Source organism: Saccostrea cucullata, unplaced genomic scaffold (assembly GCF_032062105.1).
Source record: "Saccostrea cucullata isolate Sc308-1 unplaced genomic scaffold, CSIRO_AGI_Scuc_v1 ctg750, whole genome shotgun sequence".
NCBI lineage: Eukaryota > Metazoa > Mollusca > Bivalvia > Ostreida > Ostreidae > Saccostrea > Saccostrea cuccullata.
In genome coordinates this window covers 111,054-255,232 of record NW_026926229.1, presented here as the reverse complement: position 1 = coordinate 255,232, position 144,179 = coordinate 111,054, and the positions used below count along the sequence as shown (strand labels likewise).

The 144,179-nt window shown below is 34.5% G+C and overlaps 1 protein-coding gene and 1 long non-coding RNA gene across 5 annotated transcripts in view; one reads left to right on the top strand and one right to left on the bottom strand.

The window, feature by feature from the left end:
• The window catches only part of LOC134271173 (uncharacterized), a 37,488-nt gene extending 1,607 nt beyond the window's left edge, over positions 1 to 35,881 (bottom strand). Inside the window, exons 1-2 of the long non-coding RNA XR_009992971.1 lie at positions 35,537 to 35,881; positions 19,362 to 19,854 (exon numbers count right to left, since the gene is read on the bottom strand). This is a non-coding gene — a long non-coding RNA (uncharacterized LOC134271173). The remainder of the gene's footprint in view (positions 1 to 19,361; positions 19,855 to 35,536) is intronic.
• Positions 35,882 to 59,638: 23,757 nt separating this feature from the next.
• LOC134271176 (histone-lysine N-methyltransferase MECOM-like) lies at positions 59,639 to 127,112 on the top strand. 4 transcript variants are annotated; one of them, XM_062753421.1, is made up of 8 exons: positions 85,736 to 85,787; positions 102,841 to 103,106; positions 116,948 to 117,082; positions 119,720 to 119,831; positions 122,328 to 122,490; positions 124,434 to 124,554; positions 124,664 to 126,657; positions 126,776 to 127,112. In XM_062753421.1, the coding sequence occupies exons 1-7, from the start codon at positions 85,751 to 85,753 to the stop codon at positions 126,614 to 126,616; spliced, it is 2,787 nt and encodes a 928-aa protein (XP_062609405.1). In that variant the 5' UTR covers positions 85,736 to 85,750; the 3' UTR covers positions 126,617 to 126,657; positions 126,776 to 127,112. The 4 variants fall into 4 exon arrangements, with proteins under 4 accessions (XP_062609409.1, XP_062609405.1, XP_062609407.1 ...); XM_062753425.1 differs by lacking the exons at positions 85,736 to 85,787; positions 102,841 to 103,106 and adding an exon at positions 59,639 to 59,643; XM_062753423.1 differs by lacking the exons at positions 85,736 to 85,787; positions 102,841 to 103,106 and adding an exon at positions 116,638 to 116,775.
• Positions 127,113 to 144,179: the final 17,067 nt, after the last annotated feature.

Genomic DNA, 144,179 nt, shown 5'->3' with positions numbered 1-144,179 from the left:
AGATAGGTTTTTTTTAAATTTAATTTCCAGCTGTTTCATCGTGATGCACATGCAAGAAAAATTTAACAGGAGCATAAAACTAAGTTATTTTTTTCTTCAAATAACGATGCAATGAAAATTGACCTGAATAACTTCCCTTTTATTTATGGAATGAATTAAATAGCTACCCAATTTATACGGTATAAACTGAGTTGGGACAGTTAACGCTGCCGTTTATATAAATAAAACGTGAACTATTATTGATAAATAGTTAAGTTTAATTTTAAAAAAAAACCATTCTCTATAGATAGGACACAGAGTATTTGATTTGGACACTTCTTCCCAAATTAGTTTTAGCTGTTGATTTAAAATGAATATTTTGAAGAAAGATCTTTGAGCTTATTGTGGAACACCTTCTCATGTTGTACAAAAAATGTAGAAAACATCCGCCCCCCCCCCCCCTTTTCTCCTGTGTCACGTGTCTGCTCTATTTCTTTGGATACTTCTTGAAATATTTGTCTTGAATATACGGATGCTCGCATAGATTGTAAGTTACAGTCCCACTATCTAAAATATTTTATGATTGAAAATTAAACAGATTGAACATATGTTTATCGACCTTTTCATAATATGTTAGATGAGGTTATACACAGTACACCGAATGTAAAAATCGCAAACATGATACATTGCTTAAAATGTTATGATTAATAGAATTTGTTACAAATTCATACGAATCGTTTGAACACTTTTAAAACATTCCAACTTATTATTTTTTGTGCATGGTTTATCGACATGTACTAAAGAAGATTCTGGAGTTCTGGATTCCTGAAAACAATATAATTTCGATCATTTATAAAATCGCTGAATCAGGCTGTTGTATGTACATGTAGTAATGTCTCCGGTGCTCATTCAGACCTCTTAACTTAAAACATCAATGCAGTATGAAAGTATACATTAAACGTTTTAGAGGTTAAAGACTTTCTTTTTAATGATCTTATTTTAACCGTTAGTATTAAGGATTTTTTAACCTGTAATAATTTTTTCCCCGACAAAGACTTTACTACAAACATTTCATGATTTAGCATCTACCTTGGAAAATAATAACCTTGTTGTCTTCTGTTGAATCGCAATTAAATTAATATGTATAAATTTTATGCGTTTCAAATTATAAAAATTTGCTACCAATTACACGTAATTTATTAAATGTATACATGTAAAAAAAAAAAAAAAAAAAAACTTTAACAATGTCAATAATTTTTTCCTGCAAAAGTTGTATTGAACATATGCGTACATGTACATGTATGGGCAGTTTAATGCAAAATTAGTACAGTACAAATCTGCACAAAATATGTTAATCCGTGGTAATATGCCTATATTTGTTCAAGTTATATGGAAATTGGAGGATATAAATATCTGAATATATTTTACTTAAGTCAATGATCAAAACGCTGTATATTCTAAGATAAAGGATTTATCGAACATAAAAAATACATGTTGGTCGGCTTTAATATTGCGTGCTTGATCAACTAACCCATACATACAGCTTCTCGTGTATAAAAAAATGTATATAAATAACAACAATTAGTTATTTTAAAAAAAATAACAAAAGTTACAGTTTAAGATTATACATGTATGCCTTGTTCTTGTTTAATAAGTTCAGATAATCAATTAAGAGTAAATGTTCATAGCTGAGTCCCCCCCCCCCGTTTACGATGATCGAAGAATATTAAGAACATTTTACCCGTTTTCTTACTTTCTGTTGCCATTTTCTAACATGCGTGTTTTAACCTATACTAAAATGCTACTAGCATTTAATATGATTAAAATATATCATAATGTGTGCATGTACTTTCTCAGGAAGGTAACAGTGAAGCTTAGTATATGCCTTCAGTCTTCACAAAATCTTTTTCTCAGTACATGTCCTTCGGGCATTTGTAACCTCTAATTACACTAGCCCGAACAAATATTTACATTCCCAGAATTTTATTTAGTAATTTTATTCTTATTTGCCGTTTCACATCAAGGAGATGATACAAAACCAATTTCTATCAATCTATTGTTTTGCCCTTAATATTGTTTTTCATTCCTATAGAACTGTATCTAAAATTTTCTTCTGTGCTTGAAGCTGTTTAGAAGGAAAATCAAAGACTTCTAAGTACAAGTATATTTAATGTTATTGGTATTATTTAATTTGATAATACGGAGGCTTATGCCTCGGAGTTTACATGCCCTTTGGGCTTGTAAGTGTTCCATTTCCACATGACCGCTACCAATTTTACCAGGTTCCGACCTTCGGGCTCCCAGGATTTGGTGAAGACTGTTGCCTTATATTCTATGTCTAGAAATGAAGTTGTGGAGTGTACGTGTGTGTGTGATCACTTGTGGGATTCATATTTATTCTGGTATTGTGGTTTGTTATTCGGCTTATATACAATGATCGGTTCAAAATTAATTCATGATTAACTTTATACAGTCATATAAATTGCGGATTTTTTTTTCATTTAACAAGATTTAAAAAGTGGGGATGGGTGTTACATTCTGATTCACTGAAAGTATGCAGACGCATTTAGTTACAAAAATAATTCTAAATATATAAATATATTTATTTTTAATACTTTAAACATAAATATAAAATAGGAAAAGGAAGGCCAGGAAAAATTAATCAAATGTTAAAAAATTATCAAGAAATAATGATTGAACATTTTAACATTTGATGCACCAAATCTTTATTGATTTGATTTAAACACGCATTTATTGAATTATACAAACGGATCGGAAACAAGTTTGACAATTTTCAAGTTCTTCTTGTGAAACTAAAGACTCGTTTCATAACGACACCTGAAGAAAAAAAAAAGGATCAAACTCTACTAAAAGAAACAAATACAATTTATTCTTTGGTGCAGAATATCTTTTCAGTAAGCCAAAAAGTCTTCAGTATTAAAACAGAAAGAAAAACATGTAAAAAGTTAACTTGTGGTAAAAGAAATGTTATTTTTCCTTTAGATAGAAAGAAAAACCTGTCGCACTCTTAAAAATTTCAGGTATTTAAAACATGAACTATGACAATACTTTCTATCTATTCTGTGTAGTGTATAGACTTTTAATGCCCGGGGGTTCGGGGGGGGGGGGGGGGGGGTAATGGCTGTCTCGAACTTTTTAAAAATAAATACTTTGATAGAGTAACAGTGACAATTAAGTGCATCTGCTTAATTGGGATTGAACCCGAGGCCTCTGTGCTTTACCGAATAAGCTTAAGGGTTAACCCACTAGCCCAAGCTAGTAGGAAGTCGTACGTGTGTCGTTTGTACTACCACAATAGCATTTTTTTTTTATCCAAATATTGCTTTCTTTTACTATTGCAGTGATGTAGATTTCTGCCATTTATTGCATTGAAAAGCCATAAATTGGAAGATCTCCCAGAGGAAGAGAAGATTTTTGATGTTGTCTTGAGTTTTGTTTTTTTCCCTTGACGATCATTTCGACACCCCCCCTCCCCACCCGTCTTTCGTTTCTCAATTACTCAAAGATATACTTTAGAATGTTTATGTTCTATTATTACGATGAAAAATCTTAATTGTTGATACTTTTAAGAGAATCAAATCAAAAGTTTGATAATCTAAATATCATCAAATTATTATATAGCTTTACGTCATTTACGATTTTACGTTATGAAAATTCATGCAGTTACACACGCGTACACTGCACGTCATATAAATATTCCGTCTTTGTCCTGCGATATTTTATACATTTATACACAGAAATATATGTCATGTTATACATCAAATGAAAGAGAAAGAAAAACTCTACAAGAATCAATGAAAAACTGAAAATGTCAAAATTCTTCGTTAAGGGAGGTTTTTGCTTGGCGCGTCACATTTAAATCTGAGCTAAACACCAATTTAAAAAGAAAAGTGAGGTCAAGGTCAAAGGGAATGTCAAATTCAAAAAATGATGCATTTGATTTGATTACATTAGTATGTCAGGGCTCGACATTAACTTTTTTCCCTACTTGTCCATTCGGACAAGTGACCAAGATATTTACTTGTCCGAACTTCAACTTCACTTGTCCGAAAAAATTTTCATTGAATATCTTATTCTGTCAATTGAAAACTATTACTTAAATGAAAAAAAAAATTAAACGTGCTTTATTTATTAGTCTTGTTATTGATAAAAAAGACAAACACATATGAAACAAAATTTTATCTATATAGACTACCTGACCTGACAACAACATAAATGTTTGCAAGTGAATCTGTAATTCAATCAGATATATTCCAAACTGGCAAACGCCGTAAGATCCACGCCATGCAATAGTATGGATGCAATTAGTGAACATCGATCCCGATCAAGTGTGAACTTCAACTTACATAGCAATTGATATCGGGATCGAAATTAGGGTTTATGTACTGTTTCCGTTTGTATTCGATAAACTTTTCAATTAAATCAATAGTTGTTTTTTATTATTATTCAAAGACTTCTTTACATGAAAAATCACTTGTCCAATCGGACAAGTGCCCAGCAATATTCACTTGTCCGTAATTGTTTTTCATTGGTACCGGACAAGCGGACAAGCGTTAATGTCGAGCCCTGTATGTATCAACATATAAAGTTTGATTATACTATCTTGAATGGTATCTTTAAAACTGAGCTAAACACTAACTTAAGAAAAGTGTGGTCAAGATCAAAGGAAAGGTCAAGGTCAAAAAATGTTGATGCAATTAAATACCTTACATCAGTATGTATCAACATATGAAGTTTGATCACACTATCTTGAATGGTGTGTTTAAAACTGAGCCAAACACTAATTTTAGACAAGATGCCCATGGGCCTTATAGGTCACCTGAGCATCATGCATTCAAAATAATTGAATTTGGTTCATGTTTTAAGCTAGATGCTATGGCATTCACAATTTTAAAAGAGGCACCATTGCTAATCATTATGATGATTTTATGAGTTTGTACAAGCCAGACCTCATAAATTTTTCATTTCACATGCTGAATACTATCATTTAGTAAAAAAAAGTATTTCGGAAAAAAAAAAAGAAAATGGATCGTCCGGGATTCGAACCCAGGACCTCTTACATATGAAGCAAGAGACATACCACTACACCACGGAACTGCTATTACCTGATGAGAATTATATGCAAAGATGAAGTCACACACAGGTATATATTCAAGTTTGATATTGTCAAAATTTTACACAATGCATGGTGTCTAATTTAACCTTAATATGTTTTACGGTATGACCGTTGGGGCGAGCGCAGTTATGTACGTACTATCATAAACCTACACATGAACTGCCTATCATTCAAGAAAAAAAGAAAGAAAACAAAATAATAAAAAGAAATCACTTCCCAAACATCGGGATCGAGATTCCGAACTTCTCGGAAGTTTCCGACAAAATCGGAAATACCCGAACCGTTAAAGTGACGAAAGTATGACGTCAGATAAAAAGTTCTGTAGACTTTGGACGCAAACGATGGTTTTATGGCATGGAAATTGCAATAAATCGTTGTTTGTATTTTTTTTTTCAAGTAACTTGTTGCTATGTTTTAGCCACTCTGTTAAAATGCTATGCACCGCAAAGGATTACTGGGAGTTTGGAATTTTTTCACGCGGTGAGATAAAAATTTCTTGGAACAATGTGCAGATTTCAACCCGAATTTCCTCCGTTCGTACATGTTAGTCTATTGAGCTCGCTACGCGAGCGGCGCTTCGCGCCGCCTCGCTGCGCTCGCTATTAAACAGTTCTAATAGATGTAATAAGAATATAAAATCTGCCGAGAATCTGTTTTATACGTAATAACTCTCCTCATGCCCCTGTGCTAAAAATAGTGACATGTAATACAATAAATACTGATAAAACAAACAGGGTAGGGCACTTTGAGAGGGAAGAGAGAGGTCCTAGGGAGTTTTGGTATAAAATTACATTGCAAAAGCTCAAAATCTTCTTGAAGTATCACCCAGAAAGGATAGTGTTACACACAGACAGAATATATAAATTTACGACCTTGAATTTTGATCTTTTGACCTCAAAATCAATAGGGGTCTTCCTTAGGCCACAGGGAGTTGCTATGTAAAATTTCATTGCAAAAGCTCAAAGGGATATCACACGGAAATGAAAGTGTTCTGACAGAATTTGCAAATTTATGACCTTGACCTTTGACATTTTGACCTCAAAATCCATAGGGTTCTTCTTTAGTCCATAGGGAGTTGCTATGCGAAATTTCATTGCGAAAGCTCAAAGGGTTCTCGAGATATCGTGGGGAAACTAAAGCATTACAGACAGACAGAAAGACGGACAGACCCAAATTAATATCCCCGTTTTAAAGCGGGGGACAATAAAATAGAGAAACAAAATTACTGTTACATCAAATTTATGCCCCTGGTTATATTAAGTTACTTTTACCATGCATGCCATCAGCACATTTTCATAGCATGCATAAAACAAGAGGCCCAGTGGCCACATCGCTCACCTGAGCAATTGGCTAGGAAAAACACATATCAGATCAGAACTGAAAGTTTACTGAGGTTGGGCGTGGGGGGAGGCTTGAATTTTAACCCCCCAGGGGGTCATGATTTGAACAAATTTGAATCTACATTACCTGAGGATGATTCCACAGGAGTTTCATCTTTCCTGGCCCAGTGGTTCTTGAGAAGATTTTTAAAGATTTTTCCCATATATTCCTATGTAAAACTTTGATCGGCCATTTTGGCCCCACCTACCCCCGGGGGTCAAGATTTGAACAAACTTGAATCTACACTACCTAAGGATGATTCCACATGAGTTTCATCTTTCCTGGACCAGTGGTTCTTGAGAAGAAGATTTTAAAAGATTTTTTCTATATATTCCTATGTAAAACTTTGATCGGCCATTTTGGCCCCACCCAACGCCGGGGGTCATGATTTGAACAAACTTGAATCTACACTACCTGAGGATGCTTCCATATAAATATGATCAATTATGGCTTTGCTTTTCTTGAGAAGAAGATTTTTAAAGAATGTTCCTATATATTTCTATGTAAAACATTGATCGGCCATTTTGGCCCCGCCCTACCCCCAGGGGTCATGATTTGAACAAATTTGAATCTACACTACCCGAGGATGTTTCCCCATAAGTTTCATCTTTCCTGGCAAAGTGGTTCTTGAGAAGAAGATTTTTAAAACATACCACAAAATTTTCATTAATTCCCATTTATCTCCCCTTGAATGAGGGCGTGGCCCTTCATTTGAACAAACTTGAATCCCCTTTACGCAGGGATGCTTTGTGGCAAGTTTGGTTGAAATTGGTCCAGCGGTTCTTGAGAAGAAGTTGAAAATGTGAAAAGTTAACAACAACGACGACAACGACGATGACAACGACGACAGACAATGGACAAATTGTGATCAGAAAAGCTCACTTGAGCCTTTGGCTCAGGTGAGCTAAAAAGCCAAGGCATTGACAGGACGCTGGTGTTTGTGCGTCTGTTAACTTTAAAAGAAAATTCTATCCATTCGTGAGTTTTATTTATATTTAAATAAAACATTTCATACACAGGCAACAGCAATTCTGTATATTAGTTTTATAATGTTTCCATGGTTACTCTAGCTATCAAATAATTTTTTTTCCCAATTCCTTCAAATTGTTCCTACGTACAGTCTTGACATTTTGTAACACATTTGTAAAGTAAGATACATAATTTTTTATTGTCATGTTTATTCTTATCATATTTTTTAGAATGATTGTTTCAACTTTTTGTGTTGCAGTAATTGCATGAGTAATAATTAATGAAGATTAGCATGGTTAGGAAGTCAAACATGCATTCATGTTTTCGGTCACATTGTTACTCGTTTTTTTTTCGCCTTCGCGCAGCTTCCTCCATGGTTAAATTTTCAAATGTGGAGAAGGTCCCTGTACTTAGTTGGTTTATTTAATACCAAGGAGCAGAGAAGAAGATTTACAAAGAAATAATGCATTTTCACTATATAATCTATATAGCCCCACCCTAGCACTAGAACCCCTGACCCTGGGGCCATGAATTTCATAATTTTGGTAGAGGATTGAATGCTCATTACAGTGAGTGACTCAGGTGACCTACAAAGTGAGGTCAATGTCAAAGAAAAGGTCAAGACAAAAAAATATGTTGATACGGTTGCATAACTCTTATCAATATCTATCAGCATCGGAAGATTGATAAGTATATCTTGAATACAGTAAAACTCGTTTAGTACGAACACGGATATTACGAATTCACTGATATAGCGAAGTCAGATTGGATCCCCAGCTATATAAATTTAATGAATTTCTTATACAGTTATTACAAATTACTATATTACTATTGAACGTACCCAAAGCAAAATTTGACCTACATATTCTTATGATAAATCTGTATACCAAAGAACCTGGTTCACTTGTCGCAAAATTCGGCCCCGTGTCAAAATTAATATTCCTCTTAGTTCTTCTAAAGAGTGTATATTTTAATGAAATTATCAATATATACCTGTACAAAGCTTTATTTATGTTTTATATTGCTGTTAATGTAGCATTGTTTACGTTAACGTTGCGATATTTTGACGTTGATTTATGCGACGTCATGAACAAGAATGGGATGTAATATTTCAAAATATATCCAGCTAACATGCATTTTTCATAATGTAGGTTCATTAAATTTCTCTCACAAATGCAAAATGCAATTTATTGTTCTACATGTGAAAGTATACCATACATACTAATTTATTTTTCATTATTAATGGCAAATAATAATGTTTGAAATCTTTTTTAAAATCATATTTATTAGAGAAAATAGTTGTTTATTGGTGGGTTTTCATATGTTAGTGGACTGATGCCATGAGATTCATGCCGCTAAAAATATTTAAAAGAACTTGTAACAAAAAGGTACAGGAAGTGTTGAAAAAAATCACCATCATACTTTAAACAGTTTACTATATTTTATCGTTAGTTTGATGACCCTACTCAGTTTTTCGCCTTTTCTTTTGATGACGTCATTGCTTCTGTATCTTTCGTCCCTCTGCTCATTGCACTTTTTTAAAAGATACTTATCGTCGTGTTATTAAATACTGATTGAAACCAATTTCGCATCTATTACTTTATAATGAACAGTTAACTTAACAAAATATTGAAGATGGAACTTTTCGTAAGGAGAAAGAATCTCATTCAATTATTTTGTCGATCGATGAATTACAATTTCTTATGTTGCGAGTAAAACTTTTCAACGTAACTGACTTTGAAGTTTGGACATTCGGACTGCGAATCAGCTCAAAATTATCTATCCTCTACCTTAATCATTTGTTCTCCCGAGAAAAAAAAGTATTATCTGGACTTATTTTGTCTATCTCTATTCGGCGGCCAATTCTACATACATGTATGTGATTGTATAACACGAAGCACCACCATCCCATTTCCAGCGGGTTTTATTTTTAATTTACATTTAAGATTTTTTTACTCTCTTCCAATTAGTTTTCAATCAGATCTCAAAGAACTGAGATATTATAAATTTTACGACACATCAGTAAATGAAATTGATTATTAGATGACAAATGCTCACATTTAAAAATGTGTTTCCCCTATTATTATAAAAATAAGTCGTTATTTGAGATGTATTGCTTGGTTATACCAATGCTTATTGAAACATTTTTATAAGATTTATTCAAAGATATAAGCCGTATGTCTTATAGTTAAGAAGTGGACAGAAAAAAATGATGTTGTTTTAGGTTTAAGAATTTGTTCCTGTACAAATCTGTACGAAAAAGGTCTAACATATTTGATGTTTTACTGAGTGGACATAAAAATCGATGTTGGACCGCTGAGTGAGATGTTGGACCTGTCGATGAAATGTTAGACCGCTTACGTCACATTATGGCCGGACCTTAATCTCATTTGCTTTCTTTGGTGATAAACAGTGATGGATATGAAGTTTACATCACGGAACACAGTACAAGATGCATGCATGTAAAAAACAATAAAAGGTATTTTAAAAAAAAAAAAAGTTATTGATCGTGTCCTCGGGCAAAAAGAGTTTTGTCGACCCTCGACCCAAGTCTGGTTCGAAGGTCGACAAAATGCATGTCAATGTCAACTCGGTCAATAAATGTATAATATTTCTCGTACATGTAAACAGTAGTTTATCGTTTCTATTCAGCGCAAAAGTTTTAAAGACGGTAGTAATAACCAAACTTTGTAAACGACTAAAAGGATTATGATTGAAGTTGTTATAGAAAATGATTTAGTGTGCATGTAGCTGAAGACCTGTGCTCGCTGGTCTGAAAAAAAAAATGGAATGGACCACGGTCACCATAAAACTACATGGTCAGTTCTGCAGTTAATGTGCATGTCGGTGTGGCTCGCCGGCTTTTTTTTTAAAAACAATTCCAACAAAGAATTCGAAGTAAATTCATGTAATCATAAAACAAAATTGTAGAGCTATTGTTCTGATACATGCAGAAATATAACCAGAATCTACGTGATACGTGTATTGAACAGACCGAATTTAACCTTTACATTTCACAATGTAAAGGTTTTGTGTTATCGAAAATGCCCAACTAGTAAAAACTTGTTTGTAAATCCTACAGCTGCGAATGACACAAAGATCATTTTTATACGTTTTGCACCGCGCTATGAAACAAACCCTACTCTGCAGAAACCATGTAGGCATATCCCGTGACAAAAATCCAGGGTAACAGTACGTGATTCATGCATCTTGAGAGGCCTGCATCTTCATTTTGATGCCAATATTTTCTCACATACAAAGTGTAGGCGTCGGAACCGGGGAAGCGGGGAGCTTAGGCCCCACTATTTTGCAAATATATACACAATATAGGCATTGAAAATTGGGGTTAACATTTTTAGCGCCCCCCCCCCCTTTTAATTTGCCTTCGATGCCTACGTCTTATATTCATCATTTTCTTTTCTTTTTTTTTTTTACATAAATCCACTGAATGAGCAAATGCACAAAAATTTCTATTAAAAAAATATATATTAATTTTATTTATTTTGTTTTGCTTTGAAGACTGCATTCAGCTTTGAATATCCTGTGTTTTCCTTGCATAAATGCATTGAATTGTGAAAGAACTTTTTTGACATGCAAAATATGATAGCGGCCGATTTGATACTTTGCATCAATATTACTTGTTTGAAATATTTTAGTCACTTTTTCATAAATACACGTGTATAAGACCGAAGCACTTATAATCATTGATAAGCAAAATATAGCTGTACACTCAGCATTTGTTTAGTTCATTGATAATTAATCAAGCGTATTTTTTTTTACATAACAAAAAAATTGAGAGAAAGAGAGAGATAGAGAATAAAAAGTTAAGGTTGGAAGAGTATAATTAATTATGGTTATGGTTAAAATGGAACATCAAGTAAAACTTAACCATTCATTTAGTAGGTAGAGGGTAGGATGAATTAAGATATTTTCGACATGAAAATATATAAATATATAGTTAAGAACTATATGAGCTATTTTCGAAACTTTTCACCTTTACACAGATATCTCATCACAAGTACATATAGAGACGATCGATCGATTGATTGTAAACTTGTAGTTTAATGTTCAGGTCTCTGGAGAATATTTCACTGATATGGAAACGCCACTACTTGCCGATGGAGAGCTGGAAATTTTGCCCTATGCTCGGCACTTATCCAGGGTCATTGAGCAGTTAGGTAATTTTTTCGTAGTCTCGTTTTCCCCAGACTCTCGCTCTCGAGACTTTGCTTTGGCAAAGTCTCGAGAGTGAGAGTCTGGGGAAAACGAGACTATTTTTTTCGTGCCTACTACGACGCGGGAACTCGGTTTAAACGGTCTCATCTGAAGAACCTGTCTCCACGTCCCACAGTGGGATTCGAATCCGCAACGTAAAGATCAATTCCTTACTTCGCGACTCTAAAGAGCATAATGCTCTGACCACTGCAATTGGCTGGTTATTGTCAATTTCTTAGCAAATATATAAAATGCGTGTCTTAATAAGGATTTACGTTACAGATGCTTTCATGGAGCATAGACATAAGGCGCTTTAGGTCTGTGCTTGGAGCACACGCATCAGTACTTTGTGATCCTTGACAATAAAAAGTATCTTTAAATTTTCTATCCTCTGCTCTTTTGTTATTACGATACAATGTAAGTATATATTTCTTACGCTTCAGATTAAATTGCACAAAGGCCAATAGATCTATCCCTTTGCTTTAGGTCTATGATTAATATCAAAAATGTTACACCCCCCATTGTGACGTCATTATTTTTAAAAATGACGTACTTGTATTTCTAAATTGTTTTATCGATAAGACTTTATATGTACAAAGGTATTGCAACTAAATGTATAAAATATCATCGACTTGATATTCATAATGTTGATGTGAAGAATTCATCCTATAAAATTAAGATTTTTCAGCTATAACTGGCGAGTAATATTACATCTTATAGCACCATTCTGTCTTATTCATGTGTTTTGTTGGTTTAAAAATTAACACATTTTTAAAAAATGAACATAGTCCGCAAAATAACACCATCGTAATTTTTTGCATAAAGAATGCTTTTAAATCAATATTTCATCTGAGAAAATTTCAAAGTGGTGTAATGATGCGGACCTATTGAAAAATGCGTTTAAGTAGTTGATTTTTAACGATTTTTCCGGAAATACGCATTCCATGTATGTTTTGACCGCCATAAAATAGTTAAACGGGGACACGTTCTAAAAATTTTGGTTTATATTTTAAGCAAGCATATATCCAACATTTATTTTCACTATAAAGTTTTGATTCAGTTGAAACTTAAATTTTTGGAAATTCTCAGGGCCAAATATTATAAGAAGTGAATTTTGTTCTTTCTTTCAGTATGTGCAATGGCTGTGAAGAAAATGAACGGAAACTTGGTGGATCGACAGACAGCAGCAAAGCAATATGCTCTCCCTTCTTCAATTGGGGCATTGTTACAACGCACTTTGAAAAATTACGCACTTTGAAAAAAATTTTCAAAGTGCGTTAAAATTTGGGACCAAGCTAACGCACTTTGAAAAAAATAATTTTTTTTCAAAGTGCGATAATATCGACCATATTAACGCACTTTGAAAAAAAATGTAAAGATTGATCAATATTCCTTCAAATAATCAGTATAATAAAAAACAGATTCTGGTTTGATAATTTTTTCATGATAAAGTCACAGTAGTACCTGAGATATTGACGTTTTAAATATTTAAGGTTTTGATAAAATAAAAGGGAAAATTAAAGGGTCTTGAAAACAAGAGGCCCAGGGGCCACAGCGCTCACCTGAGCACATCGGGCTTGAATTTACTCCCCCCCCCCCCCCCCACCCCTCCAGGCGTTCATCATTTGAACAAACTAGAATCTACACTACCTGAGGATGATTCCATATAAATATCACTAATCATAGCTTTGAAGTACTTGAAAAGAAGATTTTAAAAGGTTTCCCTATATATCCCTATGTAAAACTTGGGTCGGCCATTTTGGCCCCACCCTAGCCACGGGGGTCATGATTTGAACAAACTTGAATCTACACTACCTGAGGATGATTCCACATGAGTTTCATCTTTCCTGACCCAGTGGATCTTCAGAAGGATTTTTCAAGATATTTCCTATATATTCCTATGTAAAACTTGGGTCGGCCATTTTGGCCCCACCCTTGCCCCGGGGTCATGATTTGAACAAACTTGAATCTACACTACCTGAGGATGATTCCACATGAGTTTCATCTTTCCTGGCCCAGTGGTTCTGGAGAAGAAGATTTTTAAAGATTTTTCCTATATATTCCTATGTAAAACTTGGGTCGGCCATTTTGGCCCCACCCTTGCCCCGGGGGTCATGATTTGTACAAACTTGAATCAACACTACCTGAGGATGATTCCACATGAGTTTCATCTTTCCTGGCCCAGTGGTTCTCGAGGAGAAGATTTTTAAAGATTTTTCCTATATATTCCTATGTAAATTTTGGGTCGGCCATTTTAGCCCCACCCTTGCCCCGGGGGTCATGATTTGAACAAACTTGAATCTACACTACCTGAAGATAATTCCACACGAGTTTCATCTTTCCTGGCCCAGTGGATCTTCAGAAGGATTTTTCAAGATATTTCCTATATATTCCTATGTAAAACTAGGGTTGGCCATTTTGGCCCCACCCTTGCCCCGGGGGTCATGATTTGAATAAACTTGAATCTACACTACCTGAGGATGATTCCACATGAGTTTCATCTTTCCTGGCCCAGTGGTTCTGGAGAAGAAGATTTTTAAAAGATTTTTCCTATATATTCCTATGTAAAACTTGGGTTGGCCATTTTGGCCCCACCCTTGCCCCGGGGGTCATGATTTGAACAAACTTGAATCTACACTACCTGAGGATGATTCCACATGAGTTTCATCTTTCCTGGCCCAGTGGTTCTGGAGAAGAAGATTTTTAAAGATTTTTCCTATATATTCCTATGTAAAACTTGGGTCGGCCATTTTGGCCCCACCCTTGCCCCGGGGGTCATGATTTGTATAAACTTGAATCAACACTACCTGAGGATGATTCCACATGAGTTTCATCTTTCCTGGCCCAGTGGTTCTCGAGGAGAAGATTTTTAAAGATTTTTCCTATATATTCCTATGTAAAACACGGGTCGGCCATTTTGGCCCCACCCTTGCCCCGGGGGTCATGATTTGAACAAACTTGAATCTACACTACCTGAAGATAATTCCACACGAGTTTCATCTTTCCTGGCCCAGTGGATCTTCAGAAGGATTTTTCAAGATATTTCCTATATATTCCTATGTAAAACTAGGGTTGGCCATTTTGGCCCCACCCTTGCCCCGGGGGTCATGATTTGAATAAACTTGAATCTACACTACCTGAGGATGATTCCACATGAGTTTCATCTTTCCTGGCCCAGTGGTTCTGGAGAAGAAGATTTTTAAAGATTTTTCCTATATATTCCTATGTAAAACTTGGGTTGGCCATTTTGGCCCCACCCTTGCCCCGGGGGTCATGATTTGAACAAACTTGAATCTACACTACCTGAGGATGATTCCACATGAGTTTCATCTTTCCTGGCCCAGTGGTTCTGGAGAAGAAGATTTTTAAAGATTTTTCCTATATATTCCTATGTAAAACTTGGGTCGGCCATTTTGGCCCCAACCTTGCCCCGGGGGTCATGATTTGAACAAACTTGAATCTACACTACCTGAGGATGCTTCCACATGAGTTTCATCTTTCCTCGCCCATCGGTTCTGGAGAAGAAGATTTTTTAAAAATGCCATTAATTTTTAACAAATTTATGATTATCTCCCCTTGGAAAAGGGCGTGGCCCTTCATTTGAACAAATTTGAATCCCCTTCACCCAAGAGTACTTTGTACCAAGTTTGGTTGAAATCGGCCCTGTGGTTCTTGAGAAGAAGATGAAAATGTGAAAAGTTTACGACAACGACAACAACGACGACGACAACGACAGACGATGGACAAATTTTGATCAGAAAAGCTCACTTGAGCCTTCGGCTCAGGTGAGCTAAAAAGAGTGACAATTGTTTAAGTTCATTAATTCGTTTCTTCTTTTTTATAATTCTAGTCTTTGATAAGTAGATGTAAAGGTCTATAGGGGGCACTAACAGAGGACAGCTTCAAGCAACTTAGCATTTATCATAATAAAAAGGGGCCAATTTGATTGTTCAAAACTATGAAAATTCTTTCTCTCTCATACATTTTACTGTACTTAAAAATTTCTTGTTTTCATCTGTTTTTTAATTAAGGTTTTCCGTCTTAACGGTAGACCTTATAGCGATTCTATTGTTTCTTATTATTATTATTATTATTATTTTTCTGACGCGATTTCTCAAAGACTACTGGATGGAATTACATGAAATTTTCAGGACAGATGTGTTGTTAAATTGATTTGATACATCTGAGAGATTTTTTGGAAATTCGCTTTCGGTGCCAAGTTATGGACCTTTTTCTGATTTTTAAAATGTCATTTTGTCTACGGATTTTCTCAAGAACAGTAAAAGATATCAATGTGAAACTTTCAGAGATCATAGATGAAGATAAATACTATCCAGGACGCGACATTTCGTTTGTCGTCATTACTTTCGGTCGCCACCGGAAGCCAATGTAAAAAGTCCAATTTTTCAATTTTTTTTGTTTTTCAATATTTTTCGGTTATTTTTGGTATATTAATAGAGACCTTTCTTATAATGCTTACTTTATAATTTGTTTAAGTATTGATAGATCTAAAATCTAGATATTAGCATTTAAAAATCTTAAGCATTCCAAAATGGCCGCTCTATCTGTAAAGTCCGACATTTCGCAATAGGGGTTTAAGGAGGCATCTGAGCGTTTGCTTAAACGAAAGTAACACAAGGACAAATGAAATATAAATTAAAGGAGTACTTGGCACGTCGTAGTTACGTTGCAATTCTGTGTCAAACTAAGTTCTTCTTAAACGTCTTCTATAATTGATTTTGGTTGGTTCTTAAAGTAGAAAAAGAAAAGACTAAATGCGCAAATGAAATTCGATACCTAATATCTTCTGATTGCACCACGGAAAAGCAGATCTCAAATCATTGTTACAAGTAATATTTTTTTCAAAATAGAATATCAATGAATACAGTAAGAAAAAAACTTACCCAATTTTTCCCCATGCACACTTGTGCCATATTAAACTAATAGAAAAGACAAAATAAAATAACCATATTTTTTAGAAGATCGCTTAACGGCGTTTATATTAACATTATTGTCTCAAAGATCTTATTCAAGTTATTGAGCACAAACGGTATCCAATGCCTTGACCGTCGTAAGGTGAACCATTCTTTTTGGCGAAACATTTGAATCTCTTCATGAATCGGGATAGTTGACTTTGGCGATAAACATGAAATTAAAAAAAAAAAGTTAAAATTCATAGCCGCTTCACTGTTTTAGTGTTACTTGCCTAATGCTATATGGAGTTTGTGAAATGTATTAAATATACTTTCTAATCATCAAATTTTAGGCTATATGAACGTTTTTTTTTTTTTTATTTCATTGAAGCTATCACACCTATTAAATAGAACATTACCAAGAAAAGACGCGAAGATTAACTCGTGGCGTTTGGCGTGAAATTATGAATAGTGACTTAGCCTTTCATAATTCTAAGACAAAAGCACTTTATACAGAGGTACTGTATATACAAGAAGATTCAGAGAAGAGGTCCCAATAGCGTACGTTATATTTAGCGCGTTGGATTTTCATTCTGGCGACTTGGATTCAATCCCCCTCTGTGCAATATTTTCAGCTAGATTTTAGGGTTTTTTTCCGAATCGGACGGAAGACCTATCGTTGCTCGCAACGAAATCGTATCTAGTTAACTCATTTATTATTGAAATTTTCAACGTCATACCAGTTATGTAAATACATAATTATATGAATGCTTTGAGTATAGCATAGACATCGAGACTGGGCGAAGGGCCAGGGGAGGGAATGGGGGGCTAAGCCCCCCACTTATTTTGGAAAGATATATACATCGTATAAGCATTGAAAATGCAGCGTACCCTTTTTAGGTTTATTGCTCCCCTCCCCCGTTTGTTACCGACACCTATGTATTGGAAAGATAAAGATTTGGACTGAGGGATCTTATACCCGTCTTCTCCTCTTTTCGACAGGCGTAAATCAATTCATTTTTGAGGTTAGGGTTAGGCTTAGTTTTTTGAAAGATAAATAAGTAAAATAACAAATAAAATCTTTCCATGACTAAAATATGATTTTTTTTTTCAAAGTGCGTTAAGTGTCTCCATGGTAAAATATATTGATGTAGAATCTTAACGCACTTTGAAAATTTTTTTCAAAGTGCGTTGAGTTGGTCCCAAATTTAACGCACTTTGAAAAATTTTTTCAAAGTGCGTTGATATTGTCCCAATTTTAACGCACTTTGAAAAAATTTTTCAAAGTGCGTAATTTTTTCAAAGTGCGTTGCCACAGGGCATAACAATTTTTGTTAAAATTGGTCCTTATGGAGGGTAATCGTGTTCAAAAATCCAGACTTGTAAGTTTGTAATTCCAAACTTGTAAGTTTGTTAATCCAAACTTGTAATCATATCAATTTCATCGTCTACATTTGTAAGTAGGTAATTGCGACATCCAAGTATGTAGTTCCAAACATACAAATGTGTTGACTTTGAGTTTATATATTTTGAATGTGTGTATCTTTGATGTTGTAAACTTTGTTTTCCGGAATTTATATTTCCGCACTAGGAATGAAACACAAAGACAATTCACAACTCTACAAATCTAAAGTCTACATGTTTATCAAATTTTGTTAGTGCAAAACTATGGAGGGGCATAAGTGCCATAAATCTTTTTAAATTTTCTTGTTTTCATTTTTATTTTTTAACTTTTTGTTTTCCAAATTGAATAAATTCTAGAGGCTTCATTTTGATTTTAACTTTCTTTTTATTTTTTCTAGTTTTATTTTATTTTCTTCATTGCTGTAGGAACCAATGTTGGAGGGGGGGGGGGGAGGGTGCCCAAATAATTTTGCCAATATACAGAAAACTATAGAAAATAGTGGCTAAACTTTTGTGACTCCTCAATAAAAACGTCTGAGGACTTTTTTTTCTTCGGTGGTGGGGGGTTAGTTGATAGTGCCCCAACTGAAAATTTATGGCTCCCCCCAACCCTTCAACTGAAATTGTTTCCTACGTGCCTGTTCTTTATTTTACTTGGCAATTTAGCTTTAATTTGTACAAAGTGTATTTTGATTCCATTTGATATTTTGAATCATGTTTCACTATACCTTACTTATTACTATTTTTTGGTAGCAACTATAAGAAGAATGGAAAGTTTGAATAAGATAGTATGACTAAGAATCTGAATAAAATTCAAACAAAAAGAGGTGCTACCGCCTTATTTTAAACAAAGAGGTCTTGCTCAAACAGTCTAGTCTATCAATACAGCATATGACTTTGCTGTTCTTGATAATAATATTTCTTTATAAACATTTTGTTCTTATATATTACTTTGTAATATTTTGAATTTAAATCTTCAATACATGAGGATGCTTAAATTAATATGACTACACACATCTTTTCTGTTCTTGGGATTTATCCCCTTATTTTTCAATGTAAACCTTTGATCCACCAGTGTCAGGCCTCACCCTTCCCTTAGAGGTTATGATTTGAACAAATTTAATTCTACACTACCTGAGAATGCTTCCATATAAATACTAATATCACTAATCATGGCTTTGAAGTACTTGAGAAGATGATTTTTAAAAGATGTCCCTATTACTCCTACGTAAAACTTTGATTTGCCATTTTGGCCCCTTCCTTCCCCCGGGGGTCATGATTTGAAAAAACTTGAATCTACGCTACCTGAGGATGATTCCATGAGTTTCATCTTTCCTGTCTCTATTCTTGCCAAGAAAACGTACCTGTACCTTCGAGGGCTTGTGTACCACTTCCACCATAGAAAGGGGGATGTTGAGCAGACGATCATTGTACCAGAACAGAATTAGAATGAAATTGTCTGATGATTGTTCAGACTGCTGCCAGAACTGGAACCATGAGCTTTAGTCCATTACAGATGGTCCAGATCTGCTTGAAATGGGCAAGCTGGAATATTCATTTGGTCTCTGTTGGGAACATGTCTGCTTGAAATGGGCAAGCTGGAAGATTCATTTGGTCTCTGTTGGGAATACGTCTGCTTGAAATGGGCAAGCTGGAAGATTCATTTGGTCTCTGTTGGGAATATGTCCTGGCTGCAGGGCCTAGAGGGAATGTTCTTGAAGCTGTGAAGTAAAAAGTTCCGTTAACCTATGGGGATGCTAGTGTCCATTGTAACTAATGCCAATAAAGATGTCAGTGGTTTTGTTTGACAGTTTTTTGGCCGCACCCCACTTCAGAACAGCAAATAGTTCACCCCATCTGAAACAATTTTGAACGATGTAAGAGAAAGTCACTGAAAATGAAAGGGAAAACGTTCAGAACATAGTCAATTGTACACTAAAGTACTCCTAGAGAGCTGAGGAATGCATGCTGGCATTAGAGCTAATCTCCTTTGGGGCTCAGAAAATATATCATTCCCATACAGCGAAACAATCAAGGGAAATGTCCCACAGAGCTTTTCTATAGTCAAAATCATAGTCCAATAAGACTGCATGAATTCCCATGCATAGTCATACAACACAAACGACGAAGGGAGGCTGACAAAATGTATGACCATGGTGAAGATTGTGTCCATGGTTAAGGTTGGGAAAAAAACACTGAATCAATTATCTTGACGTACAGTCTTAGTAAGACACAGACACCCCAAAAAATTAAACAAGAGGTCCAAGGGCCTTAACGCTCACCTGATTATAGTACAAAACTGTAAAGGTTCCATAGAAGTATAAAAAAAATTAACTGATACATGAAGCAATGTTGCCCAATAATTTAAACAAGAGGCCCAAGGGCCTTAAAGGTCACCTGAGTATAATAAAACAATTCAGAGGATTCATAGAATATAAAACAAACTGAAAGATGAAGCTTTCCCAAAAGCAAGAGGAATAGGATGATCAGGATCACTGAAATAATTAGTCTAATATTTAATAACAACTCCTAAATCAATTTCCAATCTGCCCCCCATTTGTCACTATCACCAAGACTATAAACGTATTCTATGTGTACATATCAAGGATCGAAGAAGAATGAAATTACCACAGTATTATCGCAAATCTCGCTTGAGAGTATACACTCGGACCAAAATAGCATTGCGTTAAGTGATGACACTATTGGATTTGACAATTGAACAATTTGAATCACGGGTTTCATTTTCTAAAACAAAATTAATTGCTTGATTAGGCCCAATCTCCTGCGGTGTCCATTGCCTGTATAAGTTAAAAAAGTGTCCAACGGCCTAGCCTTATTGTTTGATTGTCTAAAATCATTGTTGACTTTTTGAAAAAGATATATATAAAATCATTTTTTAGCATGTGATATATTCCTTAAACAGACTGTACATGAATATCATTCGATGGCGCACGCTATCCTAAATATGTATTTCTGCCGATTTCCTTATTTATGGCATTTTCCATTTTAAGTGTTTGTTCGCTTTATGTTCTGTGCGACTTTTCAGTACATTAAAATTTTTTTTTCTCTCCATATTTTAGCCATTGAGCTATTCCATTGAGTTGGCAAACACATGCAATGTGGGTATTACAGGAAATCATGTGATTACCCAGCTGATGGCGGAGCACTTGTAATTCAGTGACAAAATATAAATTCATAGGTGGTAAAACATGTAAAACATCGGATTTATTCAAAAGTTTACCGTTTTATTGTCATGACTGTCAAAAATACCATATATTTTAAATGTATATGTGCTACTGCATACCCATTTCAACGGCTGCCATGACAACTAATAAACATGCGACTAGAAAAATCTAAATCCTTGTGCTTTTTTTTTTTTCATGCAGTACACATTTTACTGTTATGGCTAATATTATTCATTAAAAATAATAAATATCACTTATAAGTCTTGTTTAAAATAAATAATGTAACAAAACTTACCAAATCTAAGTATGTTTAACTTTATTGATGTACTGAAGAAAAAAAAAACAAGAAACGGCCATGTTAATGTGCCCAGGGAACATGCACCTATACAAACATGACATGTATCAAGCTACCAGTTCTGAAACATATCTTATTTGAGGATCATTAAACAGATAACCCACACTCACAATAATTTAATAAGGTATTACCTATAGGTCTATTAAATACTTAGTTCAACAGAAACCACTTTTTTGCCGTTTTCTCCAGTTGTTCCATATCTTTCTTGGAAACATTCCATATTTTCGGCTGTACATTTGAGAATGAGGACGGGCCTATAAACAAGAGGCCCAGGGGCCACAGCGCTCACCTGAGGACACTGGCTAGGAAAAAGCACATATCAAATCAGAAGTAAAAGTTTACTGAGATTGGGGGGGGGGGGGTGAATTTTAACCCCCCTAGGGGATCATGATTTGAATAAACTAAAATCTAAATTACCTGAGGATGATTCCATATACATGTAAATATTACTAATCATGGCTTTGAAGTACTTGAAAAGAAGATTTTAAAAGGTTTCCCTACATATTCCTATGTAAAACTTTGATCAGCCATTTTGGCCCCACCCTACCCCCGGGGATCATGATTTGAATAAACTTGAATCTACACTACCTGAGGATGATTACACATGAGTTTCATCTTTCCTGGCCCAGTGGTTCTTGAGAAGAAAATTTTGAAGATTTTTCCTATATATTCCTATGTAAAACCTTGATCGGCCATTTTGGCCCCACCCTACCCCCGGGGGTCATGATTTGAATAAACTTGAATCTACACTACCTGAGAATGATTCCATATGAGTTTCATCTTTCCTGGCCCAATGGTTCTTGAGAAGAAGATTTTTTAAAAAAAATTCTTTATTTCCTATGTAAAACATTTATCAGCCATTTTGGCCCCACCCTGCGCCAGGGGGGTCATGATTTGAATAAACTTGAATCTACACTACATGAGAATGATTCCACTTGAGTTTCATCTTTCCTGGCCCAGTGGTTCTTGAGAAGAAGATTTTTAAAAAACGCCATTAATTTTTCTCTAATTCATAATTATCTCCCCTTGGAAAAGGGCGTGGCCCCTCATTTGAACAAATTGTAATCCTCTTTACCCAAGGATACTTTGTAGCAAGTTTGGTTGAAATTGGCCCAGCAGTTCTTGAGAAGAAGATGAAAATGTGAAAAGTTTACAACGACAACGACTACGACGACAACAACGACAGACAACAGACAAATTTTGATCAGAAAAGCTCACTTGAGCCTTCGGCTCAGGTGAGCTAAAAAGCACCAATGTATCTTTGTTGGATTTTGCAATTGTGTTTCAGTCAGATTCATCAGTGTCATCACTCAATGCATCATAATTTCAGTGGAAGTGTATACTTTCAAGCAAGATTTGGGATAATCCTTCAGTACTAATTTTAACCCTTACATGTCATTTCTCACATTTGCATTTCATGATCTTTGAGGAACATTTTAATAAGTTATTTTTGTCTCATTTTTATTTTGTCTATTATTAACAAGTCTATCTGATCATTAAAACTATGAATTAAGTAGTTTTTGTATAATACAATAAAGAGCAAGAGCCACTTTGGGCCTTATTTTGCCCTGATGATATCTGAAAAATCAAAACCACTCAGTTTAGGTTGCAAATAGTATTCAACACTTGGAGTGTTGGTGACCACGATCTATTAATCATGACGTACTTTTCCCTCTAGTCAATGCATTATGACATCATAAAATGTGTAATTTTCCTCATATTCCCTAAATTCCTTTGAAAATGGCCTAAAGTTGAAGTATAAGATCGTAAGTTGAATCGCAGCTGTCTTTGCATGTGTGTGTTTTGCGACCACGAGACTGTTGCTCAACATGTCTCATGTAATCTTGCAACGTTTCACTATCATTGCTTGATTTATCAGCTTCAATTGCCATGCTTTGCAACAGGTATATATACCGTATATAATTATAAGCATCTTAACTATGTCAACTGAAGAGCGTCGGAAACGGTTATATATATACCCGGCCCTCGGACTCGCACGAACATTCATACTATGGAATGCATGAGCGCACGAGCACGCATGTCCGATCGTTTTGTCGCACGCTCAATCGTCCGATTACCTGATCAGTCATGCAATCCTATCGCATTATCTTACAACACTCGCTTTCATTCTACAACAGTCGCATATAGACACAAGATGCAACGTGAATCTACAGTCAATGGACAAAAGAATTTGTCATTTTAATGGCGTTGCATTGTTTACGTTCAAAACAGGGGTTTTAAATGGAGATTTGTATACTTAAAATTAAAGTTACTTACCTAATATTTGTTCAGATTTCCCTTCATATGGATTACTTCTTTAATCTGATCTGGAATGGATGCGTAGAGGCTGTGGACATATTCCAAGGGGATATTTTCTGACACTTGTCTAATTGCCTCAAACAGCTGATCGCGACTTTTAATAGTTGCGGACATGCCTTTAAGCTCTCTTTTGATCTTCAACCAAATGTTTTCAATCACACATAAATCTGGAGACTGAGCTGGCCAGTCGGTGCAGTTCATATTATTTTCATTCTTTTAGTTTTTCACTACGAGAGCCCTATGTACAGGGGCATTATCGTCTTGGAAAACATAGCCTTTGTTCGGAAAATGTCTGGAAATTACAGGCCATAAATTATTATCAACTACAGTCAATTCTCGAATTATTGCTATTCGATTCATCGCCATTTTCGCAATACCGCCATGATTTCCCAAGAATGTTTTCCTGCTATATAAAATTCTCTTTATAACGCCAAATTCGCATACCGCCATCCGCCACCGTTTTCACAACAAACATCAATTTTTAAGTGTCAATTATCTCGATATACCGCCACAGGTGCATGTGGTCAGTGAAGCGCGGCTAATTAGTTGACGCTATCCCTGTTGTGAAGTATGCAAAGGCAGAAAAGGTACATGCAATTAAGTAATTAAACAAGAATTAAATAAACAAGAATTTTACCATGAACTGTTATAATAATTTTGTTTTCTGTTTAATAAAAAATCATTTAGTCACGGCTTTGCCATGAAAGTGGTCGTTGTTAAAGTACGCTGATAAAGATATTATGTTGATGATCTCTGGTTTAACAGTCATATTTAAACAATGCAAAGTTTGCTGAAAAAAATAATTATACAGTGTAAATTGTGAACGTTTCATTAACATTGATGCCATAAACAATGAATTTATTCAAGAATTCATTTTAAATTACGTACTATCAGCAATATATCACGACGATCAACACAGCATTTTTTTTTCAATATCAGACATGCAGATTTACATGCATACACATGTACTTGATGTCTTTATTTCATTACGGCACATTTTGTTTAAGTGAAATTGTACATTGAAAAAAATAATTATTTGAAGTATTTTTAAAAATATTTTTTATACATGTACATCTAATAATAATAGAAATGCTAAATGGTATTTCTAAGAACTGTAACTCTACTTCTTTTTTTCTAAAACATGGGAAATTCAATTCAATGCCAAATTCGTTATACCGCCATGATTTCTAAATTACAAAAGGTGGCGGTTTAACGAGAATTAACTGTATTTCTAAGAATTTGAGTGCATTTATATTACCTTCGACAGGTACAATAGATCCCATACCATCAAAACACATGCATCCCCAGATCATAAGTGTTATCCTCTTTTTCGATGGCGGACAAATCAAATGGGAACTGTTGGCTTTGGTGTCCTTTCTCCATACATATACATGGTTATCTGTCCCGATAACAATCTGATTTTCATCGGAAAATATATATTTTTTCCATTCTTTATCACTTTTCCAGTTTTTTCGTTCTTGAAAGCATTTTATCTGCTTTTTTCTGTTCACACATCAAACCACCACAGTCTTCCTTGCACTTTTCCTTTGAGCCCTTCTTCACGTAATTTTCTAAATACTGTTCTTTTCACTAAATTGTCTTCCTCTTCCTTCGTTCAGTTTGTTTTTCAAACTGTTAAAGTGTCCCTTCTGTTTGCATTAGCGAGATGACTCAACTTCGTCTTGTCCCGAGGTGTAAACAGAAGTCGACGGCCAGATCTCGGTTAGTTTTCGACAGTACACAGTCTTTCAAATTTATTCAAAATACTCATGATTGTTGACCTTGGTATACCAAAGATTCTCACCAATTCAAATTTATTTGGAGTGTGATGTGTAGATTTTACAATCATTTCTTTTACCTCTCTGCTTCACTCAACTGATTTACGCCCCATATTTTCCACTGATGTTTTTCAGTGTTTAATGTTTATAGAAACACAAATGACTAAATGACGTCACAAAATCGTGACATAATTTCTCCAGTCTCTTTACTGAAAGTTTCATTCTATTTTATTTATTCTATAAATAGCGGGGGTGAAAAATATCCGCAATAAAAATGACGAATACTTTTGTCCATTGACTGTAGCTCTTTCTTGCCTAATTTTCTTATTCTATTAACATCTAAAAATACATTATTAACAGTGATGAATTATCAAAAGTGGATTGCAAAGGGGAATAACTTCTGTCAGTAAAATACAAATTTATAGAGCCTTGACCAGGACAAGAATATTTCACAAATGGTCCAGATGTTTAAAAATCTGGTAAAAATATCTTTTCTTATTAAAACATTTACTTTGTTTGCTTTTGATATGCCAAGGCCCAGTAACAATTTTCATAGAAATAATACATTTTCACAACAGATTCAACACAGCCCTAATACACCCAAAACCCCTGTCACACCGGGGCTGCGTCCTCACGGCGACTGCACGGCGTCCTCAAAAAATGCAAAACGCCAACGTGATCGCAGTAGAGTCTCCTACAGCGCTGTGACAATGCGGCGAGATCTCCGCTGAACGCCATAGGATCGCGTAGGCTCTCCTAGAACGCCAGGGGACGGCGATAACTTTGGGCATGCACAAAGTATGCGCCGTGTGATCGCGGTCTGATAAGAACGCAGTAGAAATGTAGTATGATCGCCGTAGCAGCGTAGTGAGATCTCCAACAGTGTAGTGGGAGCTCCGTACCAACACCGTGAAGATGCACATGATCGCGGCAGGAACGCAGTGATAGTAGACTGCACTTCCATGGAGACCTCACAGAGATGTCACGGAGTCCTTGGAGATGTCACTGCATTTCTATCGCGTTTTTACGGCGCTTCTAATGAGATTAATTGTCTTGTGATTTTTTCAATTGCGATTACATGGCGACAGCACGGAGTTGTCACTGCGATCATTGCGCTCCCATGGCGTTTCTACAGCATCCATTGGTGTTGTTCGAGCGTTGTCAGCCAGCTCACAAAACGAGAGCAATGGGATCATATTTGATCAGCAATTTAGGAGCATTTAAGTGAAAAAAAATGGAAGAGAAAATAACACCAGAACTTGTTCTGTTGTTTCACTTAAGTTTTGTAAAAAACTTTTCAATGTGTATATTTTCTTTTTACATTTAAATAAAATCAAAGAAAATCTAACAACACATCGGAACCGATAAAATTGAAAAAAAGGAGTTAAATCATAAAACTATTAATAATTTATAAGTATATTATTTAAATAGAACATTTTTAATTATTAAGAATATTTCTTGGCATCTTTTCATCGTGTAACTTGAATCTTTAAACAAAAATGTTTTACATTCCTTCTGAATGTACATCAATGAGTATAGAACGCATTGTGAACGTAGTGTGAACGCAGCCAGCGCAGTGAGAATGCCGTGAACACGAGGTGAAAACTCCTAACGCGCCGTGAAAACTCCGCGGAAGCGCAGTCAATCGCCAAGAGATCTCCGTGGGAACGCAGTAGAACGCCATGAGATCGCCGTAGAATTGCGTCCGTCGCCGTAGGGATGCCCTGACATCTTCATATTGTGAAAATTTTACAGAAATTTGTGCAATTTTCCTGCGATTCCACAGCGATTTTAAAAATTTAACAACGCCATAATGACTCTGTGTGAACGCAGCTTGGTGTGACAGGGCCTTAACACCAAAACCCATGATCCTGGGTCATGAATTTCACAGATTTGGCAGAGGTACCCTCATCATCATAATGCTGCACAAAGTTCTGCACTTAGTAGAATATAGCACATTTTCACTATATTATCAACAGACCCCCCTAAAAAAAAGAGATTACAATTAAAAGCCCCCCACCATGGAACAACAGGTTCTTAAAATTTTGTTGGATTCACATTTATTTATCATAATTATGCACTTTGTTTATCAGCTCAACACTAAGGATTTGAAATGATTATTTAATCGAATAACTGCATTTTCACTGTATAATCAAAAGAGCCCCACCCCACCCCCTACACCAGAACCCCTGATCCAGGGGACATGAAATTCACAACTATGAAAGAGGCACTCTTGCTTATCATAACTATATACTTCCTAAAATTGTTTAATACCCAAGAGCAGAGAGAAAGACTTTTCAAAGAATTAATGTATTTTCAATATATAATCAATAGAGCCCCCCTTACACTAGAACCCCTGATCCAGGGGCCACTAAATTCACAATTTTGGAAGAGGCACTCTTGTTCATCATAACTTTACACTTAGTACTTACTTTTTGTATCCTAACACATTCAAATAACCTGTTAATTAAATCATATACAAGGATTTCTTGATTTACAACATCTCACAAAGGGGTATAACTCTCATTTACTTTGTTTATTACAATTGTGTATGTTGTTTGCCTCCTAGATACCCAAAAGAACAGGCACCTGACTAATTTATTTTTCTTTAAGTAAAAAAAAATATACTCCCTACCTAATAATAAACAAGGTACACATTGGACGCCACCCCTGCGAAATGATCAAGAATAATTCTTGAACTTTTAAGAAAAGTTCATGAATTATATATTCTTGAATCTGCTCATGAATTGTTCATGAGCAGATTCAAGAATATATATAATTCATGAACTTGAATCTGCTCATGAATTGTTCATGAAGATCCTATGAAGTTAAAATTGGACACTCATGGTTTCATGGATTTCATTCATGAATCATTTAATTTTGTTTGTATTGTAGCCTCTGATTGGTTGATTTCCAAAAAGGAATGCAAATTATTCTGTACAATCTGGTTTGGTATGGGGACACACCCCCTTGACAACCGAATCATCTGTATCCATGCAATCCCCTCATTTCTAGTCCTCGGGATACATGGAAAATTCCTGATTTAATAAATGTACCTTTAACTTCAAACAGTTGCTCGATCTTACCTCATGTAAACAAACACCATGGCTGCTAGATCTATGTATCAGCTATTACCTCCCCTTGCTTCCCATCACTTCAATTACTATTGTTGTATTATTGGGCGGTAATTAAATTTGAACTCATAAAAATTAACATAATTTTACATCCACAGATGTTTAATTATTTTAAAATTAAATTATAAAGAATGACTCTAATTCTTGGCCAAATTATCGAGTATAATCTGGTTTGGGTCAGTTTATGCTTTTTTATAATCCGCTTTGCAGATTATAAAGCGTAAACTGACCCAAACCCGATATGGAAGGAGCCATTCCTTAAAAACCAAGTTCAAGAATATTCAAGAATAGTTGGTTGTTCATGAACAAACTTGGATTTTATAAATGCCTGCACAATGATCAAGAATAATTCTTGAACTTTTAAGTTCATGAATTATTTAAATTACTTCACTGCATCCTTATGAACTGTTCATGAATAATTTGTAATACGAATGAATAACATTCATAAACTATTCATGAATATTCTTGCTTATTTGTAAACAAAAAATGCAATATATTATTCTTCATGTTTATCCATGAAAATTCATGAAGTCATGCAAAATGAACAAGCGGCCCAGGGGCCACATCACTCACCTGAGCAAATGGCTAGGTAAAAGCAAAAATCAGTTCAGTATTGAACAGTTTAAATATAGAAATGGGTTCGGGGGAGGGGTATTTGAACAAACTTAAATCTACACTTCCTAAGGATGTTTTGAATTAATATGACACATAATGGCAGTGGTATCTATGACCAACCATGGCTTTGCTGTTCCTGAGAAGATGATTTTTCCTAGGTATTTCTATGTAAAATTCTGATCCCCCAATGTTCCCCCATCCTTCTCAAAGGGGTCATGAATTGAACAAACATAAATCTACATTTATTTAACAGAGGAATGCTTCGGAATCCATATAATTATGACCAATCATGGGTTTGCTGTTTTGGAGAAAAAGATTTTTTTTCTTACGTATTCCTAAGCTAAACTTTGATACCCCATTGTGGCCCCATCCTACCCCATGGGGTCATGATTACAAATTTGAATCTTCACTACATGAGGATGCTACCACATGAGTTTCAGCTTGCCTGGCCCAGTGGTTCTTGAGAAGAAGATTTTTAAAGATTTTTCCTAAGGATTCCTATGTTTAACTTTGATACCCCATTGTGGCTCCAACCAACCCCCAGGGGGCCACGCCCAAAACAAACTTGAGTTTACACTACATGAGGATGCTTCCTTCTGAGTTTCAGATTTCCTGACCCAGTGGTTCTTGAGAAGATTTTTAAAGATTTTTCCTGTGTATTCCTATATGTTAAACTTTGATACCCCATTGTGGCCCCATCCTACCCCCGGGGTTCATGCCTTGAACAAACTTGAATCTTCACTACCAGAGGATACTTCCACTCGAGTTTCAGCTTTTCTGGCCCAGTGGTTCTTGAGAAGAAGATTTTTTAAGATTTTTCCTATGTATTCCTATGCTAAACATTGATACCCCATTGTGGCCCCAACCTACCCCCGGGGTCATGATTTGAACAAACTTGAATCTACACTATATATACATGAAGATGCTTCCACATGAGTTTCAGTTTTCCTGGTCCAGTGGTTCTTGAGAAGAAGATTTTCAAAAAATGCCATTATTTTTTCACTAAGAACTGGGTACGGTATGTATAACGAGGCGGCCCTGTCTCTAAATTTGATTGAAGTTTTTTACAAACATGCCCACGATACATCCTTTCAAAATCATTTTATTTTTTGGAATTACAGGTGACTCTCGATGGTTCGAACTCTGATCTCTCGAAGTTCTCTATCTCTCGAAGTGAACCTCCGGTCCCTTTTTTTCCTCTATATAACTAAGCAAATTTACTACTGATTTCTCGAACTTCTATCTCTCGAAGTTCTCTATCTCTCTAACAAAAACCTGGGTCCCGTTACACATATTTCATTGAATTTTACTCTCTATCTCTCGAAGTTTTGATTGCCCGATCAAGCGTATAATTGAGCCTTGACTTACCTGGAAAAACAGTGAATGCCCGGGGCTGGCATGGAGGTGTTAATTGGGTGTTTACATAGATGACACTACACCTGTAGGTCGTCCGTGTGTTGATATAATTAATTGGTTATTACTGGTAAATTATTATAACCGAATTCACAACTTATTTTGACTTGAAACAGAGACGATAAATTTTTAGAAAATAAATTTACAGACGTTCATTTCAATAAGTTCCCATAGAGTATGAACTTTCAATAGAGTCTACATAATCCCAGTATGGCAAATATTGCACAAGAAATTTCGTTCTGAAGGACTGAATACCGATTAAGAAAAATATGGTGAACACTGGTGATCAAGGACCCGATCAAGCCGCAGAATAGCCAAACCTACAATTGCTATCCGGGTTTCATGTTATCGTGAAATAAGAACAAGTAAATAATGAAACTTCAGGAATTCGTTATATTTATTCGAAATACGATCATTGTTGTTGATATCAAGTTTATTACCTGTAAAATATGATTGAAAACGTGCAATAACTGTATTTACATATACTTCCAGCATCTATAATAGTAGAACATCGATGATCGGAACTGAAAATTTCAGATTTTATTTACTTTCTATCTCTCGAACCCCTTGATCTCTCGAACTTTTCTTGCGGTCCCTTGTACTTTGAGAGATCGAGAGTCACCTGTATCTCATAGCGTTTTTCAGCCAGAGGTTCAGAAAAATGGTGCACTTTCTTTGATAATTACAAATTTTGACCTAACGACGTCATCACGACGTTACTGATTTTAACGTTACGTTAAATGAAATCTGTAAATTCTCTTAACCGAAAAATATTTACTTAATCCTGCCAATATTCCAGGAAACCTATTTTGATCTTTCTTTCAATTCATCATATATCGTTGATAGTTTAATTGAATTAGTTTTATAAATTTCAGAAATATATAATTTTTTAACAAACGATTGTACCAGACAAGCTACAAACTTGATTCAACCAGACGAAAGGAGGTGAGTACTTTAAAAATTGAATGCATTGTTCAATGAAAAAGTTATCAACAGAACTCCCCCTTTTCCATTCCAACAAATAGCGGCGCTAAAAATGTCGTTTTTTTTTAAATAGACATATTAATTACTCCCTATTTCGAGTTATATGATATGCCTTTTTTCCATTTTCTTTGATTTTAGATTTTTTACCCCCGCTTGAAAAGTGGGAGGGTATATAGTGATCGGGGTGTCCGTCTGTCTGTTATGCTTTGGGGTACCTCTCTTTTATGTTTTGCCGTTAAAAACCTAAATATGTGTCGGATCAAAAAGTGAAACAGAAGGTGCATAATGGCAATATGTTATTAAGATTCTATAAAAGTTTCATTGAATTTCACTCAGTGGTACAAGAGGAGTTGCAGATAAGAGATGAGTACCCCAGTGCTTAACAGACGTACAGCTAGACGGACGGACAGACATACCGATTACTATATACCCTCCTGATTTTCAAGCGGGGGTATAAAGACAAAAAAAAACCACACGAATTTTCGGGAATGGATCCCAGAATTTAGTAGTACAATTTAGAAGTTCTGTCTAACGGGCATAAATTTCTAAAACTTGTAGAAATAAATACACTACACTGAAATATTATGTAACTTTAGTGTATGACTTGGTCTATCAACGTATTAATTTAAGATATGGGAGTCTGTGCGTTTTGTTTTCAAAGCATTGATGTTGGCTGTAAACAATCGATCAACGATCAGAGTCGAGTGGAGATCAACAGAAAATAGGAAAGGACTATTTCTAGTTTGAAATCAATTTCTTGACATAAACTTGTTCATTTGTAGGCATTATAATACATGCTGATAATCAGTAACCCCCCCCCCCCCCCACACACACACACATACTTCTATCTATTTTTCTAATTTAAATGAAGACAAAATGCAAATAATCGTAATACAGAATGAAAAAACACTTACATTTAAAAAAATATCAAAATTCACTTCACGTCCCTTTTCTTTATTAACCTTTTTATAAGCTACACATTGAGACACTTTTGAAGTTCTGTTATTAATATACGAAAACTGATGTTATTTGTGACTTGCTGGCACCCTCACTACGGCCTGCCTTTTTTTACGGAGTTAGGTTTGCCAATCCCGGATTAGCATTTAAGGCGAGATTGTGTTTCTAACTAGATAAGTTTTTTTGAGAGTTGTTTTAATGAAAATTCTTTTAAAATATACGTAACAGATGACATGTATTACATGACTATACAACTCTACTTAGACAAAAACTGATAAAGCATAGACAATTATTTTGCTTTACATACCTCCTAAATATAAATGTTTATATATATTTGATAGATTTCAGTGACAATAATAATTTTCTGGAACGAATAATCATCATAGACGGACGTTGACATCTTTAAAATCCAAATCTGATGTGTACCATTTTCACTACGGTGATAAAGGACTGGACACCCCACCCACCTTCCCAGCCCTGATGAATGTCAAATTTTATCAATATTTATTTCCCATGACATATTTAAAGTATTATTTCATGGATAATTTGGTTAAAATTATTTTAGATCTTAACAATATTTTGTCTGATACATTCATTTTACCAAAAATAATTTTAAAAAGCAATTTCATGTCTTATAAATGTCTTAATTAATTTCTAAAAAACTCCAAATCAAGCTAAATACATCGACTGTATCTAGCGGAAGGGGGAAAGTGGTGTCTCTTGTCCAAAAACAATGCATGATTTTGCGTGTTTTTATTTCTTAAATAACGGATTCATATAATATGTTAAAATTGCCTTCACTTTTCTGTGTTAAGAAAAAAGTTAACTACAATTGGAAACATTTCATAGTAATTGCCGAAAACACTCACAACTTAAGCCTTACAAAACTTTGTCAAAATAATATTATTTCATTATCTATAAAGTTCCTTGTAAACTACAGTTGCGGATCCAGGAATTTAATAACGGGGAAGGGGTGGTATTGAAGGCAAGGTGTCTGAAGCTGCGTTGAAGCCCCACAGGGGTTGAGGGCACATTCCTGGTTGGGTCCGGGGAACGAATACCTAGTATATGTGTATCCCCCTTTATTTTGGAAAACCAATCGTGATCTTGCAAAAATTTCAGAATACTTAGAGTTAAGTACATGTATGGCAGTAAAATATTTCGGAATATCTCGTACCATACATGTAGATCTACATGTTTGTGTTTAATGCTAGTGACAAAAAAATAAATAAAGGACTTCGATGTAATTATTTTTTTTTCAACTTATATACTAAACTGTACAAAACTGAAGTTAAATGCTTGTTTTACTAAATAAAACATTTAAAAAAAATCAAATGGGGGTAGGGGGGACGCCCGGCGCATAGGCCCTGGATCCGCATTTGAATTGCATGTTTATAATTTAAACCTGTCTTGAAAACACTGATGTCAACATTCTGATCAGCATGATAAATGTACAACCTAAATCATACTCAAGAAAGCAGTATGAGTCTTTCAACAGAACGTTAAAAAAAGATCTTTTTCTTGAACAGTAAAGTCAATATCATGTCCATTATGAAGGAGACGCTCGTTTTAATTAGAGGTACATGTATAAATGTAAATTAATCCCCTGAATCATACCAACTTATGTCGTTATTACTGTTTTTCTCTGAATATATTGATTGGAAATTTTTCATATAATGATATTAAGTATTTCATTATGGAAGACTGAAGAATTTGGATGTTCAGTATATGATGGCTCATTATGACGTCATGTTTTTCAATGTATTGCGTCATTAATTTACATGTAACGTCCCTTGATAAATTTTTTTGAAAAGTTTATGTGGTTTTCATAACATTCAGATACAGATTTAAACAATAAATTTCTGTAAAAGTATAGATTAGATAGAAGTTTTAGATTCAAACTTAAACGATTAATTTCTTTAAATGTATAGGTTTTATTATGGAGGAAAAGTTACATCTATCCAAAAACGAAATATTTTCAACTGCAATTTTTCGTAAAAACGGACGTGGCCGCACTTTTGTACAGTCATTTTTTCTCTTGCATATTAGAAACCAAAGTATACTTGTTCTTTCTGCGAAGTTTCGCATACATACTTGAATGCGGCCACATCGAAATTTAGACTTGAAGAAGAGGAAAACGTCCAAAATAGGTGAATTCCAGAATATTAGACCAGGTTTGAACGTTATGTACACAAAAAGGTCACGTGAGTTGAGGAAAATTGATATCATTTTTTCACAAATGGGAACCTTCACAATAAATTGACACAGTTCAAAGAATGTTATCGTGCATTTAATTTTTGCCAATTTTACAGGGCTGCCTCGTTTTACATACCGTACCCAGTTCTTCACAATTATCTCCCCTTGGAAGAGGGTGTAGCCCTTCATTTGAACAAAATTGAATCCCCTTTATCCAAGGATACTTTGTGCCAAGTTTGGTTGAAATTGGCCCAGTGGTTCTTGAGAAGAAGATGAAAATGTGAAAAGTTTACGACGACGACAATGCCAACAACGACGACAACGGTGACAACGACAGACAACGGAGAAATTTTGATCAGAAAAGCTCACTCGAGCCTTGGCTCAGGTGAGCTAAAAACTGTAAAAGAAGATATTTTATAAAAATACAGCATCTTGAAAGATTTCACAGAATTTTTGTTTTCCAACCATGGCAACAAAATCTTTGTTCAAGTAAACAACTCTGATAAGTGATAACGATAATAAATGAATCATGTAGTTCACTGCAGGTAAAATTATGAAAAATTTCAATTCAAACGTGACTCTTTGCAGAATCCTTAACCTTACTTGGTCAAGAGGAGAGCGGGTTCCTTCCTCAGCATATTTCGAAGTGTGTTTTTATGCCTAAAATGGAATAATTTTTAATTCCAGTCTGGGAGAAAAGTGTATTCAGCAATTAGGGCATCAGCTAAAACGGCTTTCAAGGATTTTGAGCAGAGATGGTCAATTAAAAAATTCTTATTGGCTTTCCCTGTGGAATTTCCAGAATTTCATCATGTGGATCCTTTGATTGAATATTATTCATATTTTCATTTCTTTCTTTAGTTTTTCTTCAAGAGCCCGGAATTTTTGCAGCCAGATCTCGAGTTTCTCATCTTCTGATCTACTCATCAACATCATCTGTGAACTGCTTCTCTTTTCCCTACAAGAACAAAGATTTTCTGAAAATGCTCATGAATGTGAAAACTTAAGACAATTGTATTTTTTGCATATTTGTTTCATTTAATTTTGCATCATAGGCACTGCCATATATTAAAGCATTCTGAGCGGAAGTTTAGCCTTTTTCCCTTGCCCACCATGTTGTAGGTCAACAGGATTTTGAATGTTTTGAGCCTCAATCTTTAATGAATGCATGTTACTTTAGTTGGATCCCTACTCAAAGCAAAGTTTGGCAAAATTTTCATTTAAAAAAAGACAAAAGACTGAAAGGTTGGAAGACAGACATGCCAAACTCTTTGCCTCAGCCATATTCATGGAGGCCAAGAGTACCAAAAATGCTGATATATTTACTCAAGTATTTCTAATGTGTTTTTTTCTGGAAAAGATGTTTTCACTCGAAAATGTGCAATCCAACACAAACTAAAAGAGCATCTTGATATGTCTCTTTAGACAACCGCAACTTGGTATTCTTCAAATTGCTAATTTACTGCAAGAAAGATTTTGTTGTATTCTGGATAATTTTTCAATTTGTATGCAACAATATTTACATTTCCAAAGTCTTTGTCCGAGACGAAATAACAAATTGTAAATGTACTTTATTTCCCCATCAATGTATTGGCGCAGTTCAAAAAAAAAAAAAACACCTGCAGGGCGGGACAAATAGCTAGACAGAAGCAGGGCTTGGAGCACATTGACTGGCAGTCAGATTTTTCAATTTCATGAGGATGATCAATGGATTGGCTTGCGTGATAATTTTATGCATAAACGCCTTTGGCGTTTATGCAAATTATCACGCAAGCCAATCGATTGATCACATCATGAAATCGAAAAATAAGACAGTTATTCCTTAAATAATTGCTGCCTAAGTTGATTCCATACATGCCTTATTTATTTCATAACTGGATATTTGATCTCACTAATGTAACCCTAAAAATCATAACTGAGGCCACCAGATCATTTATCAGATCAAACTATTGAAGTTCTTGTTGCATCATTAAATCAGAATGATTGGGAAACATGAGTTGCTATAAAAATAAAACTGACACCTCACCCCATAAACAGCTCACAGAATAATTACATTCTTCATTAAACTGGTATAATCTTCTTGCTAGACCTGTGGGCATGATATATGATACTGCATATTTATGACCATGTAAACACATATAAATAAGCTTTTATATATACAAGACATTGTATTTCATATATTCACACAAAAAACATTTTGCCATATTTTTATAAATCTTCAACCCCGGCCATAAATTGTCTACTACTGGATGCTTGGAACAGCCTCAGACAGATGTACGGACTTTCCCGTTCACAGAATAACGACCACACAATACCTCTTTCCCCTGTATTTATTACTGATGTCAGCAACGAAGCTCCCACATTTTCTTCATGTGTCTGATGACAGGCATTTATTGCTTGACCTCTGACCATTCTTGACCCCAGTTGACCTGATCGCTGTCCTAAGATGACCTTTACATGTCTCCACTGTCACTCAAAACAAATGACTAAACTTTCTCTAGACCCCACAATGAATGCCATCATCATATTAGCTCTACATTTATGTTGAAAAATGCTGTTACAGTGATATACAAGTATTACTTTTATTTGTGAAAATCATATTATCTTTTTGACCTGCTGACCCTAAACTAATACATTTTGAACTTGCACGTGTCTAATCCTTTTGACTCTGTCAATAACATATGTTAAACTAGTTGATTCAATAAGTATAGCTTGGAAAAACAGAACTCGGATCAGTATTGCAAAGTTGAAATATAACAAGAGGCCCACGGGCCTTATACGTCACCTGAGTATCATGTAACAACTTTCCAGCGATTGTATTTGGTTCGTGTTTTAATCCAAAAGCCATGAAATTCACAAATTTTGAAAGAGGCACCATTGCTTATCAAAGGGTAGATTTCAAAGCATTAATTTATTTTTAGTCAAAGTACCCCCCTGGTACCCCTGACCCAGCAGCCCTGAAATTATCTATTTTGAAAGAGGCCCCTTTCTTCATTATAAGGCCAGCATTTTTTTTTGTGTTTAGGTTTAGTTATGAACATGAGAATAAAAAAGTCCCGAAGGAGAAGGAAATAAAAATTTTTTTTTGATAAATCAATTATTAACATTTGTACATTCTTTTTTATGCTATCCTAATAGGCTCCTTACCACTGGACACATAATGCTTACAAATAGGAAAGTAGAACATTTAATTGCTTATTTCATCATCTGCCAGTTTGGGCCAGTTATATCAATTTTGTGATGTTGAACAAAATATATTTTAAAAAATCAATTCTTTAAAAGTCTTTCAATATATCTTCATTTTTTAAATATGTGTTAGGTGAATGTGTAGACAATGTTCTAAAATTTACTTGATGCCTAAAATTATAATTCCTATCATAAAACAGACAGGGAGTATTGGGGAGTAGGGTCAACATTTTTTTCAATTAAGTGTAAAATAATTTTTCTGGCTGATACAAATGATACTACATGCCTGTATATAGTTGTATATTCTTGCCTTTTAATAGTTGAATTTTTTTTTTATTTCTTCAGGTTATTGTTTATTTCTTCCTCAAATGGACTTCACTTCTCCTATAGTTTTATTCATTACATCTGATGCATAAGCAACCCTTTTCTGAAGAATGATGCTTAGACTGTAAGCTATAACAGAGACCTAAACAATGTTGCTGGTAATATGCAATAGCTACCACGGGCAGTTTAAAACCTGGAGGAGGAAAATAATTTACAGACAGTTACTTTTGAAACGAATACATAATTATCTCACCAGCATGTCATTGTGCAACAAAGTCGTCAGCATTTTATTTGTCCTTTGAACGGGTGAAACGTTTTGAATGGCACTCTTATCGATGAATTTTACACTAAACCAAGCTATCTTCTCAGATTTACCTTTATTTACCCGCCGTTTCATCGTAAAACTGGAAGTGCGAGTTCGTAAATTTGAAATGTCGATCCCGACTCAAATTTGACATCGGAAAAAATTGTTTTATTTTTTTCTGAAAATTCAAAACCTTGAGCGGAGGGTTTGTAAAACTGAAAATAAAATAAATCCTGGCCTTAAATATGTAACATGAGGCCCATGGGCCACATCGCTCACCTGAGCAGTAAGGGTAGAAAAAAGTAGAAAATGGCTTTTTATTATACCCCCCCTTGAAAAGCGGGAGGGTATATAGTAATCGGTATTTCCGTCCATCTGTACGTCTGCCCGTCCGTCCGTCTGTTACGCTTTGGGGTACCCATCTCTTATCCGCAACTCCTCCCATACCACTGAAGGAAATTTAATGAAACTTTCACAGAATCTTTATTACATATTGCCATTGTGCACCTCCTATTTTACTTTTTGATCTGACATATATTTTGGATTTTTCAGAGCAAAACATGGACACTGCTATTATATTCATATGGGAGGCGGGGGGTATCATTTAGTGAGCTCATTGCTCACAGTACCTCTAGTTGTAAAGTTTAAATCCAAAAGTAGTCCCATGACCAATCATGGATTTGCTATTTTTTAGAAAATGATTTTTAAAGAATTTTCCTATATATATATCTTTAAAAACTTTGGTCGGCCATTTTGGCCTCGCCCTACCCCTGGGGGTCATGATTTGAACAAATTTGAATCTACACTACTTGAGCATGCTTCCATATAAATATGATGAATTATGGCTTTGTCATTCTTGAGAAGAAGATGTTTAAAGAATTTTCCTATATATTTCTATGTAAAAGTTTGGTCGGCCATTTTGGCCCCGCCCTACCCCCGGGGGTCATGATTTAAACAAACTTGAATCTACACTACCTGAGCATGCTTCCATATAAATATGATGAATTATGGCTTTGTCATTCTTGAGAAGATTTTTCAAGAATTTCCCTACATATTTCTGTGTAAAAGTTTGGTCGGCCATTTTGGCCCCGCCCTACCCCGGGGGGTCATGATTTGAACAAACTTGAATCTACACTACCTGACCATGCTTCCATATAAATATGATGAATTATGGCTTTGTCATTCTTGAGAAGAAGATTTTTAAAATATGCTACCAAATTTTCATTAATTCCCAATTATCTCCCCGTGAATGAGGGCGTGGCCCTTCATTTGAATAAACTTGAATCCCCTTCACCCAAGGATACTTTGTGGAAAGTTTGGTTGAAATTGGCCCAGCGGTTCTTGAGAAGAAATCGAAAATGTGAAAAGTTTACAGACAGACAGATAACAGACGGACGCCGGACAAAATGTGATCAGAAAAGCTCACTTGAGCCTTCAGCTCAGGTGAGCTAATAAGATCATTAGCATATTAACCAGGAGCAAAGGATAAGATGTTCAAAGAATTCATGCATTTCACTATATAATCATTAGAGCCCCACCCTAAAACAAGAACCCCTGACCCTGGGGCCATAAAATTCACAATTTTGGTAGAGGCACTCTTGCTTATCATAACTATGTACTTAGTTAGTTTATTTAATACCCAGGAGCAGAGAAGAAGATTTTCAAAGAATTGATGTATTTTCACTATATAATCAATAGAGCCCCGCCCTAACACCAGAACCCCTGACCCTGGGGCCATAAAATTCACAATTTTGGTAGAGGCACTCTTGCTCATCATAACTATGTACTTAGTTGGTTTATTTAATACCCAGGAGCAGAGAAGAAGATTTTCAAAGAAATAATGCATTTTCACTACCTACTTATTTAGCCCCGCCCTAGCACTAGAACCCCTGACCCCAGGGCCATGGATTTCACAATTTTGGTAGAGGACTCATTTCTGATTACAATCATGCAAACAGTTTGACTGCTTGGTGTCCAGGAGTAAAGAAGAAGATTTTTAAAGATTGCATTAATTTTAGTGGTTTTGGCCCCACCCCCCAGGCCCCAGGGGGGCAGGGATCATGAAATTCACAATTTTTGTTCCCCTTCACCCATAGATGCTTTATGCCAAATTTGGTTGAAATTGGTTCAGTTGTTGCAGAGAAGAAGCTGAAAATGTTCAAATGTTAACGCACGACGAACGACGACGGACGAAAACAGATAGCAATAGGTCACCTGAGTTTACTCAGGTGACCTAAAAAGTGCTCTCATGAAACATTTGATTTTCCACTGAAGCCTTGCCCTATTACCCCCACAGACACGAATTGAACATACTTGAATCCTCACACATAAGGATGCCTCTGAATTAATACATGATTACCATGGCTTTCCTAAACCCAAACAAATTTTTATTGGTATCAGGGAAATTTCATTACCGTATTTGGCCGAGTATAATACGCATTGATGTAAAATACGCACCCCCCTTTTTGACTGCATAGTAAAACACAGGTGCAACTACGTACATGATATATATTTATTATACGCAACAGAAAAATTTACCAAGCGATGTTCTGAACTATGAAAATCATGCCCCACTAATTTGTTTTATTTTAAAACTTTAGGATTAATTATCAAAAATTTACTGAACACACTTTTTTTTAAAATACACACTTTATAACTTTCTCTTAAAACTTGACATTCCATATCGCGGCAATCTTCCCCCCGGGGGTCAGAAAATTATTTATTCATTTATTTCAACAAAGCACAAGATAATGTTGCGTAAAAGTATTAACAATTTTTTATATTTCTAGAATAGTTACGGTGATTTTGAAATTATGCATCGCCATATTCTTAGATGAAATAATTTTATTTCAACAAAGCAAGAGATATTGTCAAAAGTTTTATCATATGTCATGTTTAATTTTGGTTCTAGATAATCATGCTTAAAATTATCTTACAATATTTTAACAGGAAACGAAATTGAAACATCAAAGTATTTATTTCTTTAAGAAGACTAAAATTTTCCTCTATATATTTCTATGATATCTTATTTTCTAAATGATACCACTTTTATTAAAAGTTTTAGCATAATTTATATTTCATTTCTCAACTCTCAATTATTTAAACAAGAGGCCGAAAACTAAGTATAAGATAAGGTAAAATTACATTTAACAAGTGTTTAATTGTTTAAAGTGCCGTAATCAACACATGCTCACACATACGAATGGTCATAAACCGACCCCCAATTTTTAACAAAGAAAATAATCAAAGCAATTAACATGGCAGTAAATAACCAGTGCTCTAATATTTCTGTAAAAACATTGCTAGATTGCTTTGGAGTCGGGGGTCATGATAATTTAATTGCCCCGAGGGGTGTTGATAGGTAATTATCATTTGACCAGCGCACGTGTGTCACATATTTCATTGGCTTCCTTTCATTGGGACGTATGGAGGGGTGTTAATATTGTTGCAGATTATCATTGAGTTATTTTAAACCTAAAATTAATATTTATTTTATTGTATTTCATTAAAAAAATGATTTATTACTTTTGTCTGGCAGATAAGGTGCATGTGCACTATCATTACGGAAGCACGTGACATAGCCATGAGTGAACTTCTAAAAATAACATCGGTAATGGCGGCCTCCTCGGAGACAATCAACATGCAGCTCAAATTACTTTTAACTTACTTTTTCATGTTATTTTGGTATCAAAAGATTATGAAAGTGACATTTTTAAGAAGCATACCTTCCAACAATAACTTTCCGAAGTTTAAAATATGGCAATTAACAATAGAAATTGCATATGTCTCTAATATTACTACGGTATGTACGTATGATAGCCGTGTTTCACCTGAAAGAAAAACTTGTCAAAATCCCATTGTGATGTAAAATACGCATCCCTTTCACACAGAAATTTATTTTAGGAAAAAGTGCGTATTGTACTCCCCGAAATATGGTATCTCAACATTGGCGGGACAATCGGAAAATGTTGAGATATCCGAGGTGTGAGATATCAAAGTTGAGACTCAACGTCCTTAATTTTACTGCATAGTAAAACACAGGTGCAACTACGTACATGATATATATTTATTAAAAAATTTAAGAAGTTATTCACAAGTGTTATTAATGAAATGCTTCCTTTCTCTTTATCAAAATCATTTTACTAATAACAGTTTTCCATCGTCCAGCATTCCGTGTGCAACTTACTTTGTCAGAACAGGATACGAAATGCTCTCTATAAACTCGGAACTGTAATGATATAAAGTCAACTTCCGTGATACAGAAAAAAAATTAATGCAAGTAGATCTAGTACGATGGTCATTCAAAAAGTCTGTAGACTTTTGTCCTAATTCTTTTATTTAACCTTATATTAATTTATAACCAAATTTGGTACACATATTTAAACAACCAATACGAATTTTTTTAGCTTAAAAAAATTGGAATACGAGGGCTGATCAAAAAGTTCACGAACTAATTGAATAACTTCCATAAAAGAAACATTATTTGGTTTCAGTATTGATTATACTTTAAATTAGTCCTCTCCAATTTTAATGCACATGCGCGAGTCACATGAAGGCAGTCAAGTGACTTGATCCATAGTTGTTCTGTCACGAAGTCTGAAAGGTTTTTCCGAGTTTTATATTTCTTTCCATGCAAGTTAGTTTTTATAATAAGAACAGGTCATTTGTCAGAAATGGTCAAATCTTGGCAACAGAATGGATGGATAAGAATATCCTTTCCCAAAATGAGCATGGCGACCAAATTCTCTGTCTCAGGAGAGTCATTTTTACAAGGTGGATAAAGTATGGGGTCAGTAAATTCACAATTTTGGAAGAGGCAGTCATTTTCAACTCAACTATGCACTTGGTTAGTTTAGTTAATGCCCAGGAGCAGAAAAGAAAAATTTCAAAGAAATAATGCATTTTCACTATATAACCTATTTAGCACTGCCTTAGCACTAGAACCCCTGACCCTGGGGCCATGAATTTCCCAATTTTGGTAGAAGACTCAATGCTGATTACAATCATGCCAACAGTTTGACTGTTTGATGTCCAGGAGTAAAGAAGATGATTTTTAAAGATTACACTAATTTTAGTGGTTTTTGCCCCATCCCCCAGACCCTAGGGGGGCTTGGACCATAAAATTCATAATTTTTGTTCCCCTTCACCCATAGATGTCATATGCCAAATTTGGTTGAAATTGGTTCAGTGGTTTCAGAGAAGAAGCTGAAATTGTTTAAATGTTAACGTACGACAAACGATGGATGACAACAGACGAAAACGGATAGCAATAGGTCACCTGAGTTTACTCAGGTGACCTAAAAATTCTTTTTAAACCAGGAAATGAAAAATAAGTCATGTATATGTATAAATAGAAAAGACAATTTTTGCATAGTAGCGAGTTTGAATTGGACAATGGATGGTCTGCAAAAAACAGATCCTAGTAGTTAAAAATCTTTTCAAAAGAGTTAGGAATATCATTAAAAGTGATGTGAAAACACCATACAACACTCATGCCCTCCTCCCCCAAATAAATGGAATTTTTCTAAGTCCAAGGGAAATAACTCTGACAAAAATTTTGCTCAATCATAACCAAAACCAAACTTGACTTATAGATATTCTTATGATAAATCAGTATACCAATTTCATTTCAATATGTGCATCTCTGCGAAGAAAAGGAAAGGAAATTCCAAATTAGATTTTCTGTAAGTCAATCACTCAGGGGCCTAACTCTGTCCAAAATGGCCTAAATGTACCCAAAACAGACCTTGAACTAGATATTAATTCATATGTTAAATCTGTATGCCAAATGTCATTTCAATATGTGTAACCTCTGCAAAGAAAATAATGCAAACTGCAAATTATTGGAATTTTTCAAAGTCCAAGGTGTGTAACTCTATCCAAAATGGGTCGATCATCCACAAAACATAATTTGACCTAGATATTCTTATGATAAATCTGTATACCAAATATCAATTCAATATGAGCAACCTGCAAAAAGAAAAGAAAATGGAAACTGATGGTGGATCGACAGACAGACCGTCCGACCGACAGTTCAACCAACCGACAGACAACAGCAAAGCAATATGCCCAGCTTTCTCCCTTCTTCGAAGGGGGGCATGTCTAGAAAGTCACTTGGAATATCCCTGCTCTGATTTGATTAAAGTCTTCCATGAATCCCACCATTATATGGCATGCCAAGACAAAGATATCCTAAAAGTTAAAGCATCTGCAATGAGTAGTTGCTGAGAAAGTGCCGTAATGCAAATAAAGTGTTACAGAACAAAAATACAGACAGATTGACACACACACACATGCAAGGGTACCCCTACAGGTATAATAAATCTTCACTGCTTGCAGCACACTCAAATGTATTCGGCAGTGGACAGTCTTATGCAAGATTTAAGTATCTTAGTTCTTACTGAAAGCCTTTTGAGGCAAAGAATACCTAATTTGCACCTAGAAACAGGAAATAACACCTATCTTTTACTGTTTTGAATCTACAAAGGTTCAATGTATGTAGTGAATTGTTTTTAACTCATGAACTTGAAAAATCTTTTCTTTTCTTTTTTTTTATTTAATGCATTTGATTCTTCATACATGCATCAAGCAGTCATAAATCATCATCATTTTAATTCTAAGCAGGTACCTACAAAAAATAATGTTACTTTCCGCATAGAAAATATTTTTTTTTAATTCAAGAAAAGTCTTATCTTCACTCTTTGTAATTTTTTGCCATGTGTGAAAAGTTTTATTTTCCATGACTTATAGGGAATTATTTCACCTAAATATAAACACTCGCTTTCTTCTATAGAACCGTATTCACCAACAAAAAAAAGATTGGATACACAGTTAACATGATATGTGTCATAAAAAACAGTCGTTAATCTGTCACATTTGCATGCACATTTTCTCAATCCCATCGTCAAAGATATTGTTTCAGTACAGGTGGTCCTTGTTTTCCAGTACCCTCCCCTCAAAGTTACCTGCTTTGAACAGAAAAAATCAAGCCAGTAAACAGCTATAATTTTGACCATTTTGGAATTTATTTCTGTACGCCTGTATAATGATTTCAACATGGCCGAGTCAGACTATGCATGTCCATTGGTAATGTCACTCAGTACGTGCGCTGTTAGAACGGCACCATAAAGACTGCAGAAATTATCCAGACCACGTCCCTCACCGGTCAGTATTATGTACCTGACAGATGTAAATAAACCTGGTCACCTTTACTGACCAGTCCTCTGATCCACATAGACACTGACCATAAATCACACAGATCATCAACAACCATTAACTATAACTGCTCATTGAAATTTTACCCTTAAAGGAGCAAGTTTTGTACCTTTATCCTTTCCTACACATGTACTCATAAGAAACATGATGCTCAAAAATGTAAACAATCGAGTCAATAAAATCGCGCACAGTTTTTTTTTCACATAGAAATTAAGTTGATTAACAAAGCTGTTTAACATAAAAGATAACCTAGATATACCATTTTCCAGCGAGATATTGGATAAAAGACACGTTTCATTTTCACTTTCTTCACATCTTTGGTAAGATTTTAGATAATTTTAATCACTGTACGCGGGGCCCTTATTTCCTGGCAATTGAAAAAGACCTGAAGGGGCTCTTAATGGGGCAGGGGCGGTTAATAGGGATTATATGGTAATCAACAAATCTGGAAAACGTTGCTTTGACCATTTTGGCAAAGAGAACATCCTCAAATAGTTTTACATGTACCGATATATAAAGACAATAAAGTCTTCAGTTTAGATCAGGATCTGGTAAACTACTTAATAACAACAGTGAATACCGGACAGAGACATTGATTCCAGTGAAATCTGCTGCAATGACAGTCAGGCTGGTGGGACTTGATGTGCAGCCTTCAATTCCGAGGACTTTATAGCATTTAATACACATTACTCCCTACTATTCAGTTCGTTGAACCAATGACCCTAGATCACCACCAAATCACTGTCCAACTTCCCCCTAACCAGAGATTCTGCGGACATTTAATACTGAGTCACCAGTTACCTCTATAGGTTAATATGGACAATACTTCTCTGGACTTGGTCCACACAGAAATTTTGGCTACATATGGCAGCTCATGGCTGTTGAGAATTTAGACTCTATTTCTTTTTTTTGGTAACTATAAGAAGACTTCATGAGCCAAAATTTCTGCAACAGTACCAGTCTCATATCACAATTATTTGCCAAATCAAACCTTCTAATTTCCCTCTGAAATTGTGCAATATTAATTAATCAATTCATCTAAGATTCCTTAACTATTTGATGCAAAAGAATGATGTCAATGTCTGTAAAATTATTATTATTGTTATAAAAACAATATTGTATATACATATTAGCAGGGTACTAATGAATTTAAATGTTAAATGGCATAAAAGTACTTTGAAAAGTTCAAAGTAAACAAATACCAAACATAGGTAATCAAAAATTACAGTCCTCACTATCTGAAAGTAAGCCAATTAGTCTCACGTGACTATTGCAAATTTACATAAGTTTGATCTGAATAGCCTAAGGATTTTTTTATTTTTATTCTTTTATTTATTTTTTTTTTCATCAGTTTACAAAGAGATAAACATGAGAGAGAGAGAGAGAGATATCAATTAAATAAATTCTTCCATAACTTCCAGACCTCATCAATTTTTTTTTTTGTTCCTTGTTTTCTTTGCTATTATCTTATTAGCATGATTAGTGGATAGGATTTTAAGTCTTACTCTACATTATTTTTTCTTTTCAATAATCTGTAAATTGTAGGCAAGATTCAGCATCTGATACAAGTCTGGGAGTGTGCACCACTAGATGCATCATGCATGCAACTTCGGTCAGAATAGGATTAGCAGTATTATAGGAATCTGGGAATGACGCTTGAAAAACGATATGCAGGGGCTACATCGCTCACCTGAGCACATTGACTCAGGTGAGCTAACAAGAGGCCCATGGGCCACAACACTAATTTCAAAATTTTAACATTGCTGTTCATCTAAAATTTTATACTCCAATGAAAATGTGTGACCTAACCTAATGATTCTGTTGTGGTTTTTGAGAGTATTTTTAAGATAAAGTCTAATGTATAACTTTGATTTCCTTTGTTTATGCAATATAGAGCTATTGATTATCTCCCCTTGGAAGGGGGCCTGGCTTTAATATCCTCTCAAAATCCTAAGCCAGATTAAACTTTCATAAACATTGCATCATTTTGACAAGACTTTGCCTTACTTAGGCCAGCATTTTTTTATTTTTAGGTTTACAAACCCGCCGCTCAAGTTTTTGAATTTTCAGAAAAAAAATAAAATTGAGAAAAACAGATTTTTTTCTTTCCGATGTCAAATTTGAGTCGGGATCGAGATTTCAAATTTACGAACTCGTACTTCCGGTTTTAGATGAACATGGCGGGTAATGAAGGTAGATTTGCAAAGTCCATAGCAGCACTAAAGCTTTGTTTGATGTTAATATTTATCGATAGGGGTTCCATTCAAAATGTTTCACAACTTCAGAGGACAAATAAAATGCTGACAACTTTATTGCACAATGACATGATGGTAAGATAATTATGTATCCGTATTCAAAAATATCTGTCTGTAAATTATTTTTCTCCCACAGGTTTAAAACTGTCCATGGTAGCTTTTGTCAGAGACATTCCTTAAGTTTCTGTTATAGCTTACAGTCTTATAAGCATCATTCTTCCAAAAAGGGTGGCTTATGCATCAGATGTAATAAATAAAATTATGGGAGAAGTTGAGTCCATAAAACAATAGCCTAAAGAAATAAAATACTTCAATTGTTAAAAACAAGTATTATATACAAATAGTATCGTTTGTGGCAGCAAGAAAAATTATTTTACACTTAATTAAAAAAATTTCACCCTACTCCCCAATACTCCCTGTCTGTTTTATGAAAGGAATTATTATTTAAGGTCTCAAGTATATTTTAGAACAATTTCTACACATTTACCAAAACACATTAAAAACAAAAATGAAGATATATTAAGAGTTTTGAAAAAAATGATTTTTTTTTAAATATCTGTATTTTGTCCAGCATAACAAAATATATATATATCACTGGCCCCAACTGGTAGATGATGCAGTAAACAAAGGTTCTAAAAACAAAAATTTCCCCTTTGTAATCCTTATGCATCCAGTGGCATGGAGCCTGTTAGGAGAGCATAAAAAAAGAAGAAAAATTAATGTACAAAAGTTGACAACTTATCCAAAAAAATAATTTTTTTTTTTTTATTTCCTCCTCCTACGGGACTTTTTCATTCTGGCGTTCGTAAACCTAAAAATAAAAAAATGCTGGCCTTATAAAGATAAAATTTGCAGAGGTTGGTTCTGTTGATTTAGTTTGAACTTCTCAAAGTAGTTCTATGCCATTTAACATTTAAATTCCACTGGTGCATTATTGCCCTTCTAATGTATATAAGTTATATGATTAATAATTTTACAAACATTTTAAAAGTAGATTGAAGTAGATCATTCTCATGAGTGAACTTAAAGGGCCTATAAGATGATATTACCAAATTGACATAAATAACTAAAAGGGATATTTGCTCATCCTAATTTTCTCTACTTTTCTTAAATTTTCAGGATATATTAGTTATTTTTATATGCTTCCTATATTTATAATTTTATTATTTACACATATGGTAAAGTTACAAAATGATACAAAAACAAAAAGTTTGTTTACCAAGAGAGGAAAAACACTATTTACAGATTTTTGGCTTAAATTTGTACTTAAATTGGAAGCTATTAACTGCTAACACTGTAGTTCTAGTTTGTTTGAAAAATAATTACTTGATATATTTTGAAACTTTAGTCCCTTATTATCAATTTAATTAACATTTGAAAAAATTTTCAAGTCTTTGTGTCAAAATTATAACTTAATTCATTGTTCTATAAAAATTTTGAGAGGCAGAAAATGGGATATTTTCATATGCCATCATTCTGCCAAAAATATAGTCCCTGCTGGTTTTCAACCGCAGTTTACCATATCTAATTAAATTTGTACAATCCTGATGAGGAAAGAAAACCAGAAGTCCCTGTCGAGACTGTAGCTCTACTGGTTTATACTTAAAACAAAGGAAGAGAAAAGTAGCAGTTGGGACTTGAGACTTTAAATCAGCAATAAATAGAAAAATGATCCTTGCCACTCATCAAAATAAAAACCAATGCACAGAATTATGTATCTTAGTATAGTCTACTTGTGTGCCAAGTTATACTGAAATCGGACCAAAACTGTAGGAGGAGTAGCATTTTGAAAAATTGTTTACAGACAGACAGACGGACGGACGACGGACGCATTACTATCACATAAGCTCTTCTGGTCTCTGACCAGTAGAGCTAAATATGGTTTTTTTAAATCTCTTTCACCTAAATACATAAGACATATAAGCTACTTTAAATATTTCGCATTTAGTCAGATACTAGAGAAGAATCCTACCTTAACAAACTAAGCCTGAGAATGCTTCCATCTACTGTAGACATACTTTTATCCATGTGGGATTAATTTCTGCTATGAACGTGGACACAATTTTTCCGTGGAAATTTATTGCAACATACTTAAAGTGTATTTAGGAATGAAATTGCACTAAATAAATGAGAATATAATAAAGGTAATACATTATTAGATACAAATGTATAGGCCTACATGTTAAATATACATGTACGTATTTTCTATGCATATCTATCCTATATATATGTACACACCGTAAATCATGCAAAGATGTTTTAAGAATTCACAAAAAAATAATTTCATTCTTTGAAAAATAATATATCTCGCATAAATAATTAAATATCCTTGCCTCAAACTTTTCCCCCTAGTTAGAGATAACGGCATGTACGTGCCACACGGAATTGTCCTCAAGTGGATATGTGCCAATTATCCAATTATAGAAACGCCAAGACCAGTGTTTTTACTGCAGTTTTTCAGATCCTTTTGTGTTTATACTGGTATTATTAACTGAATTGTAAATGACATGTTAACACAGAAATTAGCTCCAAATCAAGTTTAAAAAATTTATTTGCTTTACATATTGAATTTTTAAAAACTTATGACACGCATATTAAAAAGAATCAGGTCATCAAATTCATTTACATTTAATCTCTGAAAAATTACATTTACATGTGACAGCACAAGTTCAAGCCATGTAAAAATAATTTAAAACTTCACTTTTTTACTAGTGAAAGATTCACAGATTTTCCCAAGCTTCTGTTTGAACCGACACGTGCATTGATCAGCCACCTCACATGACTTGAACCCAGTGTTGATAATCATAGATGTACGTATACAGTATTTGTTTATGGTCTTCATTCCCCTTTTTGAAAATAAAGTTTATCTAAAGTAGATGTATGTAAACCTCAAGAATTATTTCATGATAATTCGTAATTTTGTGATCTGGCTGGAACATACCGCATACGTACATATTTGTTGTTCTAAGTCATTTGTATGTTTTTGTTCTTTGAAAAAAATTTTATTTTCATAAGGCAAAGTTTTGGCGAAATATTATTTTTCTACTATTTTTCTCATATATTTAGTGTAGGTTACAATATATATTTTGGGCTTTCAAAGAATCCACATAAATTTTTACCCGCAGATCAAACTGATGCTGTGATTCCGCAGAATAATGACCTCGTGGAAATAACTACGTCTACAGTATATATATATATTCAATAACTATTTTGCTGTTTTTGAGAGCATTTTTCCATCTTTCACTAATTCATAATTATCTCCTCTTGGAAGAGGGTGTGGCCCTTCATTTGAACAAACTTGAATCCCCTTCACCCAAGGTTTTTGCATATGCTCTTCTGGTCTTCACAGGTGTTAAAAAAACAACAATCTTTTATGATCACCTCATGTGAGACAACTCTAAATTAAACCTTGATTGCATTTGTCGAAGTTACCTCCCTTGTTATTACCAAGAGGACATTTTTTTTTTCAAATAAAACACTTGCATCTAGAGAATTCATTTCAGAACTGCATGGTGACATTCTGCAAGGTTGACTTCACATACTCTGTTTGCAATCTCGGGTACTTACCCTCATTAAAAAGTTTATCTTCATCCGCCTGACCTGTTCAGAAATCTGGTAACTCATCATATTAAACTTCCACCTGAAATTTCATAGAGAAACAATTCAAATACATAATTATAATGTCTAATAATTACAGCAAATCAGAACTCATAGATTTAATTAATATAGAAAATCTATCTTTGTTATTAAATCATTGCTTTAGTGACAACTATTGCTCATTATGAGGACTGAGGACATTAAAAGCCAAAAAATTCTTTTCTGAAAAATGAAAACAAATTATTCAAGAAAAAAAAATCAGTGATAAATTAATCATAATGGTTTGAATACTTCTACCCTATTTTTTTTTTTTTTTTTTTGCATTTACCACTGTGGAAATGCAACATACATTTTGCATTTTAAAAATTCTTAGCTTTATTATGGGGGGGGGGCTTGTCAAGATTTCTATAAGGTGGTACTTCCACAAGAAGACATTAAACTGCCTTCTAATTCTTGTATTTAGTACAGCACATTTCCTTTACAAGATAAAGTGTCAGTAGAAAATGAATTACAAGAGGCCCATGGGCCACATTGCTCACCTGAGCATTGTGGCTAGGAAAAAGTAGAAATTGGTCTATTATTGAATAGTTTAAATCAAAAGGTAGTCCCAAGACTAATCATGGCTTTGCTATTCTTGAGAAGATGATTTTTAAAGAATTTTCCAATATATGTCTAAGTAAAACTTTGATCAATTATTTTGGCCCGCCCTACCCCCGGGGGTCATGATTTGAACAAATTTGAATCTACACTACCTCAGAGGATGCTTCCATATAAATAAGATCAGTCATGACTTTGCTATTCTTGAGAAGAAGATTTTTAAAGCATTTTCCTCTATATTTTTATGTAAAACTTTAATCGCCCATTGTGGCCCCGCCCTACCCTCAGGGGTCATGATTTGAACAAATTTGAATCTACACTACCCGAGGATGCTTCCATATGAATATGATCAATTATGGCTTTGCTATTCTTGAGAAGAAGATTTTTAAAGAATTTTCCTATATATTTCTATGTAAAACTTTAATCGCCCATTTTGGCCCTACCCTACCCCCAGAGGTCATGATTTGAACAAAATTGAATCTACACTACCTGAGGATGCTTCCATATAAATATGATCAATTATGGCTTTGTTATTCTTGAGAAGAAGATTTTTAAAGAATTTTCCTATATATTTCTATGTAAAACTTTGGTCGGCCATTGTGGCCCCACCCTACCCCCGGGGGTCATGATTTGAAAAAACTTGAATCCACACAACCTGAGGATGTTTCCCCTTAAGTTTCATCTTTCCTGGCACAGTGGTTCTCGAGAAGAAGATTTTTAAAAGATATACCACCAAATTTTCATTAATTCCCAATTATCTCCCCTTGAATTAGGGCGTGGCCCTTCATTTGAACAAACTTGAATCCCCTTCACCCAAGAATGCTTTGTGGCAAATTTGGTTGAAATTGGCCCAGCGGTTCTTGAGAAGAAGTCGAAAATGTAAAAAGTTTACAACGACGACGACGACAACGAAAGACAACAGAAAAATTGTGATCAGAAAAGCTCTCGTGAGCCTTTGGCTCAGGGACCCGTTTCATCAAAGGTCTTACGCCCAGTCGTAGCGATACACTGGCGTAAAGTCGGGACTAGCACGAAGATTTGCATTTCATTAAAGAGCGTATCATTACGTCTGACTAAATTTAGGCCAAAATCTTACGTCTACTCATGGTTAGGCGTAAGTTAGGGCATAAAGTTAAAATAAAGCCTTCTTATTAATTTTACACAATGTAGAGAGTTCTAAAGAAAAAGTACGGTTGTAAGAAGAATTTAAAATACAAACAATACATTATTAAACTAGGTTTAATTGTAACGGGGACCGTTACAGATGTTCCCCAAACGCTCCCCAACTCCCTTCTTGATCCATTTTCCTGTAAGACTTTTTAAAAGAATATGCTCAGTATCAAAGTATTTTATCAAAGAATTATCAAAACTACAATGATATCAACTATATCCCATTTAACGTATTGCACGCGCACGCACTTGCATTCACATGCAAGATGATCAAGGCATGTTGTTTAAACCATTAACCTTTCTTTTTATCGTGGGAATCAATCAAAATATCATAAAAATATAAATGTTACCAATTTTCGAATATTTTGGTGATTTTACGTATTGCGCATGTGCACGTGCATGCATGCATGTCCTTGCATTCAAATTTGATAGAAGCATAATGTAGGAATCAATTATACCTATTCATATTCTGAATTTCATCCCGTTTTGTTGAGAACACAGAAAGTTACAGACATTTAAAGTTTCAGCCAATCCGATTGCAGCACACATGCATGCGCATGTTTTCATGACAATTCTTTTATATTAGGCTGTAGATCTTTATAGTGTATGAATATGTTCAAAATTTCAAAGGATTTTGTCAAAAAACAAGAAAGATATTGATACTTTAGTTTCAGCCAATCAGAGCAAAGTGCACGCGCATGCGCGTAAGATCTTGCTATTTTGACCATGTCATCATGTCTATACTACTAATATATCCTCATATTATGAGTTTCAAAGCATTTCATCAAGAAATAGAAAAGTTGCTGCTATATCTATTATATTAGACATTTCACGTGTTGCACGTGCGCGCTCTTGCAAGCACGTGCGCGATGAACATGTCATCTTGCCTCTAGAACTAATATATACTTATATTATGAGTTTCAAAGCATATAGTCAAAACATAAAAAAGTTACGGTTATATCTATTATATTGGTCATTTCACGTGTTGCACGTGCACGCTCTTGGAAGCACGTGCGCGGAAAATGACCTTGATTCCGCAAATCTACATAACATGTCTACTAACCCTAAAAAGGTTTTACCTACTTCGGGTGAACAGTTTACAAGATCACTCGCGGACAAAAAAGTACCCAGGAAGAAGAAGAAAAATAATAATAATAAAAAACAGAGTAAAAACAATATGTTCCCCAACTTCGTTTGGGGAACATAATTATACATATTAAGAGTGGGGGGGGGGGGTGTTGGGTGTTGTCACAACTACATGGAGACGTAGTTGATTCGAGTAATAACGTACTTGATATTTTAATAATTTTTGCTGAGAAGAAAAACTTGTCTTATTAGATATTTCTTCGATCACCATTTCTTACTTTTTAACAATGCATTCATACACATTTGATTGTGGTATTGTATGTATAAGGTATAATTGTAAATCAATATACATATATAACTATATTTCTACACCCCGCTTGAAAAGCGGGAGGGTACATGTATGTACTATATAGTAATCGGGATGTCCGTCTGTTACGCTTTGGGGGTACCCATCTCTATCCGCAACTCCTCTCATACCACTGATTGAAATCTGATGAAAATTTCACAGAATCTTTATTACATATTGCAATTGTGCCTTATTGTACTTTTTGATCCGACACATATTTTGGGTTTCCCATAGCAAAACATGGACACTGCCACTATATTCATTTGGATATGAATATATATATGCGGGGGGGGGGGGGGGGGGTATCTTTTATTGAACTCATTCCTTACGGTACCTCTAGTTTCTGTTTCATTCACTAAAAAGAGACCCATTAAAACTGTCTATTTTGAAAGAAAATATTTTCCCAAAAACATATTTTCTGACAAACAAAATTAACCAAAAAAAAAAAAAAAAAAACAAGAGGCCCAGGGGCCACAGTGCTCACCTGAGCACATCAGGCTTGAATTTAACCCCCCCCCAGGCATTCATCATTTGAGCAAACTAGAATCTACACTATCTGAGGATGATTCCATATAAATATCACTAGTCATAGCTTTGAAGTACTTGAAAAGAAGATTTTAAAAGATTTCCCTATGATCCCTATGTAAAATTTGGGTCGGCCATTTTGGCCCCACCCTAGCTCCAGGGGTCATGATTTGAATAAATATGAATTTACACTACCTGAGGATGATTCCACATGAGTTTCATCTTTCCTGGCCTAGTGGTTCTTGAGAAGAAGATTTTTAAAGATTTTTCCTATATATTCCTATGTAAAACTTGGGTCGGCCATTTTGGCCCCGCCCTAGCCCCGGGGGTCATGATTTGAACAAACTTGAATTTACACTACCTGAGGATGATTCCACATGAGTTTCATATTTCCTGGCCCAGTGGTTCTTGAGAAGAAGATTTTTAAAGACTTTTCCTATATATTCCTATGTAAAACTTGGGTTGGCCATTTTGGCCCCACCCTAGCCCAGGGGGTCATGATTTGAACAAACTTGAATCTACATTACCTGAGGATGATTCCACATGAGTTTCATCTTTCCTGGCCCAGTGGTTCTTGAGAAGAAGATTTTTAAAGATTTTTCCTATATATTCCTATGTAAAACTTGGGTCGGCCATTTTGGCCCCACCCTAGCCCAGGGGGTCATGATTTGAACAAATTTGAGTCTACATTACCTGAGGATGATTCCACATGAGTTCCATCTTTCCTGGCCCAGTGGTTCTTAAGAAGAAGATTTTTTTAAAATGCCATTAATTTTTCTCTAATTCATAATTATCTCCCCTTGGAAAAGGGCGTGGCCCTTCATTTGATAAACTTGAATCCCCTTCACCCAAGGATACTTTGTGCCAAGTTTGATTGAAATTGGCCCAGCGGTTCTTGAGAAGAAGTCGAAAATGTGAAAAGTTTACAGACAGACGGACAGACAGACAGACGGACAGACAGACAGACAGACAGACGGACGCCGGACAAAATGTGATCAGAAAAGCTCACTTGAGCCTTCGGCTCAGGTGAGCTAAAAACCAAATCGGTTTCAAAAGCATAGTAATCCTCTTTCTGGTAATTTTGTACATTTAAGAAAAGATTTCAAAAAAAACAAAAACCATTTTAAAACCAAATAGTTTTTTGTCATGTTTGAAGAGTCCATTTCTTATTTACTTCTCGTCTACATGCGTGGATCTAGAGGGGGTCGGAGAGAGGGTTCAGAATCTCCCGAATTTGCAGATTAATTAACATTGAATGTACAGTGTACTCAGTTAAGGAGGAAATTAAGTAATTATTTTTTCTAGGTATCTGGAACAAATGAACTTCCTGGCGAATCTAAGACGGAACCCAGGGAAGGGGAGGGGGTTTCATAAACAATAAGAGATTTTGAAATGGGGAAATATATTATTGCTTTTATAATATCGATGTAAGACGGTAATAATTACACAGTTAAGTTCAAGAATTAATTATTCCTAATTCTTTTTTTCTCAGACAACATTGATGCAGAAGCCATCATTAATTTTCATGATTTTGTTTAAAGATTAAATTTTACATAGTATAAGATAATCTGAGCGCATATGAAGCACATAAGATGAAAATATACATGTTTTTGATTTCCTGCATAACTTACATTTTTAATGAAAACAAAATAAAGAGTAGCTTTAACTTTATTTTAAAGACAGAGACCACACAAGCAGAGCATTTTGGTAAGAATATCTTTGTAGCCATTTTTTCGAATCTCTCTCTCTCTCTCTCTCTCTCTCTCTCTCTCTCTGCGTACTTTTAAAACGGTACATAACATTTAATCATACATGTTAACTCTCCCGATTTAGGCGGGAGTCTACCGCTTTTTCACTCCATCTCCCGCCTACCGATTTAATTCAGAAATCTACCGCTTTTCTACAAAAGCTGCGTCTAAAGTATTTTTGGTTCGCTTGGGTATCCATTTTTGAAGCCACTCTCATAAAATCTCGCTAGATATCGTGTGATTTGACTCGGAATCATACAAACGCTTTTTTTGTACATAGATTTCAAGCACGGATTTAACAACGACAACATAAGACTACCAGTGATTACATTGGTTACGATAAATAATCAACATCCCTGCTATGAAAAAGGAGATACAGCTTTTAAAAATTAGATGAAAACATTTGACATCGTCTTTAAAAGCACAGAAGCTCACAACTTTATCAATAAAGTCAATAGAAATCACTCGATTGACCAAGCCATGTGGCACATCTCTACTTTCGTTTTCGATCATCGCGGGAAATCTGATTTATATAACGAAAGATACGAACTTGTTTTAGATCTAGATTAAACCATGCCATCATTTGTTTTGTTTAAAAACTGAATGAACATTCAGAATTATTGCTTTTAGGCTATTTCAGCAAAGATCACTCATCAAAAGGCTAAGTAAAACAGTCATCCAAGCAAAATGATGAGCATGAAAAATATTTGAATTTGTACAATTTATGTCAAACTTAAGGTGTTTTTGTCTTCTTCTTTGCTGTTGATATTTAAGATTAATAAGTGTAGGTACCTGATTTCATTTAAGGCTTATAATATACATGTATATTACATGAAAGATATCGATAATCCAAGCGTTAAACAACACGCGCGCAATGCTACCGCTTTTGAGGTCTGAATCTCCCTCTTTTTCATCACAATAGGTTAACATGTATGATTTAATCTGCAGATAGTAAAAAAAATTTCTATAACTGCACGACCTAGAGTCTAGTGTTTTGTAATTATATCATTTTAATATTTCATTTTAATAAACAATAACAATGTCATTATGAATCATTTGAATTGACAGAAATTCAATAAATTTAGAGAGGATTATCTTTCATGTACCTTAGTAGTACAGTGTAAAATTTATTTCTTGACTCAAATTGTGTACTTATGTAAACCATATGCATTTTGTATTCATTATTTTTGCTTGCATATACATTTCTTATGAAAATTTTTAAATCTTATTCTGTCTCAAACTTAATTATTAGTATTTATCAGTAGAATCAGTATTTATCATGAAATTTATTATCAAAGCGAAGTCATTAACCTGTATCAATTTCGGGAAGAAGGGGAGTGGCTGTAATTAAAATTCCAAAATAAATAGTTTAGCTTAATTCGGAAATACATGTACGGTACTTTTCTTCCTTTCAATTTATAAGACTTTTATTATTGAAATGTTGTTAAAAAAAAACACAAACTGAAATTTGTACCTTATAAGATACATGTCTCCTACATGACACTATAAACCCATGCATGTTTCAATTAGTGCAAGTATTAATTTATCTATAATTTGTGTTATTATGTACTTTGAAGTGCTACAATTTATACATGTTTGTACGCATTGGGCAATGTTTATGTTTTTGCGCCTGCGCAATGCAACGTTGTCAAGGACTTAGTCCTGTGACTAAGCGTATCTTTTACGACTAGACTTACGCCACTTGGTGAAACGCAAATTACGCCCGACTAAATTTTGGCGTAAGCCCCGGAAGTACGCCTAAGTTAAGGCTTAACATTACGACTTTTGATGAAATGGGCCCCAGGTGAACTAAAAAGCAGTTAAATTGCATCAAATTATAAAATTTTACAAGCGTACTCTGTTTAGTAGGACCGCACTCCGAGATATTGAGCATTGTTCTATGTAATGTCAATGCTCGCCGTGACATATAGCTTCAGTTTATGAAGCTTCATCCCAAAAACCTGCCACTCTCTCCTCTAACTGGCGAGTTCTTGGTTAAGAAAAATTTTCCTTTTTTTTTGGTCTTACATGTAGGTCAGTCCAAGCAGAGGTTCAAAACACAATCTTCCGATTACTGATCAAGCGCTCAACTGATTTAGATATAAAGATTCCTCACTGCACAATGGTCTTCAGTCCCATGTAAAAGGTAAAGGTCTAAATTTGAAGCCCTTCAACTTTTTGCCATTTCTGAACCCAAGGATTTAAGATAAACAGTTCTTGGTCGGAAAACATAAACAATGCTGGGGATTCAACTTAGGTTATGAAAGAAATCAGAACTAATATCGTTATCCACAGACATATCCAAACCTTCTTCTGTCCGTGCAGCCAGAGGTAGGGGTCCGTGCGTTCCCGCCACTGTCAGGTGAAATATTAGCTAGTACAAAATTAATTCGGATTTACATCCTATTTTTCACGCATTTGCCGGGTACTGTTACTGTTAAAAAGTGACCGAATAATGGCTCTAATTTACTCGAAAATACACTGAAATTTTTAAAATGAATGAGCGGTTTGGTGGAAAATCAAATTAATTTTTTTCATCACGATCTCTGGGTGGTTGGAACGTCTAACTTACTTCAAAAAATTCCATGGTAGAGGCAAATTTTTTTCACTACCAATTCCTTTCAATATCCATTTTTTAAGCTTACAATACTATATTTCCTTCATAATACTTCACTTTAGAATAAAGTGGGGGGGACAACCAGCCTTTCAATGAACATTTTCAATAGTAAAAGTATTGTTGGCAAAAAAGTGCGGGGGCCAGCCCCCCCCCCCCTGGCCCCCCCTGTTGCTACGTCCCTGTACATGGCAAAGTAAAAAAAGAATCCCCTTTAGATCCGCGACTGAAGTGTGACCTTCCTTGTCCTTTCATGAATTAACAGCAAAATAAAAATAAATAGTTGAATGAAAATTGTAATTGATTAAGAGATATTTTCACACTGTTTATCATTATTTATAATAATTGTTGTTGTAAGTTTCTCTATTAATAAATATTATCAATAAAATTATGACATTAAAATCTATGGTTCTTGCACAGGCACCTGCCGTTACTTATTTTTCTTTTAATAAAAAATATATACCCTTACCTTAGGGTATTTATTTTTTATTAAAAGAAAAATAAGTAACGTCAGGTGCCTGTGGGTTCTTGCATTAACTCGCTGGTTAATCACAGAAATAAAGCTTTAGGTCTCTGATATAATGTACAATGAATATCGAAACAACAGAGAGGTAGGTTCGATAGAACCCCCCCCCCCATCCCCCCCAGAAAAAAATAAAAATTCAATTTAATGGTTTAAACTTTTCTGGAAAAGAAATTATTTTTATTGAATTTGCATGCAGTATCACATAAAATTGGCCAAGTTGACTTATGGTTGGAAAATCACTTGAAAGAGTTGTCTCTCTTTTAATACCTTGTGTCATGGAGAAATCAAAGTGATAGTCATTGCAGAATCCTTTTAAGGATATCCAAACCTCAGCCAGGAAGGATAACTCCAAAAATTTATATTTAATTTGAAATGCATTTAAATGAATCTTGAAAATTAAATATTTTTTCATGCAACAATTTTCGTTTTATTCTTTATGATTAAGATTCAACATTTTTGGAGGTCTTTAAAAAAGGTTTTATAAAAGTTGGCATTTTTAGCCTATAAAAGGAAAAAAAAACAGTTTTAGCAATCCAGCCTTAGATACCAGTGCTTATTAGCATGAGTTGAAATAAGAAGTGATATGTGGTATCTTGCAATGAGAGCAAAAGCCTTTTACACTATGTATTATAGAATACATGCCGGAAATAGAAGACAAAAAATACCAAATAAGTATAATCAAAGTACTCAGAAATACAGAGAGTTGGGCTTATTTACAGAGTAGAATGGATTTCTTACATGAATCATGTTTATATTCTGATGAAAAAATAATTTTAAAACTATCAATATAAATGATAAGACACTGACAGTGAGTTTTTCAATCCTAATACCACAGTCCGATTTTGTCAGAATCAGAATTAATCTGGTACCGCAGCTGAATGTAAACAAACAGGCCAGTCTGGTTCCCTCTCCTGCCTTACATCGTATGTGTAGAGAACTACGGTAACACTGATTATCAAAAATCCTTACGCTAATGAACTATGTTTTTGACTTATGAAGTTTTCAAAGTCATTACTACTAATGTTTGTTTTATATAGATAAAATTTCGTTTTATTTTTGTTGCTTTTTTTAGCATTTGTATTATCTCAAAAGCGGTTGAGAGTAAGAACTATATTTTTGCACGTAACTTTAAAATGGCGACTATGGGGTCAACATCCTGCCTTGAACAGGATCACATAAGCCGGTAATTGCTCTTTGAGCAATAAGCCCGGCTAAAAATCATGACGATTTCTCTGAATGCTTGGATACCTATCGTTTTTTAACCTAAAATATATTTGTTGATTAATTTGCAATTAGAAAATGCATTGCTGATATTCCAATTCGCCTATTCTGCAAAAATACTGGATAATATGATTAACTTTAATTTTAAAACTTTAAAAGAAATACTGTGGATAAATTTACATAACTTTGTGGATTCAAAGATACTTTTATGAGTATTTTTGATTACTTAACTGTTAATCTTATAAACATGAGGATCGGACTGCCTTAATGATTTAGGCTAAAAAATATCTTAGATTCTCATCCCCAAAATTTCAAATCCAATGCGAAGGTTACGGACTATTTTTGTTTTTTGTGTTTAGAAACAGAGTTCAAATGCATGATTTTCATGGCTTGGATACATTTTCCAGTTTGCTTCTTTTGACCCTATGGAACCCTAGCAGCAGCAAATCTTTATCTTGAGAAATCATAGCCATACTATAAAGAAATGATATACATATAGTGTATTTTCATACATCAAATTAATCAAATTATCAGGTTTGCCTGGTTTGGTTTGAACATTATTTTATCGTATAAATACATGTAGAATACAAATGGTTTGAACACCAAGGTCCTACAACTGGTATCATGCGAGGTGCAGTGGTTAGAGCTTTTGCTCTAGAGTCCTTGAGTAAGCAGTTGATCCCCACGCACCCAGGTTTTGAATCTCAATTTATATCTGAAAAGTGGTGTAAATCAGATGTCGATGCTTAAAAACCCCAGGAATTTTGTTAGAAAATTTAAAAACTGCACTGTATCAAAATCAATAACATAAAAATGTTCATATATGACTTCTAAACACTTAACAAAATGATAAACTATTTAAATTCCAGGATTTTTGACGTCATAGACAGCTTTTTTCAATAAAAATGGAACTTGTAAGTTTGCTTCAAAAATTTGATATTTTGTTTAAAAAGTTTTGATTGTAAATACCAGTATTTTAAAGTATTTGAGTTTCCGAACAATATGTACTAGTATGTAGTTTTTAGATATCAGATCTTTCGACAAACTGTCGAAATTCCCATGAATTATACCCCATTTTCATCACACCCATTCTTGGGCTCAAATAATGTCGCCTCATTTTCATTTAGAAGAAATACCACTGATGTAATTTTTAAATCAACATTATAAATAGTCATATAACAATGAATAAGAATTCATATAATTATCGATCTGAAAGGGTATTTAAGGAGTTCCAAATTCAAATATAGTAGCCTATTTGAAATGTACGTTACTGTCGCCGAGGCAAATATTATGCTGAATCTCCTCTGTGTAACATATAGTTTTGATTCTCAAGTAACAATTTTCTGATAAGTTCAACCTTGTATCACATATATTTCTTTTCATAACAATAAATACATTTTCTTTGTGATAATAAATAATTTTTATTGTGCAATGTCCCTGTTTAATTCTATTTCAACCACATTACAAGCAAACACAAAGATTATACACCTGATAGTTTTGTTCTCCTTTATTTATTGATGGGCTAAATTTGAAATTTCAAAGGATTAATTACTCCTACTTAGATAATGTAACATGAAATTGAACAATTTTAGCAACTTTTATAAATATGTTTACGGAATGAAAGACATTTTCAATCGTAGAGATAAGAAAGAAATGTACGTTACCTATATTCTTCCATTAAGAATATATATTAAGTAGAAAATATGAGACGACTCTGAATAAGCAACCACTTGTATCCTGTAAACTGGCAAAGACGTTTTGCTTAACACAATTAAAAATTATTTTTTACATGAAAAGTGATCATTTGAAATGTACGTTACTGAAATGTACGTTACCATGAAATTCGGTTAAGTGAATCTCGCACGAATTTTGATGCATTCTCAACTTTCACACACTCGAATGTGTACACAAAGTAAAGTTTCAAAGGTTGGAGGTCGGCTAAATCCCAAAATTAATGAAAAGAAACATTTCTGCTGAGGAAAAAAATATATTAAGGTCAATTATATGTATTATAATTTTGATACCTGGTATATATTTCTTAGTACAAAACCTGTATGATGCATTTCTTATGATATGCAAGTTCAAATAGTATATTATATATTGCGTGTCTAACGTACGCTTGTGGAAGAGAATTGATTTTTATATTTGAAATGTACGTTACGTATGGTAACGTACATTTTGAGTATTTTTAACTGACGTTTTTTTTTATTTAGTCAATGAATTACGTTTACACGAGCGAAACAAAATTATCGTTACAATCCATTTGACAACTGACCACATAAATCCATCTAAATGCACCCCCAATCCTCGTGAATGTGGTAGACTGTTACCACATGCTAGAAAATTTATTTCTAAAAATTCATCTTTGGCAACCTTTTTGCATGCAGTTTGTTTACTTTTAATATTCGACTTTTCGTCAATATTAATTTGTTGTTGTTGATAATTTAAAACAAGGTATGCATAGGCTTATAATTGGTTAAAAAAAAAAAAAAAACAGAACACAATCACGTACATTTCAAATACTGAAAGGCACACAATACTCAGTTTTGTTTGAATCATTGCATTTTGTCATATTTTTCCAGATCTGCTGAAAAGCACGTATGTTTGTGTTTTGACTAGGGATGTCATATTCGAATATTCGAATATTCATCTTAATATTCGAATATAAATTTATGATTCGAGTATTCGTTTTTAAGTATACAGGTATTAAAAAGAGAGAAAAATCTTGCAAGTTTTATTAAAAATGAATAAATTTTGAACAAAATAAATAAAAACACTCCTCTTTGATTACCTTAAAGGTGTGAAGAGTGTATCTATTAGAGTAATTAATTTATTTGTTCACTTAATTAGTAGTATAATAATTTCCAGTACTAACAATCAGCCTGTATTGTTTTAAGGGCATATAGTTTTACAGTAAACACACAGCCCCCTTGTTTATGTAAATATAATTAAAAATAATTATTAGGAAATCATACTTAGCAAAAACTAATTGCTTTTAATTGTTCACCATTAGATAATTGTTCTGACTGGTATAAATTTGTAGGAGTTATCAGTGTAGACTTTAGTAAGACAATCAATTAATCTGGAACATACTAAAAAATCTTTTTAATTTTCTAAAAAGAATTATTACTATGATGTATACTATTCAATACTTTTAAAAAAAAATATAATTGCAGTGTTTGAGTTTTTATTCCAAAATAATGGCATAAACTTATACTACTTGATAGAAGAGTTATACATTTAATAAAGCAAGATGTATTTTTTATCGAATATTCGAATATATTCGAATACTCCTATCGAATATTCGAATATCAATCATTGACAATTTTGACATCCCTAGTTTTGACAAACGATGTTGCAACATAGTAAATGAAATTGTTAACAAGACTGTCGATGGATATATTCGGAATAGATTTATGTTAAGTTTCAATGGCCAAATACGAGCATTTGTTAGATCATAGCAAAATACGTCTGACTCTTATTTTTTTTTTGTCTGTACCCTTGCACACAGATAGAAGTAACTAGGCTACGACCGGTGTCAATTTCAGCGAAACAGCACAAAGCAATGGTAATGAACTGAGGTTGAGGGTCTCCCCAATAATATGTTAAATGAACGTTACCGACGTGACGTGACATTCATATAGTTGATGACAAATAACCTTCGTTTGTTACATTATGATTTCCTATTGCTGCGTTAAAACGCTTCATTGAAATCACCCCTGTCAACGCGCGATCGGCAACGCGGATGCGATCGGCAACGCGGATCAAAACATTGAAGAAGAAAGTATTGTAGGGGGTAAATTTAAATAGTTTTGTATGTGCTGGAGTGTAACCAGCTGAAAATAAAATTAAAAGACATTTAATTTAGATAATTATCTACAGTTTAGGATTTACCGAGAGTAAATTTGGTTCACAGTTTCTGTGCAAATGTACCGATCAAATCGACAATGTTCAAAATATCAAATTTTCATGCTTTGAAATAGTTTATTTTGTTATTACCTAAGAACATTTGCTGCTTTTGTTATGTAACGGTTCTTGGAAGTATGAACTAAAAGATTTTAAAATTAAAACTACATACAATATCTTTAAACAAATTTTAACTGGAAAATTTGACAACCGCGAGGCGATCGTCAACGACATGTATCTTTTTATGAAGCGATCGTACAACATAGAAATAGCGATCGTACAACACACGAAATAAGAATAGCACAATTCAGAGAATCTTGTTGTCAAAAAGTTTATTTTGATATACAATAGATATTTTACATTCAAACTAGGCAATCAATCAGTCATTGTTATACCACTTTAAATCTTAAATTTTTCCTACATTTATATAGAAAATTGAAATTAACTGCGTAGATTAAAGAGATACAACTGAAAAAGAGTTTGATGGATAACAAATATGTAAAGTAGATTTTTTACCTCAATTTTCATAACAGTGTCACCCCCCACCCCCCAAAAAAACCCTAAATATCTTAGATGGTTTATCATGCAAAGTGTAAGTAAAGGAACATTTTCTAAATTTCGGAAATGTGTTGTGTGGGATGGCGGGAGGGGGTGTTATGATTCAAGTTCTTGAACAAACAAATTTATCCAAAAATTACCAGCTTTACCCGGATTTGATCTATTGGTTTAGCCTCCCCCCCGTCAATTTGCTTCCGACGTCTATGAAAGTAAAGTTTTCACCCCACCCCACCCCCGATTCTACATTGTACATGTGCGTGCATGATATTAAAATTGGCAATTAATTTTTTAAAAAATAATACTAATAATGATAACAGTTTTCAGTAAATTAGAAAATACACTGTAATACATATAATGCTGTTATATTAACGTGTGCGTGTACAAAACATTTTTACTGAAAATATTCGGTAAAGTTGCTAGGTATGCAAATTCCTTTGATCGTTATTTTTATAGTATTAATACATATCTTTTTTTTCTGAAAAAAATTCAGTTTTTGATATGTATGCCAACTCCTGTAATTGAACTGCCATATCATAGACAATAAAACCTTTTTTCTATATTGCTAAAATTCGGTCCTATAACACTCTATAGGTGTCTGTTTTAAACAATAATCAAATAATATCAAGAATTTAAGGTTCCATGGAGTTTTAAATTTTGTTCTCTTAAAATACGGACATTATTCAACTAATATACAAGATAAATTCGCTCTTTCCCTCTCGAAAATCAAATGCTCGGTATCTCGTTCTATTTCGAAACTTTCCACCCATACCACATAGCTATCTATTACTTTATTTCATTAAAAGTATTTTATAAATTTCAAGTTGCACGATCGCATGTTTATCATATTTTCTTTGTTGTACGATCGCATATAGAGTCGTTGCCGATCGCCAAAACGTTTGGCATGTGTTCACTTCAAACCGTTATTTCAACGCTTTCTATTTGATGAAGAACTTCAAATCGGATTTAAAATTTATTATTTACCTATTTACAATTCAAATGTGCCTTTTGGACTGTCGGGTATACGTAATAAGGTAAGAAATACCACTTAAACGAGCTTCATGTGTCACGTTAGGGCAGTCATGTTCAAGGAAAACTTAACTTTAACATAATATATGGCGATTTTTAATGTTTAGAGGACTTTTATGGTGTTAAACATGTCTAGTGGCATTTAAAAAGTCAGAAATGTTGAAGGAAAATTGCGAGGAAATAGGACAAAATAATGTTTTATTTAACCTTATCTTCCTCATGTAGTTGAATTTAACTATCCGCGTTGCCGATCGCATCCGCGTTGCCGATCGCGCGTTGACAAATGATTTTTATGTCAATAATTGCTTTTTTTCAATATTTTCTTATTACTAATTTACATATTATTACAAGCTTGAAATGTACGTTACCTACTCATATTCTGAGGCAATCGTGTCTTTATAGTGGTGATTGTGACATATAACACAATGTGATTACATAGAGAATCTTTTTTAAAATAAACTGAAACAAAACGATGAATTTTTAGATGAATTTTAAGCCTTTTATTAAACAGAAATATATCTTGAAATGTACGTTACATTTACGTAGTTTTCTAAATCGGCATGGATATATGTTAAAAAAGACAGTAACTACAAAATAGAATTTTACTACATGTACATGTTAAGTTCTAGTATCTATAGAAAATGACAAGATTCCAAACTGATCGCTCTAAACAAAACAGAGAGAAGAATTTAAAGCATATATTAAAAAAATGTTTTTATACATCTGGATCAAAAAGTAACCTTTGTTTTTTGAAAGGAAAAATCAAACGCACGTTCGTATGCCGAGAAAATATGTTGCTGACAGAGTTGGTAGGATGTGCTGGTGTTAAGATGAGATATTCCAATTGTGATTTTAATGACTACATTTTATTTTACATATTTTTGGACATTGAAGAAAGAGTAACGTACATTTCAAGCTACATTTCTGAATAAAATCACCCTCTACTTTACCGTCTTGTCATTATTCCATGTATTAAAATTTGATGTAAAAAAAATCCGGAAACAAAATCTTCAGATACTTTCTTTCAAAGGTAATTGATAGAAAAATTGTTATCTTGAACTTCATTTTTTAAAAAATCAGAGAGGCATTTGTGCCCTTATATTGAGAATGGGTGATCAGACCTATTTTTGTAATTATATGAAGCAGAATTTATGAGAAGGAATCACTAGCTTTGGCCTTCAGCAGATTTAGATATATAGTCGACGTAATAAGAATCGCCACTCTCATTCATACGTCGATTGGGTAGAACCTGAAATAAAAATAGTAATACTGAATCTGACACGTCTGTTTCATATTCGAATATTTTGACACGATTACCCAACATCTTTATGATAAACTTCATGACTTCAAGTTGAGTGTGACTAAAATGCGTAGCAAAACCCGGGCCGATTTTGTTTTTGTTTTTTTCGTATATTTTTAATAATCGAGATACAATAGGCTACTACAACGGTGAGATGTTTTAAGAAGTTTGTATTGAATTTCAAAGATCCAACAGAAATAATCTTAAATATGAAGCCAAAATGAGTAAACCAGGCTTGCTACCCATTTTAGTCACACAAAGGACAATCGACAATAATCGTTGAAAAACACATTTTGAGTTAAAACTCCCAGCGAAGGCAAATCGTATGGTTATAAACCATGTCCGTAAATTTCATGAAGAAAAAAATGAGTATTTATTTCGTAATTGTAAAAACCCGGTTTTCAGTTTCGAAATTCTTGGCCCGGTCCTTTTTAGTCACACTGTGCAGCAATATATCCACCTAAAATGGGGTTTATGTCTCTTAGTTTAAATTATTCGATACACAAGAATATTCGAGGCGCAAGAACAATTTCCAAAACGGGACAAGCTATTGAAAAACAAGTTGACAAAACAAAGGGATCCATAGTCTTTAAAGTCATCATTTCGTAAATTCTATGGTGGTTACAATGACCTTGTCAGCAAATACTATTGTTAGGTCATTATACTTATTTTCACACTGAATTGTCGAAGGATTTTCCGTTTACCCAATAAGGACTACACGGCTGTTGTGACCAATGTTCGTGAGCCAACACACCTTAACTTGGTCGAGGGAACGTAATTTCGTGAGTTATTCGTTTATGCATTAAATCCAATGAATTAAAAGTTTACAAAATAACCGTTCATGGGGATATAAATTCGTGGATATGAGTGGCCCACAACATTCTCGTACATTGGTCACCACGAACATTGTTGATTCCAAAGTAATCCTTCATGACACCCGATCCCATGCATCTCGGGTGTTTTAGAGATCCGTGTTTACTCTGCTCTTGATTGTATTGTCGAATTGACTTTTGAACTTGATTACTGTTCGTTGTCTTTAATACATTACATCCCACTGCAGGACATGGGTTGATTGATTGATTGATTGTGTATTATTTAACGTCCCTCTCAAAAATTTTTCACTCATATGGAGACGCTACCACTTGCCCGTGGAGAGCTGCACATTTTGTACTATACTGCGCACTCAGGGCCATTGAGCACGGAGGGATCTTTTTCGTGCCAGCAACTACTGCGACACGGGACCTCGGTTTATACGGTCTCATCCAAAGGACTGGTCTCCATGTCCCACAGTGGGATTCGAAGCCGCGACGTAAGGATCAACTCCTTACTCCGTTACTCTAGAGCAGACACTCTAACCATTGCGTCACGCGAGAGTTCGACATAGAGTTCTCATCTTCCGCTCATAACAATTAGTGGTGGCGTCTCAATAAGGCGAAAAATTCTCCGATGCTAAATAAATGAATTAATATACACTGTCTGTGTGGAATACTAATCTCAAATAGCATTAAATTTTAACCTTTTGTCTTAAAAAAAGGGGGGGGGGGCTTTAATATTTCATATGCATTTCTTATGACAAGGCCTTTTCCTTAATTGTTACCTTTAATTTGTCCCTTTGACCTTGACCGTGGAGTTTGATCCACATTTATAAAACGTTAACATTGGCCAAAGCTTTTTGATAGTTAGTACTTGGGGTTTTATATTTTTCTGTATATTCATTGAGACAAACCCTTTCTTTATTTGACAACATTCATAGTTTTTCATCCCCTGACCTTGAAGTTTGACTTGCATTCGAGAAACTTCAATCTTCGCCAAACCTGTCATGCAGGGGCATCTGTGTCTCTCAAACACTTAATTCTTGTATGTTTAGTTTAAGTCTTAATAAAATAATCTTATAGGAGGAAATTTTATCTCCCATTGGGATTTTACGAGGGATGAAAATTTGTAGGACGATTAAAAAAATACAATATATTTGCAAACTTATAAGGTTAACATGATGTGATTGTAATAAGAAACTCCATCAAAATCCGGAACAAAGTTTTTATTTACCTTACAGAAAGGGTAGTTGAAAGTCCTGACCCTTTTTTGATATCGCAGTGTTGAGGTATCATTTAGGTTACATCTCATATATATAAGTAAAATTAGACAGTAGTAATCTCATGAGTTATGAGACTCGTGCTCATAAAACATGCTACATCGGTAAGTTTTGACTTCAAGGCATGGTCCTGTAGGTCAAAGTACTTCTTAATTAGAATGTAAACAGTATATATTCTAAATAGAGTGTGAAGTATTTCCGTTCACTTTCTTGAGTTTCTTCCTTTTGTAAAAATACTGTAATTTGAGAATCGGCATTGTGGAGGATTCAGTTCCGATATTGCCAACCCACTGTTCTGTCAATTGCAAATCAAATTTGTAAAATCACTTATTGTTTGTACAAGAGTACCTTCAGACACTTGTAAATAATTTGGAATTATTCATTCAACTTAAGCGCGATCACATGTAAATTATCACCAAACTCTACAGGATATGTAATTAAAATCGCACTGGAAAAATCGCCAATTTCCATAAAGGTATCAAATGTATAGCAATAAATTGCAATGTACGTTTATATAAAATGATATTTTAAAAGTATAATGAAATTATATCCAAGAAAGCTGGTTTTATTTTAAAACATCACATTTTGTTCATGACGTCGCATAAAAGTGATAAAACAATGTCAAAATATCGCAACGTTTTCGTAAACTTTGCTACCTTTACAGCTACATAAATAACGCATTTTAAAAATGTGAATTGATAATTTCAAGAAAACAGTCTGAAAGAATTTCGAAGAATTTTATTTAATTTGGATACCGGGTCGAATTTGGCACCTAATGCACCTTGTTCTTTGAATTTTACTGCCACCCAGTAAAGACATTCTACACATTCAAGAGGTTTTGAAGAAGGACTGCCAGGATAAAACATTAAGGATATTGGGAATGTTGTGCCTTCTAATTTTTAATCACTTTGTAAAATAGCAATTTGTCAAGATGGCCATTTTATACTTCGAAACTATTTTTGATGTACATACATACCGGGTATACATGTATGCATCATATGGTGAATCAAAATTAGGCATAATGAAGTTGTTTTTTTTTTTTGTCCTCGTGATTAAAGATTCGTGTGGCAAATAATTTTTACTTTTCCGACAGCCTATCTGTTTGTCTGCAAAATATAAACCACATCTTTTGAATGGGTAACGCTGTGGATTTCGTATCTACATATGTATGCATGATTTTATTATATGTTCATTCCTTATGACAAGACCTTTGAGTTTCCTTGGGTACCAACATATTTGACATCTTGACCGTGGAGTTGACCCATTTTAGCAAAACTGCAATTTGACTTTGATTTTAAATTAATAAAAAAAAAATATTTCTATTCACTTCTGAACGTTTGGTGCTATATGGCGTTCAAATTTTGTCTAAATGTTTTTCTTGGACAAGATGCCACAATTTTGACCTTTGAGTTTGACCTACTTTTGAAAAACTTAAATCTTTGCCATAATTTTCAGCAGTGGTGTTAGGGCATTCATATTTCACAGGTGTGTTTCTTCAACTTTCTTGGAACAATTAAAACCTTTCTTTTGTTTTCATTTTTTTAACAATTGATCTGACTTGACTTTGGACTTTGACATTCATATTTCAGAAACTTTATCTTTCGGCATGGGCTGCCATACTGGAGGATTGGTGGTTCAAAAAAACCAAAAAGTGAAGGGGTGGGGTGGGTTTTTGTCCAACTAACATAAAAATCTTACTTCGGTTTGTTCTTTTACACAATTTACTGAACCATGTAGAGTATTTGACGGAATTTGAACTTGAATTCTAAATTAAAAAAAAAAAAAGAACTTGCGTGATCTTGTTTTTACAATCACAAAATAAGAAAACAATAAGCCCATGTTTTAATAATTAAATATAGATGACCATCCTACCAAGAGGAGCTGAATTGACTGAGAGGGGTATATTGACAACAAAGGGTTATTATGCGGGGGATCAAACCTTTTGTGGGGGAAGGCATTATGCGCTTTGACACGATTAAAATTTCATGAACACTTTCTTCAAATATTTACCAATCATGTTGTCAATCTCGGGTAAGAAAAAGAAGTAACAAACCAGAATTAAGAACAATGGTCATTTTATGTATCATTTCAGATTGCGATTAGATAATATGGGTGTTTACAATAGCACGTCCATGGACAAAACATGCATATACCGCTGCCCATGTGATTCATGCTACAGATATTGTATGATGTAGAAATTTAGTGTACTTTTTAGCTCGGAATTTCGCAATTAGCAATTTAAAACAATAAGTTTAAGGGTACTTGAATGACTCAGTTATAATTCTGGGTCTCCTAGACTCTTGTCCTTCTCTGTACCGAGGAAACTCGGAATCATGGTGACACTAGCTATTGTTCTCTATGCCGCCTCTTTGTTAAATTAGTATCGATCTTCGCTTTTTAGTAGATATATAATTTGCAAAATTCTATTTAAGTAGATGGCCCGGTATCTCCTCTGAAAGAATCAGTGTTTAACCAGGTGGAGAGTTCACATGAAGAACCTGTCACAAATCAAGCAAGAGAAAGTGGTCACACAGGGATGTATTCAATTTGAATTTCAATTAAAATGCTCTTGTCTATTGTCATATTGATATTGTGTTTATCGCATTCAGCGAGCTACAATGATTTCCGATGTGTCAAAAACACGGCTCCTAATTGTTTTTTCTTTCAGTGTTGATCGATCATTGTATACCTAAGGATGAGCCATTCCTTCCCCTTTCACTCATACCAGAATTCTCTATCCCTAAGAAAAAGACACCCAGTGTGTTTTATATTGTTTATTAACACTGTTCAATAATCTGATTGAAATATTTTATTGTCATTATTAGAAAAATGTCTCGTTATTTATTGAGAAGTAGAAATCAATTCTTCAATAAACATGTTTTCTTGTAATTTATGATTTTATTAACATATTCTTATTATGATATATTTTTGGTTTGAAAAATCTCTGATAATCGTTTAATTTATGTACGGTTAAAGAGCAAGGGCTATTCAACTAGGATATGTTGGCTAAATAAAAAATGAATATAAAAATTTCAGTTTTACAAATTACATATATTAGTTTAGCATTCCTCGGCCTCATTAATAACATAAAGACAAATAGGCAGTTTACGTTAAAAAATTAATTAATAATAAAAATAATACTAACATATTGAAAACTCTTTATGGACAATGTTTCTGAATACCATTGCTTTCAAAACCATTTTGTATGTCATTCGAACACAAACTGCAAAATAAAAATAGAATTATATATGTGAAAATGTTTAATCGTAATTCCCGTGAATTATATAGAAAGATTATACAAGTATCCTGTCAAGTTAAGTTTTCTAGAAGTAAATGCCTTGCAACAATCTTGCTAGGCGGGTCGATCGTTACTACATATATTAACAATAATAATAAAAAAAAAACAATTCTAAAATATGAAAGTTGGTCAAGGTTAAAGTTTTTTCCTAAGTATGAAAATCTCCAAGGTCAAAGTCAAAAGATCAATGTAATTGGTATCCAATGAAAGGTCTTGCCACAAAAAATAAATATGTGAAGTATGGAAGCCCTATCCCTAACCCTGCAAAAGTTATGGCCATGGTAATTTTTTTTTAAAAAATAGGTCAAACTCCAAGGTCAAGGTCAAAGGTCTTGCTATGAAATGAAAGGTCTTGTCACAAGGATTAAATATGTAAAGTATGAAAGCACTTGCCCTAACCCTTTAAAAGTTATGGTCAAGGTTTGCTTTTTAAAAGTAGGTCAAATTCTAAGGTCAAAGATTTTGATATCCAATGAAGGGTAATATCACATTATGTGAAGTATGAGATCACTAACCCTTAGCATTCAAGTATTGCCAAGGTTAAAGTTTTTTCATAAATACGAAAATCTCGAAGGACAAGGTTAAAAGGTCAAGGATGTTGGTATCCAATGAAAGGTCTTGCCACAAAGAATACATATGTAAAGTATGGAAGCCTAGTGTTAACCGTTCAGAAGTTATGGCCAAGGTTAAAAATTTGAAAGAGTAGGTCAATCTCCAAGGTCAAGGTCAAAGGGTAAAAGATCTTGCTATCAAATGAAAGGTCTTGTCCTAAGAATTAAATATGTAATTATGTAAGCACTAGCGCTAACTAAAAGTATGGTCTAGGTCTGCTTTTTAAAGGTAGATCAAACTCCAAGGTCAAGGAAAAGGGTCAAAGTTCTTTGTATCCAATGAAGGGTTTTCTCACAAGGATTACATTTGTAAAGTTTGAAAGCCCTATCCCTTACTTACAAAAGCTATGGCCAAGGTTTAAGTTTTTTCATAAGTACGGAAATCTCCTAGGTCAAGGTTATTGGTATTAAATGAAAGGTCTATCTACATAGAATACTTATATAAAGTACAAGTGTCCTGGTATCAACTGTTCAAAAGATGTGGCCAAAGTAAAAGTTAGTAATTTTTGTGTAAAAGTGGGTCAAACTCCAAGGTCAAAAGTTCACCTTTGGTGGTTTTTAAAGAAAGGTTTTGTCACGAGGAATACATATGTAAGATAAGAAAGCCATAGCTCCACTAAATCAAAAGTTATGAGCAAGGTTAAAGTTTTTGCCGACAAACAGATAGACAGACAGAGAGACAGACAGACGGACGGACACGATAAAAACTATATACCCCTGAAACTTTGTTTACGGGGGCATAAAACAACAATAAAGAAGATGTGCTTGTGAAGTACTGATGACCTTGTTTAGCTTATGGGTTGGAGTTTCTGAATTGGAAGTCAAAGGTGAAATTTTTAGTGCCCAAAGGAAGGTCTTGTCACAAGGTATACATCTGTGAAATATGAAGGCCTTATTCCTAACTTCGAAATATGGCCAAGGTTAAAGTTAAAAATAAAGTCTCAAACTCTAAGACCAATGTCAAAAATATTTATTCTCTTTGAAAGGTCTTGTCACAATGAATACACATGTGAGTATGAAAGCCCTAGTACCTATAGTTCAAGAGTTATGGCCAAGGTCAAGGTTTTTAATTTATTTGTAAAGAACGGTCAAACTCAAAGATCAAGGTTATGAGAGTTCAAATTTGGTGGTACCCAAAGAAAGACTTTTTCACAAGAAATACACCTGTGAAGTGTAAAATTCATAGCCCCGCCCGCTCTAATTTTATGAGCAAGGATAAAAGTTTTTGCAGACAAACAAACTGACGGACGGACAGGACAAAAACTATATAGCCCCAAATCTTCGATTACAAGGGCCTAAAAATATGAATCTTTTAAAACATATTTGGAGCAATACAACATGAATGATATAACTCAGTTGTTAATTTTAATCAAGTCAGGAATACTAGCTCCTACGAAGAAACTCATTTTTCGTATCAAATACAACTGATTGCCCATGTAATCGAAGATCCAGAGGTGTTTAGTTTTTTTTCCTGTCCTGTCTGTCTGTTTGTCTGCAGAAACCCTAACCTTGCCCATTACTTTTGAGTGGGTGCGGCTATGGCTCTCATATTTGACAGGTGTATTTCTTTCACGAAGTTTGATCTCTTAACCTTTGAGTTAAACAGTCTTTCATGCAAAATTACCAAACTTTAACCTTGGCAATTGCTGTCAAACAGTTGGTGCTAGGGCTTTCTTAAAAACTTTACATGCATGTGTTACAATATGACAAAAACTTTCAGTGGACATCAGTATGTTTCACCTTTTGACTTTGACCTGTTTCCCCACATTTTAAAAACTTTTGTGGCACTTTTCAGATTTTTATCTCCTTTAAAAGAAGAGCTCCATATAAAGATATAAAATATGATCAAATTTTAAAACTAAAATATATAATTTTTTTCTTTGCCTATTGATAGTTGACAGCTTAAGATACCGTATGTAAAAAAATAAGTTAAATCTGGTGGTTAATTCATGATTAATTTGTTGACCCCCCAGCCTCCTTAAACATAGACCTTAGCTTTTGAACAGTTAGAACTAGGGCTTTCATATTTTTACTGGTTTATTTCTGAGAACAAGACCTTCCTTTGGATACCAACAATTTTGAACTTTGGATCTCTACATTGGAATCTGACTTTTTGAGTCGAGAAAGTTTAACCTCCTATAAGTTCCAGTACGGGGGCATCGGTGTTTCACAAACACTTCTTGTTTTTTTTCCCTAAAATAAAACAAAAAAACAAGATTTACACTGACACTGGGAATTTCACCATGTAAATAAATGTAAATACATTCTATGTTTTATTCCAGTTGGATGTCAGATTTTGTTTTCTTAACTTACATTGAATCCTTTAGAACATTTCAGAACAACAACATGACTTGTATAATCTCGAAGAAGGAATCGATCCAAGAGGGCTGCAAATGGACAACTCGCCACATCCAGCAACACTGCAATATCAACTCCATTACAAATATGCAATGAATCTGTGAAAGATTATGATACATAAACCTGAAACTAGGGGCTGTGATAGTGTTGATATGGTACACGTATATCAACCAAATACAGTACTAGTATTTAAATTTTCAACTGTTTTTCTATGTTGGTTTGTTTAACGTCCCTTCCATTTTTTTCACTCATATTGAAACTCGACAAATTGTCTATGGGCTGCAAAGACCTTACAGCCTTTAAGGAGTAAGGGGGATTCATTACGTGCCAGCACCTACTGCGACACAGACCTTGTTTTATAACTCTTATAAGACTGGACTCCACGTCTTGCAGTAAGATTCGAACACACGGCGTAAGGATCAACCACTTTGACCCCAGACATCAGGAAGATGACATTAATGAATTTCAATGATTTAAAAATATATGTGTTACGGCGATATTTTTTGAAGGTCATCGAAATAAGATTGCTCGTTATGTAAATTGATCGTTTTCAACTCTTATAAATTTATGTCCTTGAAAACTCAACAAACTAGACAGCGATTCTCTAAGTAACTGCATTTTTTCAATAGGTGATTCTAAGATTCTAACATTGAAATATATGTTTCATGCAAACTTAAGTTGACTTTTAGCTGCTTATGTCTCTGTGTGTTGTTTTTTCCCCTTTTCCCTCATTTCTGAAAAATAATTATAATTTGTAACCTGACAAGCTAAATCAATGACGCTGTAATATGATACCATTTTTTTTTATGGATTTAAGAATTTTTCTCATTAAAATCGTATTAAAGATTAAAAGCCTAATGTTTTTACTCTTTATTTTTCTTTCGAAGAAATAATTTTGATGTGTCTGATCGCGCAGATCATACTGAACAAATTTAATTTTCTCTGGGTGTATATTCAGACCAGGGCATGTTTACTTTAAGAATTGTCATGTCACTTGACAGATCATCTGACTCATCATATAAATATATTAAATTTTACGCAAAACCCTGAAAAGAATACTAGAAAGCCATTTAAAAAAAGTAATTTGATGTTCAGTTGTCCAGTGAATTTTGCGATGGGCTATTTGGAATGTTTGATTAACATAAATGCCTGTAAACGTAAAACGAGTGGACGCTTAAGAGTTTCATTATGATCTGTCCTAAACAAAACAACGAAAAACAAACTGTAAAACTTGACAAAGCCTTTATTATCTGTAAGGCTTTCTCACAATGAGAGAGAAAACAGACTACTTGATTGAATGTCATTTTAAAAGCCCTCATCCCTGGCAGGGGCTGTACAAATATTAATAAACATCACCACAAAAGGCGTGTGAAGATCTGCAGAGAAGCGGTGTGGTCATAATTATGGCTGTTTGTCCACTCTTCTTTCAAGTCGAAGAAACCAACCAGATCGATTCTCTTATACCAAAGTATTTTTTAACTAGGGGGTGCTAATGCCTCCGGAAACACAGTCCCACAATGAATCGTCTGAAGAGTTTGCACAGACTTTCTGTGTACATACGCACATGTTCTTCAAATAATCATCCTTTTTTGACCAAAGAATTTTCCCTTTATCCGAGCATTTTTGCTCTTTTTATCATGCACGAATAATTGACCCTTTGCATATCCAGTTTCCGGACCGGAAGACTTGTTACCTTCCAGGTTTGTAAAAATGAACAATATATCCTATTTTCAACATAACCTGATTTGCCATTTCATTAAGAAATACAACAATTATTCTCTCTTTGTGTTCTTTTTTATCATGGGAATTTTGCCATCCTTCTCGTGACAAAAAAAGTCTTGAAATAAAATATCCCATTGAACATAGGTTTTCAACTCTTGGGATTTTCTGTTTTGTTTGTTTGTCTTTTCTTCTTTAATTTTATGGCGTTCGTTTGTTAGTTTTTGTTTTATTTAAAAAATCTTACATACGACACTGCAAGTACGGATAGAAATCAGCGAAATTTTATAACTTATCTGTTCAAGACCAGACTTGGCATACATCTCTGCATTTCTATTTCAAAATGGAAAACAAATGATAGAACGGTAATAAAAGAGGCAGATAACGGGTCTAAATGTTGTTGGATATGTGGTTTATCTTTACTGAACATCAACCTGGGCCCCAATAAGTCACCTATCAATCTACACCACTTTCGTTGCATGGGAGAAGTCTAAATGAGCCCAGCGTATTGGCCGTCATGATCAGCGCACTATTTCTCATCCGCGAGCTATCAGTTGAGTTAAATGGTCGTCATTTGATATCCGTTTTTATCAAAATCTTGTCAATTCGTGAATTAGAGCACACACATAAAGCACCATTCCTTGTGACATTCTGTTTTCTATTTGGGCGACAGACGAAATTTGTCATGTCTCCCTGCTCGGGATCGCTGATACGAGCTGATATTCTTATCATTGCGACAAAACTCCGCAAAAAATGGCATATTGATTGTCCAGGACTGCAACATGTTCTATCCAGTACCCTATGTAGTCTTACAATTTGAAGGTCATGTAACCCTAACAAGGACGTATGCTTGTAAAGTGTCTGCGACCATAGTTCTGAGTTAAGATTTTTACATACCATACAAAAGTTTGCGACAATTGTTGCAACTTAAACTTATCAGACATTTCATTGAATAAATAGGAGTAAGCAGGTCCAAAAATTGTCATAAGTAACAAATTCTGCGGTTTATCTGTCTGTGTGCATCTTAAGCACTAAGTGTAATTTAGCAAATAACAACGGGAGGTTAAAACTTTGAAATCTTTGTGAATTGTTGGTATTTATAAAACATGTATAAGTTGACATAATGCCTTCTTATTCATCTACCAGAATAACGGTAACCCATTTTCTGAATTCAGTAGATTTAGGCCTAAATGAAATATAAATTTGTAGCCGGTGGGGAATGCAATTTCCTTCTTAAGATACACAACTTAAGAAGATGTCCTGGGTTCTTAAGTCAAGATATTAAATGTCTTAAAAAGTCTTCACATAACAATAACGCTCTAACAATACTCTACTATCAACCTAAGTGGTAAGATAAACGCAACATAATGGAGATGGGTTGATCCCTTAGGATTTTATGAATGCCGATCCCGACGGGAGTCAACTCCGCCATTGTCCGGGGACAGTACAGCACGAGTGCGATAATTCTCGCCTATTGTCGGAGGCGATTGATTCCCAGTTTGTCTTGTCTGTTTAAATGAAGAGATTATTACTTCTATTTAAGTCTCTGTCAAAATAGATACCACTGGAATTTTTAATAATTCTTGCATTGTTCCAGCGGCCCAGACGGGCAAGTCGGATCATAATGTTATCTTATAGATATTAAAACGTAAATTTTTATGTCAATTTTGTAACTTAGCCGGCGCCATTTGTAAGGAGGAATAGCGTGCTTGCATCCTCTGTTCATTATCGGTGTCATTTCACCGGGATTAAACTTTCGATCGTACATCGTATCTAATCACGAAAATTGGAAAACACTACAGAAAAAAACTGCATGAAAAAATAATAGTAATTGAACATTTGAAAAAAGAAATTGCTGCTGTTGCTTTGACCCTCGAATATCAATTTTATCGTTGATGTAATAAGTTATTAAGTGGATTTTCTGTAATGCGTTTGACTGGCCTGATAGCCGACACTGATAGTTTTTGTCTTCTGAGGCATTTTATTTTGGAAAAGAGATTGTTCATAATGTCGCAGGCGTCGAATATAATTTGTTGAAATGATGTGCCGCAGTTCATTATGTTCCCCAAACGAAGTTGGGGAACATATTGTTTTTATTCTGTTTCTTATTATTATTATTATTTTTCTTCTTCTTCTTCTTCTTCCTGGGTACTTTTTTGTCCGGGAGTGATCTTGTAAACTGTTGATCCGATGTAGGTAAAACCTTTTTAGGGTCAGTAGACATGTTATGTAGATTTGCGGAATCAAGGTCATTTTGTGCGCACGTGCTTGCAAGAGCGCGCACGTGCATCATGTGAAATGACCAATATAATGTATATTGCCTTAACTTTTCTTTTTTTTGATGAAATGCTTTGAAACTATATAGTGTAAAGATATATTAGAACTATAGACAAGATGACATGGTCAAAATAGCAAGATCTCACGCGCATGCACGTGCGCTTTGCTCTGATTGGCTGAAACTAAAGTCTCTATATCTTTCTTGTTTTTTGACGAAATCCTTTGAAACTTTGAACATAGCCATGCATAAGGATATCCTACAACATGGTATATAGCAATTATCATGAAAACACGTGCATGCACGTGCGCTGCAATCTGATTGGCTGAAACTTTAAATTGCTATAATTCCCTTGATTTTCAACCAAACAGGATAAGATTTGGAACATAGATATATATAATCGACTTCTACAAGAAGGTATGGTCACTATGCACATGCATACATGTGCGTGTACATGCGCTGCAATCTGATTGGCTGAAACTTGAAACAGGTATAACTCCCTTGGTTTTCAACCAAACGGGTCGGGATTTAGAACATAGATAGATGTAATGGACTTCTACAAGAATGTATGGTCACCATGCTCATGTATGCACGTGCTTGCACGTGAAATGGGTAAAATCAAAAATACACTTAAATGACCGTTTTTTTATATACTTTTGGATTATATTTAGCATATTAAAATATATAGATTGTGTAGACAATATGATATGGTCATTACGCACATGCATTCACATGCGTAAGTGTGCAATAATAAAATTTGAATGAACATGGTACACTTCTTGGTAAATCAATTTTATCGTTGTTAAAGTCTCAAATGCATAGAGTTTGTCTTATTTAATTACGCCTACAGGGAATATGATTATAAAAGGGAGTTGGGGAGCGTTTGGGGAACATCTGTAACGGTCCCCGTTACAATTAGCACTAGTTTAGATATGACATAACTTGGCAGACGACTCATGAAAATTTGGCAACGTGCAACCTCCCTGTAAAATGATAGGGTGATTATTGCGACATGTCGTGAAATGGCTCTGTCTTCAGACATTGTATGTGTTTGGTACAATGAGACGCTTACTCTAACAATAAACAATACATTTCTGTTTTCTTCTGCAACCTGGGGAGAGAGTATCATACACGCTTTAATGTTGTCATAATACATCAAATTTTTATTGGAGTTTTATATATGTGTCTTTCCCCCTGATTTGATATTATTTACCCCGTGCTATGAACGCATTTCATCCTAAGAGCGTGATGGGTAGATATTAATAATTACAGGCCCCGCATCATTAAATATTGTGGGGATATAAAGAGGGCTCCCTGGTACGACTATATACCGCAAAGACAAGAATGAACAGCGAAAAGATCTGCGACAATTTACAATATCATCCAGCTTAAACTATCTAATCCCCTTAATAAGTTTAGAGATTCTTCTTAAGTAAAAATGTTTTAATGTTTTCTTAGATTGTAGATTAAATGATGGGTTTGTGTAAGACTTTTTTTTCTGTCATCACTTGGAATTTTAAGTATCACTTTTGCTCACTTTTAGTCGTGTTTTTATGTATTTGATATCTACCAAGGAGTTCGTAAATTTATAGCTTTGCTAACCTGAAGGCGTATACAACTTCTTCCCTTCTTCTGCACAATATGTTTGTTGTTACTAGAGATATGATGAACTGTTTCATAAATATGACATACATCAATGTACAAAGGTTCTGTTTGGCGAAATGTCTTCATTATTGATCTTACGAACTTAACAGGTGGTTTATGTTTTAAATTAAAAAAAAGTTTAAAAGAAATTTTTAAAAGTCTCAAATTTAAAGCAAGCACAAACTTAGATTTTTTGTACATTCAGCATTTTAATATTTTTTATTATTTGCTTGTAATAATATTTTTTGCACAATGTTTTTTTTTTCATCGTATATCACAAAAATTGCAAAATCGTCTTTAAAATCTAGAATTTAAATGAGACACATAAACTGTATAAGACAACTGAAATTTTACTTTTCTTTAGACTTAGTAATTCTAAGATTGATTTTTTACTAGTATATTTTACATCATTGTCCCATTCTGGGGAGGGGATCAAAGAATCTCAACCGCCTTGCATCAGAGAAACTGAGTATAAGAATCATTAACTTCCTGGCTTATAGCAGAATTTTGGCTTTAAAACTTTAAAATACATTAACTTTGAAATAGCCCTATATAACCAGGGCCCTAGATTGTGTATGTTGGGGCCATTCCAGTCCCCATTCTCAATACAAACAAGGTACAAATTTTCCAACTGATTAATTTTCTTTTCCCAATTGCCATTTGCCAAAATTTCAAAAACATGTTTGTAGCAAGACATTTATAAACTGAACTTGTTATTCAAATTCTTCTATACAGAAGAAAAAAAATCAGAATTTTTTTTTTATAACAAACACCAAAATTGAAATCCAATGTATATAATGATTTCATTTTTTCACCAAAAAATCATTTTTTCACCAAAAAATCCCCCTAACATTGCAAATTTTCCCCAAGATTTTCGGCCCAGGTCTTGATCCCAAATTGTAGTGAGATAGCCCTGATATCAAATTCTTAAAAACTAGCAGTGGTCATTTCGTTTTTCTGACAAGTGAGTCTGAACTGCTTGGTGTACCCGACAATTCCGATCCTTATCTGATAAAAAAATTTCTTGTACTTTAAGCTGAACATTCGGAAATTAAAGGAAATGGGGACTTGTCTATCATTAAGTGTAGAATGGCCTTCTCTCTCCTCTTCTGTCAGAGATCAAATATTATGCCAGGCCATTTTATTTACCTATCTTACTAAGAAGAACCGGGGATCGAAATCTGCCTTTGTTATATCTAATGGGAGATGTTCTTTTCTCAGGAGTTGTTGACGCAGCCCTCAATAGGACTGATTCTCCTTTTTATCTCTATGTAAATACATGGACCAGAAAAGAAAAATTCCGTTATTTAGATTTCTAAATTATGCAACTTTCGATTCTTTTGTCCGAGATAGATTCGGCCGTTTTGGACAATTAGCAGGAGGGATGGTGTACGCTTTGATATCTCTAATAAACACTGTTTATCACCCTTGCTTTCTCTGTACACGGACCAACAAAAGAACTGGTCTCCGCTCTGTCAATACCTGGAAACATCAAACGAACACCACGGAGATCTCAGGCCTGCGATGACCGCTTGTTAAAATAGATTATTTGTCTAACTCATTAAAGCTTCTGAGGTCTTTTTTAAGCAAGAAACTTTTGAAGTTTTTTCCAATAATTTTTGATGATTTGTTTAAGAAAAACATGTCTATTCGATGCGTCATCCTTGGTGGTCATTGGGGAATAATGACCATTCCGATGTACTGTACATTCCGATATATTGCCAAATTCAGAGATGACACCAAAAAATAAAAAAAAAAAGTAAGAGATGCAATTAGATCTGTATCCCTCTTGAAATGTTTTAATGATCATATTTCAAATTAAATGAACAGCTTCATTTTACTGACATATTTTCGCATTATATATTAAAACAAGTAAAGGCTTAATATACATGTACGTGAATTTCACTTTCGATTTCAAATTGCAATATTCATTTTTTTTTTAAATCTGATGAGATTGCAGAATTACAATATGTTCAATTCATTGAAATTTACTTGTTATATTTGAGGCCTATATTTCCATTTCACTATGAAGCATTTCTCTTTATAAATTTTTTTGCCTTAAAAACTTTAAATATACATCTACTAAATTACTGAAACGGAAACATTGAACTTAATTCAAATATACTCTTTATTTTTCTTTTAACAATAAAAGAAAAGAATTCTTTTCAGCGCTTGATATTGATGACATTGCTTGCATTAGGCGTGAAGAAGACATATTGCGGTATGTAAAGTTTTGTTAATGTTTACTTTTATGAAGATTTTTAAATGAACACGTGTCATCTTTATACCTACTTCAAACGTGTTTTATTCTATTTCTAAAATAATAATCTTTCAGAACAGCACCACTTATAGTTTACCGATATCTTAATGGCCAAGATGATTTATATAAGTGATATTACACCGAAGGTGTCTGAAATCCGAACTTAGGAATACATAGACAAAATCCCCATGTTTTTTGTCTAGATGTCACACAGAGTGTCATATCTTATTTCTTTTGTATGTTGAATTTCTTAAGTTTCACAAGCATATATATTTATTTTAAAAATTGAATAAAAAACCAATTTGTTTTTAACATTTACGGTCTTGTTCTCTGGGGGAGAAAGGCGTGGTCGGATAAAAACGGAAATTCATAGACAAGAGAGAGGAAGGGGGCGATGACTTGGGGTTTTACTGCACGTGCTGCTGTAACCTTGCTCCGTAGGGGGACGATTGTTCGCCCTCCCTACATAAACTGTATCACTACTGTAACTGATATTTTGGCGCCTTTTAATGTTGTGTCAGATGTATCAATTCTTGTTCATTTTTCTCCAGTACCCCGAAATAATAAGACATTTATCTGAATGGCGGATATCTATTAAGAATGCATTGTCTATCCTTTCTTTTATGCGATTTTGATTTCAGCTACCCGTTATTCTCCACAAAAAGCGATTGTTAAATTTCTAAATGTGAGAGCCAGGGAAGCCAAAATATGATATCGTCAGATATTAAATCAGATTATACTCTATGGCCGTTTTCTCCAGAGATAGTAATCTTTTTGGATATGAAAATAATTTAACATTTAATCCTTCCAATCCATTCTTACTGTTAGATATATATTATCGAATACCGATAGTCGTGCTATATCTTACATTGTAATACCCGTAGCTTGTTTGTATCTAATAGGATAATTGATATTTAAAGAAAGTAATAGTTCTTATTGAAAGAGAAACACGCATGCGTTCAGGTGCGAACGTGCAGCGATTTGAGCCTTTGAAGTGTCTGTTTTTATTCCTTTTTACCGTATATGGATGCACGTGCTTCTGACTGACTCTAGAAGATGCGGTCCAAATCGAAAGCCCGAAAATTCACCCAAGGTAGGTGATTTTTACCTTTATTTTGCTAGCAGCAAATAGAATCCGGAATATTTAACATACATTAATCGTTACAAGTCTTAGCGGAGCGAGTGATTGGCGTTCCTACTTCATTATGCATTTTATATCATTGAAAAATCCATACGGAGAGTACACAGATGGGAATTTGGTGAAACTTACAGGCGACTGAGATCGACCCGAGAGTAATATGTAGATTATCGCCTCTCGTGCACCAGCTCTGATTGACAGTGAATTAAATTTATTTAAATGAAACTGATGCGTGTGATTGCTTGACTCTAAGATCAAAAGCCCCTGGGGGTGGATATTGGGAGAAATCACTGAAAACATGACACACTGATCCTAGTTGGAGGCTCGTCCCACCTAACATATGTCCCCCCGGTCTTATGATTGATTACACGTGTAAAAGTTATTTATTCCGGCATGAGAAACTGTTTATTAGGAAAAATGAACATTAATATTTCAGCTTTTGTTAATGTTACAAAATGCTTTGATGGTATCATTTTGCCAGAGCCTCGAACCTTTTCCATGTATCAATAAATCATTTTTTAAATTATCCATTTAAATAAATAAAGTTAGGAAAGAAAGCCAGCGAAGAGAATTGTTCGGAGGGAACAATTAGTGAAGGTGAAAGTCACAGATGCGGTTTGGCCAGGAGGCCTCTTCGTTGACAGATTAAGTCAGAAGATATTGACAGATAGTAGCAGTTTCTCAAGTAATCCTAGCGAGCCGACTTCAACACCTCGACAAATAGGACACAACAAATATTGTCAACTTCTAAGTGTTGTTTGTTGAGTCTTTGAAGTTCTTGAGCAAATGTCAAATATCATCACGGCCAATTTCAAACAAACTAGAATCATAGTACCATTCATCAATAGAGGACCGGACAGTTCCCGTCATATTTATAGAACATCTCTGTATGATGTAAAAATAATATACTCTTGTTATAGTCTGACAGTTCTTGAAATCAGAAAAGGAGTTCCGTAAATATTTTCTCTGACCACTGTGTTAAATGTAACACGATTTTGAAAAATAGAGAGAGAGAGAGAAGACATGAAATTGTATTTTCCTAAAAAAAATCACTGAATTAAAGAAATTTATTTTTAATATATTATAAAGGGACTATGAACGTGCTCGTGGGCCTGAGTTGCCTTTCAATTTTGTAATTTGTACATTGTCACGGATGTTACCTAAGTGGTTTCAGAAGTGTTCTGTCGCAAAAGTAGCATTTATCTGACCAGAGGAATGCCGAGCCCGAGTTCAATGTCACACACACATCGTGGAGATCTTCAGTTGACATAATCAGGCAATCTTCTTTTGACAGGAAAAAACTTCACTTAATAGAACAGAAGAAAGGTCCCCTCTCTTCATTTTAATAAGACGGTCGTGTTGAGATTTGAAAGATGTTGTCTTAATGATAAGACTCGGTAGTTTTAAGTTTCAAGTACCGTCTTATAATCGTGTACAGATTTTATTGAAGTGTTACATGTTTCTGTGATGTAAACCTACTCAGCTTCCCGTTGGGAAATCGGCCTCTAAAAACGACTGTCTTCATAGTTAACTTAATTCGCTACCGATGGGATGACATAAAACTGGTAGAAAATAATTTCTGTAAATGTTTTTAACACTTGACCCCTTTCTCCTCCCTACCGGCCGGGCTCGGGATTTAATGAAGGAGGGATTCTTTGTACTTTTGCTTTAATTAGCCTGTTCTTAGATCACATTTGTAATTTAATTATCTATTAAAGTAACAAGTGTCCTGTGCCGTTTGGAATTTAGCGTTTTACGGAGGGGAAAATTAAATAAAATCATATGGAGTCAAAAGTAACAGGAAACTCGCCCTTACAAATTAATTACTTCATTTTCGTTGAAAAGATCTGAACACATCCTGTTGACAAATGGGATAGATAGCCTTGATCATAGCTAAAAATAATGTTAATATAAAAAATGATTTAATCATTATTCTTACTCACCGATTTTGTCCCTCATATTTATTTTTAATCTGCGTTTTTTACCAATTTTCTGCTTTCTTTTGACAGTATTTTTTCCTCTTTTTTTCAATTTTTAATTCATTTTCATTAACTTTTTGTTTTTAATTTATTCTCTTATTTCAGTTCAAAGCATATTTTTTTTTATTCATCGATAATTGAACTATTTTTATAATGTTTTTCGCCCGGTGTTCAATAATTCTGATGACTCTAGATTTTTGGATTATCCAGACACTGTTTTAGCCTTAACAAAAGGTTTCAGTCTTTGTGTATTAGAATGTCCCTCGGATAGAATCTTGGGATTGTAAAATCATTAATCTATCTATTATTTAAATTTCAAATTCTTTTGTTATGATGTATGTAATATTTGAATTTTTTCTTGTCAGATAATCGCGGATTAGATCTCTTTAGAATAAATGAATAAAATGATAGGTGCTTATTCGCTAGACCGTTTTAGAGTACAGCTAGATGTCATGTAAAAAGATCTAGGATTAGGGGATTATTGTCTAAAGAGAGAGTTAATCTGATCTCATAGATTTGTGAAATAAAGAGAAAGACTGGTGATAGGATTAATAATCCTAGGTTTTTAATCCGGTTTGACCCTCATGTGATATTGGAACAGATAAATATGTCAGGCTGTATGGTGCTACTCCGTTAGCGACAATTACACAATACACAAAAAAAAGGGGAAAAAAATATTGAAAGCCTGCGATTAATAATCTATTAATTTTATCACATTATTTTAATGAATTTGAAATTAAAACGCTTTACTTTCCGTTTACAAAATGTGAAAACATTTAATTTTATTTCTAATATCAATATCTGTTTGGTCAATAAGAGAAAAGATAGTGTAATTAATGAGGCCTGAATTAACCACAGGTGCATGAAAATAAAGCAAGTGGGTTTTTCTTATAAATCCCACAAATTTGGGGTATTTCTGGATGTTTAAGCAGTAATTCACCTAGGTCCCGCCCACGGCCCTCTACCAATACTGGCAGATAATGATGCGCTGTGATGATCACCGCCTATTGTCATGTGACTACGAGGATGATCCATTATTGGTTGGCGACATACAGACAGGCGGCGGAGATTTTTCCCCTCGGGATGAACGTTTTACCGGGTTTTATCGAGTTATTAGGTGACAGAGATCAGTGGGAAGTATGATAAAAGGCTCATCAATGATCATTACATGCTGTTCTCGGGCTTTATGGTAGTCTCCGTGATATGATGAGGGAGCATCTCGAACAGCCTCAGTTGACATTAGCCTTTTCCTGTGGTTAGCATAGGATTTTCGATCGATTTTTTTATTTGTCTTGGACAAATATACAATAAACTCGATTACCTATTCAATAAATGCGAACCGGAATTAATAAAACGATATCAAAATATGGATAAAAGACACCAAGAATTATCAGCAATTTACTGAGAGCTTAATTTGTATATTATTTGGGGGGGGGGCAATTTGATTTTAAATTGATTAAATGGGTAAATGTTTAAATTTTATATATATATATGTAAAAATATTACACACCCTAATACCTAACAATATTTTTTTTCCTTTTTTTATTTAAAGATGAAAAATGATTTTATGATATTGAAAGAAAACTGATGTATCCCGTGAGAGACATGGGAATTTTTTTGTCTTTAATTATCTCTAAGTAGAATTTATGGTTAAGGCTCAGCTCAGGTGATATCAAAAATTATCAGAACGCCATAATACCAATTTTCAAAATGACTTATAACGAGATGAGCACAGCTTCCCCGGAGTGCAAAAGATGAGAGTTGGGCGCCCCCTAGCGACAAGAGGTGAAGGTGGTTGCGAAGTCGCCCAGTTGCTGTAATGTGTACCAGCTGCGAAGAGAGATTCGGATGTGAGAACAGACAAAATCAGAGTTTCACAACATTACAACATTCTTCTTGTATTCTGATAATCTAATCATCCCACGCCGGGAATTGTGCTTCTCCTCTCCCGGGTTCTGACTTGTTGTGTCACATGATACACAGGAGCTGTCTCTGCATCCAATTTGTTTGCAAGCTAAAAAGTCACGAATGTGCTATACTGTAGCTTTTAACATTCGTTTTATTATCAAAATATAGAAAAGATTTGAAATTTCTTTACGCATGTTGTGATTCTTCGAAAAGTTTAGGCTTTAAAATCTTTCCATTTATTATTAATTTTACTCTGTAGTCCGCGAGATAAAATATATAATTTTATATTAGCAGCCAGGATACAAAAACGAAAGGGATAATGTTACCCATTAGGGATATTTAGAAAGAGTTTGGAAATAAATTGAATTTTAACAAAATCTTATATCCTCCCTTTTAGAAGATAAACTTCTTGTCCTAAACCAAGAGGTTTTTGAAGTTTTTTTGATGTCTTTACGTAATCGCCTTTTGCTTGTATCGTCGAAGGAAAATTAATATTCGATACTTGAAAATATTAATAGGTGTATGGAGAAGAGGAATGATAGCGAGGATAGCCCTTATATTAGTTGTCATTAATTTCCCGAGCACTTCTCTGGAAGCTAGGATTCGCCTTCTAACCGCCTCTCTGTATAGTATCACAGACCCCCAGATCACATTTTAATTTCTCCGTAATCTCATCAATTTGATCCGGATTCAAAGCTTCTGGTCAAAAATGACACCGCTTTATAAACTATTTATAAGATCCATTCAAGATCTGTAAGTTTACCCAGTGAAATAGATGATTAAGTACGCGAAGTTATCACTAAAGGGAAGACATCGCCTAACAAATTATAAAAAGCCTCCTAAAGTCTGTCTAATTAATCACAACTTGTGTTTTATCTGTTGGGTACAATTCAAATCTTAACCAACCCTCTACTACGGTCCAATTTCCTTTTTATCTTCTATTTTTCTGCTATTTCCCGGTTTATGCGTTAAGACTATTGCATCACAAACCCTTGAAGACAATAGGAAATATATGATGCGGCATAGGTGGAGTTGATTTTATAGCATCAACATTTATTAGGTCTCAAAATAAACAAGAAATCTTTCAAACTGACAGGAGAGGAAATATTTTGGGCGTAAATACTTTTTGAGGTTCTAATTTTATAATCAAACATAATTTGAGCCATCTTTTGAGATTTGCCATCGGGATTTTGTTCGAGAGTTGATGAAGTAATGTATGTCATCTGCAAGTCTTAACTAGAGTTTGAATATTATCATAAACCCCTTGCATTATAATGTTCCGAAGTCTTTTTTATCTTTTATCATGATTGAATTTATAGGAATTTTGACTTATTCGGAGTAATCATTAATTATCATTTTACTGAACATAATTGTTATAACATGACACTGTTTAATCGAAAATTTTCCTGTTTTCTTTGAGAACTTTGATTTTTTTAAGGGCAAAGGTATCATAAAAAAATCTAGAATTTCGGGTACCTTGTCGTTGACATTCTTCTCTTGATCCAGGGCGGAGGCTTAGTATAGATGTATGTTTACCAAGACACGTTCATACATGTACTAGTATATTGCAGCTGAAACAACTATATCAATATACAAATAGCCCCTTATTTACATTTATCTAGCCTGAACAGATTGTGGGTAAATCTATCTTTGGTACTCAATAAGCAGTTCATCTCCAATTGGAGGAATTTAAAGGTAAATAACAGACCGTGTGCCGAGGATCTTCATGAACATTTGTCCTCACGATTCCGGGCAACTCCGAGGGCTTGGTTAGATTGCCTTATCGGGGACTCGCGGGCCAGTCTCAATGGAGTTATCTCCCCGTGATTTCCCTTTTAAGCTGCTCTATACCGCTATAGACAGGCGGCGGACACCTTGAGGTGATAAGAAAACCCGAAACCGCAAACGGTGACATTGCTAAGCAAAATCCCGACATAATCACGTGACAATTTTTATCTATTTCTGTATTCTAATTTTTGCTGTAACTTCAAATTTCAATTTGTCTTCTTCATTTAGTAAAAGAGACATAGAATGGTTTTGTTTATCCTAGATAAAGCGTAACTCCGCGTAAGTCAGACTACTGATATCTCGGATTTCACTATCATTTAGTACAATTTCAGGGTCACTTTTTCCATTGCCTTTTGCCAGATGAAATTAATATAATTTCTATCAGTTCCCAAGTAAAATATGAAATATTTTGCAGAATTACTTCCACAAAAACACTTGAATTTATTATTATAATAGCAGAACTTTGAATGACCGTGGACAGCTGTAATGAAAACTTGTCCACTATATCATATACCGTACTTTTCTGAAAAGAGTTGAGTGTCCTCCAAGGAAAAGATGAATAGTTTTTTTTATCTATAATAATATAAGCTTTAAACATTAACTGTTATCCGATTATGATATATAAGTAAGGTTGTGTATCCATTTGATAAATAAAACAATTTTGTTGCTCTTACATACAAAGAAGCATTTTTTAAAGATTGGATATGTGAGTAAAGACGCATCACTTAGAAATAAAAAAAAAAATAAAAAGATTTGTATATGTACCCGCATTTTCAAATGCATTTAAAATCAACAGTTATCTGCTAACATTATTTTTTTTAATAGTCACATTTATGGATATTTTTCAGTCAAAACAAAAACTCAATGTCCGCGCAACCTTTTTTCCCACAGCTGAACAGCCAAAGATGTTGGATAGAATATTTATTACTAAAAATAGAAAATACGAGAACGAATAATAAAAACCGTAATAAAGAAATCTTTCAAATGATATTAAATTAGAAACAATTTTAATGTATCAAAGAAACTCGCGACATCTGTTTAATTTTTTTTTATTTGATGTGCGTATTTTAGTGTGTGAATCATCTGTCAAAATATTTGAAATGAAGATGTGTTTTTTTTTAAATCGAAATTTATCCCATGTTCAAAATGATTTAAACTATGGTACGCGCTATTAAGCACCCGATGCTCCAAAAGATGGGTATCGCTGTCATTTGACAAATGGCAACAAAAAGGAACATTTTTAGAGACCTTTTAACTCGATACAAGGTATAGTTGCTTTAAGTGGGTACTTCTACAGGTATTCAGATCTAACGCCAGGTGAGAATCAGCCTGTGTATCATCCCTCTGGAATGAAGGCCTTGAAAATGAGAAAAATCAAAACGACTTTCACATCTTACAAATTGTTACAAATTACATCTGTTTTTCTATCTGATAGCCGATTGTAGTTGTTAAAGATCAAAAAGGTTTTCAGATTATAAATTAAGATGTCTCTGCTATATGTGATAGCTTTGAATTGTCGTCATAATTTCATCTTATTGTAGATAAACACGGCATCTTCGGTATCTTGTTAATGAAACCAAACGCTCTGTTCTCGCGTGATGACCATCTCCGCGATTTGTTGCATATTCGTTAAGCAGAAAATTCTTAAGTTCATAATATTCATAAATATTAAATTATTAATGTACAGGATAATGCAATGTGTAGATTTTGTACAACTTATTATGAAAGAGTAGACCTTCCAAGGTTTACATATATGTCCACTGCAAACCCATCACTGATTTGTTCAGACCATCTTTTACTTACAAACTTTGATTGGATTGAAATATATGAGGTGGTTGAGTCATAAATATTATTTGTTGAGTTGCATGATTCAAACCTACAATTTAGGGTACTGATAGGGGTAAACTGAGTCCTCATTTTGGCCGATTAGGGGGAGCTCATCACACAAATTACAATCACGCAGGCAGGACCCGCCTGGGAACTTGTGTAAAACATGTCATCCAGCAACCGAATATAGAAGGGTAAGGGGATAATAACAGTGATTTTAAGATTAAGCCACTTTTAAAGACGAGACTTTAAGGCCTTTGATGTATATATAAAAAGGAAAACTGTAAAAAGTGAGAAAACAAGACATTCAAATGAGCATCGGCTCATCGGCCCCAGTCCTCGGTAAAGCCTCCCTACACCTGCAGATGGCGCTTTTTGGAGCGAAGGCCCACGCTGTCATCACCCCAAGCCCGATCTGATAGAGTTTTACGACTGTTTATTGGGATTTTCTCAGGATTTCAGATAATAAGTTAATTTTGTTTAATTCAAGTAGAACGAGAAGATGAATCAAATGATTGAATTTGATTTAAAATATGGTATATCAAAGCCTTGTGATGTCATTGGGTGTTTTTATCATATTTTATTTAATAGCCTCATTTTATAGTACTAGTATGTGATATGTCCGAAATGCATGAGAAAATTTCTCATCTGTCAAAATATTGAACTTTGAGAGTAATTACCCTCTCAACCGTCTTCACCTCTCACGTTTCTCCGCAGGATGGGGTTTTATTTGATCAACATTGTACCTTGTTAAAGAAAGAGAGTAGAAGCAATTCGTTTGTCATTGATGATCTAAATGTCGATAAAAAATATTGGAAACTTGAAATTATTTGAAGGACGATATAGTTCTGTCATAAATTGCCTGTTCAGCAAGTGGACGCTGACGTCACAACTCCTAATTATGACTTTTGCAAATTGGACTCCATTTATAAGTTCGCTTTTAGGTGCTTAAAACATGCTTAAAGACATCTTATTACCACAAAAATTAAAGTTTTAAGTAAAATTATGTGAACTATGCTTTTTAAAAAGAGATAAATGTAATCATGACCGGTTACTGAGAAAATCTTGCCATGTAATATGTGTAAGGGGGACATTAGTCAGTACGGGGGTGTAGGTAATCACTAGTTCTGTTGTTTTGTATAAGGCTGCTGGAATTACAGAATGTGAAATTGTGTTTGAGAAAGCGTGAACGGGATAAAAATCTGTCAATTCTGACAACTAATATTATGAATCGCGCGTTTTGTGTTTACAACATTTAATTCTTTTGTTTAGGATCGATTTGACGGCAATTCACCTGAAATCACCCCAGAAATAGACGTGTTTTAACATTCCTCGGCGACATGTTCAGCATGCAATCTGTTGCTATTCTCTCTTCTCTGTGTCGCCCTCTATCCCAGTAGCTTTCCTCGGACGGGTAGGTCCTTTATTTCTCGGACAGATGTCAGATTAATCGAGATAAAAGTGCGACTCTTTTCCCTCCAATCTGCAATAAAACTGACTGGTCATTAAAACAAATCTCTGAGATCTAAACATCCTTATAAGCTCCTAAAATGGATTATCTGTTGTAAGAGTGAAAGATATATATGGGTTGATTTCATGACCTAGGTCTTGAGAGGGGATCGCGGAATTGGCCTGGGAGTCGGGTTTCCGTCCCCCTGATGACCAAATCCCTGTTTAACAATAACCAGTGTCATATTTTTGACCATACATGTAGTAACAAAATGTTCTTAATATTTGACACCAATTTATTGAGTACAGTTACTCAGCATTCCAAAAAAAGCCAACTTTGTTGAGTTTCCAACCAGCTATTGCAATTTGAAAAAAGTCTATTTCAAAGTTATTTAACATCTACAAGACACAATCAGATAAAATTCCAGATTTTCCCCTCGTGACATGTATTGTTGAAAAAAACAATTAAAGGTTTATATTGAAATAAGTTTTTATCGATTTCAGATCACGAAATATCAATCTAAGGAGGTATCTTTGAAGATCGATTGCATTTCTGTAATCTCTAAAGAAAACTTTTCTCTGTCCGTTTTCTTAACAATAGCAAGAAGTTTTGATTTGACACATCCAGATGGGTTTTAACAGGACAGTTCCAACACCCACAAAGACTTCGCATTCACTTGGAAAAGACAATATTTGCCGATGATATTACGCGTCCTATTGTTGAATTGTTTGCATGTCGAGCCCGACAATATGTCCATTAGCATGGTCAAGGGGTGCTTGTGAATTCAGCAGGGAGATTGAATAGATACTAATATCTCCTGGTGTATTGAAGCGCCGAAGCTTTTAGGGAGAGTGTCACCCTCTTATTGCCACTTGGGATATGTAGAATAATAGTGACACTACGGTATCTTTCAAGTTTAACAACTTTAAACTTTTTGTTGTCGTGCCAAAACACCTAAGTAAAATTGAAAAATCACAGTATATTTTCTTTTATTTGTACTTATCTAGACCTCTTACATATATTGTTATCCGTGTATCTGATTGCCTTGATATTTGGTCCACATCAAACTTTGTGCCGCTGACGTGTTCGGGCATCGTACTCGGGTCACTTTCTGAGGAATACGGCTGACCCCCGCCTCAGTGCACCTACTCAGCGGTGTGGGGCCCACCAAAGCCGTGCATACATGTCTGATATTTCTGCAGCCTTTCACCTTTTACTCTGGAGGTATTAGCATGCAGGCTACTATTTCCTTTCATCCTTCCCCTTACTTGTGATGATGATAGGCGATAAGCCGGGACTGCAGCGCTTACTAACTCTTCCCAACACCACCAACGTTATTAATAAATTTCTATTGTATTTCATTCATAACGCAGCACGAACTTTAGATCTTTCACAGGTGTATAATAATCATATTTCTACCTGCAATAATTTAAGATGGAGATCTTGAGATAACAATGATATAAGAAAATGTTTTGTCACGTGATCGTATAACTCACTGGGTGGGGTGGACTATTAGACGTACTAAGCATCTTACAGGAAACATGGCTTACCATCTTCGTTCCTAAAATCGCAACGCTGAAACTCTCATTGAAAATGAGATTCTACGAGAGTTATGCGTGACGTAATCGTTCTCAACTTACAGAAAAATCACAGGTGACGGTCTCAAAACAAGATTTCTCTTTTTGCTTTGTGTGAAAAGTCAGAATTTGATCATGAAGAGGTCAAACAGGCCGGCGGGTCTTTGGGAAGATGTCGTTTATTATGTTCAATAGATAGTTGTTTGTGTAGGACATACGAGATGCCTTGGGTACCCGTTAACCCTACAGATTCTATTTCAACTTCACAATACAACTTACACCATGGTGATACAGCACATTTTCTTCAAATTCAACATTTCAACTAAATGATTCATTGATAACTGATACTTGTGAAGAAGTCCCATGAAAAGGACGGGTTATATGCTTAAGTTTTCTTATCTATCATCAATTCGTTTTTATTTTATATTTCCTGTGTCATTTAGAAATAAAACCTTCTGATGAATTCAAATGTATTCTATATTTGATAGTGCAGTGTCCTGTCACATCTGTTTTGCACACATAACACGATAATTTTATTCCAAGATGAGATGGTAAATCATTATATCCACAAAAGCTTACCGTCACACATACCGCTATTCAATATTTTTCGTCTTAAAATAAATGTTTTATAAGAAAAGAAATCTTATTAAATTTTAAAGACATCTTCCTTTTTAGTACACGAAAAAACTGTGTGGGCGCCCTGCATCTTTTAGCATAAGTTTGTTGTTTTGATACTACTTGAATATAGTCTGCATATATATGTCTACAACTGAATAGAAATAATTTGGATCAAGAACTCTCGACTTTAGCTCTTCACCAATTACGTTTGATCTTTCTTAATTAAAAGACTAACATATTTACGCCCCGACATGGACTTCCGTCCCTTCTCATCAAACCATTGCAAGATCATTAGAAATCAATGTCGTAACCCAAAGGAAATATTTTAAAAAATAAAAATTAATAAAAAAAGATGCCTAAGTTCACTAAAACTGACAGGACCGATATCCAAGCAGATAGATGACTTATAGGGATTTATTAAAAAACCAAATTAAACCATCAACAGATGGACATCAATAAACCATCTCAATAATACGAAATCAATGGGGGGAAATTGAGAGACTGGAATTATTACGGATGGGTTTGATTGGCTTGTCCCTGGTTACAGAGGAGTACCAAGTGGTCTGTTGACACGTGGTGGTCATCAAACGCGCCCGAAGATTGATACCTGTGTCATCAGTGCGTTTTATCCCGGTAACGATAATAAGATATCAGCCTGTTGTTGCTGATGAGAAAAGCATCTACGGAGAAACATGTCGCACCAGAGACACTTGTAGATTCCTTTCTCCCTTTACCCATTCATGCCTTTCTCTCTATCTATTCATGCCTACTGTGACTCGAATGTATCTTATCTCTTTGTCATTTGTGTTATTATTTGGTCATTATTGTTTGTTTGACTGGTTCGATATTCTCTGTTGCACAATTCAGTAGTGCCATTGTGTGGCTTATCATCTCAATATATTGAATGATAATACAATTTTTTTCCATCCATTTTAACGTTTTTTGCAAATGAAGTATTTCCCTTTCTTAGCCTTCAATCAAGCGCTCATTGTGCAATTCTTAAAAACATTAATTGTGAACTTCTGCTAAATTAATTTTGCGTTCTCCTTTGCCTTTAAATTATCTTTAAGTGTTGCTTTCTTTCGTCTTAGTTGCGGATTTCGTCCCAGGAATGCAAGTTACTGGCACGCGCAGTCGGACGGGTACCTGACGGTAATTAGGTTTATCCAGCTCTTCCCTGCAGTACCTGAAACTCAAAGTCAACACGGGCAGTCGGTCTCTGTTGACACACTTAAGGATAAAAAGATATATTAAATTGTTAATTGGTGTCCATCGAGTGATACGCTAAGGTATCTTATCTCCGGAGTTATAACCAAATTAGCGCGACTGTCAACTCCGCGCGTGGTTTTGTTTGTTTGGCGGACTTGGTTATTAAAAGTATCGAGATCTGCCGGAAGTGCCCACTGATTTTTGTTTGAAATTGATCTTTGAGCGCTGTGATTGTTGATGCAACTCTTTTCCCATCTGTTCATCCTCTAAGTCTATCCACAAACCACTTTTAAGCTTATTTTGATGGTAAACTCTTACTAAGACCAAAAACTCATCAGACTAAAACAGTTTAAATTTAATATGACGGATAACAAAGTTCTGTTAAACTTCATAAAAGCGAAATTTACGCCTTTGTTGCAATTACAACAATTGGAACTTATGAGTAGACACATATCTGTGACGACATGAAATAAATCGACTAACACGAGACAGTGTTTTATCATATCAAATTCAGCTAACATGAAAGTGATATGTTAAAGTGACATTTTTCTTCAAATCGTTTTTAATGACAAATAATTTGTGGACTTTTATGTTTAAATTCTCTTTACAAAGATACAATAATTGAATTCTGTTTTTATATTGAGATCAAAAGAGCACAAATATGAGTGGAGGATTGTGTAATGTGTATAATGACATCCCCCTGTTTTCTCATCATTATTAACCTAAATCATAAAACACTCCATTAATTGTTACCAATCGCAAATATTTTTTGTTAAAAGAATTTCTCAGATCAATGCTGAATATCCCCGTGAAAGTTAAAATTCGACTTTCCTTTTGTACTTTGCAACAATAAATTGTATGAATTCAAAGTTTGTACTAACATCTCCTGCTTTGTACAGCCTTTTCTGGCGATCAACGTACCATAATAAAAATGAGATGTTTATATCCTACTAGTAATGTTGACAAATGAATTTAAAAAAAAAACAAAAACATTAAGGCATTGTGGGTGTATTACGATTTATCTATCTGTTTATCTAGGTAGTAAAAAAAATGACATATCAACAACGTTGAATTTAAGAAGAAAACTTTCGATAGAAATGATACTTTTAATTATTTATTAGGTTCATCCTTTATACTGTTGGTTATGTGCTAAATCATTGGTTAAACTGTAGCAAGGTTGTGGTCAGTTAAATCAATTTCTTGTGATATTTACCAGCTGTAAGAATTTGACTGGGATCTGGGGTAGGTGGTCCGGGGCTGGACTTTTCACGCTACAGCAACATACCACCCAAGATCTTCCTTGTATCATCAGAATGTCATCTCCGATTTCAATATCAAGGACTTAAAGCAGATAATAAGCAAGATGCTTTCTTAATTCAATTTTTATACAAAAAAAATTTAAGTCGTAAAATCCTCTGATCATTTTTTTTATTCTACCGCCCCTACACAATTTTGACTTGTATTTTTCCAGATTATAGTTTACCTGAGATAGTTTGCGAATAAGAGATTCATCTTGATCATTCAGTTCTTTTCAAACTTTTCCATTTTCCACACCCCCAGAGAGCGTATGAATCATTCCAATACTTAGATTTAATTTAAGATTGTTCAAAAGATAAAAGGAATCTTGCACTCCATTTAATAACTCCGATCCATTTCTTTTGATGCTATGAAATACAATAAATTACGTGATGGAGCTTCCAACACATGGCTGAGGGTTGAAATTCTCTACGTACCAAGAAAAACGGGTGTCCAAATTACGTGATATGACCCATTAATTTGTAGATATTAAATATTATCTCTGTAGATATTTAGATATGAAAAACTGAATACCCATATAGATTTTTATCATGACATCTGGGCTGTTGGCTGTTTTATTACTTATCTTTGCTAACTATATCAATTATTTTTTCAAATAAGGAGAAAAAAAACTTTAAATGGACTTTTACAAGCATTCTATGCGAGTTACTCGAGCAGTGAACGTGATAAAATTTTTCTTCAAATATACCAGTTACAATTTAATTTGCTTTTATTGACGTGTCGCAGATGTTTGTTTTTCTTCAGTTGTTTATGGTTGTAGAAATTATATTGGCATAATGATGCAATTGAATTTGATAACTTCATAACACAGATCGCTATCTAATCAACATGGCTACATTTTTTATCACTGAGGTTGGGGCTTCATGGACAATTAGAGCTGAAGATTTAGTCGTCAAACTGAAGAGCTCACCAGGCTCGCCTATAGGCAGACGTTGTCAATGCGTACTATGATTGTCTCTCAAAGATTTCATTATTTTCCGAATTAAATTGCCTCGTCGCCCTGTATCCGACGATGAATTCTCGACCGGAAACCTCGACGTCATTTTCATTTCGATGTCACTTTCGAAATTAGATTTCTCAATTTTATCAAGGTTGTCAGTGCGCTTGAATAAGTTTTTCAGAGAGTTTGAGAAATCGTGTAGAAAATGGACATATTCTATAAGAGACACTAAAAGTTTTCATTAGTCTTCGTTATTGTAGCGGTATGAGTGGACACTATGTACTAATGAATCAAACAAATGGATTTACAAATTAGCGACGGAATGCGGCTCCTCATAGTTTCAGTTTAATTAAATGAAGAAAAAAAAGACTAGAAAGCCCTTAAAATTTGCTTTATAAAATTTTAAGAACAGTTGTGTTTTCTTATTCAAATACGCTTAAAATTCAATTTGGAAATTGTGAAATTAAAATACTTATAGAGATTTTGAAATAGTATTTCTTTGATCGATAACAGATAGTAAACAAAACATCAATGGTAAAAAATATTTTATTTTTTCAAGATTCATAAATCTTTTTGAAACTGTGTGTAACCCACTCATAACGAAATATACTTTCTGCATAAATCAATAAATAAGAGGCGATTTAATAAAAGCCAGTAAGAATGCTAATCTTTGTAATCTAGATCTTACATTAAATACTGCAAGTTTTATGGAAACCATTACAAACATTCAGTTGATATCAAATTAGTATCCCTCTTCCTTTTTTATGATTCCAAAAAGTGTTTAATTCTGACAATGAAATATTCGAGCCTATTATCTAGTTCGTGTACAGCCTCTTAATGATAAAATAAAACAAGAAATATCATCGAAATTCTGTATTTAATTAAAAGATCAATTCTAAGGTATGATGGTTGGCCACTGATAACGCGGTGTATTCTGAACGTTGCAATCGAACGCGACAGCGCCGGGATATTTAAGGTCTCCGATTACGGTTTTCTCCGCAGCGCACATCCTGACGCAGGGCCCATTTTCTAATCCTTCCGTAGTCTCAACATCCTCTCCACTCATCAAACCAGATGATAATCCCAAACTCCGGCTTTTCAATTCCGTCCGTGGCTTTTATTTTCACCCAAATCATCATTGTTATCACTGTTGCTGGGAAAAGAGAGGTCTCGGTGATTTTTCCTTAAATTAGCTTATAATTACACTATAATTACATCGATTGGTAGCTATTAAATTGTCTCTTAAGTTGTTCGTTTTGTGAAAAGTAAACGATTTAGATTAATAAAAACGTTTGCTTGGTTTTTAATTTCATCAGATAAGGCGCGACTTGCATCCTCAGTAAGGTTGCTACAAACTGTTTTTCTATTGTCTGTGTTCGAACTATTGTCAGAACATGACCGGGCTGATTCCCGCTAAGTCACGGTAATCTATTTGGCTTTCTATTGCCGCGGCGGCGTTTCAAGTAATTACAGTTTATGCCTTTTGTCTTTCCTTATTGACACTGCATCTTTTTTTTTCAAAACTGAAATTATTAGAACCTTCACAAGAACTCATTTCCATTTCGGTTATTACAATAAATCTTACCCACGGAAGAAACTAGAAAATCAAACAAAAATATTGACAACGCCTCCATTAATTATCTTTACTGTCTTAAATTATCAAATATTACAAATTAATATCATGTTAGTCATTTTTATCGAAGAGAATCAACGATTGTACGCAGAATATTCAGGGAACTCTCTGTATGTAAATATCCTGTTTGGAATTAGGGAAGACATTCTGTTCCTTACCTAAAGAACTGAGCGTCTGAAAAATTCTCGAGAGGGACGTTAAACAACAAACAAACAAGTAAAAGATATTGATCTATTAGTCAAGTGTATTCTGAAGTTCTAAATATATATTCACTTTTGGCAAAAGTGGTTCCTTGTCTGTATTAAAATTTTAATTCCAAAGATACTTAACTTTATAAATAGTGAAGAAAAAATAGCACTGTCATTTAAAAACCATGATGAAAATTTCAAAAGTCAATGATAAAGGGGAAATTCTATTTGATGATAATTTTGTCCATGCCTTGTGGATCCAAAATTCAACTGCACGCATTGCAGCGTTATTAGAAGTAAAATTAACAGGTGTTTTAAAACATCTGTATAAATTAGATTCAATAAGAATTTTTTTTATTCTTGTGTCAGTAAATTGCCATTCTGATGATAGATTTTTTTTTTGGTCTCGTGGGAAATCATTTTATGCCACAATAATATAAACCCGTTGTATCGTGTCTTTTTAAACTTTTCTTTTTATTATTTCATAAAAAAATCTTGGCAGGAAATAAATGTTAAAATAAAATATATGTAGTATCACTTCTTAAGTTTTATTAATCGTCTTTCTATTTTACAGATGGGACTGATGAAGAATACGAAACAGCTGAGGATGTGCATGATGAAATGAATTCAGCATCCGCTTCCGGTGAAATAAAATCCGAATACCTGCCTGTCTACATCCCGGAAGATATTCACATTCCTGACCAGTTTGAGTTGCTCGAGTCCCATGTTTATCCTGGACTGGGGGTCTGGACCAAACAGTCCATAAAGAAGGGAGAGAAGATGGGACCGTTCGTTGGAACCTTCAAATCAACGATTAACAATTCACCGTATTCATGGAAGGTATGACTTACAAGTATATGTACATTACAAGTAGAGCTTTTTTAAAAAGCTTCCCGTCTTTAGCAACAATCTTAAACTGTAAACTGATCTACACCTATCAGGCCGTATAATTCTTTTGAATTTCTTGATTTTGTATTTCTACATTAGCTTTTTACTGGCATTAGCCCTACCACGGTTGTCGCTCGGTCATCTCCGTAAACTTTGACTCGCCGAGAGCTTTCGGCAAACCTCGGCTGATTCCATTTCCTTCTTCAAACAAGAAAGGGGAAAAGAATAATAACAAATTGTAAAGCCTGTAAGCAATAAAAATCAAATTTTATTTATAATGAAGTTAAAGAGATCTTTTTTATTTTTTGCTATACGAAAAATCATGTTATTAGGAATTAATTACTGCTGATTTTGTTGTTCGTTTTGTCATTTTTTTTTTAAGATTGAAAATCTTGCAAAATTGTTAAGTCGTACGAAAATTAGATCATCAGAAAGTTATCTCCCTTGCCTTGAACAGCATTTCAACCAATGAAATAATTGAAAATTTTCTCATCATGCATTTTCTACCAATCACAAAAGAGAGGAAGTGCATAGTCCGAAGACTGTAAAAAACTTCAACTATACAATACCGTCTTCCTTGGAAGACGGTAATGAATATTTGGGTGTGAATTACCCCCCCCCCCCCAATAAAAAAAAAATAACTAGAAACTAATAGGGTGTTAACATCAGTTTCAAATCATTAATCAGAGACCAGTCAATGTTTTTCATTTTTCTTAAAGTCCAAAAGTCCCTTAATGAATCTGTATTTAAGTTTTAATACCAATTTTCGAATAAATAAACTATTAAATCGCTATCTTCCTACGATGAACACACAGAAATTCTTATCCAAATCTCTATCTCCAAGATGTGGGTACTCATTGTATTCAATTATGTCGCTTAAGTTGAGAATGATAGCAGAATTGTCATTGTTTGAAATTGATATGGACAAAGTTATGGCTATTTATAACACAAAATGCATTAACAGATAAAGCTACGTCAAACAAAAGTCACAAATACGAGCGTGTTATATAACTCTGTATATACATTTCTACATCTGAGGGGCGTTAATTTCAGCCATTGCATCAAGGTTATGTAGATAAGTGCGGTGCATCATAAATTTCATCAAATTAAACACTGTTTGTGTGCCGTGTTTGATTTGATAACCCTCAAATTAAGATAAGGCGTGTTCGCTTTGTTTGCTTGTCGATTCTTTAGAGTAGGGTAGATATTTGAGAAGTTTTTATCTTGTTTGTCACTGGCAGTCTAAACAATCTCGGATTGTCACAAATTTGTGCATCACGGAATCACTTTGGGTTTTAGTTTCTCACATTCGCAATACTTTGTACTGTTAGACTCCGGGACACGCGTTTTGAGACAAAAGAACCTCACATTATGATGGGGTCTGTGTCATAAAAAATAGTTTTAGTAATTCAAGAGGACATACAGCAGACGACAGCCTAGTATCTTAAACCACAGTCAGATTAAGAGTGTACCAAAGTTATGAAATTACACGTAAGAAATTAAGATGATTTTCGAAAAAAGGTCTTGCAACATGTTAGCGAACACGAATATCTCTGATTTATTTTTAACTGTTAATCATTAGTTTCAATTTTCCCATTTCATTAGTGTGTTCAGCACTTGATAAAAGAGCCTACTTAATACCTACTTTAGGACTATCACTTCAATGTAACAGAAAACAGTTTCAAATTTTCTGGTGTAGATCTAGCAAAGACTAGTCACCAAAAAAATATACTTGAACGGCCATGCATCTTGAGCTCACCGGGCGCACGTGGAAACGAGATATCAATCTCAATTCCGTGTATATTGTTTCCTGTTCAATTCTCCGATTCTTATGCCCTATTATGACGAGATTCTATGGTGTCAATGAAGATCTTTGCAGAAAAATCTATTTGAAAAAAATTTACATGAAGTTTTCATTAAAGATGAATCTGAGATATTGATAATGCAATCAAGGTGGCATCAGATCGGAGCGCCTCCTGGGCAGCTTCTTTTTCACTCTCACACAAGCGGAATTGATATTAGCCGATCTTTATTGAATAAATAGCTTTGTTATCAAATTTAATTAAGGTCTATTAAGGTATTGATTTCGCTACGACAACTGTTTATTGTCTCGGTTTATTAAGTGTTTGATGTGTAAGCCTCCCTCTTTTGACATGATACTCGGTATGATGGATCTCTCGGACGGAATCGTTCACAGTTTATCAAAGATTTCTATAGGTTCCGAAGAGATAGCCAAACTATTCTAAACTCTCTGTAAGTTTGCGTTACAAAAACAACACGTTCTCTAAGTTTTTATGTGTATGAATGCTTCTTCTTATGTAATAGTTAAATGACTGTCTGTTCTCAAGCTAAACAACTCCATGAATCATCCTTGGTATTTCAAATCGATGTCACCTAAAATTCTTCCTCAAACCTAAGGTCAAAGAAACTGTCTCGAAACATTCTCTTCTCACATTCTGACAACGAGCCAATTTATCTCTCGCTCGAAGATACAAAATGAAGCAAATATCGGAGACAAATTTCTTTTGACTTTTTCATTAAGTGATATTAAATAGATTTGTCGGTCCTTTAGGGTTCCTTGGAGACATTCGGACGAGCTGGACTCGGGAAATGATGGTTTTCCGTGAATTGCGAGGAGACGACTAAAATCCGAGCTGTCATATGATTAATAGAAATGCGTTTGTTACAGATTCCCTCAATTTATCTTGTCCTTTCTTTGAATTGGGGTGTAATGAAGTGAGTAAAGGCTTGCAAATAAGGCACACGCGGTCATTACAATGGAATACCGACAGAAAAGCTTTACTATCCGATTAAATAAATGATCTTTCTGCTCTCTTTGAAACTCTTCTATGTTTATAGACAAAAGATGGCAAAAATCATGGGAAAAATATTCAAAATCAGATTGAGTCATTTTCCAAACTAGTGTATATTACCCTTTCAATATTTTTATTAATGAAGAGCGATGATGACATAAAAATCGACAGTTTTCTAGTGCACTAGCTTATCTAAATAATGGTATATGTCATACAATTAGTTACCAAATTGACATATTTTTCTCATATTTCATGTACACAATATTGCAGAGGAATTTAGAAAAACAAGACAGTACAACTGTAATACTGCCCTGTTGGTGATAACTTTGCTGGCCTATAAAAGTTTCCATAAAATATATAATGGTGGTCATCAAGCATGAACATTAATGATATATGCTTGCTGTGTCAGTGCCTTGATACAGTGAATTTAAAGACATCACAAAGATTTAATCTAAATAAAATGAAAAGCATAAATGTTAATCAGCTTAGGATAAAACAATGTCAGGTATCACGTGTGATATTACATGGCAAATCAATGATTAAAGTCAAGATAAATTTCAAGAGTGAAAAAAACATAAAATTAAAATGTTCATATCAACTGGAATTTTAAGAGCAGGGAGAGGGAATTTTGCAAATCAAAGACCATACAAGACAAGGAGTTGAATTTCATTGGTAAATCAAGAAAATATCATACATGCAAATTTTGTGTGTTCATATCAATGAAAATAATATAACAACCAATGATGAGCCAAGCAATTTATGAAAATAGTATTATTGTGCAATTAATGATTTTATTCATTTGCGCTCTTTGTAAGATTCCCTATTTTACAAAGTGTGAGTAGATAAATCTTAACCCAAATTGTACAAGAATAAAATTCCCTTACATCGTGCAACAGGTGATTGATTTTCTCTTCAAATTTTGTATAACTAGTGCAGATAGAGAAATTTGCAGCTCTAAGTGGTGATGCCTAGTTTTCCCACAGCCACGAATGTCATAAATCAGATTGTTTTTTGGTATATTACAAATTCTCTCATGTAAAATTCAATAAATTTTATTTAATTGTGTGTTCATCCGGGTAATATAACAACCAATGATGAGCAAGCACTCACCTCTTCTTTTTCTCTCTTTTGTATAACAGAATGGATTATATCTTTGTTTCATTGAGATCGTTTTAATCTATTCTCATATACGAGTATTGTTACCATTCTGTGTGTTTAGCTTGTCTATATAAATCAGTGTAAAATTCACACGATGTGGTATATTTTGACAGTGCCACAAATCGGTGCCACCTCAGTAAGTACTGAGTCTGCGCGCCATAATTACCCTGCTTTGTAACTCTCACATTATTTGATGAAGATAAGAAAGCGAGGCATGTAATAGAAAATCAACAGGCATCGTAAGAAGAGAGGCATGGAAAATGAATTTCACATTTTTGTCGGCTGATCTTCGTCATATGTTGACACTAGCGGTGAAGATGTGTGGGAAAATAGCAAAGGATGCAGATATCTGTCTGTTTGTCATTCGATAAACCGTCATCCTCGCAAAAACATATGTATCTGTAGGGTCATCTGTTGTTCGTCTGCTTCTTAAGAGTGTCTTGCAATGAGAGAGAGAGAAAAAGAAAGAGAAGAGATAGATAAAAGCAGTATAAGTACATAGTTCTCTGCAGTTTAGCATAATAACGGATGATTAGGAAAGTTATTATCCAACTCAGTGGTGGTTATCAAAAGAAAGTTGAGCATGAAATTATGCAAATTAATTACAAATTGGAAACATGGTCTTGTCTATATTAGGGACATAAATTATCTGGGCGAACGCAGTTTCTGTCTTTTTCATCTTATCTCCAATGCAGTCAGCGACGTATTCTCTAAATGCACAATTACAACGCCGATATTCCCCCTAATAATCAATCCTGGTCAGAAATTCAGTTAATCGCTAGGCCTAGGAAAATTATCAAAAATGGCGTCTCTTTTAAAGTGTCAAAATATCTGTCATATTTGTCTACAGAAGACAAAACCAGTAGCGGCCAAGACGGTCGTTCCCGATTGTTATTCCGTATAGTGCTTCCGGAAACACTCGAGAAAGTATAGCACGATCACCAAGTGCGACATCTCTGTCTTACAAAGATTTCATTAATGAGCGCGAATCTTTCTTAACCTTTTTAAGAGCAGGATGCAATCTAGAGGCATGATAATTTCACAGGATATCTTAATCATCACCGCCATTTCTTAAATAACTTAACCCACTGTGTATTGTCATAACGAGTTTCACAATTAGAAAACATTTTGTTGTTGTAAAAATAAGACGTGTTTGTTTCCGATTTGTTCTTCATTGAGTCATCCTTGTGTCAGATCCTAGGTTTAAAAGTAGTGATTGCATTTTTCTACGTTTCGTCTTTTTGGCTCTGTGGTATATTTAGGGAATTTGCAAAACGGTTACTGTATACAGGGAAATTTTCGCCCCCGGTTTTATTTTCGCCCCCTTTCGCTTTACCCTCTTTTGGGCGAATTTAAAACGGGCGAAGTTAAAGATTACAGTATCATTTCTTAAACAAAACTATAAGTGGGCAAATTTAACACGGGACAAAATTATTTTCAAGTATGAGAGGGCGAAAATTACATCGGGCGAAAATATCCCTTTATACAGTATTAGTCTCTATATTATCATAAATAGATAATAGGTGCTGTCAATACAATGACAAAATTAATATCTTTAAAAATTGTCCTACATTGTATTAAAGTTTAAAAATATAAAATGCATTTCCAATTATATCACTCAAAAAGTCGTTCTTTGTGAATACTTGTTGCCGGTTTCTTGCGGTGTCTTGTAACTTGGTTCCCATGCTTTTTGAGGGATTTCAGCTTGGGGATTCTTAGTGATAATGATGGGAAAGTTAAAATGACACTGGTTTTACGAACCACAGGTCTTCCGTTCCCCCCGACATGTGGCTCCCGTCACCCAAGCCCCCTGGTTTATATAGCTCGGTGTCTTCTTTACTTCATAAACACAGAAAAAGTTCCCGTTCAAGGTAGGTATTTTATGTGTTTCAATATTATTATAACAGGGTATAGTTTTCATCATTTGTTTTTTCCTTCGTGGTATACCATGTTGTTGATTTTTTCAAAATATTTTGATATTAGATAACATCCTGTACGTATGATAATCATTGAGCACAATTGAATACTTTACTATGTGCAAGGCTGCAAGCATTATGCAATTTGTGTCATTCTTAATAAATCGTCATGTCCGACTTATGGAGAATGTTCTCAAGTGTTTTTGACGGTTCTGTTGACGGTTCTGTTTTAAGTGTCCAGTACGGTCATGATCGTGCAACAAACATATACCTCAGGTACATCTGTTTAAATTTCTCTAGCGTGTGTTGAATCCACTAGCGGCAAAGCAAAATGATCCTATTTAAAAATATTTAATGAAAGTCTTGTACCTTTTCAACTAAAACTGATTTAAATGACTAATAAACAAAATATGTTAATATAAAATTGCGATCCTCATTTAAAGGGCGTTAGAAAAGAGATGATCCGCGGAGAGCTTGCGACAAGAGAATCTGAGTTTGTCAGCAAGGTAATTGTCAAGAACCCAGGAAGAAGCGGATACTAATTTGATGTATCATGCCATATCCCCATAGAGCAGCATCCCCACGACTTTTAACCCTACGCTGGGCTGATTGCTTATCGTGGGGAAAGCGCGGGGAGGGTTCATTATAGTACGTGACATTATACCAAGGGATTTTGTCGCGACAGAGGACAATTTATAAGATACACCATGCATCTATAAAAGAAATCCTATTACGATCGAATGCATACTTATCTTTCAATTTGTCTTTGATTTTGAAACTTGAAATTAGAATTTCCTGATAGCGAAAACATGCATGCATGAACGATGTTACATCTATATTAAAGTGATAAATACATATATGTTATTCGTACATCGTATATTTCACTTACAGTAATGTACATCAGCAATGATACATTCTTGAAAGTATTGTCCAAGCAAGTCTGTTTTGACTGTAGGGTTATGAGTCAGTAATCGAACTTTTCAATAGGTTCATCCCCTTTAATGCGCTTTATTGGGATTTTCAGAGCATTGAAAAATCACAAGCTGAAGTCACTACGTACAAATCAGATTACCGGGTAGAACAGATGACCACGGGGTTCAGTGACAACGATATCATAACCCAGAGCCAAATGTGGAGAATTTTTCAAAAGATCTTTATTTATTTTTTGCAAAATTATGCTATTTGTTTTAATATCATAATTTCTAAAATTTTTGTTTTAGGAAATATCAGGATATATATTTGATCACTGTGATCAGCATATTTTTTTGCACCTAGCAATTATTTTTAAATATGTTTTATGATTTCTAGATATATTCAGTGTTAATTGCATTTACCATGAATTTAAAAAAAAATTCTATTGGCTGAGAAAGTTAGAATAAGGTAAATAATTTCTCTTCGACAATGAAGTTTGATGAATAATAAATTTTGAACATTTAATCGTCGCATTTTCGGTATACTCATCAAACAGTACATAAAAATCAATTATCAGTTTTTTTGTGAGGGATCCAACTTTCTCACATCAACCTTTTTAAGCGCTAAGCGCAGCGCAAAGCGCTTTCTGTCAGCGTAAATCTACTTTTTTTCTTTACCAAGTTGATTGCCAGGTTGTTATTCTAGAAAAATGTGCAACTGGAAATCCCTGTCTCTTTATAACATTTTATTAAAGTGTTACGCGCATTTCTAATAATAAAAATAGTAAAAATAAATATTCCACAATTTAATGATACTCTTAAATACACAAATTGTAGTTCATTTAAATCATGTTGACACACATTACTTTTGTACCATGTAGCTAACAACTGCTGCATATCTGGCGCAAATACTTAATTAAAAGCAGAATATTATTTACAATGTACATGTAATATAATGATTGAATAAGTACATAATTTAGAACTCAAATGGGATTTTAATGATTAAGTTTTAAATCTCAGACTGGAAGCAAGTTACTAGTGTTCAGTAAAAATAAATAAAATTGAATAACTTTGTACTGCTTACATAATATGGTGTGTTCTATTTAACTTATACCCATATAAACTATTATTTTTTTCTTCTAGACCCTTACTTCAGTCAATGTAACTAATACAAGCCTTCCTATTAACACAGGTCTTGCACCATGCTGAGAAATATCATTGAAGTTGATTAATTCCTAACGTAAGTATCAATTATACAGACTTGCACCCATACACTGTCTTTTTAATGTCTTTACTTGTGTAAGTGTTGTCCTATTAATATGGGTAAAACATATTATATAAATAATTGAAAGGAAAGACAGTTTGTGGCTGTACATACATGTAGGGTATGTGGTGGCTGTGTTTTCAACGAATCCATTCAAATAATAAAACTTATTTCTTGGAATATTGTGCTTTAAAATTGTGTGTGTAGTGTGCAGGATGTGCCGAAAGATGCTAAAACCTTAATTAACGTTCTTAGAGTGGTGTAAAGCATTTTTTAAGAAAAAAATATTGAAGCATTTTAATTATATGACTTCCCGCTTTTTAAAAGCGGGAGGGTATATAGTAGCCGCTTTCCGTCCGTGTCTGTCTGTCCGGAAACTTCCATAAGGCGCTACCTTCCGTCAAAGTCCGTCTGTTACGCTTTTTCTCTTAACCGCAACTCCTAACATGAGTGAAATTTAATGAAACTTTCAAAATCTTTATAACATATTGCCATTGTGCACCTTATTTTACGATTTTATCAACACGTATTTTGGTTTCCCAGAGCAAAATATGGACATTGCTATTTTTTGTTTGCCTGTGACGTCACATAAAGAAGCTTCTGGATAATATTTGATAGGACGAGTTATTCCTCTTTACACATTACCGTAAAACAATATGAAGCAACACATCGACATTATGGGAGGCGGGGGGTATCATTTAGTGAGCTCATTGCTCACAGTACCTCTAGTTTCAACAAAAGTCAAAAAATGCTTTAGGGGGTTTAATGGGTTTTTTTATTCCAAAGAAGAAAAGTGTAATTTTTTTATTGTAAAAAAGTAATTTTTACAAATGATTAAAACATATTGTGATATCAACACAAATGTTACTGCAAATACGCCATAAATCATGGATTTGAAAATCGGAGATTAAAGGATAGCATCGAAAGATAAATAATTATAATATATTGAAACTCAAATTTATATTTACCTATTTGTATCTCGGGCAAAAAGGGCATTAATTCTACGGATGTTCATTTCATCTACATAGAGTTTTGTCATATGACGATGTTACAAACATGATGTCAGTCTTCAATTTGAAACACTCGTAAAGGCGGAAGATTCTAGCTTTCAGTGTTGAACACAAATGAGAGGAATTTTTTGCGACATTTTCAAGTGTTCAAATTTATTTCAAAATATACATTTTCAATCAAATGTAGAGCTACATCTAGATTCTAAATTTCATCGGAAAACCCGGTTACCATCTCCCTTCCAATAAATTGCAATTTATACGCAAATATTTCCTCTAATAGATTCCTACAAAGGATAGGGGAAAGAAAATATTTACGGAGAAATATTTTCTTGAAATTTTTTAGGTATATGAAATTGACCGACCTTTTGGCAGATGAGAAATATGTAAAATGCCTAAAATAAAAAGGTATGAGACAATGTTGAATTTCATAATCCAACGGGAACTTTTCAGGACTCACATATTTGATTATGTACCAAACAACTCTGCTCGCCCTAGCGCTCTCACACTGTCAGCATATTGCTTAAACTTCAATAGAACAGGAAATTTAAATTCAAAATAATTCTGATAAATTTCAAATCAATATGCTTAGCGCTTCCCAGTACTTTCAGTACTTTGATTGTTAAGGTCTGTAACCGAAGATTTCTCTCTTTTTCCTTTTTTCTTTACCAAATTGATTGCCAGGTGTCAGAATTATTGAGAGAAAAATAAAAATACCGTCATCAACATAACATTTTATTAAAGTTGATTTTCTAAAGAAAAAATATTAAAAACGAAAACTTTAATGATACCATAAAATACACAAATGTCATATCCTGATAATAATGAGACTCCGAGCTACCGAGGGGTGAGAGCTAGAGGGTTGACAAAGAAATAAAGTCGGGTCCGTCCTCCCATCAATTCTCTCCCGGTGTGTGAATAAACCTCGGGACCCCGCGTAAGAATGTACCTCACATTGTTAGCAGAAGATACGGGGAGGAGCGAATTTAGCGCGATCAATGAGCAGACGAGAGGCACCCAGTACAGAACTTTCCGCGCGCTATTGTCACGTCACAAAAGAGCCGATGTATAATCTAGCTTTTCTAATATTTCTCTTGTCATTCCACGTCCCATCTTATTTATACGGAACTTAATTGAAAAATTATAATCTTTTTAATTCCTAACGTAAGAAAATATACCGTTTGACCCACGTCCTCGTCGATACTTCATTCTCTTGTGAAATTGGTCTTTAATTGTGCGTAAATCATTTTTTTAAAATTGATAACATTTCACCAAGTTTGTAATCTTTTCATGTTGTATCTAATAATACATTCATCCGCAGAATTCCAATCTGTGAGCGTGTCATCTCTTATAGTACTGGGACATCTAATTATTTCCTCCGCTGAAAAGTCCTCAATATAGAATTCTATTTTTTAAGACATAAAATAAACCGAATAAATTATATGACTTCGATTTTTAAACTTGGTCTTCTGTTTGTTATCTGTTCGTTAAAGTGCAATGTCACTCTTATTACTCATTTCAATTTTAAAATGATTATTTTGATGGCATTAAAATATTCTTATTTTCAAATGTTGGTCATATGCTTTTTTTGAAAAGGATGTCAAATTCAATATGTTAAATTTTTTATCTTTAATAAATTCTGATGCTGCATCTCTACCGCTGTTTGTATGGCGACGTTTCATTGGTGGCAATTGAAGGATGGCCAATCAAGGGTTACAAGTGATGATGTGTCATTAATTCCTCTGTTTAAAAATCATATTTCAAAAAATGACAAGATTGTTTGCATTAGTGCCATCACAGTTGGTCGCAAGAGACGTCTGTGAAATATTTTTCTTAACAATTAAGGATCCCGCGCGCTTCCAATGCTTTCTTCCGAACACGTGTTGGAGATTCTATAGCGTGAGATTTTGTTGCAGGAGTTGAGAAATAAACAAGTTTTATCGAAGGTCATACGATCATCCTTTATATTCATCAAAATAAACAAATTTTAGTCTCAGAAACTTCCTGAAAATTTCTCTCTGGATATCTCTAAATATAAACAACAGGGAACTACTTATCTCATAAAGGGATACATGTATTTTGTAAATATTTTTTTTTCTTTTGGTTTTTCTTTTTTGCTTTGTCTCTAGTCTTGTAAGAAAACTTGTGCATGATATATAAATAAATTTATATCAAATTGACAACATATTTTATCTTTGCCATTTGGTGTATGATCTTTTTAAAATATCTTATTTTAAAATGACATGTATATATATTTTTTATTTAAATTGAAATATTGTTTTTTGAAATACATTTATGATGCATTAAAAAGATATGATAATGCAGCATCCTTTTAAACCGCCAGTTATTGATAGTTTCTGAGATAGAACATGTTAAAATCGTGGATTTGACCGCAGATTAAGTAGAAGATAAAAAACGCTAAAAATTACTAGGATCATTGAAGAAAAGTGTGAGTGATATAGTCATCAAAGACCCACGATGGGGGGACAATGAGCCGATTATCCCTTGTCCAAACATTTGACCACTTCACAAAAATACAAAAATAAGATGAAGCCGCTGTGAATGAGCTTTGTCATTTCAATTTTACTCTCAAGTCGGGACATCTCATTCAAACGCTATGTTAAATATGCCCTGGTGTCATCTTTGTACAATGCTTATTCAAGTCGTTGTAAGTTATGTCATCTTGAGAGCCTTGTGTTTTGGGAGACTAAGATCAACCCTGGGAAGCCTACGATGTTTGAAGATAAGCGCGAAGACAGTGTGTGTCGTAACCGGCGAAGATTTTCCCAGGCATTTGTCTCTAACGGAATGCAGACAATTTTATTTTAATAGAAAACATTTGTAAATGTTTAGAAATTATATATTTTATGAGAAAAGACAGTATACTCGGACGCGGTGGGGATGCGTGTCTTAGCGCTGTTTTTCGCCATCAAACATGGAAAGAAATGGTTGATGATAGAAGTCGAACTAACACGGTCACGCCGCCATTAATATAAACATCTGTAATTTATATAATTTAACGATTATTTTTCTTTATTAAAAAAAGAATATAAGAGGTGCGGAAATTAAAGATTTAAAGTTTTCTCGAGGATCTGGCTAATAAGGACAGCAAACAGATGTCATCGGGGCAGGTTCTTCTGCAAGAAATGAGCATTACCAAATGTTAAAATTGCAAATGACTCGTTAATAGGGAAATATTTGCATCATCATACGCGAGCAGCGTATGATATTTTCTAATTAGTGTATGTAGCTAGAATTATCTCTCAAATCTAGTTTTAATTCACTATGATGATCTAACTACAATTTCTTCTCTGGGCTTCCAAAATGTCAGTGGTTAGAAGTTCCCTGTGTGTGACTACATTTAGGACAATTTTTATCATTAGCAGTGACTAACATTTGCAAATGATGACAAACTAGGTCCGTACAATTAACAATGTTTAGTATTGTCCTTTCATGTAATCATCATCAACATTTTTGCATCATGAGCCTTCAAATATCACTGCTCGGCGATGGTTCATCACGTCGATCCAAATTGTTTCGAAAATTAAATAAATGTTCAATCCGTCTCGGATCGATGCCTTCATTGAGAAATAATTCAATAAAATTGTAAACTTGGTTGAACAAAGAATGGTGTCACTCAGGTGAAAGTTATTTATGTATTGAACACTCAACTCCTTCGTCTGCAAGCATCGCATCGAACGCGCCGGACAGGTGCTTCAATACCAGGTACTGTCACAATGCAAAGGTCTAATCTTTCCTAATTTTATGTTGCTTTTTACAAATATGGTGGTCTGCAAAATGGTGTGCAAGAAATTACAGAAAAGACGACTTAATTTAGAAAGGGAAAAGCTTAAAAAAAGTAGCAAATTTTGGTTCAAGCTTGAGTGAAGTTGTAGAAGTATTGTCCGGGTATTAAGGATGATAACGAGTGTTTGATAACTTCTCATAACTCCCACTTTCTGAAGCAGCTGCACACTAATATGCAGAAGAATAAAAAACGGGAGTTCACTTGTACCAGAGCAGCCAAATACAAGATCCTTTCCGTGTAACAATATGCAACTGAAATGTTTAACCATATAAATTATAATGGCATTTAAATTCACCCACATTCAATTTACTGAAATGCTTTTTAAAAGTACTAGTACGTATTTTTTTTTTTTTTTTTTTAAATTTCATTATTTAAATTTATCTTTGAATCCGCACAATAATGATGATATCTACAAAAATCAATACAAACAAGTCAAAATCAAAAAAGAAAATCATTACCAAATATTATGTATAATTCTATCTTAAGGCGATATATTTATAAAAAGAAAGGGGATATTTTTCTCTGTTGTCTATCATGCATTTCAATAATTTTATCATGTTGAGCCCCTCTGATTGGTTGCAGCGCGCTTTGTAGATAGCAGTGCAAGTCAACGCACTGATTATGCCGCGAGAGGAGGAGTTTCTCTCATATACATACAGCAAATGGCTCATGTCCTCTAGTATCAACATAAAGGAAACACGTTACAGGTGGCCAACATTGTCAATGTCCTTAAAAAAGAAAATTGTAAAATTATATCTATAAATTAATTCTTTTTACTAAATTCGTTAACTTTCCCATTCATGTTATATTTTTGCGTGGTGTTGTAGTGTCCTATTGTATAAAGTGCATCTTGTTACATAAAACATGCACTTTTTGTCTGAGATAAAGTATAGCTTTATTTCTTTTTATTTTTCAGGTTTTGAATGAAAAAGGAGAAATAAAAGGGTGGATTGATGCAAGTGAAACAGGAACCGGAAACTGGATGAAATATATACGGAGTAGCACACGCTCGGAAAACCAAAATCTGATGGCCGTTCAGATAGAGGAAGAAGTAAGATCAAACTCTATAGTCTAGTGTATTAGCATTTATACTGCACACATGGTTTAACTTAAATTTGAATTGCAAAAAATGTGAAGTTATGACAAAATTATTTTAGAAATGCTTTTAGGGGGATAAAATTTGTCTATAGCATTATCATGAAAAAGAAAAATAATATTCTTCACAGTTTTTGCATATTTTTGAAATGATAGTTTGTTGTCTAATGAAACATCTGTATATTGATGTAGAGTTCGAATATAGTTATAATCTTAAATTTCCCGCGGTTCCTCGTGGCTTTGGAATAATGCTTCATGCCATGTGTTTCACATAATTTAAAAAACATTAAGAAAAAAACTATGTTAAGAATGAGCGGCGCGTATTAACAACACAGTAAATTAGTGCGAGGGGAGCTTCTAAAGACGATGTGTCTCTTTTTCTTGAAATGAAACAACATCCCGCGGAGCGGCGAAGATGGCACCAAAAGATAAGGCGGATTTATTGCATCCGTCTTTGGTTTCTTTTTTATGATTTTCCACGGTATGAGTAGTGCTTGATGTGAATTCTTCAAGGACCTTAAAATGAGAATTTCTTTCTTTCGATATTTTACTCTGAACTTTTTTCATATGACATTCACGTCATCAACTGTAATTAGTTCTTCAAGTGTAGTGGTCCTTGTAAAATGAAAGAGACTTTACAAAATGATAATTTGATTATTCTTAAGAATGATGTTTATAAATTTTGCCCGCCATCTCCACACATTTTGCTCTGAAAAACGTCACATGTAACGAGTATGCTGGCTTTTATTGATTATGCATAAGAAAATTGCAATGGTCGCATGGTTATCGTCAAAATAATTGATTATCACCAGTACTAGTTGAGTAAGTAGATAAACCAAAAATTGTAATGATTTCAGTCTCTTCCTAATAACAAGGTGAACTTCATATCACTCTATTTGATAGCATGTGACTCTAAGTACATGTAGTATGAAATTCATTTATTTTTTATCGATAAAAAGATAGTTTAAAAAATCTTTTAAAAAATATAAATATAAATTTTATTTGTGTCACGATTTTTAAAAAATCAATTTTTGTTATTTATTTAAAAAAAGGAAAATTGATTTAAAGATGGAAATTCATACTTCTGTCTATTTATGTAAATAATGATTTAAATGTTATAATTTGACTCCGGCCACAAATGACCATATCTGTCTCCGTTGTCAAACTAACCGTTTCATTATTATAAATAGGTTCAAGTCTATTCATTTCCAATCATATTTGACAACAGATGAAAAAACATCAAGACGCAATGTCATACACGCACATCAATTAATGCAAGGGGATTTGATCCGTAATCCAAGATTAAAACCGTTTTTCCAATTTAAGCCGTGCGATTGATAACTAATTAGACATTAATGATGTGTTTTAAGCTCGGCGGGAGGGACAGGGGCTAGATGTTCACTCTGCTTTGTCTGTTCGCGGCTTGTCAGGTCAATTTTTGTTTTATTGGCTTGGGGAGGCAACTTTAACTAATCATTTCAAGGCGTGTCACTTTTACACCTGAAAGTGTTTAGTGTGATGATGTACATCGTTCTGCCATAGCCATCTTGGCATTGAGACGTTCATATTTTAATATATATACATTATTCAAAAATAATCTCTTCAAATTAAAACTGGCTAAGTTCTCGTACACACCGCTTGTTTTGCCTTTTAAGGTAAGCTTTTTGAAATGTCTTTTTTAATAGGAATTTAATTTCTATTGATTTACTTAAGGTATGGTTGAAATTAAGGTAATATTTGCAAGAAAAGAAACTCTCAATAAAATTAAATTATAAGCTAATCTTATTTATCATTACGGTCCTTTAGTCTTTAAAAAATGAAGAAAAAATGTGAAAATTAAAAAATAAAAAAAAAATACGTCAAATTATTATCAAGTGATAATATACTGCAAAAAGGACAAAGTAAATGAAATAAATAGGAGCTAAGATTATGTCATGGATGAGTGTAAACTAATCTAAATTTATTATCGCAGAAAAAAGCGTGTCAATACTGTTATTTTGTGTCATGCTTCTGTCCCTATCTGCATACACAGAAAACTCTGCTTATGACATAATTGGGGGTCCACTTATCCCACCGACTTACCAAGTAGCTGTTTATTTCTCGGAATAAGTGTTTTGCTTGAGTGCCATAATTACTTCCAAGTTTTGGTATTACTGCATTATTTAAGATATATCTGTCTCTTTCACTAATTTATTTTCCTCCAACTTTCGCCCTACCGCGCTTAAAACTTATTTATTTTTTCAAATTGAAAAACGAAATGGGAAAAGAAACTTGGGTTTAAATGTAAAGATAAAGACTATTTGTACAAAAACGTCTCTTTATAACAAATCAAATAGTCACAGAAGTTTGTTTGCAGTCAGTCTAATCTTTATAAGAAAATCCATCGATCACAGAAAGGCGGCCTCTGATTGGCTGAGGCGGTCTGTCAATTACACCACCTGAGATGGGCACGCACTACTTTAAGTATTGTGTAAATTGACAGGTGAAATTGGAATCACCAACCGAGTCATGTAAAAATCCAAACAAACAAAATTACGGACACTTTCCCCCGTGTAGCCTCCAGTGAATTACAAGGACCTCTGTTCATTTTTAGATATACTATAAATCAATGAGAGATATACTTCCTGGCGAGGAGATGCTGCTGTACCCCTCAGACCCTGTATGTCGACTGGACACCCCAGATTTCTCCAAACTGGACGAACAAGGTTAGTAATTAATTAACTTTATAAGTTTTACTAAATTATTATTAATGTATTAATAAATAATAATTACCACGTGAGAAATATTATGTTTAATAATTTTTAAGCGAAAACATGTTTTATATATTTAGTATTTTGAAAGCTTTTTTATTTTTAAAATGTTCTTTGTAAATCTTTTACATAAATCAGTTTAAATTATTTTAATTTTTTAAACATTAAACTTTAGTTTAAATACATTTGAATGTTGTATGTAATATCTTTGATGTTCTCATATGCCGTCTCACTGCGCCACGTGTTTTCTTTGAAGATTCATTCCACAAGGACCAAAATAAACAATTTAAAACTTTTACTTATACGCATGGAATATCAGTGAAAAAACGTCTTTAATTAAATTTCCAATAACGCCTTTCTTTTTTTCTCTTTATACTTTCCAACTTTAAAGAATCTTAATGATCTTGTCTCCTCTATAAAAACTCATATTCCCACATTATTCAAAACTGATAACTGAATGATAAAAGGAAAGTTTATTTCAGACCAACAATTAATAGTTCAATGCTTTTTTTTTTTTTGGTCGGGTCTGGTCTTATTGGCGTGCTTGGGTGCGATACGGACATAGTAAGGTATTCTCGGGTCCCAGTGAATGCCGCTATAGAAAATGTCTTATACTGTCTATAAACCGATTATTTTGCTATCTATTCTTCTTACGCCGGCTTTCTATCATGTGTTTGTTGGGTTCTCAATAAGGAAATAGAAAATTTTCTGACATTCTTAATTTTCATTTCATTTTATATTTTTGAACAGAAAAGACTTCGGAAGAAAATATTTTTACACCAAAATACATTTTAATGTACATTTAAGTTTTTGCCGTGTGCGTCTTTAAAGCACGTGCGGGCTGGTTTACCGGGTGCGTCCTTAAGTCCCCCTAAACCTGGGAAGATTTCAGGGATCATGTTAAATTTGTTCTTTCTTGTATAACCTTAGACGACAAGATAACGAAATTTACAACCAGTGACCTGATACAGAATAATATTTTAAAATTCCAAGCATTACTTAATTGAGTCATCAATTAAGGAATAAAAAAATGTAACAGAATGCTTTTCAAAAAAAAAGTCTTCATATTAGCTGACTCTTGACATTGAACACTATTTACTGTAAAAGCAAATGTTTTATTTAAAGTATTTTTAAAGTGAATCTCTTAATGCGCAATTTTTCTTTAAATATATCGAGAGATAAGAAAGAGAAGGATACGGTAATAAACCTTTTGCAGCTCTATATCTGCACATTCTTGTACAACTTCATAAGGGGTAGGCCCGTGCTTAATGTATGCAAATTGCTTTAGCTCCATTATGCAGGCTTAGAAACTTTAATTGATTTTCACTTACTTTCAATTTCCCATGAAATTGTGACAGAATCACATTTGAGGTTCACCAGAAAACGAAATGAAGGTCAAAGCATAAAGAAAATTTAATTTTCCTAGTGTTCTCATCTCAGAGAAATGAGTGTATCTAATTGTTATTTACGACGAGAGTAGAGATAAAATGTTACCATATTTCAGCAGATAATAAAGCTACGCGACCCTGGTCTTAGTATTTGAGAAATAAAAGGAAAATCATAACGTGTAATTAAAACTGAATGGGGATGAAATGCAAATCACTGCATGTGTTTTATCTTTTTTATGATATAATCCAGACACAATAAAAGACATACTTTATCTCCAATTTCAAATTCTTTAATTTTACTTAATGATTTCAATTTGAAATTACCGTCCTACTTTTAAATTTTTTCGGAACATTTGGGTTTTATTTTATATCTGCTCCTTTTTAAAGTGAACAATGCGGGTATTTGTTAAGGATAATTACTACCCTTGTGTTTCTTTTCGGTCAAGTTGACTTTTTACATCTCAAAGACAAGATCAGCTGTCAAAGTCACAATGCAAGCGCGTCCGTGATTTATGAATTATGGTAATACGAAAACGGTAGCTTGAATTCATCTAAATATTGTTTACCCTCGGACAAAAAGAGAACTGGACGTTTAGGCTTGGAGGTCAGTCTTGGTCAACCATTTCGGCCAAATATCATTTACAGACAAATACAAAAGAATTATTCAAAAAAAATCTCTGAGCATTGGTCGTCCTGGTCACTCTAATGCATTTTATCCTAAAATAGAAAACGGAGATCTTTTCAAGAGGCCTCACAAAAAGATATTGCAGTGACCCGGTTGTAGCGGCTGTCTAAGGTCATGAGAAGGGTCGGGTCCGAGAGGTCCCGATTGACGTTTGACCACTGGACAGCGCACCGTTCCCTCTTGATTACAATTTGTAAATGAGACAGAAGAAATTAATTCTGAAATCTTACACTGAAATTATAGATTCCCACAAAATTGGGACTGATTCTTCCGTATAGGCTTGGAGAATCCAGTTTTCCTTGATTTTTTTTTGTTCATATCGACCCACATTTGTGTACACAATCAAAATTTATGTTCCTTTGATTATGTATTTTTCAGGTGAGACAAATTACCCATGTGATTGTGGTGAAGTTTTCAGGTCTAAAATCGCCTTAGCACGACACCAGACGTACGCCTGTACTCATAGCAGCCACGTACAAAACATTTCTCAGAAAATGTCCATCGACAAGTCGTCGGAAGAGGATACAAAAGAGTCAAAAAGGTTTGTTAAGCCTTGAGCACTTTTATCACTAGTAAAAGTCATGTGACTTTTAAAAACACTTAATTTGAATTTTCAAAAGAAAAAAGTGAAGAGTGTCTTTTTTGGTATAAATCTTGTTGGGCGGAGTTTGAGTTGAAGTACCCAGGGTTTCAGTCCACATACATAAATCACGGGAAGGAAATGTTTGAAGATTGCACCCTTTGTCATACTTCTGTCTGCTAAAACACAAACTGAAGTATCCTCAAATACCCTGTTAAATAAAAGATATCAATTCGCGAATTTTATCACGAACAGCTTTGCGACTTCAGGCTTAATTGCTAGAAACTTGAAAGACAAAAAAGTTCCTTGATAATTCCATTTGACAGATTGTGGAAACAAAAACTGTAAAAAGAAGGAAATTAGCAGACAAAAATTTAAATTCATATGAAAGTGAAATTGTCATGTTTCATAAGTTTTGTTTGTCAAAGATAAACACAATCTTGAAAAAGCTTCTTTCTACATTTTGGGCTACTTTTTCGAAGACTTCCTAAATGTTACGTCTTATGAGCTGAACATTCAAATTTAATATAGGCCATAACTTTTGACCACAAATTAAATAAACGAATTTGACTTGTAATAAAAAGACGTCTTTCTCCTTTCTGAACACTGGCATCAAATATTAGATTATCTTATCACCTTATCAAATTTATGTCGCGATAGCAGCCATGTTTTGACATAATTTCTGGTGTCAAATTTATTAAGTGAAAAATCAAGATGTATTTGATAAGATCCATCAACAATACAATATTTGGATTTTATTAGACAGAAATTACGAAGGGATACGCGTGCTGAATACTCCTTTCCAATGAAATTAAACAATGAATGAAGGCAACTGTTTGCAAATAGAGTTGTTCGACACGACAACAGCTGCAATTAAAATCTAAATTTTTGATCCCAGAAAACTCGCATTCGAGTGCTTAGGTTACAGAGTGCCCTGTGCATCATTGATGTCACGTGATACAAAATTCTACCCACAGATTTATTTATGTTTTGTTTCAGCTTGATTAAACCGATTAAATAAAAAATTAACCACATCTAATAATTTTCTATGATCGAACGTCGAATCAGAAACACTGTGGATGCATCGGCCCTGAACCAAATAATCCCTTTACTATTAATACTCACCAGCCTAACGTGGGGATCAAACCAGAGCTGGCCTATAAGCACTGTCCGCAGTGACCCAAGGGGACTGACTCCCCGGAATGTGTTAGGTGGTTCCTTTAAGTGTACGGTTACACCTATTGGTTAACGCTTACTTATGAGTCGCCTTTAATCACCTGTCATGCATTAAACCTTGGAATTCCCTGCTCTGCCTCCGCGATTCGTCTTTCCTGTTGTAAAATGTAACACATTGAAGAGATGAATAGGCCCATTGTTAAAATCATAAATTCAAGAGACACAGAAAATAAACACGAATATATACAGGGGCGAGGGTCGGGTTACACCTTCGGAGATATTCTACCTGTTTTAACAGTTCTGATCGTTTTAAAACATTGCATGATTTCACCTCATCTAGACATATGTTGACACCTCGGATGGAAGGATGCTACATTACAGCCCCCATTCATCCGTGTCCGTCCTAATGGGTGTTAAGCGATTCCTTTAACTTCCAATTACTTGTGTCAGAATTAAAAGCATCCCTTCAATGCAGTACAAGTGTTTCTGATGCATATCTCTGATCTTCAAACGTATAATCTTTGCGACGCCCGCATAGTACCTATTGTACTTTGTCAACCAAGGTCCTGGCTTTTTATGTTAACGTGGTTAACCATTTTAATTGATGAAAAAGTACATCGTTTTTTTATCCCCTTTAATGTTTCTTAAAGCGCTCAAATCATTAAAAAAAATACAAACTCTTTATTGTTGATGGTATTATAACTGCACGTTACCTGTTTCTGTTACAGTTTGGTGAATGGAGAGACTGACCTTTCTTCTGAGGCACCAGAGGCCGGGGACCAGGGAGAGTTCAAATGTGACGAATGTCCGAGGTCATTCCAGTGGAAGTCCAACCTAATCCGTCACCAGGTAGCCTTCACTTTCATCAGTCTGAAACATTCATTTTTAAAGTCAGATATTTTAAATGACGTCACCCCCCAAAACAATAGTTTACTAATATTTTTTTTTAATTTTACAGATTACCCATGATTCATTAAAGAAATTTAGCTGCGAGAACTGCGACAAGATTTTCACCGATCCAAGCAACCTACAGCGCCACATAAGATCCCAGCATGTCGGTGCAAGATGTCATGCATGTTCAGAATGCGGAAAGACTTTTGCGACATCTAGCGGACTGAAGCAGCATCAGCATATCCACAGCAGTGTTAAACCATTTCAGTGTGAAGTCTGTCTGAAAGCATACACCCAGTTCTCCAATCTTTGCCGCCACAAAAGAATGCACGCCGACTGTCGCCAACAGATCAAATGCAAAGACTGTGGACAAGCCTTTTCTACCGTTACTTCTTTGAGCAAGCACAAACGATTCTGTGAAGGCGCTTTAAGGAATGGAATTCATCTTGGATTTCCTTCTGATAAGATATCCCAACTGAGCATGCCTAGCGCAGTAACTCCCTCTCCACTGAATCCCGCTCTGTACATGGGGATGTATCGGCCTCCGTATCCATTCTACCCTCCTCTTGGAGCCTCATTTCCTGTATTCCCAGGCAGCCATCCATTCACAGGATTGACCTCTCCTATTTCACCTTCCAGTCCCGCAAAGATGTCTCTACAACCGACCTCTCCTTTGGGGAAAGCTGTCATTCCTCCACATCTGTCACCCCGTGAGCGAATGTTTGATCGTCATGCCGAGGGATCCGGTCGTCATTCCGTTAACTCCAACTCCAATGATTCACCCTTGAGTTCTGGCAGTGAATCCGACCACAGCTCAGCTTCAGATGCTGAAAGTGAGAGCAGCTCCTCCAAACGCCCTAGGACCAAGTCACCATCTAGAGGATCTCCCCATCAACCCTGGTTGCCTTTTAGTCATCACTCTTCTATTAAGACCGAGAGACACTCACCAAAAATCCCGGAACAACCCTCTCCAGTTAACGATAAAGAAGACAAAAAACGAGATGTTCCATTTGATCTATCCAAAACAAACAAGTCCCGCTCTCCATCACCAGCACACTCTAGCTCTACCGTATCACCTAGACCCTCAGGAGAACAACCGCTCGATTTAACTAGAAAAACTCCGAAAGAAACAACACCCCCTGAAAACACCAGAAAAACTCACATATTTGGGATGCCATGCTCTGTCTCTGATTCCAAACTTCATTATGCCTATCCACAATTTGGAACTCCAAATCTTATTATGGACCATCTACGTTTAGGGAAGGAAAAGTTCCAACAGTCGCTTCATGAAGCCTCCAAATTTATGCCATTCTCTCGTTTTCCAATGAGCAGCTCTTCCTATGTCGCTGCTGCTATGGGACAATTTGGGACCATCAAACGTGAAAGTGAAGAAAAGGGCTTGACATCCATGATGGACAAATTACCAGACACTTTCCCATACTCCTCAAGTGGTAGCAAAGTAAAGGAAAGATATGGATGCAAATTTTGCGGAAAAGTATTTCCACGATCTGCCAATTTGACTCGTCATCTTAGAACCCATACCGGAGAACAACCATACAAATGTAAATACTGCGAGAGATCATTCAGCATTTCCTCCAACCTCCAAAGACACGTCAGAAACATCCACAACAAGGAGAAACCATTCCGTTGTACACTCTGTGATCGATGCTTTGGACAACAGACCAATTTGGACCGCCATCTGAAGAAACATGAAACTGAGGGACCAAACGTTCGGGATTCTCCAGTTGCTGAACCAGATCTGGAATCCAAGGACGAATCTTATTTTGCTGAAATCAGGAACTTCATCGGTAAAGCCACTGATCGGGAACTCAACATGCCGGTCATCAACGACAACCATCCGGCTAATCATCAACACGTGGAGCATCAACCTAGTAATAAAATGGACGACGCTGACGATGATGTTGAAGATGACGATGAGGAGGATGAAATTATGGACGACGAAGATTTAGAAAGCGACAGAATGGACGGCAGCTCCCGTGGCAGTTCTCCCATCAAATAAACATCAGAGTTGTTGTTCTTCACCCTCATTATTTTGTACATGTAAGTAAAATCTCGTTTTATTTTTACATTAAATACATTCTTAATTATTATTTATTATATGGAAATTATTCTTTCTTTGAATGTTATTTAAATGTTTGTTTCTTTTTTTATTTTTTAGATTCCATTTGCCATAAAGAGGGACCATCTACGATGGTGTTTTTGCCTTCGTTTAATTATTTTACCCAGTCAGATTAACTTATTCAAATCGTCACGTGTGCCGGAAGTTGCAGAGGACCAATCATATCGCGAGTGTTTGTGTGTGACCTTGATCTGTCTCCATCAGGACTTTTCCTGAGAAGAACAATGAGTACAATGCCGCTTGTATGCAATTTATATTTTAGAGTGTCACGTGTGTGTTTGTGTGCTTTACAATGTAGCCATATTAAATTATTTATTTATTTTTTTCATTTTTTGTCCTCCACTTTTACAAGAATAAACATTATACATAAAGTTAATCCGTTTTAATATTTTTTTTTATATAATTTCCTATATTGCTAGAATCTACTGTGAGGAATGTTTGTTATACTTATGGGTTTTCAGTTTATGAAAGATTCCAAATTTTGGATAATTGGGCCTCCTTTTCTTGCTCAATTTACGGAACTTCTCAGAGATTGATTGTACATTGTTTAATCCCTATATCTAGGATTTTTCACTCATATGGAGACGCCCCCACTTGCCGGTGCACGTGGAGAACTGCAAATTTTGTCCTATACTCGGCACTTAGGGCCATTGAGTAGGGAGGGTTCTTTTTCGTGCCAGCACCTACTGCGACACGGGACCTCGGTTTATACTGTCTCATCCAAAGGAGTGGTCTCCACGTCCCACAGTGGGATTCGAATCCTCGAAGCAAAGATCAACTCCTTAATTTGCGACTCTAGAGCAGACGCTCTAACCATTGCATCACGATGGCGACAACTTCTCAGAGAGGAATAACTTGTGTATCCCTTTAAATGCAAGTCAAATTGAGAAATGAAAGTTTCGTGCGTCTCATTAACATGTTTTATATAGCTTTATATTATATTTCATTTTATTAAACATTACTTCTCAATGATTGCTTTCCAATCATTTGAAACAAAACATGATTGCAAGCACTAATAATAATTGCAAAATAATGTTAAACAAGATGTGTTTGTGAAACACTAATGCCCACATATGGCAGCTTATGGTGAAGTTTCTCAAAGAAATAAAACTTTAAAGGTCAAAGTCAAAGTTGTTGGCATCTAAAGGAAGGTCTTGTCATGAGGAATGCATCTGTGAATATGAAAGGCCTAGTGCTAACTGTTCAAAGTTATGGCCAAGGTTAAAGTTTTACAAAGGTGGGTCAAACTCTAAGGTCTAAGTAAAAAACATTAATTTTATACCCATTGAAAGGTCTTGTCACAATGAATACACTTGTGAAGTATGAAAGCATCAGCACCGATTGTTCAAAAGTTATGTTCAAGGTTAAAGTGTGGGTCAATTTTCAATGTCAAAAGGTCAAATGTAGAACCCAAAGAAAGGTCGCTCAGAGGGGATTAACCTGTGAAATATGAAGGCCATAGCCCAACAATTTTAAAGTTATGTCCCAAGATTAAAGTTTTTGCGGAAACAAACAGCTAGACGGTCGAACGGACAAGGCAAAAACTATACACCCCCGAATCTTCGATTACAGGGGCATAGACCCAAACTTCAAATATTTTATAGAGAAAAAAAACAACATAGTTTTATCCTAGAGATAACTTTAAAACAGTTTGTGGTAAGGGTTTTATTCATCACATGTGTATTAATTTGTGAAGAACCTACAATGGAAATAAGTATTTTTGACCTTGACCCACTTAAAAAATTAAACCTTGGTGATAACTTTTGAAAAGTTAGTACTAGGGCTTCCAAGTTTCACAATTATAATCCTTGTGAGAAGACCTTCCTTCGGATACCAAACAATATTGGCCTTGACCCATTTTCTAAAAACTTGGCCATAAATTTAGAACAATTTTTTAATGACAAGTCTTTCCACTGTATCTCTTAAATTTCACCCTCTGACCTTGACATTTGACCCACATTTTAACCTTGGCAATAACTTTGGAATTGTTAGTGTCACAGCCTTCATATTTCACATATATCCATTGAGAGAATTCCTTTCTTTGGGTAAAATATATTTCATCTCTTGACCTTGGAGTTTGATTTGCATTAGAGAAACTCTAACCCTCAATAAAATTTGCCATCAATGTTTCAAAACATATATGATTGTTTACCCATCGTTTCAAGCCATGGTTCGGAGTCTGCATATAGCTTTCTCCTGAGTCAACGAAATTCTGTAGACAACTTTTGAAGATTTAATATCCTAAATTATTCACTAAACATAATGGAAATCTTGAGTGTTTCATCTGAGTACCTTAGTCTACGCTATGATATAGGCGTCAAAATTTCATTGAGTTCTGAATTTACCATTAAAGTTTCAAAGAAACTGTCAAAATTATTTTGGTATGCATGTGCATCTCAATGAGTCACCTTTTTCTGACCTTTTCATTTCGTCTGGCCTTGACCGCACCAACGTTTTCTCGCATTTTCGAAGTTTATTTTCAAAAAGAAGGTAAAATTTAAAGGTCAAGTTAATAAAGTTGAAAACAGTGTTGGTTCCTAAAACGTTCTTTTTAATAGAAATGTTTATGTGAAATATGAAAACCCTACCACCAACAGTTTTAAAGTATGACCAAAGTTTGGTTTGGTAAAATCCTGCAAAAGTATGTCAAACTCGAAGGTCAAGAGGTTCAATATGATGACTCGTTATTAGGAATACCAGTATACGTAAAGTATGTTAAATTTGAAAACACTGGCTCCGACATCTTTTAAGCAAAGTTTGAGTTGAGATTAATGACAGACAAACAGAAAGACACATCGATGGACAGGGCAAAACCTATAAAACCATGAATCTTCGATCAGGGGGCATAAATAAAATAGACCTAGCATCAGATGTTCATTTTTGCAAAAGTAAATCAAACTCACCCGTCAATGTCAAAAAGAACATATACGTGTACTAGTATTCAAAGAAAGGTCTTGTCACACAGAATGTTTACATGTGAAATATGAAAGCCCTAAAAACAGAGCTTATGGGTAAAGTATACAAGTGTATTTGCAGAAAAACAGGCAAATAGAATTAACAGACAAACAGACAGACGGAAGGTTACACCAACCACTATCTTTCCATAAATTAAAAAAAAAATTACTGACAACGTTTGAATCAAAATATAATTATTAATTTTAATCAATTATACTATCAACAAGATGTGTTTGTGGCACACTGATGCCCCCGGATGGCAATTCAGGCCTAAGATCAATCTCAAAGTTCAAGTGCAGAAATCAAGATTTCAAAAATGTTAAAAAGGTCTTTTCAAGAAATACTTATGTGATATGTAATACCGGTAGTCCTAGAAAGTATGATCAAGGTTTAAGTTTTCCAAATTTGAAGTAGGTCACATTTTAAGGCCAAGGTCAGGGGATCAAACAAAAATATCGCTAAAGGAATAGTCGTCACAACGATGCGTGGGCGAAACACGTAAGCCCTTACAGGAATCGTTCAAAAATAGGTTTAAGTACCCCCTATACCAAGAGGCCCATGAACCACATCTCTCACCTGAGCACATTGGCTAAATAAAAAAAAATAATAATAAATTCAGGATTTAATAGTTTATATATAGGGGAGGGGGGCTTGAATTTTAACTTCCTGATGATGCTTTCATATCAATATAACAAATATGGTTTTGTTGTTCTTGAGCAGATTTTATCCTATTTATTCGTTTGTAAAATTTTGATATCCCATTGTGACCCAGCTGTACCCCAAGGACCCTAATTTGAACAAATTTAATTGATTCTATACTATACTGAGGATGCATCTAATGCTACCCATATCAATATTTATGAATAATCATGGTTTTTCTGTTCTTGAGAAAAACAAAATTTCCCTATATATTCCTGAGTAAAACTTTGATCCCAAATTGTGACCCCATCCTATCCTCCTTGGGGTCATACCAGGTAATTTGAACAAATTCGAATCTTCACTTCCTGAGGATGCTTCCATATCAAAATGACTAATGCCTAGGTCACATTTCCCGGCCGGTAACCGTAGACCGGTGGTAATCGTTGATAATCCGTGGTGTTAACGATGCCCTAACATCGGTCCACATCGGCTTAGTAGTCCTTACAGAATCAGTCACATTATCCAGCGATGGGTATTTGATGGGCAACCTTTTATGAGAAAAATGGCGTGGTTGCCGGCCGGACTTACAAAGGTTCAGCGAAGCATTGCTAATCATAAAACGATGTTCCAGGATAATCGCCCAATGTATATTACATCGCTCATACATTGGTGAACATAGAATTAACAGACAAACAGACAGACGGAAGGTTACACCAACCACTATCTTTCCACAAATTAAAAAAAAAATACTGACAACGTTTGAATCAAAATATAATTATTAATTTTAATCAATTATACTATCAACAAGATGTGTTTGTGGCACACTGATGCCCCCGGATGGCAATTCTGCAGGCCTAAGATCAATCTCAAAGTTCAAGTGCAGAAATCAAGATTTCAAAAAAGTTAAAAATGTCTTTTCAAGAAATACTTATGTGATATGTAAAAGTCCTAGAAAGTATGATCAAGGTTTAAGTTTTCCAAATTTGAAGTAGGTCACATTTTAAGGCCAAGGTCAGGGGATCAAACAAAAATATCGCTAAAGGAATAGTCGTCACAAAGATGCGTGGGCGAAACACGTAGGCCAAACAAATTTGATTGATTCTATACTATACTGAGGATGCATATAATGCTATCCATATCAATATTTATGAATAATCATGGTTTTTCTGTTCTTGAGAAAAAAAAATTTTCCCTATATATTCCTGAGTAAAACTTTGATCCCAAATTGTGACCCCATCCTATCCTCCTTGGGGTCATACCAGGTAATTTGAACAAATTCGAATCTTCACTACCTGAGGATGCTTCCATATCAAAATGACTAATCAGGGCTTTGTTGTTCTCAAAAAGAAGTGTTTTAAAGAATTTCTTATGCATTTCTATATTACACTTTGAACACCTTTTGTTGCCCCATCCTACCTCAGGGGGTCATGATTTGAAGAAACTTGAATTTATACTACCTGAGAAATCTACCTATATCCAATCATGGCTTTGCTGTTCTTCAGAAAAAAAAAATTTAACGCTTTTTTCCTATATATAAATACATGTATATATGTCCCGGTGTAGAAGTTCAAAGCCAAGGTTAACGACTTTCAATTTAAGTTAAAACTCCGAGTTCAAACAGAGTATTCTGTCATGAGTTCATTATACTGATTGATTGTATGTTGTTTAACATCGCTCTCGAGATGTTTTTCCACGCATATCAAGACGCCACCACTTGCCGGTGTAGAGCTACAAATTTTGCTCTGTATTCGACACTCTGGGCCATTGAGCAGTGGGGGATCTTTTTCGTGCCAGCGCTTACTGCGACACGACCTCGGTTTATACGGGTCATATTATAGGTAAAGAGACTTGAGGCATGTGTAAAGAATAACATGGGATACTTTTAAGAATTATATATATATATAAACGAATACTTTTTTTGTTTAGTGACCTTTTCAATGACTTGAACAACCCTCGTTGTTTGTTTCATAATGAATATTTTCTTTCAGTATCATCCAATTCAGTCGACAAAGGTTTAATGATAAGCAATAGTTCATTCAATGCATGTTTTTATTTAATTATAAAAAGTAAGAATTTTGAAATATCATAAATGGTTAAAAATACAAAGTACATCTAAAAATATTAATAATAACCATAATTAATTCAAATTTCATAGTAAAAGAATTGAGGCAAAAATCATGGTCGAAAAATCACTCAAACAAAGATGACCGTAGAGTTGACATGATGTTGACAATTATAAGCTTGAGAAAGAACAGTCCAGCTCACTCAGCGAAAGTGAGTTTTTGTTTCTGTTTGTTTCAGTCATTGTGTAGCCTCAGTACTTGCTTTTGTATATGGAATGTATTGTCCAACTTCACTATGTTGTCCTAAATGATGTTGAGGGAATATTATATGGGATTACAAGGCTTTAGAAGTATTGTATGTTATAACAGAACACCCTCTGGCAGTGGTTTCAACACACTTCACTTTTCAGCTGAGCAGTTCTGTCGAGCAACTTTGGCTAAATCTTCGGCCGTGTGACATCCTTTAAATCATGAGACACATGATTCACTGCTATGTGTTTGGAATTAAAAAAGATAATTCTGCATGCTTGAGATCGATGGCGTTGTCTCTAACGTTTCTTTTACTGTAATCCTCTATTTAAAAATAAGGATAGTAGTCGATTCTCTTGGGAGTGTAATATAAGAAATAAATGCCAAATGGTTGTCCATAAATTGCTCAGAGGTAGGTACTAAGATGTAGAGAAAATGGTTCCAGAAATAGATCTTCGTAAAGAGTTTACAAGAGGAACCCACGGCGGAAGCCGCAGTAGGTGTCAGAAGATGGAGGGGCCTGAGGGGTGACTGCAGTGGTGCTGGTGGCTCCTGGGGTGGATTGTGGAACTGCATCTACATCTGTACTTGGTGACATGTCCACAGATTCCTTGCTAATTTTCATTTCTATAAGAAAAAATACGTTTTTGAATGTTCTGGAGTCTTGCAAATACATAAGTTATTGAAACAATTGAAAAATAGACCTGGACATATACAGCTATACATTTTAGGGGCATTTTTTTTTCGAAAGTAAATAATTATAAAGAGTAAGCATAAATGTAATGAAGTACAAGTATAAAAGAGTTTACTATCTAAACTTGTTTAAAGAAATGAAGTTAAAGAAAAACATCTATTTCACAAAGAGAAATATGTTTTCAAGACACTGCGCTCTATCCGCTATCTAAACGGAGTTGTAAAAATGATACCTCGAATTTTCGACGCCACCCATTTGTAGGTCCACTGGGCAGAGAGAAAAACTAAGTGCATTGTAACAATCATTTTATTTTTCACTTTAGATCGTAAACACTGCTCTTTGCCACAACTGTAGCACGTGATCTCTCATTGTGACGTCATAATGTAATGACGCAACGACTCAATTCTTTTTCTTTTTTCTGGTTATTCCAAAGTTAATAAATTAATATTTTAATTATTTCATAAATCATCAAAAGTGAATTATTTAATTAAAACTTGATTTAAGGGATATAAAAGAAATAAGTTTTGATTACTGATTTAAAAAATGTGCAAAATACTTTCCGTTTATGTCCGATTTCATTCTTTAAATTTTGAATGTTCTAGTACGTCGAATAACCACCATATTTGGTACCTTATAAATGAATTTTACGAAAATTCAAATCATGGAAGCATTTTAATTAAAGATGGTTTCAAATTAAAGAACACCAAAAGGGTTTCAAAAGTTTGACCATTGTCCAGAGGCGCGTTACTCAATTTGTTTGCACACACCGTTGCAGTTATAAGACTATATCTTTCAAAAATAATGATTCATTGCTTAAATATCATGTTTGCTCGTAATTTACGACTGCAGTTAAACTATTTTGTAGGTACACTAAATATGTAAGTGTGGATCGAATTTCCAAGTGGAAAGCAGTTGTAATTAGAACAAAGGTATATTTTCTTTTGAAAGGAATTTCTTGTTATTTTTACAAAACAAGTTTCTTAGTATTGTGTCTTAGAAGCGTATGTCAATTTAAAGAAACAGAACACGCAGTTATTGTCCGCTGTTTGGGTAATCACAGCATGAATGGTCCATTCCAGTGACAATAGAAATCATATGTCATCCAGATATGTACTCGGATAAACACAGATTTCCGCCATAAATCGGAGAGTTATCACTGCTCGGCTATCACAGGAATTAAAAGACCGTGTCTGAGAAATTATATATGGTCTTTCCCAGGATAATGCAATTCCGATTGTCTTTGCTTGTGTCATTTGAGACCGGTTCCCTGGTATCAGTGGTTGGTTGAGCTTCCGGTCTGAGGTAAATCTCTCTCCTTCCATTACTTTCGTCTCTTATCTTCAGGACACGTGATTGATCAGCTCTGCTTACCAAAGATCGGATTTGACAAAAATGACAGAAAAACCGTTTTCCTCATTGTCTTTCAGGTTTATGACATTTCAATTGAAAGCTGAAAGTTCTTTTCGCAGTAACGTTATACACGTTCAAAAGTAGCGTAATGACCGACGGTCGATAAAATGGACATACAAAAACTGACACCGGAAGCTGGCAAGATTTGCGCAAACGCAGCCACCCGTCAAAAACAAATGTAACGCCTGTAGTTCTAGTGAGAATAATTAACTGCATTGTGAACAAGATCACTCGTTCAATAAACAATGAACGATCTTTTCTGTTTCAAGAATTAGGTAATTTCCAAACATTTTTTGGATTTCAATGCGTTCTGCTATAATGAGGCGATAGAACTGATTTACATCGTGTCCAAATTTTCCGCATCATCCATTGCTTTGTTGGTTTCTTGGTTTTGGGATGAGAAAATCATTGCCTTCGACGTAACTTTAAATCATTTAAATCTTTATCACGAAATGCGGTCATTATCTGCTTCAGAGCAGTAATTATCCCCCGCGACACACTTCTGAATCCAGATTTTCTCCACTAGAGATCGATATACATTATTATAATGTAGATATTTATGATTTTTACTTCCTTTTGAGCAGACTGTTATTGTTTACATAAAGGCTATTGTTGGTTTAAAAAATTAATTATTAAAATTTCACTTATTTTATATGAATAATATAATATTTTTAATCCAATGAGTTGTCTATCTGTTTCTATTCTCAGTCGTTCTTCAAAACATTGCTTATGCAATAAATTGATAATAAAAAATGTGTAAGAGGATACTACTGTCATAAAAATAATTCTTTTCGTGGAATTTGTTTAGATTGTAATTTCGGGAAAAAAAAAGTATTAAGAAATTAGGATTTTCCACAATTTTTTAGTGACAAGTACGCCATTATAACGGAGATGTCAGAATTAAGTGCCGCGTCAACCTTGGAAGATGCTTTGGTTGATAACAATAGGCCGGAGAAGACTTTATTATATACGTCCATGTATTGCTAAATCTTTACGGATATCAACTGAGATGCGTAATCTCGCGGTAATCTCGGCGATAATCGTTTGTTATCGTTCTTTGATATCTCCTGTCACTCTCTATTCATTATGTGGGGCATGGAAACCTCATCGGGATCGGGTAGCGTGATACGTCACAGATAACGGCTGATAACTCTATCTGTGTGTTTATCTGTAGAGTCACAAAAACTACAAACAATGCTTCACACTTCTATGTTGATGTGCTATCAAGTTCATCACTGTCTTTGGCAAGAATTAAACATGAAAATTAATCGCCGATTCACTAACCACCGCCTCGTCTTCTTTTGATTGACAGCAGACGACACATTCCTCCCGACAACCACCGATTATGACGTCATCCATTCCAAAAAATCAACCATTGTTGACAAAAATTATTTCATTATCATTCTTTGAATTGCATTTATTCGAGTGAAGGTGACACTCTGGGAAACAGTAGGACAAAATAGAGAAAGGGGGAATATCGCTTATCGATCTCAGCCAAGTTGTAGCAATGAAGTCCAATCAACTTCTATCATAGGGATATAGGACTTGTAATAAAGAACATTAATCCTTCTGAAAGATGATTTATTACCCGCCTTATCTAGATAAGAATAAAGGTGTATCTCTGTTTTCAGATTTATCAGTAATTTGTATACCTAAATTACAGGTGATCAGCAGCTTAAGACTTTAATAGAGAAAGTAATCCCTCATTGTTAAACTGTCTATGAAGTGTCTTCGTTTTCACTAGCGAACCCTTGACATTTGATGAGTTGGAATGCCTATTTGTTAAGATAAATAGTGATTTTAAAAAGATAAATAGTGATTTTAAAAAGATAAATTAGTGATTTTAAAAACGGTCGTTTTCGATTAGTCTCTATGTTAGAAAATCCTCATTTTCAAGGATTTTTCTGTAAAAGATAAGATATTTTTTTAATCAGATTTCAAGATATAAAGTCATAATGATTTTGTTTTTGCGTCTTCCCTTTAACTGTTAAGTGCGCCAGCTAAACCTTTGTACTTTTAATGCTGACAGTGCATGTGTTGTGTTAAAACGACGGAGACTGATATGTACACCACAATAATGTCGTTCAGTAATTTTAACCAAATTTGTACATCCATACACCAAAGTGCGTAATATTTTTACGACAGGATATGGTCAGTTCTTTTAGGTAGCTAACATCTTTTCCATCGAAATTTATATCATGCATGCAGCAGGATTTTCAGCAAAGTGATTCGAATTCTTTTTGTGTCCCCGTAATGTGTCCTCTACCTGTCTGTCTGTTTGTCCGCGAAAACTTCAAAATTTCCATAAGGCTGGCTGAAATTAAATTTACGTTTAACGTTACCTATAAACTTCAAAATCTACGAGGGAGGGCGGAAAAAATAAAACAAACAAAATCTTCAAACAAATGAATATTTACTCCTCTTCATGTACAAAAATACTTTCAATATTTGTATATATGTAATCATGTAGGCTTATTGTTTAATAATAATTTTCAATACACCTGTCATTTTAAATGATGGAATAGACTCACAGAGGGTTCAAATATTGTCTGTTTCTATGGAATGTATGGTGTTTTTTTGTGCTAAAAGGGAAAGCAAACTGGGACTATAAGAAACTCAAAAAATGTAGACTTGTTTGTTTTTTCAAAGTGCCAGTTTCTTCGAAACCTACGAGCACGGTTGACGAGAAACGTAGAAATAACTTTTACAGCCTTATTTTTGATTGGTTGGATCTATGGCTTTCATATTTCACATGTGCATTCCTTGTCTTTAGGGTACCAACATATTTTACCTCTTGACTTTGACCTCTGAGTTTGACCTAATTTTGCAAGAATTTACCTAAATTTATCTTTTGTCATATCTCTTTAAGAGTTCGAGCTAGGACTTTCAAACTTCACATGTGTTTTCTCATCGATTAAATATTTTCTTTTACCTTTTGACCTTGACCTTTTAGTTTGACCCATTTTTAAAATAATTTATCCTAGCACATAATTTGTGATTCATTAACTAAGTTAGTAGTATGGTCTTCATATTTCACAGGTGTATTCCATGTGACAGGACCTTCCTTTTTATACCAACTACATGTACATGTATTTTGTCCATGACCTTTGAGTTTGACCTACGGTAATTTTGGAAATCTGTTACGTTGGTCATACCTTTTAAGAATTTGGTGCTAGTGTGTTTTAGTATTTCACATTTATGTATTTCTTATGACAAAGCCTTCCCCTGGCTTTCTTTAATTTGACCCTTTGACCTTTACCTTGAAGTTTGACCTCAATATTTGGTCATAGCTGGTTAGTGCCTGGGCTTTCATATTTCAAGGTATATCCATTAATTGAGACAAACACTTTCTTTGGGTAACACATTTTTCATCTCTTGACCTTGAAGTTTGACTTTCGCCAAAAGCTGTCAAACAAGATGCATCAGTGTTTCATATCTTGTATTTTGTAATTACTGTATCTCCTTTGCTTTTAGACCACAATAATGTCGGCTATTATTAATATCATTTTATATAATTAAATCAAGAGGATCGAATAAATAAGTGATAATTTAAATTCTATCCCAAACTTTTCATGGAACAAATATATTATGTAAAGAAAGAATTTAAGAAATACCTGATAGAGGATGCCAACGTATCGCAAGCTGCTAAGCGATGTGATACGTTGCACGTACCCGTATCACGGTATAGCCATGCGATACACCATCGTGCATCTGGCAACAACTGAATAAACCGAAATCTTTACATATATTTGCGCTGCTTACTTCTACATTAAAAGAAAATATAAACTAAGTAAGTAAAACAAAGTTTATTTTGAGGAATTTACATTCCTGAGTACTTGCGATCAAGACTATCTATGTATCACTGCATGTATCATTACACTTCTAAAATAGACGATACTTCCGTTTTTGAAATGAATAAATTTTTTGAGCACAGATTAAGAAACAAACTTGTTCGCCCTAAAAACTTATCAATGTGTGTATCTAAAATGCATTAAAAAATATCTAACATGTTATGATAGATTTTCATGAGGTTGTCGTATGAAGTGCCATGTTGTACGCAATGGTTATGGATGTCCAATAACGATTCAACTGTGATCGTTCTTAGCCGACCACAAAAAGACATTTCTGAAACTAAGACACCAATTGCTGTGTTTAACTAACTGAGTTGCACCATTTCATGGAGTTTTATATAATGATGTGATTTGAAATAAGAGTTTTGGGCTAGTTCCAGACAGACAGACAGAAAGCTAGACAAACAGTGGAAAGGGATTTCCTTGTGTCTGCCATTCTAAGCAAGCAACACAGAACAAGGCTTGTCTGTAAGAAGTAAATCTGCAGGAATGCAAGAACATGGCAGCCACAGACCAGTTACCAAAGATGTCAAAATCTGACGCTGTATGATGGAGAAAGATCTTTACAGCTCTCTTTACTGTGGGCAACATAAGATGTTTAAGATAATCTTGTCAGCCCTTGTTTAACTGTTTTCCTGTAAGGTCTAGGGATGTCCTGACTGACAAAGTGGTAACCACAAGATGGCCTGGTGTCTCATCTGAAACTTATCTGTACTCTGCTGCTGAAGAATGCCTGGTGGAGAGGCCGGATTAATTAGGACTTAAAACAATAGGAGAGATCGTCTGCTTACCGAGAACTGACAGATGACCAAGTCAGGATGGACCCGCTCTTCAGCTCTGAGTGCTATCACTTCTACTATAGATCTAATTAAGACAAATGAACCCGATCTCTCTGTCAACGAACCCCCGACATCCGAGTCTGAGATGACGATGTGGGTAATTAGCCATTGTCACATGCTGCAGTTATTGCATCGTTAATAAGAGGTGTGGAAAGACGCAAGAAAAAATGTCAGACTCTCAGTTATTATAAAAACATTACGTAACCGAACAATGTATTGTTTATCCTTGTTTGACCTTAGGAAGAGAGTGAATGAGAGAGGTCTATAGATGCCGATATACTCATACAGTACTTCTAGCATAACACAGGGCAATACAGGAAAACATGGAATACCAGACTTTTCATACGGGAGTCACTTCTCGAGAAGTCATTTCCGAAAATACCAAATAAGATTCTTAAGGGCTTGTCAGTTTTGCGAAAGGTCTGTTTAAGAATTCAAATAAAACTTGTAAGGCAATTTATTTTAGATTAAAATGTGCACTTCACTTCTTTATTAATTGACCTTCGATATTGGATCGCCAAACTGGAGAAGGGTCTTTGCATGGGGCGCGTGCGTGGATGCTTTCCTTAATCCACTTGAATGCGATTTTTGTCGCGTAGCAAGACTAGAGTTACATCAACCACTTGACAATGTTGGGGGTGTTCACAATTCTATATATCCTAATTTAATAAACAATGCAAAGTGTTCCCGTTTTTGCGAATTAATTAATATAGTTACTTGTGCCAAAAATCACGTGTCCTCTTATGGCATTATCTGATTCAAGGTTAAGTTAAAGAGGCGGGATGACCCTGTAATTTTGTAAATGTGACTAAGCAAACTGAGTACCCACACATAAGACGTTTTTGTAACATCCTGATGTAGATACAATGTGTACGTTTGGCTCAAGATATACTTCGGCATGACCAAAGAGAGATAACTCTCGCTAAGTTTTACTATTTCATTACCATGCATTATAACAAATGCCCCATGGTATGTCTATGAAGACACACTTTTAGTTTCATAGAATAATTTTAAGCAGTGGCGTAGCATCGTTTTTGAAAGTAGGGGGGCCAGACAGAGAAAAAAATTTTTTTACTTACCTGAAGAAGATGACAAGCAAAAAAAAAAAAGAAAAAAGAAAAAAAAAAAAAGGTAAAAGTTGCCCAAAGTCCTATTTCGTGTGTGTGTGTGTGTGGGGGGGGGGGGGGGGGGGGGATGCTAAACTTTTTCTCAGTGTCAACTACTTTTAGTACCAATTCTTCTACTACATTTTCGGTACATTTCTAAAAGTGGTGGGGCCAACCAGCCTTTCAATTAACATTTCCTATAGTGTAAGTAAGGTTAGAAAAAAAATAGGGGGGGGGGATTTCTTCAGGCACCCCACATAAATAGCCCCTGTTAAGTTGTATAATTTGTGTTGCCTGTGTCATTTTACGTGAAAAAACGCATTTATTCACTTGAAAGTTGTACATGAAGCGCAATTTGAAGCCATTTTTTGGCAAAAATAATTGACTTTTTTATGCTACATAATTCTGATACTGAAAGTTCCTAAATAATAGTTACTTGGCTACTTCATAAAATTATTTACGTAATAAATATCAGGCAGTAAGTACAATAGAGTAGATGAAGATACTTGAGAAGGAGTTATTGCCCTTAACACAAGATTTGAAAGATGAAATAAATTATTTTAAAAGAAAGTATTTCATTTTTATTGTTTTTCCAGACAATAATGTTCACCCCCGGGGAGCCCCCCCCCCCCACTTTTTTGTAAAGATAGACATAATATGGGTTTTGAACATTGGAACGTAGGTTTAACCCTTCGATCCCTGTCCCTACTTTCAACACGCGTGCACCGTGCAGGTTGCAGTGTATTTAATTTTAAAAATCCATATCATTGAATTAAAATTTTATATCATTTTTCCTTGATATTGCGAAAATTCAAAGGGAACAGGTTCGGTCGACCATTCCCACCGTGTATATCCCAACATGCGGGGTGTATACTATGTTGTGCGCGGGGTGTATGCTTCCGAAGCGATATCCAATCAATGTTGAAATCTTTGTCCATTTTCTCAACTTACGGATATTTTTCGCCAGAAAGCAAATGCCTACGGAAGGAAGCATTGTCTAAGGAGTATTGGATACCTGTGAATCCACTGGACACCTTCTAGTTTTTTCAAACACCTCAACACAATTCCGGGGATCGGAGCAAGATTGGGGCTACACTGTGTTTATGATCAAATATCAGAACAAAGCTTTGCTTTATCGTCACTTTTATATTATTGTTAAATACATTTTTACAATAAAAACGTTTGTACAAATTGTCTGTAAATAAAACAGTTCGTATAAAAAGAAATTGAAGAAAAATCAATGTTGTGTCAGGGGTGTATGCAACATGTTGTACGCGGGGTGTATACCCCTCTTCTTACTCCATAGAATCATTGTCTTAAATGTCATTAAAAAAGTTGTTAACAATTGACTTTTCTACTATTTTTTTTTTTTAATTATTCATCAGTTTTGTAATAGCACAACTTCAGGTTCATGAATTCGATTTACTGGAAATAAAATTGAAACACGTTCATCGTACTTTTGGCTTTGCATGCACATGGAAGTAAATATACAGGATACTTTGTTTAACTGTTAATGTGATGACCAACAATTCATCCCTTCTTTCGATTTAAAGGCACCTAATTCAGATCCTTTCTTATGCTTCACACGTGCATAGGTTTGAACATTTAACATTTCCTCATAATTTCTGTTTAACTTTTTCAATACATTTTAAATGAGTTTGAAAATATTTAGCTTTTTGTAATTACATAAACACCAAAAAAAAAAATGTTCTCGTTCATGTAGTATTTAGTTATTGTGTACTCTGCCCCCGCCAGGAGCCCATATATGGCAGTTAGCTCTTTGTTTTATTTTGAGGCATTGTATTTTACTCAATCGGCAATCCTCGAGCTGACTCCGCTACGCTCCATTCAATCGGCATTTTTCGGCTGACTCCGCTACGCTCCATTATGTACGAATCATCCGTGGAACTCCGATTGGTATTTTATCAAAAATACTTTCTAAATATGGGCCCGAGGAGGGTTTGTTTGTGTCTAAGTTCCTTTTTTGGGGGAGGGGGGGGGGTAACTTTACTATGTGTATAATGATATGATAATAAATTAGGGGAGGGTGAACATGATTGATATTAATTACACGTCAACGTAAAATTGTAATTGTACCAAAAACCTTTTTTTTTTCAACTGTGCATGCCCTCGGAAAATTGTCGTCCCTTATTACAGATGTGCATTTTCATAGCCAGCTTTACATGTTTATTGTGATATTTAAAATATGAAATCTTTTCAGATAAGGAAAAATGAGTCGTCATATTGCGAAAAATTGAAAGGAAATTAATATACATGTATCAGACAGACACGTAGTATCACCCCCTTTTTGTTCCAGTCACAACTTTTTACTACAGAAAATGAAAGTCAGGTTGCCCCCCTTTTTTATCATAGTCAAAAATGGTTATGTAGTATGTTTATGTAAAAAAAAAAGGAGAATTGAAACTGAAAAAAAATGTGACCTTCAACCCCAACAAATAGGAGTTTGAGTTTCGATACCCCCCCCCTTTTTTTTTAAATAGCTAGTCAACTTATGTCAAGGTTTTTTTTTTTCAGGTATCCCCCCCCCTTCAAAAAAGATTCTACATCACTGACATAAATGCTTAAGAATATATGTATTGATAACATGAATGTTGCAGAAACAAAAAAAAAACAAAACAAAACAAAAAACGATTTATTCATAATACACCATTCATGTAGAGTTTCTATTATTTTTTACGGGCGAAATATTTAGATTAAAACGAACCAAAGAAAGGACAGTGTCCTCCATGCAGGGATTGTGGAAAACGGGGGGGGGGGGGGGCACCTTTAGGGACCCTTTGGAGAGATTTTATGATTGCGTAGATTTAGATCATTGCCCCATCTACAATGTAGCATTTAGTCAGATAACAATCGCTCCTTGCACATCTAGCGCCTTTTATGTTTGAATATGATAGTTTGATTTTTATTCTTTTTTAAATTTAGTTGATTTGTTTTTTACTTCAGTTAGTTTATGGAAATTACTCTTTGGTTCGGCATTAGTTTTAAGGTCTTTTATCAACACTATCTGTCACTTTTAAACCTGTGTGAATATAATATTTCCATGGCATTGATACTTTGCACTACACAATCCTAAGAAAAATATGGGGTATACACCCCGCGTACAACATGTCGCATACACCCCGGACACAACATTGATTTTTCGTCAATTTCTTTTTATACGAACTGTTTTATTTACAGACAATTTGTACAAACGTTTTTATTGTAAAAATGTATCTAACAATAATATAAAAGTGACGATAAAGCAAAGCTTTGTTCTGATATTTGATCGTAAACACAGTGTAGCCCCAATCTTGCTCCGATCCTCAGAATTGTGTTGAGGTGTTTGAAAAAACTAGAAGGTGTCCAGTGGATTTACAGGTATCCATATACTCCTTAGACAATGCTTCCTTCCGTAGGCATTTGCTTTCTGGCGAAAAATATCCGTAAGTTGAGAAAATGGACAAAGAACGTACATTGACCCCCTTTTTCTCGCTTCGGAAGCATACACCCCGCGCACAACATAGTATACACCCCGCATGTTGGGATATACACGGTGATTCCTCTAGGTAACTGTCTGCCTTTGACTATAAAACTAGAATAAGCAATCTAAATTATCTTTATTTTTTTTCAAAAACAT

Bases quoted from the DNA above. Each gene is read 5' to 3' on its own strand.
- LOC134271176 (XM_062753421.1), top strand. From the start codon at position 85,751: ATGCGGTCCAAATCGAAAGCCCGAAAATTCACCCAAG. The intron at 117,083-119,719 runs GTAAGATCAAAC...GTTCATTTTTAG, and splicing joins CCGTTCAGATAGAGGAAGAA to ATATACTATAAATCAATGAG. The intron at 119,832-122,327 runs GTTAGTAATTAA...TGTATTTTTCAG, and splicing joins CTCCAAACTGGACGAACAAG to GTGAGACAAATTACCCATGT.